General features: G+C 41.4%; 8 protein-coding genes and 1 pseudogene across 8 annotated transcripts; 6 read left to right on the forward strand and 3 right to left on the reverse strand.

Annotated features, from left to right (window-relative positions):
* Nucleotides 1–3,648: 3,648 nt before the first annotated feature.
* On the forward strand, nt 3,649–11,181 carry LOC123768845 (phenoloxidase-activating factor 1). Its single transcript, XM_045759635.2, has 10 exons — nt 3,649–3,728; nt 5,194–5,787; nt 7,087–7,154; nt 7,578–7,676; nt 7,874–8,287; nt 8,820–8,980; nt 9,246–9,409; nt 10,098–10,196; nt 10,566–10,726; nt 10,898–11,181. Exons 2-10 carry the CDS (start codon nt 5,715–5,717, stop codon nt 11,078–11,080), a joined length of 1,422 nt encoding a protein of 473 aa, XP_045615591.2. The 5' UTR covers nt 3,649–3,728; nt 5,194–5,714; the 3' UTR covers nt 11,081–11,181.
* A 396-nt stretch (nt 11,182–11,577) lies between these two features.
* Nucleotides 11,578–19,902, reverse strand: LOC123768844 (uncharacterized). The gene is made up of 9 exons (XM_045759633.2): nt 19,633–19,902; nt 17,884–18,392; nt 17,467–17,649; nt 16,904–16,982; nt 15,841–15,960; nt 15,346–15,431; nt 14,301–14,396; nt 13,567–13,726; nt 11,578–12,976 (listed from the first exon to the last, which is right to left on the reverse strand). The coding sequence occupies exons 1-9, from the start codon at nt 19,685–19,687 to the stop codon at nt 12,771–12,773; spliced, it is 1,494 nt and encodes a 497-aa protein (XP_045615589.1). The 5' UTR covers nt 19,688–19,902; the 3' UTR covers nt 11,578–12,770.
* A 1,536-nt stretch (nt 19,903–21,438) lies between these two features.
* On the reverse strand, nt 21,439–28,477 carry LOC123768793 (ionotropic receptor 21a-like; annotated as a pseudogene).
* Nucleotides 28,478–30,487: 2,010 nt separating this feature from the next.
* On the forward strand, nt 30,488–39,194 carry LOC123768792 (uncharacterized). The gene is made up of 10 exons (XM_045759577.1): nt 30,488–30,574; nt 31,321–31,417; nt 31,689–31,843; nt 32,580–33,542; nt 33,678–34,025; nt 35,238–35,379; nt 36,135–36,298; nt 37,452–37,547; nt 38,458–38,574; nt 38,769–39,194. Exons 1-10 carry the CDS (start codon nt 30,509–30,511, stop codon nt 39,192–39,194), a joined length of 2,574 nt encoding a protein of 857 aa, XP_045615533.1. The 5' UTR covers nt 30,488–30,508.
* A 21,288-nt stretch (nt 39,195–60,482) lies between these two features.
* LOC138358360 (uncharacterized) lies at nt 60,483–61,160 on the forward strand. Its single transcript, XM_069316198.1, has one exon. The coding sequence runs from the start codon at nt 60,483–60,485 to the stop codon at nt 61,158–61,160; it is 678 nt and encodes a 225-aa protein (XP_069172299.1).
* Nucleotides 61,161–104,667: 43,507 nt separating this feature from the next.
* LOC138358361 (uncharacterized) lies at nt 104,668–105,453 on the reverse strand. The gene has a single exon (XM_069316199.1). The coding sequence runs from the start codon at nt 105,451–105,453 to the stop codon at nt 104,668–104,670; it is 786 nt and encodes a 261-aa protein (XP_069172300.1).
* A 4,903-nt stretch (nt 105,454–110,356) lies between these two features.
* LOC138358362 (uncharacterized) lies at nt 110,357–111,034 on the forward strand. The gene has a single exon (XM_069316200.1). The coding sequence runs from the start codon at nt 110,357–110,359 to the stop codon at nt 111,032–111,034; it is 678 nt and encodes a 225-aa protein (XP_069172301.1).
* Nucleotides 111,035–119,038: 8,004 nt separating this feature from the next.
* Nucleotides 119,039–119,707, forward strand: LOC138358363 (uncharacterized). The gene has a single exon (XM_069316201.1). It carries the CDS (start codon nt 119,039–119,041, stop codon nt 119,705–119,707), a length of 669 nt encoding a protein of 222 aa, XP_069172302.1.
* A 6,370-nt stretch (nt 119,708–126,077) lies between these two features.
* Nucleotides 126,078–126,746, forward strand: LOC138358364 (uncharacterized). The gene has a single exon (XM_069316202.1). It carries the CDS (start codon nt 126,078–126,080, stop codon nt 126,744–126,746), a length of 669 nt encoding a protein of 222 aa, XP_069172303.1.
* Nucleotides 126,747–144,179: the final 17,433 nt, after the last annotated feature.

Raw genomic sequence — 144,179 nt, forward strand, 5'->3', positions numbered from 1 at the left:
AGATGATTTCGGGGCTTTAGTGTCCCCGCGGCCCGGTCCTCGACCAAGCCTCCACCCCCAGGCAGCAGCCCGTGACAGCTGACTAACTCCCAGGTACCTATTTACTGCTAAGAAACAGGGGCATCAGTGTGAAAGAAACTCTGCCCATTGTTTCTCGCCGGTGCCGGGGTTCGAACCCGGGACCACAGGATCATGCGTCCAGTGTTCTGTCCGCTCAGCCACCGGCTCCCCTTTACTATATGCTCTTATACTATGATGAACGATGTTCTCCAGCTCTGTTTTTATTATGTGCATTTATCCCTATAATGTTTAAAATGACAGACATCAGAGAATTTGAAGACCGAAGGAAGACTTGCTGCCAGTGTGTGAGCCGAGGGTCGTCACGGGAAGTCTCGTTATGAAGACATAAGAGGGCAGTCATCACAGCGGTGTACTCAATCAGCTTCCTCACATAATCATTACTGACTGGGGAGAAGAATGCCTTCTCAGCGGGAGGTGGGCTTGACGTAAACCATGTTGGTCTGGACATCACCGTCACACGAATGTGTCGTGAAAACCTAATTGCCAGAAACGTGACACCCTACCAGCCGTTTATCAGAAGATACAGAGCCCAACATACTACAAGTGTACGAAAACTTGCTCAAGAACTCTTCCGATACTAAATACATCGCCTAGAAAGACGAATTATACCTTTGCCGTTTAAGTGTCTATTATGACAGAGTCAGTCCAAACACTCTGAAAACATCTTTTCCAAGGCGACTGATAATGCTAAACAACATGGCTCCATTAAAAATCACAATTTCAAAGGATTTCTACACACAACCAGACCATTACCACAGACCTCAACAACTAAATAATCAACAAATACAGAATTGTATATTAAGTACTGTCGTACAGTTATCAACAGGCAGCTTATACCTACATGCGACCTTTCGTCACCACGACCAAGCGAGAACTGCCAGTTGACAACCGACTCCCTGCCCAAAACGACCAATGAGAATAAGGAAAAGATTAATGTGTCCTCTCGATAGGGTAACCACCACTCTCCTCATTACAGCTGCATGGACATTATATTGCTGTAACAGTACTTGTGTATGCACTTTCCCACTCACTCTAAGGATGCCAAGTTGAGTTTAGAGAAAAGTATTAGGCCCGTTATAAATGTAAAATAAATCTAGAGTTAATTACAGGAATGAAGGGAAAGTGGTGAAGAGTTGAGGAGGTGGTGAAGGGTAGGGAAGGTGGGGATGAGTAGGGAAGGTGGTGAATGCTGAGTAAGGTAGTGAATAACAGGGAAGGTGACGAAGAGCTGCGAAGATAGTGAAGGGTAAGTAAAGTGATTAGTGGTTGGGAGGGTAGTAAGGAAGATGGTGAAAAGAGGGAAAGTAGTGATGGAAAAGGAAAATGGTGATGATGATGGTACTTAGCGGTACTTGTATAGTGACAATTAATGACTAAATTGATAAGGACAGTATGTAGGGGAGAAGATAACAGTGATGAAAATAGTGTGTGAGGAAGAAAGTCAAGCCTTCTTCCTGACACAAAAACACTGATCCAAGTATGCGGAAAAACCATTTGTGAAAAAGGGAGAATGCATTATAACTTGGATAATGCATTCTAGGATATAACTAGGCATTATAACTAGGATAGCATTATAATGTTGTAATGCTAGTTATAATACTAGTTATAACTAGCATTATAATGCTAGTTATAATGCTAGCAAAAATAACATTCTCTATTTTTCACATGTGGTTTTTCCCCAAACACATATTATATATGTGGGACGGTGGGGAATATATATATATATATATATATATATATATATATATATATATATATGTCGTACCTAGTAGCCAGAACGCACTTCTCAGCCTACTATGCAAGGCCCGATTTGCCTAATAAGCCAAGTTTTCATGAATTAATGTTTTTTCGTCTGCCTAACCTACCTAACCTAACCTAACCTAGCTTTTTTTGGCTACCTAACCTAACCTTACCTATATATATAGGTTAGGTTAGGTTAGGTAGGGTTGGTTAGGTTCGGTCATATATCTACGTTAATTTTAACTCCAATAAAAAAAAATTGACCTCATACATAGTGAAAAGGGTAGCTTTATCATTTCATAAGAAACAAATTATAGTAAATATATTAATTCAGGAAAACTTGGCTTATTAGGCAAATCGGGCCTTGAATAGTAGGCTGAGAAGTGCGTTCTGGCTATTAGGTACGACATATATATATATATATATATATATATATATATATATATATATATATATATATATATATATAATCACAGGCGAACAAAAACAAGAATTTTCTCAAGCTTTCGTTTATATTTTAAGACTTTCTCAAGGGTAATGGCTTGACCATTACCCTTGAGAATGTGTTGAGATACACACGAGAGCTTGTGAAAGTTTTGTTTCTGTTACAGAGATTACTTAGTGCAGCAGAGTAACCAGAGACCTCACTGATCGTGGTGAGGTACATAACGAATGTCACACTAAAACTTAAATTGTCACTGGAGCATTTCGTTTCATCGTCATCTTCCCTATAGGTCGCTGGCCTGACGAGTGTTTCCCAACGTTTCCGTAGACCATGGCGGCAATATTTGTTATGCACTATCGTAACCAGAACGAGAAGGTACAGCTCAGTACTTATTTTATGCCGGAAATCTTGAGGAGCAAGAAAGCCTTACCCAGACTGAGTGCCACTCTGCTACACGGCTCAGCCGCTTTTCCTGCACTGAGCTTGACTGACGCTCTCTGAGGCAGAAAGTCTAGCAAGATTCTCTGTAGGGAAGTTGTGTGTGTAGAAGGGTGTGACTTAACCATTGATGAGTGCGAGGTGGGGATGGGGTTGCGGCGCTCCTCAGTTACCCGTGTGGCAGGGCAGAGGTAGGTCGCACACTCCCCCACTTGCCCTCCCTGGCTTAGTGTCGTGTTGTTTTGCAGTGCATTTTTGCTGAATTTGTTAAGCGCGTATATAATATCTTTCAATAATTGTTACCATATACTTGTGCATGTATATGATTAACATTAAATAATTAGAAGTAATTTTTTTCTGTAAAACCTCCGGAGATTTAAGGTAGTAGTTAACTCTTTAAGTCAGTTCATCGGGTAAGGTACACGCAACATCCCCTTGTTAGAGTAATGTATACACGCCTGGGAGATAGGACTCCCAGCACACACCTAGGAGACGGGAGTCCCAGCACACACCCAGGAGACGACAGTCCCAGCACACACCCAGGAGATGACAGTCCCAGCACACACCCAAGAGATGGGAGTCCCAGTACACACTCAGGAGACGGGAGTCCCAGCACACACCCAGGAGACGGGAGTCCCAGCACACACCCAGGAGACGGGAGTCCCAGCACACACCCAGGAGATAGGACTCCCAGCACACACCTAGGAGACGGGAGTCCCAGCACACACCCAGGAGATGACAGTCCCAGCACACACCCAGGAGATGGGAGTCCCAGTACACACCCAGGAGACGGGAGTCCCAGTACACACCCAGGAGACGGGAGTCCCAACACACGCAGGTGACAGGAGTCCCAGTACACACCCAGGAGACGGGAGTCCCAACACACGCAGGTGACAGGAGTCCCAGAGTGGCACTAACATTCCTCTGGCACGCGAGGCACCAGCACTGCTCACGCTGGTGTTACCACAGATGAACGCCGCGTGTGGCATCTGTGACGTTCTGCTTACGTTTTAAACTTCCAGAAGTAACTAACTTTAATACTGGAAGTTTACATCTTTTATACATAAAGTTTCAGTGCCTGTTTGAATCGTATAGGGAATTATTAATTGTGTCTTAAATGAAATAAATACAATAATATTCGTCTTTGGGCTAATGAATTACTCTATGTATTAGATTTGGACTAAATTTTGTGTCACGTGAGCGTAACAACGGAACGGCTACATTCTTGGTATGCTGTGTGCGGTACTCGGTGCTATATATTCTGTGTGCGGTACTCGGTGCTATATATTCTGTGTGCTGGTACTCGGTGCTATATATTCTGTGTGCGGGTACTCGGTGCTATGTATGCGGGTATTCACTATAATATACTCAACTAACTATACTTACAGGGTCGGGCATCGGATCCTCAGCGCAGCTTTCCTTGCATTTCTCTGATGAAAAGACTTAGTTCCTACGTGCTTATCATATTTACAACTACTCTTGCGTATTTACCTCGATTTCACCACTTCTGTATTTAAACCATTCCACTTTCTTGCCACTCTACGTTGAAAAAGTTCCTTTTAATATTTCTGTAACTCGTTTGTGTCTAGTTCATCTGTGTCCCCTCGTTCTGCTGTTCCTAGTTCTTAACGTTGCTTCTGTCTACTTGATCAATTTCCCTTAGAAATCTTCAATATCGTGTCAATGTCCCCTGTTTTCCTCAACTCTTCCAGTGTGGCGAGGTCTAATATCCTGTCTTTCCTCATTGCTCTGGCCCCTCAGCTCAGGAAGAAGCCTGGTATAATATTTCTGAACCTTTTCTAGCTTAATTATATGTTCTTTTCAGGTGGAAATGCCATACCGGGGAATTGAACATGAGACCCACACTTGATCTGGTCTCATAAATTGTTTATGTACCCCGGAAGGCTGCTTTGCTCAGATTCATGTAGGCTACAAGGACGTTGGTCAGTGTGGCACACCCCTTTGGCGTTATTCTGCTAATGTGAACCTCTGATATTATGGGTGATACCGTAATCTGTCTTCCCTTCATTCTGTTCGGAGGTACGGGGATTATAACTCCTGTTCCTATCCTATAACTTCGCACTAGACTCTTGAGAGTATGCCGAGATCTCTTTGCAGAGAATCATAGAGTTTCTTCCCTGTTATGTCTCGTCTCTTTAGTTTTACATCATCTGAAAACATTGATATCAAAGTGTTTGTGTGTTGCAGGGGATTGAGAGGTTATTAATACTTGACTGTTGTTGTTGTTTTAGATTTAGCTACTCGGAACTAAAATTTCCATGTAGCACGGGCTATGGTGAGCCTGTAATACTTGACTGCTGGCAAGTATGTTAAATAGTGTAGGAATGATGCAAGGGCAACTTTACACAGTGAGATGTAGCAGGTGGTATAATCACGTCATCTCATGCTGACAGTTGTGATGTGCTGCAATCGTCCTAAATTAAACAAATACCTTATACAATAATTTGAGTACTATTTTATCCTTTCAGAGAGGCTGGTCCTAAACCTGCTTTAACTGAAGCACTCAGCCAAAACCTGTTTTATACTGGAAGAACTGAACCAAAACTTGTTTTAAACTGGACAAATTAAACCAAAACTTGATTTTTTTACTGGAAGAACACTGCAAAAACCTATATATGCTTGGAAGAGCGTTACCAATTTTTTTTATTTGAAAGAATCCTAAAAACATGTTTTAAACTGAAAGAACATTGCCAAAATCTTTATTAATTCACAAAAGACCCTGCCTGAGGCATCTGCGACAGCTTCCTTAACAGTCCCGCAAGCTCTTCCTTCTGCCAGACACAGGCACCTACGGCCACACGGGCCAGTTCCGACCGTACCTAAGCCGTTCCGACCGCTCCGAAGCGGAAGAAACACCACAAAACATATAGGACTAGTCACACTCTACTATCTAATCATTTCAAGTTGAGAGCAAAATCTGAACACGCAATACAAACAAGAGACGTAAGGAGGAAGAGCCAACTAGACTTACGTCCCATATGAGCAGAAGATGGTGGTGGAGGTGGTGATGGTTGTGTTGCTCAACCTACAGGGGCTGGTGAACGCTTACTACCATAATACAGGTACGTCTTGGCGAACGCTTACTGCCATAATACAGGTACGTCTTGGCGAGCGCTTGTCATCATAATACAAGTACTTCCTGGTGAACGCTTACTGACATAATACAGGGACGTCCTGGTCAACGCTTACTGTCATAATACAGCATTTAATCTCATTTTTATTAACCATGTTATGTTGTCTACAATATTATATAACATTTATTCAAGAACCTTTAGCATCTAGTTCACTTATTACTATCTCCAAATATAACTACATCAGTACAATTGATCACCGGCAATACCTTATCCTCGAACTACTGTTAAATAGTTATTACCAGAATTTATGAATCAGCACCTGCCAATAGGTCTACCAAGATGTCTGCAGGTTAAGGTACATTGCGATTTACTGTAATTTTGTTAACTTAAATATCACTGTAAATTCTCAATGTTTACCACAATCATTATGTTAGCTTCAAGACCTTTCCAAAATGCTTTGTGCATTATAGACTTTGCGATAAATATACCTAATTAACTTATTGCTTTCTCCCTTTTAATTAACTGTAGCTAACCACTGTGCTAATGTGAATGCATTGTATGTACACACCAAAATTGTTACAGAACCCTGTACTGTATATAATTTTTGTAAAAAAAAAAAATCAAATATCATAATATCGGATAAAATTCTATTGCAACACATTGGTTACTGTCATAACTCAAAATTTATTGAATGTGTTGTCATAACAGACCTTGACACACATTGTGTATTGACAGCACTCCCATTGACACAGTGCATTCAGCCGTAGTTCGACAGGTCGTACATCATTAACCAATGTCGACACATAACTCTATAGTCTATACAGCTCTTAATAACTGTTCATACATACTGTGGACTGTTCATAACTCTTCGTGACACAATATGAACTGTTAATAGCAATACGTGACATGGTGTATTGTTAACAACTTCGTTTAGGCTGTGTACCGTTCATAACTGCTCGTGAAACAAGGTGTACTGTTCATTACTGATCACGAAACACTTTGGTCTCTAAATCATATCGTGACAGAATTGTCATAACTCATCGTGATAGGCTGATTTATGTTATTCATTTTGTAACATTGATCATGCCGGCGTGGTATTGACGCGCCACAAGCAGTATCACGTTCCAAAACTGTCACAGAAAACCGCAACGTGTATTTACGTTTATTTCCTGTGAGTAGTTAGGTCTACTATTATGTAAATAAGTTGTATACTATGTAATATGTTATAGAAGAGCTAGGGTTATCTTTTGTATTGTAATATATGTTTTGTATTGTGTTGTGTGGCAGGGATGGTGCAGCCAGTGCCCGCCACCACCACCACCGTCGCCACCCACGCCACCTCCCTCCCTCCTATGGTGAGTCTTCATAACACTTCTCATCTGCACACCGTTCCTTCACATTCAGCACCAACAGCTCTGTTGTTCGCCACCACTATCTCTCTTGTTCGCCACCACTATCTCTCTTGTTCGCCACCACTCTTATCTCTCGTTCATCGTCACTGGCTAGTCTCAATCACACTCACTGTAATCTTCACTTTGATAATCTATGGATATTTTATTCTGCTCACCATTACTGTGGCCTTCCACTTTCACAATTAATATAATCTCAGGCGCTCACCACCCCTGGGAAGTTTCTTAGGTTCACAATATCCCCAGGGGTCCCTTCCAAAGCATCCCTTTCATAGGGCGGTCTAATCTACAAGCAGAATGAAGCCTAGTTCATAAAGAAACGTATCCACTGTGAAGGTGCTATGTTGCTCACCTTTCACTCTCCTACAGATGGTACTGACGACGTCGGCGTCGGAGCCCCTGGCGTCGAGGCACCGCCGCCGCATCCGCTCAATCCTACGGCCCTCACCTATGGTCAAGACAAGGAAGGTGAGGACAACCTTGCCGCCCTCTCACGGATCTCGTTGTCTAGGGGTGATAAATGTGTTGAAGACAGTCTGGATGTTCTCATTCGAACATTCTGTTAGCACTTTTAATTATTATGAATTTCTGGGTTTAATATATCGTGTCGCAGGTGTTTAACCGAGAACTTCACTTGTTTCCCCTACCGGCGTGTGGTGGTACAGACCATCGACGACATGGTGCGAATGATGTCGATGGAAGGATCTCAGGCTGCCCACGACTCTCTCATGCACGACCTGCTCCAACTTGCCGAGGAGATCACCGAATCTATGATGCCCACCTCACGGACAACCGAAGCTACCCTCACGTCAGCTACCATCATGCCCACTGCCATCGCTGACATTACTGCCTCATCCACTACCACCATACCAACGAGGACCACCGTGGTTGACCCCACCACGGTGACGAGGACCACCAAGGTGAACGTAGCCACTATACCAGGTGCTGTCATGGTTGACACTTTTACCAGGCCCTCAAGGCCGACGGCCACACCAACGGCCCAGGTGTTCCTCGACCGCGTCAAGGATGTCTTGGCGGCATCCGGCATCGAACTTGTTCTGCCGCTCGATTGTGGACGGGTGAGTACTGAGAGAGGTTCCTGATACTCAGGAAGGCCATGACCAGGTAGGTCATGCCTTTAGGGCCAAACTATGAGTAAAAATAATAATTATTATAATTGGTTAAATGGTAATAAAGGAGGTTGTGTGAATAACATTTTCAGTTATACAGCACAACTCTTGTACCACTTGGCACCTCGGGGACTCAACACCATTGCACCACAGCGTGTGTACCCACACCTTGCACGTAGGTACGCGCACCAACTTACACCAATCCACCTAACCTAACGACGCCAATTCTCAAAAATACATAACCAAAAGCTTACAATTCCAGTGCCTTTATGTTTCATAAAAACAGTACATTTTGATATTTGCATCTCTGGCGTACTAAAACGAGACCATTAGCAGGTGGATGGACTACAGCGAGTGTACCCCATTAAAATAATAATAATAATAATAATAATAATAATAATAATAATAATAATAATAATCATCATCATTAAAAAAATGCTTGTGGGGCTATTGTAATCTGAGCGCTTATCCCTGGTCGCAGAACCCGCTGAACACAACAGCGGCGCTGGAGGGCGGGCAGCTGCCGTGGCTGGTGGCGCTGGGCTCCCGGGAGAACGGCAGGTTCCACTACCGCTGTACCGGCGTCATCATCACCAACTTCCACGTCCTCACTGACGCTGACTGTGTTGCCTCCCCACACATGTGAGTGTATGACTATAACAATTCAGGCAACGGCTGGTTCCTAACATACAAGTAAAAATTATTTATTTATATACATGGGCCAGTGGTTAAATGTAACAGTAGTTTCTTCATGCAATAATTGTTTTATATCTTAAATATATAAAGTAAATGCTTGAGTTTTCCCCTGATGCAAAATTGAGATAATTGCACAAGTGTGACACAAACACACCAGAAGCACGGGCGCCCAGTGAAGTGCGTGAAGTATAACATGGGTGTCTGCCTGCAGCAACGTGGTGCAGGCCAGCAGGTCGGGCGTGGTACCGGACCAAGGTGCCGTGGAGAATTATGTAGCGGGGCGCAGAATCCATCCGGATATTGAGAGCAAAGATGATCTCTTCTCCGGCCTCAACATTGGCATCCTCGAGTTGGCCCAGCCTTTTGTATTTAACGGTGAGTACTGTATCCAGCTATCTTACTGTGATGTTAGAAATTACAGTAGTGGCCAGCTATAGGTTCATTAGTATTTAGCCGGGTTTGTCTGGTAGCCTGGTACTATCTGGCGTCAACGCACCTGAGGTAAGTTTACTGTCACGATGTCTAGAGTTCGAATTCTATCAGTGACCAATGAGGACAGTAGGTAGGGTCTTATCAGTTGAGTCAATCCAATAGTTATAATGAAACTGCATGTTGAAATTTTCGTTTGACCTCACCAACCGCTGGGTGAGGTTGTAAGTATAGAGAAGGGTTAGTTTCCAATATCTGTGCCTCTTAATATTTAGTTAATTTAAAAGACAGCGAAGTTCATTAGTAAAATTCAGATCAGAACAGTTTCAGGCCACCACCGTAGCCTTGGTTGCTTAAATCGAATATGATGCACTGGCCTTTTGAGTCTGGGGGGGCCCTGTCGACAGAACTGGGCTCGATCTTTGTGAATATTCTTGGGAACAACTTTTACATTGCCTATAACAGAAGTAACATTTTAACATATGTCATTTATTTGTATTTGAAATATAATTCCTGGTAGTAACCCCAAATCAGTTATTGAGACCCCAAGCCCCTGATTATTTCAGTTTATTCTTAATTGACTTTTGTGGTGTGTGGAGGTGTGTGTACCATAACCCAGGTGGGATGTCTCCAGATCACATCCAGCCAGTGTGTCTGCCGGGGGTGTTCGAGGAACAAGACCTAGAGGCCGCCTACCTGGTCACCGTCGCCGGCTTCAACAACATCGTGGACCGTAAGTCTCTATTTAACATTGATGTGCCGAAACAAAATCATGCGACCATCGTGTGTACTGTGACTTGGTAGCTGTTAATACTTGCTTCACCTTCACGTGTAAATTGGCGTATATATCTCATAAGTACGAGACCTTTGGAAACAAATGAATCATAGTGAGGCAAACCAAAAACTTTTGTAATTATTTCACTGTGGTTCATTTGCGTGTATATATATATATATATATATATATATATATATATATATATATATATATATATATATATATATATATATATATATATATACACACATATAAATATATATATATATATATATATATATATATATATATATATATATATATATATATATATTATTTAATTTTTAGTTCCAGAGGGACGAATAGCAAGGAGATACATGGAATCGATGGTGGGGGCGGAGGGGGCAGCTCCCTGCTACTACAGGACCCGCGTCGACCCCGACTTCTCCTCAATGATACATACACTGCTCACTGAGAAGCACCTTTGCGTCTACATCAGCTTTGAAACGGTAACTGATTTGCATGACGCATTCACTGACAATAGTGCGATCTTAGATTGATGACTGCACGAAGATCCACAAAGTCAGGAAAACCTTTGAAATTGCACTCTTTGGCAAATGCATTAAAGAGAACTAGAAAGTGATAAATGAGGTGAATGATTCACAGAGTTCGTGTTTCAGGTGGGGAAGTCTGTGTTGTTGATGGAGGACGACCGGACGGGGCGGGTTCGCGTAGTGGGTGTGGGCGGGTTTGCAAACGCCCGCTCCACCGTCCCTGTCGCCTACACCCTCGTCCAACCCTACCGCTTCTGGGTCGAACTGGTACTGAAGAAATTTCTCAATAACATGGCTGCCCGAAGCTGATGCTATTGGTATTTGTCAAAATACTGTAATGGTCACACTCAAAAAAATGTTAAAACATATGGGGAAATGTTATACTTTTATTAAATGTTCTTCTGAAGAAATTAATTTTGCTAAAGTGGAGTTTCCTAAATAGAGTCACATGAATGGTTTGCTTTCATCACCAAAGACCCACGGCTCCTGGATTTACAATCTCTGCATCCTGAATGCTCTCAATGCACAGAAAGAAAAAAAACTTGTTTTGCTGTATGAAGACTAAACCACACACCAGAAGATGAGGGAACGACGACGTTTCGGTCCGTCCTGAACCATTATCAAGTCTATTGTGATAATGGTCCTGGATGGACCGAAACGTCTTCGTCCCCTCATCATCTGGTGTGTAGTTTGGTCTTCATATCTTCAGCCACGTTATTGTGACTCATCGTCTGAACATGTTTTGCTGTAATACTGAACAGTTTCCTTCACTAAGAAGCTGCATAGATGATGCTGTACTATGTTAAAGAGGCAATCATAACTTTCAGCTTGTACTTATATTTTATTTATCAACAATTACATAAGTTAGAGTGTGCAAGTGTTCAAGACTAGAGTGATAACCACAGGTCAAGCTGTCGGCTGTTGTAAGGTCACCTTCAAGTTTATCAATTGGATTTATTGTTGGGCGTATGGCCTACAGACCTCGGGGAGAGTCGCTACGGCTACCATAGTGCCTTGCTGATCAAGCAGCTGGTATAATTTAGTCATGCACATAATTCAGAACTAAGTAAACTCTCAGTGTATACTCACCGATAAATGCAGTACAGTGTATCTAAAAAGTACCTTAGAAAAAGGCTGACTACAAATCATCCGAGGTTTCAGCAATGGAAAAATATATCTAATTCGTAAGATTTAAGTCACTACTTCTGCAGAACCAAGCCTTTTAAATCGAGGCAAACTTTAATATAATCATACGTGCATTATTGAAAAAAATCACATATAAGTGCGTAAACTATGGAAAATTCTATTAAATCCTAAATTTTGGCAGTTTTAATCACTCTGATGCTACTCAACTCCTGAAATGGTCCGAAGCAAACATAACAAGTCAAAAACTATCAAAGAGAATAATCAATGTTGTGTTTATACTCACGTTCCCACAACCAACACACGTTGGCGACAATTTAAGACTCCAGGGGCCGATAGGCTAGTGTAGGTGTTAGTTAATTGTATAAAAACCTGCTATCCATGAATAAGCGACGGCTTTCATCGATATAATTTCATACCTATATCTAAAAAATAAATTAAACTAGAGTGGGTACCCGGCGTTGCTCGGGTACCCACTCGGGAAGGACACTACGTCTTCACTACAATCATCACTGTAACCGTCTGCACTACACACGATTGTCTATATTATAACCATCTTAACCACACACCTTCCCTCTCTTTTGCCACTTTCACTATCCATACCATTTTCCTTCTCCTTTGCCCCATTCCTCTTCTTCACCACCTTTGCCATCATTCACCACCTTCTCTATAGTTTAGCAACTTTCCACCCATTCACCACCTACCCCTTCACCATTTTCCCTTCATCCTCACAGACTTATACGTGAGGATGGAACCGTTTATTTAGCGAGATTGATAACTAGTATGGTTTGTTGAGGGGGGAGGGGGTTTAGGTCTAGGGAGTCACACAGGTGAAACACCACACGCTCTGTCTGCCTCAGGGAGGGAGTGGGATGAACTGGGTGAGGTTGGCTCTCTCGTAGTAGGCCCGAGAGAAGGAGTACTCGTTCATCTTGGGCTGAAGATCCGGGTATACGACGGCGCCACCGGCGAGGTAAGCTGCCCAGAACCCGTAGCTGCCGAGGGTGATGACGGAGTGGTTACAGGCCACCAGCACCGCCAGGTCCAGCTCCGGAGGAGTACCTAACAAAGCCGATATCATAATTCACGCTGCCAACACCACGACTCACACACACAACAAACCTTCCCCACTCTTAGCATCACAACCTCTTTGAGGAACTTTTTTATTGTTACAAGCATTACAATCGTTCCCCCAAGAGAGTGTTGTAGTGAAAGGCCTGAGTGTCGCACAGTGGCTATAGTCACACACTCACACTATCACATATTACACAAGTCACAATATTTTCTCGAAGCTAGTTAATTTTGTCTTCTAACTAGGTTCATATGTTGTAAAGGGCTAAGTTGTATGGAAGTCGGTAGGGGGTGAAGGATGGTGGAGGTGGACAATAGTGGAGATGGTGAAGGATAGTGAGGTAGACGGAAACTATTTGAGTAAGCAGTGGATAGAGGCAAACCACAGTCTTCTACTCCCCCAAGCCTGGCCTCCAGCCGGACTTGGGGATTAGAAGAACTCCCAGAACCCTATCAAGCAGGTAAGTTCACTACGGCCAAGTAGTCCGTGCTACTTGGAACTCTTTGTTCCGAGTAGCTAAATCTAAAACAATTACAACAAGAGACAAATCATCAGCAAGGGAAGGAGAGGAGAGGTATACCTGGAGCAAAGACTACATCCTTCTCCCGGATGAGGACCTCCATCACGTAATCCATGTCGTCCGAAGCTACCACGAAGGTCACCCGCGGGAGGCGTCGACGGTAGAAGTCCAGAGCTCGTCTAAGGTAGTCCTCGCCGGGGCCGGAGATCCTGAACAGTTGCTGTAGGAGATAAGACATGATAGAGACACTGTCTTCAGGATAAGTAGGGGACAGGCGTTTTCCGGGGGGGTGGGGAAAGATGGAAGAGAGGACTGGGGGTGGGGAAGAAGAGGGGACTGGGGAGGGAGGGGCGGGGGATGGGTGGAATGGAAGAGGGGGACTCTTGGACAAGAACAATAGGCTTACATCAACCTATTTTTAATATTAACATTTAAGGATCACTCATTTCGTTCTTTTCTGTGTAAATTTAAAAAACTGTGATTACGAACCTTACTGTTTATATGCAATACAAAACAATCACAGCTGAAGAACAAGCGTAGAGGGATAACTACTAAAGATTTCCTATGATTATGTGTAATAATAATTTTGTTTACACTGATACACATAAATAAAATTTCGTCTGGGAATCAAACAACATGCAACAAACATGATTAATGTATAATAATGAATGACAGAGCTTGTGGATTCTTGCCTCAACTCACTAGGCTAAAGTTCCTCTGTATTTCTCCCACCTCATGATTGTTTTTATTTATATTTACAACTTTTGCTATTTCCCAGTCTCTGGTAACCTCACCTGTAAGGCGGCAGCAAAGTCCGTCCGTCGGACGTGGACCCCGACGAAGGTGGTTGGGGCTGTAGAGGCGGCGACTGTGTGCAGGAAGTCCTGGGCCTGTAGGCACTAACTGTTGTCACACACTCATGACAGCCTATACTGACTTCAGGCAGGACTGTCATCACTCATGACAGCCTATACTGACTTCAGGCAGGACTGTCATCACTCATGACAGCCTATACTGACTTCAGGCAGGACTGTCATCACTCATGACAGCCTATACTGACTTCAGGCAGGACTGTCATCACTCATGACAGCCTATACTGACTTCAGGCAGGACTGTCATTACTCATGACAGCCTATACTGACTTCAGGCAGGACTGTCATTACTCATGACAGCCTATACTGACTTCAGGCAGGACTGTCATCACTCATGACAGCCTATACTGACTTCAGGCAGGACTGTCATCACTCATGACAGCCTATACTGACTTCAGGCAGGACTGTCATCACTCATGACAGCCTATACTGACTTCAGGCAGGACTGTCATCACTCATGACAGCCTATACTGACTTCAGGCAGGACTGTCATCACTCATGACAGCCTATACTGACTTCAGGCAGGACTGTCATCACTCATGACAGCCTATACTGACTTCAGGCAGGACTGTCATCACTCATGACAGCCTATACTGACTTCAGGCAGGACTGTCATCACTCATGACAGCCTATACTGACTTCAGGCAGGACTGTCATCACTCATGACAGCCTATACTGACTTCAGGCAGGACTGTCATCACTCAAGACAGCCTATACTGACTTCAGGCAGGAATAATCCACTGTCAAGCTATAACAATGCATGTAAAATTATATATTTCGTCAATGTATTTCATATGCAGGTATGTAAATTTTTTATAGAAAAGTAGACACTATCGAAAGTCTCTGAGCACTGGACAGTGTAGAACACTTGAGGGCAAGTGGTATAGGCCGTTTTGGTCGTGTTGTAATGTATGGCACTTTAATGTAAGTTCATAACCTATTTGTGTCAAACTGTGGAGGCACTCACCTCTTGCTGAAGCTTACGGCTGAAGGTAAACTCTTGCACCAGATCATCCCTGAAAGCGTTGAAGATCTGCATCTCAAACGGGTAACCTAAAGGAATCATCACTATTACCTGTGGCAGCTACGCTATTATTTCAAAATTATGCATTATGCATTTAGTTTTAGTTGAGCAATACAAATATAATTGTGCAAATTTGTAAAAAAAAAGTCCTATAATCACCATCATCGCTCGTCAGTGTTGCAATTACCACCAGCTTCCACCACCACATCACCAGTTACCACCACCTCATCACCAGTTACCACCACCTCATCACCAACTTCCACCACCTCATCACCAGCTTCCACCACCTCATCACCAGCTTCCACCACCTCATCACCAACTTCCACCACCTCATCACCAGTTACCACCACCTCATCACCAGCTTCCACCACCTCATCACCACCTCACCACCACCTCACCACCACCTCACCACCACCTGTGCTCCAACAGGCAACTCACCATCCGCCACTATGGCTCTGGGTCCCTTCAGTCCGGCTGCTGCTTCCTGAAGTGAAGTATAGTCGGTGAGAGTGGGTGACCCGGCACCCACACAGAGCCACGACGCCCCCATCATCGGCACTGTGGAGCATCGTGAGGGGCAGATAAAGAGGTGTTAAGAGGGAGGAAATAAATCATATTTATTGTAATAAATTTGAAATGGCACAAAGTAAGTAATTATCAAAAGTAAGCACCAAACCTGTAAATGGCACAACATGGTAAACCATTTTGACTAGAGAAACTGACAGCGTAAATATATCAGCACAATTCAGGATTCAAGTGCACTTTATGCTAGAAATTCAAACCATCCTGTTGCCTGGCTTCAATAATAAAAAATTACTCTATTTAGGTCTAATCTAGTAGAAATTAATTTAATTTTCTTTAGTAAAATTATCGCTTAGCTCAATTCAAATATTAGCCAGAGACTTTGATAATCTGATTATTCAATAGTTGGAAAGTATAAATTAAGGCTATGTAATGTGAAACACATTTGAACAATTGCTGCATGTACTGTTCAGTCTTGATAGATAGTTATACGCTGTGCCTACGCGAGACTTTATATTCCTCCTGCCCGTCACACTCTACCTACAAGAGAGACTTGCCACAAAATAGGACACGGTGAGGGAAGAAGAACTCTCCACACAAAAAGGCAGAGGATATAAGGAGAAGGAAGGAAGGAATTATCAGAATTACCAAAGCACCAAGCCATTACGACTATATAGCGCTGGGAAGGGGTCAGGATAAAGATTTGGGATGGGACAGGGGAAAGGAAGGGTGCCCAACCATTTGAACGGTCGGGGATTGATCGCCGACCTGCATGAAGCGAGACCGTTGCTCTACCGTCCAGGGGAGATTCACCAGACAGAGCATCATAAGTGGAGTAATGTGGACTCAGGGGACGTGGCGAGGGACCAGAGAGGACTCACTGATGCACTCAGTAATCAGTGGTGATACAGTGAGGAAGATAGTGAGGGAGGGAGTCCCCAAGTAGAGGGAGCACAATGAGGGAGTAATGAGGACTCACCAGGCAGAGGGGACATTGTGAGGTGAGGGAATAACGGACGCAACCTCTTCACGACTCCTTCCTCCATGAACACTTTCACCTGTAATGTTGAAGTTTAAATACAGTTTTCAAATGTTGAAATATAAGGCAGAGATATATATTTCAAGGCAGAGATATAAGTGGGAACGCAAGTTTGACAGTAAATTTAGTGAGAATGTTAGTGTAGGATCTGCAGCTACAGTATTCAAACTTTCCTGAAAGAAACATAAATATAGACAGAAATCCCAATAATTACAGATTGAGAAGTGTTTATGGATACATTCTCAACATTCAAAGAATATCGGACCCAACAACTTGTAATTGGCAACCAGATGATAAATGAGCTCACATTTGATTTGTTAAGGGATAGAACATTGACAGTAGATATGTAAAAAATGTAAATATAGACTCAAAGATACTGACACAAAGGCAGCTAGGGGGAAAAAAGACTATTTTCCCCATCTGAAAAATATGTCAAAATGCATAAATACTTTAGAAAGCATATTCAAGTCCCAATGACTAACGTTATATTCATCAGGACTCACGTCGTAGATCCTGCCTAGGGCCCAGAGGCTGGCGTAGACGCCCATGGTGTTGCCCAGGCGGCCCAGGATCTTGAAGGTGAGGACAGGGGCTGGAAAGCCGTGCCAGGTAACGTTGTGGTGCACCTTGGCGCCGGCCTCCACCACCAGCACCGGCCGCCCCAGACGACCTACCCCAGGCAGCTCCTGTTACCAATTTGCAGTGAGAAGTAAACAGGGAGACAGTAAGTCTCTGTCCGGAAGTGTGATGTAATTAAAAAAAAAAAAAGAGTAATTACAACATAAACATTAATTCGCGGTATAAATAGAATTTTTAATGGTTCTTGCAGTCCTTTTCATTGATATATGTATATATAGATATATGTATATATATATATTTTTTTGTAATTATTGTTGATGAGACAACAGAGTCACTCTTACCTGGGATTCGAGCCAAGGTTGTGATCTGTTCCCCAGGTGTGTAGTAACGACAGGGACGCCCCGCGACGCTACAGTTGGACCCATCCTGGTGTTCCTGTTTTCTGTGGTGAGATTACTGCTCTCTGATACATGTGGTTTAATTTTCGGCGCACTTTTCACATTTTCTACGCTGGAATTTATATTATTCTCCTGAATCGAATGTATAAAGCCTTTAATAAAGTCTCTTGCGCTCTCAAATGTCTTATTTTCAAGAATATTCATGACTTTCCTTACAGGTTCGTAATATTTCTCTTCGACAGGAGTATCAATGGGCTTCTCGTAACTATGTACAGAATTTTCCACTGCTTTCCATATAGGCGAGTCACCCCCGTAAGAGCTTCGCAAATCTACTTTCTCCAAGTTTTGACCAATATTTTGCCTGGTGATGAGTTTTGATTCACTGTCTTCTGATGTTTCTTGTACTTTGATTCTATCTCTTGACGTTAGTAAGCTTTCGCTGTTAATTATCACTGAAAAACAAAGAGTATATTTTACTTTGGTGAATTTTAAATTCGCCAACCAAAAATTCTAATGTTTCATAATAAAATTGATCTGAAAGCATGTTTTTGGTTTGGTGTAAGGCTTAAGGCCTACCAATCTCTGATGTGATCTACGGGCTCACCATAGCCCGTGCTACTTTGAGCTTTTTGTTCCAGGTAGGGTATCTTAAACAACAACAAACTGAAGTGATATTAAGTCCACCACGAGAGATTACTCACCAACTAGTAAGCTTACTCTTGTCCTCAAAGAGTGTACATTATCCCTGACGTGCATTGTGTTCACATAGTACTTTTATGCCTATATTAATGCTTTATTTAATATGTAACCTCTAGGCCTACACATAAAACCACTGTAATAGGTTATGTATATTTTATGAATGTGTGTAATATGAACCAGGAGTTTTGTGTAGTATGAGCCCATTGATCTTCTAGATGTATATGTGGGATTTTAATTACGCAAGCGTGCACGTATAAATGCGCACGCGCCTTAGGGTGTATTCGTTGCTCTGTACGGTTACCGCACGGAGCCGCAACCATGCGTGCTTCCGGTACGTGACACCGCATCTCAGCCTAGCGGCGAGAACACAAACATTGTCATGATTCCTAATAATACCGTAAGCGTGAGGAGCTGTGCTCTGATCTGCACTATCCACTCGCGCAGGAGGCGCTATGGTACATGGGAACAGGTTCATGAGGCGCTATAGTACATGGGAACAGGTTCATGAGGCGCTATAGTACATGGGAACAGGTTCATGAGGCGCTATAGTACATGGGAACAGGTTCATGAGGCGCTATAGTACATGGGAACAGGTTCATGAGGCGCTATAGTACATGGGAACAGGTTCATGAGGCGCTATAGTACATGGGAACAGGTTCATGAGGCGCTATAGTACATGGGAACAGGTTCATGAGGCGCTATAGTACATGGGAACAGGTTCATGAGGCGCTATACTATATGGGTACAGAATACGTAACGTTATAACAAGCACTGTATTTTCGGACCACTATGTTACCGCACTTTTGGTACATTTGCCTATAATTCATTTTATAAGTGCACACGCTTGTATGTATAGGGTGCATATATGTGTGTATACACATGCATATCTGTATCTATACACATGTATAGGTTGTGTATCCTTTTATGTGTGCGTGCTAGCAATGTATGTGTGTATGCTAACGATATAATGAACGTAGCTGTAAGACTACTCACAAAACACTACCGTGGCAGACAGTACAAAGACGAGCGTCTGCTTCTTCACGCCCATTGTAAACACTGTACAGGGTGTCGAACCTGCGCCTCAGTGGCCCGCGGTATTCCACACACCACAACGAAACACTATTGAGGCTTTAAGACTAATCCAGTCAAACACCGGCCAACACAAAAGCCATAACTTGTTTGTTTTCCAAGCACTCGTTAAATAAATTATTACAGAGGATAGAATGTGAGGCAGCCGAGAGGTCTGGAAGCCTTATGGCTCTGATGAAGACTGGTTAGAAATAACAGGACTACTTAACTACCCCCAGCTCCACCTCCAGGGGTGCCAACACTCACAGGTGAGTGGAACTCTCACGTTCACGCAATGTCTCAACCTTTAAGTTGTTAACACATTTTTCATCAATGAGTTTATAATAAACGTTCTTGTGTCATAATATATATTCAGTATATTGTTTTCTATAGAGGAGTAGAATTAAATAGGAGTAGAGAGATATACCAGTTACGGAACAGCAGAAGGGCTGACTCAGTTAAATCGCAAGAAGTCGTTGACCGCGAACATTTGATAGTTTTCCTGAATTGATCTGAGGGCCGCAATTTCTCTAGTCGTCTCGTGGCGTTTAGTGGTTATTTTATAATTACACTACTATTAAAGTTACATTGTAACAGTAATGGCCTGTAATACTAATAATAGGAATGCAATAGTAATAATAACAATAATAATAATATTACTAATATTAATAATACTGCGGGCTCACCATAGCCCGTGCTACTTGGAAATTTTGTTCCAGTAGCTGAATCTAAAACAACAACAAACATGCAGAAACTTACTACAACGCCGTAGTGCATGAATCAACGTGAAGGAGAGACCGAATATATTGGTAAGAACAATACATAATATCCACCTTTTCGGATGTAACCTACATGCTTTCTCAAGCTGCTGTATACACATTGTTCTGCACTGTATACAGTACCTTGAGGAAGGATGTAGGCTACATCCGAAAATGTTGTTAATACGCTTACACATATACTGGGTCTTTCTTTTATCTTAAATAATAGTCTCAGTCTCAGGCATCCATCAGTCTCAGGAGACTATGGTGTTGCGCCCTGGTTGCTGGTCTGGAGCAGCCTCTCCAGGACGCAAAGCCAGGGTAGGTTGATATGGAGGAGAAGCTGTTACCCATGCAGCAGGTCCTCCCTCTCCACAGCGCCGAAAGTCTCCAATGGAGACTTTCGAATGGATTATCCTTTCCAATGGATTATTATCTGGAATCCTTTCCAATGGATTATTATCTGGAGATTATTAACAATGGAGACTATTATTATCTTAAATAATAATAATAATAATAATAATAATAATAATAAATAATAATAAAATATGCTTCTCTGTAAGTCCTCGCCCACGAACGCACTACTAAACAAGAGGTGCGATATATGTCAAGCAGACAGATGTTGTTTACTTGTCGTAGGCTACCATGTCGTAGCTCAGTCCATTAAGGCAGCGTCTGGGATGATCTCGGACGTAGGTTCGAATCCTCGTCACGGCCCTTGTGGATTTGTTCATTGATGCATCACCTTATTGTGATTTCTGTGTGTAATGAGACAAATGTTCCCTTTGCACGAAGAGGACAATTTCGACTTTGTTACAACCCGGAATACGCAAAATTATGGAACACAATTTTTCAACTTTTTGGGAACAATACATAGTGACCTAACAAATGAATGGCTAAGAACACACAATCGAATTTAATATTTTTTAAAATTCATATAATGCCACAGATAATTGTACAGAAAAAGCTCACTTTTAGCTTGCATACTTCAAATTAACGTATTGCTATGTAAAGAATAATAATATATAATAATATTCTAATAATAATAATTATTATTATTATTATTATTATTATTTGTAATATTAAAGTAAATTAAAAATCAGACTTTTAATATTCAATATATATGACTGACAAATGCATTTGTGTTGTACATGTGCCATCTTATATAAGACGGGTATTATGATGCCACGTGTACACAGCCCTGCTCCTGTGCCAGGTAAGTCCACTATGGGCTCATCATAGCCCGTGCTACTTGAAACTTTTTGTTCCCTGTAGCTGAATCTTAAACAACAACAACATCTGATTGGCTCATTAGAGTGCCCTAGACGTCTAACCTGAGCGAGAAGCTCATCCACGCTCTCCAAGAAAACTCTTAAACTGCCACATTTAAATTTAGCCATTTAGAGGCGAGTCTAAACTCGCGCTGCATAAAATGGCAAACCACTTTATTACAAATAATAAATTATCTGAAATCCTTACACTGTATCCATATTTCGCTTCTAGTAGATAAATGGCATATACGAGACTAACGAACAAGCTTTGTAATGTGTAGACTAACAATAATAATAATAATAATATAGACTAATAATATAAACAGCAGCTCTTCTATGATCCAGTAATATCCTATTTTTAAATTATTTAAGTACTAACAAAAGACCTATCTCTAATGTATCAAAATATATTGCAAATACATAAATGATGACACGCAAAAACGTTTTTGACTAGCTGTCAATTATAATTGTAAGGTATGCAGATGTTATTGTAAAAAAATCCAGTGAGGTCTGATTAAGACCTTTTGGTCCGCTTTAATTTTTTTGTGCTACCGCTCACAAGATGAACATGGGGTGCACAATAAACCAGCCGCCTCCGGTGGCAATGATCAAATCGATTCCTCTTGAATGGTACGTCCACCCGGGCATAAAGGCGAGGAATTAACGAAGGTTTTGAAGTAATTCAAAGGAGCCCCGTGGTGTTCCTGAAGCTGATTTGTTCACTCCGGCTGGAGAACGAACACTGGAGTATGCAAAAAGCAGCAGCTCCAGGATGAACACCATAACACTGGTTGCCCAGCTGAAGAGAAGGATGAAAAAGACTCCCTGCAGGTGATCAAGGCTGAGCTGAAGTCTAATATTGCGCTGATCCTTCACCGCCAGATGCCCTCGCCTCTCGTAGTCCCGCCCTAGGAACTCTTCCGTCTTCTCCTGCGGGAGGAAGCGTGGCATTTATCAAGAGAAAGGGCTAAGTCATTATGACTATATTGCACTTAGGAGGGATCAGGACATGGATTTGGAATGAGAGGGGGGGGGGGTAAGGAATGGTCCCCAACCACTTGGATGGTCGGGGATTGAACACCGACCTGCATGAAGCGAGACCATCGCTCTTCCTATTTGAAGTGGACGCGTCCTCTTGCCAGCCACATTTCTCCGTGCACATTTGTGCCAGGTAAATACGACGGGCTCACCATAGCCCGTGCTACTTGGAACTTTTTGTTCAGAGTAGCTGAATATAAAACAATAACATAGAGGAAAGGAATTTACAGCCATAATTAATTCACCGTACTAGGTGGACGCGTGACAAAGTGCCTTACCGTTTAATTTTTTAAAGCTTGACTTAATTTATAGTATGTTTTAGAGCTCGTGTCAAAAAGTTATTTTGTCACACCTTGTCCACAAATTCTTGTGGTGTAATTTTAAAATGTAAAATAAATTCATATAAGACATTATGTAATATGGTCACTCCGTACTAAAGCCAGAACAGTTTTTTCTTACTCAGATGTTCAAACTAAGTCTGTGAAATTAATGTAGAAAAATTCCATGTAATGGAGATATGGGAGAGAGACCAAACAGGCCGCATAATGAAAGAAAAAATTGAATATTAATTAATAATAAATTATAAATTATAACTAGCAAATCATATTTATATTGTCTCTAAAGAATCCTATGCGATGTTGGTAATATCAGAATACATTTTATGGACATTTGTGCCAAACCAAAATTTACAACCTAAGTCAGACATAAATTGGAAAATGCAGCTAAAGAAATATACAAATACAAAATGCAAATTTTCAATAAATGAAACAAATAGATTAGATAACTAATAACATGCAGAGAAGAGAGAGAGAGAGAGAGAGAGAGAGAGAGAGAGAGAGAGAGAGAGAGAGAGAGAGAGAGAGAGAGAGAGAGAGAGAGAGAGAGAGAGAGAGAGAGAGAGAGAGAGACCGAAGGAGCTGGGGACACCCACAAAGAAACCCAGTGTAAAAAGATACAAATGTAATTATCACATATAGGTAATCATAAGTAGGTGTTCCCAGATCAGAAGTAAAACCATTCACTTAGATTGGTCAGTGCACTGACGGCCTCGCTTCGTGGTTCCTCTAGGGTCGGCTTTCGTCCCTAATTGCCCAAGTGGTTGGGCACCGTTCCTTCCCTCTTCCCTCATATCCCAGCTCTTAGCCAGTTCTTAAATACATTTTAAATGTTTGTATACCATACTGGCTTAGCGCTTTTCCCTGATAATTGTCTTAATTACCACAAGGTGCGCCACTACCTTGTGTCAGTGAGCCACAAGGCCGGCTTCCACGAGGCGCTGGACACAATGATCAAACTTGTACTTCCAAGCAGTGTTCTTCTGGTAGATCCAGCTGAAGTAGGTCGGATACAGCTGCTCCTGCAGCGTGTACCAGCCCTTCACCTAAAACAGTGGAAACAAATCTCTTACGGTAACAGCCGGTGAAAGAGCATAATGTTTACGTAAGACGGAATTGTTCTTTCAGTATACGCACAATCCTTGCTTACTCGTGATATCAGAAACACAGGTTGAAGGCAATGGCTTCAGATATGACAATATTTGAGGATTTATGGATGAACTAACACAATTTATTGGCTGTAAATCTGACGTGTTGAGCTAGTGCTTTGACACTCGTTCCGTCATCCCAGCCCCTCGCTCTTTCCTCACTTCCCTCCACCCCATGGTCTGTCACCCCCGCCCCTCACGCTATTGCACACCCCGCTTCCTCACCACTCCACCCTTCATGCTCATCCACGACCTCGTTCTTTCACCACTCCAACTCCTCACTCACCATGACCCCACCCCTCACTCACCATGACCCCACCCCTCACTCACCATCACCCTGTCTCTCACTCACCACCACCCTGCCCCTAACACACTACTACTCCGCTCTGCCCCTCACTAACCATACACAGTAACTAAATATCAGTACAAAACACCTTCTGGAGCCTACCTGGTACCGGGACTTGACGAGGATCTGGCTGAAGAAGTAGAGGTCGAGGAAGGCGTGTGTGCGCCGGTTCAGGAGGACTATCACGTCGTCATACACAGGCAGCAGGTCAAGCTTCTCCCCCAGCCTGCGGAGCACAGTTCCCTGCGCCGACTTCAGAGCTCCTGGCACGAACTCTCCGTAGTCCTTCATCGCCACCCTGAAAGTTATACGAGTGTTGATTTTGATTTCGCGCGGGACGCCATCACGGGAGCTTACCGTCCAGCAACAAGTGTACTTTATCTCTCAATAAAGCACAGTGTATACACATCCAGAAGCGAGGCTACACCTTTCTGTGAATATTTCCCTATATGAATATAACTATTTGAGATTTTAATTTAATAAAATTATCAATGTACTAATACAATATTTACACAAATATATGGATTTATTTTTAAATCACAGCTACAATAAAAGGGGCGATAAAAATATTGTATTTAATTATTAGGTCTGCAAAGGTTCAGTGCCATGCTATCAATTAGGTAAAGTCAGTCTGAGAATCACATTATTTTAACGTATACCACTTACATTTAAGGAGCATTTTACAGCTCCAAGTCTGACGTTATTCTAGGCAGTAAGTGATAAAAGTGATATAAAGTTATTTAACATTGTAACAAAGGAAAAAATAAATTAATGAGATTTTACTAATGTGGAAACGATCCATTTACCTCGCTACACGTCACCATAAATTAGTTTTTTGTGCCCACTTGTTATCGAAACCTCTATGTTTTGGCACTCAAGCTTGGCTATTACAGCACTAAACTATGCAGCCCGTCCTCCAAACAAAGATCCAAAAGTGATTCCATGCACCCGCCAAACCCCCTGTTTATGAATGAAAAGCGGTTTACACACGACTCACAACTGCTGACATTCGAACATATCCGGAACAAGTGCTTCACTGACGAATTTTGTTCGAACCACAACGCTGTAAATGCTTCACCCACGTACTACAAATACAAATAATCACCAACAGAACCTAAACACCTAACCTAACCTATGCCTATTTATACACAATATGCTAATATATTATAATATTAATTTATACTTGAGAAAATTCCCGTTTTGAATGATCAGCGTGTTAAAATATATGAATGCGTCTGTGGGGTTGACCGCTGAATGTAATGGACTTGAGTCGAGGACGGGTTGAACTATGAGCAAGACGGTGTGAGCTTCATGGCTTCCTGTTTGCGTTAGAGTTCCAGTGAGGTGGTTACACTAATTATACCAAGACATACAGCAACAGACCATTGTGTCTTAATGAGACTTTACGCCTAATGGATGGCTGATAGGTATACAAAATTGTATTAAGGAAAAAATGTATTCTCTGGTGGACTGAAATCGTCTGCATATAATTTTAAACAATTCACGTGGGTTGTGTTTGATCAGGCAATATATCTCAAATACGTTAAAAACCATCGCATTGTAGATTAAATTAATTCAACTCCTTTAAACCTGATTTATTCTGCTTCGTGAATGTTCCGAATACCCTCCAATTTTCAAATATAATTTCTCAAGTATTACAATCAAGGCTATACATGATATATACCCATAACATACCACCAACACTGCTGGAATATCCATAACATCCCACTAACACTGCTGGAATACCCATAACATCCCACCACCAGCCATATGAATGCAAACGCATTAAAATCTGAATCTAAAGATAATATTTAAAAGTAGAGTTAAAAACCAGCTGAATGACCGCAGCTATCTATATTTGCTGCAAGTCAGCTGATAATTGGTTGAGAACACACCATTGTAAGTCGGACAGTACCTGGCTAGGGAAGATACCACTACCTGTAATCACTGTATGCCAGCTGGTGGAGGGTTTGAAGGCGTTCGGGAAACACAGGGATGGTGAGGAAGGCGATGAGGTTGGCGGTGAAGGCGGTGGCGAGGACGAAGCAATAGACCAGCCAAGCGGCCACGAACACTCGCTGCCATTGGGCCCTCGGCAGCACCGGCAGCTGTCCGTTGACCACCGTTCGTAGCATGTACGTCCACGTCCGACCCAGTCCGCCAAGGAATGGCTCCGGCTGTATCCAATCCTTGAGACACCATGGGATTGGATACAGCATAAATGTAACTTTCACATAAAGATTGGGATTATTGATGATTATGTCTGTGTTTCTGGCAGTTCGGTTTTTATAGGGATCCAGAGAAGTAAAGTATAAAATGTGTGGACAAAAACAAGGACACACACTAGAGCATTACATCTTAGACCGAAAAAAATTAGCCATTTAGAGATAAATATAAACTTGTACAGATTCATTCAGTTTGGATTGAAATTGGCATTAAAATCATGTTTTGAGATGCTAGAAAATTTCCCGTGCTATCTTTAGACCATAGATGTTTGGAAAATTAGTCTAGAGTCTTCCTGGAGTACTTTAAACAATTCTTGAGAAGGTTTAGAACATTTTAAAGCTTTTATAAATAGAACATTATTAAGCTATGTGAAGGTATGGAGCTTTATCTAGGCTATTATGTCCACCACGTCAACATCCATAGCAAAGGAATATGCCTGTGACGATTATATAATTTTTTGTGCATTTGCTTAGAACATACCTGTAAGGTCATGATGAGGACGGTGAGCGTGAAGGTGAGGGCCGCGGCCAGCCAGACGGAGAGACGGAAGGGATAGTATTCCCCGCGCCACTTGGCCAGGGGTAAAGGGTCCCTCAGCATCAACCCGAACCCCTCCATCCAGTACCATGCCCCGGCGTCAAAGGCTCTGAAACGGTCTTCCGTGACAGACATAGTGTTCACGGTGAAGTTCTTCTCTCCGCGATGAACCATCCCGAGCATGCCCGTCCAGGAGTCGTTGATGAAGGAGCCCCACAGGCAGTCTGGTGGTTCCAGCGTCAGTGTGTAGCGGTAGTCGAGCGACTCGGCGATGGTGTCCAACATTTGAGCTGCGACGCCATCACCTATTCCTTCTGATGCATTTTTCTTTTGGTATAAGAATGGAAAATCGTCGAACCATGTTCCAATTTGAAATTCATAATTTTCGAATGAAGGAAACCGATCTATAAAAATATTTTTAAGTTTGGAATAGGCTGTGTAATTCCAAAATCCTATAAATTTTAGCTTCTTTGCCCTTGAGAATGGAAAATATGTATAAATCTTTGCGGTTTCACGAGATCGCGGAGAAGTTTTGCTAATGAAAACTAACTTTTCAATTCTTCGAAATACGTGATCCATAAGACTATTTTGAGCATTTACATCATCCAAACAGAAGACCATAAGATATGTTGGGTTCCAGTGTTTGGCTATGGCGTTAAAGAATTGCCGGGGATCTTTCCTGAAGACGACAACATGCATGTATGATGGTCCTCGAAGTACTGCTGTGTGCTGGTCTCTGGACCAAATAGTCCCATTAGAGCCAAGGTTCACTAGGACACGAGGAGTATCCTGGAGAGCTGGGAGAGCCAGCAGCTGGTCCTGGATTTGCGTATCAAGTCCAGGATCCAGATACAAAACGACGCTCCAGCCTTCCAGAGGACCTCTCAGAACTTCCTCCAATACCCCGGAGCACAAGGAGACGACAGGACTCGCCTTCAGGAGCCCAGAGATCGTGCATGACAGGAACAATACACTTACCAACATACAAAACATTGTCGCTGACTGAGTTCTAGTCAACACTTGTACCTGGGGCTATAATACTTCCTACAGCAGCAGCTGAAGCAAGACTGGAGCTATAGTTAGAAACTTGTGTTATATACACACGCATATGTTCGTCGCACATTACTCTTCTTCGTAAAATGTCACTAGAAATCGCTCATAATAAAGAAATGGTTATTAAGCATCAATGTATTGACCTTTGACCTCAGTCTCGCTTGATCAAATTGACATTTTCTAACAAATTACGACTCGTAATTGCTATTTAGAACAAAGCTGCATATCATAAGTGAACAACAGAACATGTAGACGGAAAAGATAAATGAGTTAAGTAATTGGTTATTAAATCATCTGAAGTCAAAACATTGGGGTCTGTTTAGGAAAAAAAATGTTTTATTGAAGTCAAGAGTTGATTAAATTGAATTATTTAAACTGCAAATTTTGTTTTGTTTTCTGAAGATGCACAAAGCCGGACAAATAATACTGCTATTACTATTTTTTTTAAACCTAGAAGGGGTACCACCTCTGGTGCAAGTGTAGCTATTACTATGTATTATTCTTTCTAAATTTCTTGGCTCTGCATAGCCATAATCCCCCCTGAGACACTGACGCCATGAGCTAAATTATAGTCAAAAGGTTATGGAAGACGGATCTCTCAGTCATATTATTTATATCATGGCTGCTTGGAAAGTCATAGTTAAGACTTTCATATATTTCATCTTAAGTATAGTCCGGTATTCGCGAGTCGAGAGAAGCACTGAAGGACAGACATTTATTATATGGCTAATATATTAAAAACAAAACTCTTTTTTAATATTTATGTGAAATCTATATCCCACTTCCACGCTTTTGAGTTACGATTCTCTGGGTGAACAAGTTTTGACGATAATCAATGCCTTGCGGCTACGACCTCCGGCGGACTGCCTCACCCACAGTCAGTTGCCGAGGGAAGGAACAACGAACATCAACAAGCAGGACCTCAGCGTGTAGGGACCTTAAGACATCCTAGAGGAAGCTATACTTTCAATATTCCCCTCAAAGCAGTACTATACAAGCAACCAGTCGTCACCCGCGAGGTAATCACATCAAAATCTAATTAGTGGTGTTTTCTACCACTCATATTCCATTGAACAAATTAGGCAGTGACTATAAAAGCTTTTTGCATTTTAATTTTAATTATATGGTTCAAGTAACATTCATTTGATTTTTCGTAAAAAAAAAAAGAATCAAGACAAGTAAACGTATATGTTTTTGTTTCAATACTCAGTTGTAAATACTAATTTATATTTTCACGAGTTATTCTTTGTAGCTGTGAGTGAGAGATGAAGATGACGGCCGGAGGAGTGGTGTTGGTGTGTGTGTGGGTGGTAGCCGGGCTGGTCCCTCGACCAGGCAAGTCTTGTCCAGTTTCTTTTGGTCCTCCCTTGATTGTAATCTTTACTCTTAGAAATAGCAATTTTAAACTATAGAAATTGGAAGCTGAAGCTTATCACAGTTTCTATAAAGTTTGACTCCATTCCCGAGGTCCCTCGTGGGATGGACCAGTTGTGATTTAATCAACTATATTCTCCGAGTCAACTTATGTAGAGTGGGTTGTTGAATGGGGCAACGTAACGAACTGGTAAGCACTATGTCGTGGGGTTCGAACCCAGATAGTTCTCTATTTCTTTATCTGATTTTGTTTATGTGATAAAGTTTTTACTCAAATTATTAAGAACTAATTATTTCTCCAGTATGGTAGTATTTCTCCATGGTGTTAATGTCTCCTTGGTGTTAATGTCTTCCTGGTGTTAATGTCTTCCTGGTGTTAATGTCTCCTTGGCGTTAATGTCTTCCTGGTGTTAATGTCTCCTTGGCGTTAATGTCTTCCTGGTGTTAATGTCTCCTTGGTGTTAATGTCTCCTTGGTGTTAATGTCTCCTTGGTGTTAATGTCTCCTTGGAGTTTCTGACTGTCTCATCAGTATTTCTAAGTGTAACTTGACGTTACAGGCTGGTAGCTTACCTACAGTAACATCCGACTGTCTTCCTTATAGTACCGAATAATATAGAATATAAAAGTTGTCGTTCTGACTGTGTACTGAGGACAGGCGGTGTCTGTCAGGTTCCGGAGGATGGCCCGAGGTGAAGGTGCTGAGACTACAAGAGATGGAGACGGCCTCCAACACCACCTACCTGGACAGTGGCGACCACTCTCTCCCGGACCTCCACCAGGTGATGCTACATCTCTTCCTCTGCATGCCAGTATGGGGGAGTGTCTTTAGTCCAGCTCTTTTAATATGTTGTTCATGTCTCATGATAGTGAATGAGGTTATTAGTGAAATACATCTCTTTGTGACGCTGTTCTAGAAGCTCAACTCGGTGAAATTAACGTCATCGTGTGTACGTCAGCATTAATGCTCACAGTGACACACGCGAATTTGTGCATTACTCCCACATACCAATCTATCTTGGCCATTGATAGACTATTACAAATGTATATACTTAGATAATAATATAAATTGCCTTTTATTAGTCAGTTACATTCATGTTAAAACATTTTCGTTGGTAATTAACGTAATTCCTGTATGTGTGGCTACGTGGTACAATTGGTATGATCTTGAACTGTATGGTCTCGGTCTTGAAGGACCCTGAAGCACTTTTTGACCAAGGTACTATGTGACCAAAACACTGTGGCTCTGTGTGTCTTCTTTTGGATTAACTTGATCTTGTTTGATTCTAAACCTGCTTGACTTTAACCATATATTACCGCAGCAATGTTTGACCCCCCGAGCCTGTATGACCCCCAGCACTAACCCCCGGAGACCACAGCACTGTGTGACTCAGGGTACATTGAGCAGGACATGGTGTACCCTGCCATCACCTTGGCACCGTGTGAACCCTAGTACCATCCTAGCACTGTGTCAGCCCTGACACCGTGTGAACCCTGGCACTGTGTGAGCCCTGACACTCCTCCACAGTGGACGGTGTGTATGAGGGTACGACTGCTACACCTGGCGCGCCTCAACACCCTGCTCAGCTACACCGCGGGAAGCCACTACCAGGAGATCATGCTGGGTGAGTCCCAGGCCTGGTGCGTTCTCTCTCAGCTAGTAAAACAATCATTTTTTTTTGGTAGAACAGTCAATGGGAATGTCATTCTTGCCATTTTACTTTAGTTACTTTTACTCAGTTGTGCTTGCAGGGGTTGAGCTCTGGCTCTTTGGTCGTATGTGTATGTGTGTGTTTACATATCTGTACTAGAGGAGACTGAACTCAGCTCCTACAGTGTGGTGCTCAGTGTTATCAGACCTGGCCACGCCGTGAGACGAGTGTGTGTGTGTTGCAGGTATAGACTGGCCACAGTCAGAGCTCCGGCTGGAGTGCTGCAGTTACACCGGCTTCATGAAGGTGAAGGTGCCCCTCCGGCTTTACTTCTGGCATCACCTGTGTGTCTCAGCTGACATGACCACCGACCCCCAATACATGATCTTCGATACTGTGGTGGGTGGCCTAGTGCTCTGGCATACTTATGTATGTATCTGTACATACATGTACATATATGTATATTTACACTATCTGTGTAAAGTGAATTTCTGTGTGGTCCAAGGTTGAAGGACAGAGGAGGGCTAGCCTCACCCGACTTTCCAGGATGACACATGGGAGGGAAGGGAGTATGAAAGTGTCATAGGACAATCGAGGTCGGCCCCCAGTGCCACCCTTTAAGAAACAGTGGCATCTATAGAGACGAAGACTTACACGAAGTCTGCGATTTGCTCGAAGTCTGAAATCGGGGATTCATTTTTTGTAGATTTTTTCAGCAGTTTTTCGGCTGTTGGTAATATTCAATTTTCTGAGAGAGAGAGAGAGAGAGAGAGAGAGAGAGAGAGAGAGAGAGAGAGAGAGAGAGAGAGAGAGAGAGAGAGAGAGAGAGAGAGAGAGAGAGAGAAGGGAGGGGGGGAAGGTAAATGGATGGGGGAGGTGAGAGAGGGTGGAAATTTGGAAAAATGTGGAGAGGTAAGCAGAAGGAGGAAACGGTATTGGTACAGAGAGGGAAGGGGATGAAAGAGGCGAGAGATGGGGAGAGGATAGGTGGTGATGGGGCAGAGACCCGGTCACAGCCGGGTAACCCATCAAGTACACACACACACACACACACATGTTTAAGGACCGAAGAATGCAATAAGTCAATTATATAGCTCAATGCAACACTCATATCCGGCCGTTTATTATTGAGCAGGTACACAAGGCCTCGCTGCGCCGTCCGGGGATCACTCAAGAGAGGACGCAGAAGGTGAGGGGAGGCGGGCGGTTCCTGCTGGGACAGAACTATAACCCAGAAGGTATTTACACTTTCAGTGAGGCTCTTCACGGCGATCTGGCAGACTTCAGGTTCTATAATGTTGCTCTGCCTCTTGAGCACTTGCAAGAATTTGTCGCTTGCAACTCCAGCATCGAACTGCATTCACCACTTTATGCATTCGATACAAATATGACAAATTTAGACTTAATAGGTGATATTAAGATTCATAATATTAGCCTGGGTGACATCTGTTCTTCGTCTCCGGATACATCCATGATCGTTCCCGAGAGAGTAGACTTTGACCGAGCAGTGACTATGTGTAGCTTCTTCTCTGGGGGTATCGTCGTCCCCCGTAACAAACAAGAGAACGAGGCTATCTATGACAAATTTGAAGACTTCAACAACCATTGCGCAGATAGTTGGGGAACGGCGTTTTGGTTCGGCTTGAGGGCAAACCTGACCAGCACATGGTGGACAAAGTTATCGGATGGAGAACCATTAGGATGGCACCAATTTGCTGCAGCTTGGGCCAACCCTACGGACGAGTACCAGTGTGTGGCTGTGGCTAGTATCTTCTTTAAGTATGTGTGGTCTGCATCGCCCTGTGACATCCGCCAGTGTCCAATATGTAACGTCACGGAAACTCACACACTCCATTTGCGAGGACTGTGTAAACTGTCAAAGTTTGACCGATTTTACATACCACACGACTACTACAACATGAAGCCAATATTTGAAGGCATCTTCTTGAGCAGAATCATTTGGGAGAATGATACATGGGTGATAAAGAGCCGCCTGGAGAAGGCGGTGAAAGCGCAGATGGTTATGAAGAAGCCCGAGGATTACCCCTTCGGCCTCAACACCTGGCACGTGCGAGGCGACACCTGTGCTCAAGAGGAGGTATGTTAACGTTCTCTAATATATCACAGTTTTATTGATATCGAAGCTAAATGTACTGAAGAGTGCATCTCAAAATATAACTCTCGGGTATGACGTACCTTGTAAACATTTACATACCCTTTGTTATGTATGTAGGTCGAACTTCTGTTGACATCGTGTGACAAGAGTGACTTCACCTGCAGTGACGGCTCGTGCGTCAACAAGAGCAAGCGCTGCGACTATAAAGTTGACTGTCCTGACCATACTGACGAGCTCAACTGCGAGGTCATCTCCTTCCCTGAAGGGTACTCTTCACAACTAGCTCCTCCTGCCCTAGAGTCACCGCTATTGTCACTCAACATCACCCTTGATATCACATCGGTCAGGAAGTTTGACTTGTCTGGATTTAGCTTCGCTGTTGACATAATACAAAGTATCAAATGGCAGGATACGAGGCTCATCTTACGAAATCTCCGCACAGGAGATTTCGTAAACAAAGCGAAGGTAAGCAAGTTTTTCCTGCCTTAATAGCATTTGTAAATAAGTTTAATATGAGCAATATAGCACATGTCGTATTTCTCTTTACTATATGTTTCCCCTACACCTTTCATCTTCATATTTTCAAGAACCGTCTATTGAGCTTTATTTTCTACTCTGTCTAATTCTGCTTCTTTTTCCTAAGGTTAGTGAATTTGCATCGACAGATTTCGCCTTTCGATGAACGATTATTAAAAAATGAACCGTGGTGCTGTTTTTCTATTCTTTATATTATAGTTCCTATCCACATGATCTTATTCCTGCCGTCTTTGTTCTTCCCAAGTTGAAGGTCTCAGGCACACAGCAAGGCTCGAATGCCTTCTTCAAAAACCGTACACAATGCTCTCCTCACTATTCACCATACTTCATCATTTCTTTGTTCTTTTCTAAGTTTGTTCCACTGACATGATGAATTATGACACTAAATAGAAACTTTGTAATTTATATATATTTCTGTTACGATAAGTGACTCTGTCAGAGGGAGTGGGAACACTAAATAAATTAAAGTGCTTAAGTTCTTCAGTTCTCCCTTCCACTTGTAGACTATCCTTCACGTTACTTGCCCGAAACACTATGCGTATTAGTGGCTTTAGGTATTGTATGTACTAGCTCTATCTATAAATCCAACAGTATGTTTGTAACTCTGCATCTATGTATGTAGATGTATGTACACCAATGTAAATTATGTATGTACTTTTCCTGAATAAATATTATTATTATTATTATTATTATTATTATTATTATTATTGTAATTATTATTATTATTATTATTGTTATTATTATTATTATTATTATTATTATAGCAATCAGGGTGGCGCTAGATCTTCCAAACCACATTTGTTCATAACAACTGAACCCCTCGTTGGATTTTTCCTTCTAAATTCAAGTACAGGCTATTCTCACCTATAACATAAGAACATGAGAGTAGATGAAACTACAACAAGACCAATGCGAGGCAGCCACTGTTTATACCCAGCCAAATTCACTCATATGTCTAACCTACGTTCGAAACAGTTCAGTGGTTCCATGTCTATTATGTTACCCAGTAACATAATAGATATTAAAACATGTTGATTTGTTCCGCAAATCAATAACTTATTTTAATATCAAATTATATATCCATGTTCTCTGCAGTTCTGAGGACAAACACACGACTGATCGTATTGTGGTGTTTTGAAGGTGAACGAGACGATGTGGAAGCCTGATATTTTAGTGAGCGACGGCTCGAACAGCCCGACAGACGTGCAGCTGCGCCTGGTGAAGATGCTGGTGAAACGTGATTCTCGTCCACTTCCCGATGACGACACCAACTACTCTGAAGGTCAGGCACTACCCTGCTCACCTCTTATTCACATTATTTTACTATAGACTAATAATTCTGTACTAAAATATTTTACTGTAAGGTAATAATAATTTAATACTATTTACTAAAAACCATGGTCGTAAGACGACCCTTAAGGGCCTGACTTATCACATCCCTCCAGCTTGTCATCTCCTCTCTGACTGTGAACATTTGTTTTCCGTTTGTAGGGTACTCCCTTATCAAGTTCAATATTTACCTAAATACCCCAGTTAATCTCTAAATACCCCAGTTAGTCTCCCACCAACCTTTCATGAAAAACAGTATCAATCACAATTTGACATTCTAGGAAGAAACAGTCTGGCCATTCTCCTTTTTCTTGTAGTATTTTGGAAAACTTTGTCATTGAACTCGATCAAGTTTGTCAGGCATGACTTTCTCCCTTTAAATTCATGTTGTCTTTCCCTTACAATGTATATCCTCTCCAGGTTCTCAATTGTTCTCTTCCTGATTATTTTCAATAGAACTTTTCGCGGAATATATGTTAGTAGCACTTTTTCTCTGTCCACTATTTTTAATATATAGGAACTAAGTTTGCCATTTTTCCAGGCATTTGGGAAACCTGTTTCAAGAATTTATTTAATATCTTTGTTGGCAGGTGGCAAAGTACCTCTGTAACCTCCTTGAGAAGCCATGGTGATATTAAGTCATGATTGTATCCTGATGATTGTATCAGAAGTAGTGGTGATCCTCCATGTAGAGTGTTGGTGTTGCAGACGAGCTGTACAGCGGGTCGGGGAGCGCGGTGCAGCTGGTGCAGCAGTACACAGTGTCAGCCACCTGTCAGTTCCTGCTGCACGCCTACCCGTTCGACTCCCAGATGTGCTTCCTGGTCTTCTCCATTTCTGACCAGTCCGAAGGCAACATTCTTCTACTGCAGGTCAGAAATAAACCAGTGCATAATACCTGTGCTAACAAGAGTAGTTTCCTTTTGGTTATTTCTACTAAGTAACTATTATTAAAAAAATAGATATACACAATCATCCACGTTTTAAGCCATATCCCCCATTAAGGATGTTTCATTTGAGAAATTTATAAATTCACAAGACACTTATTAAGCAATTTTGTTTAATTTAGTTGAAATTTTGTTATATACAATGTGTCACGAGGCCATTGCCAAACAAATAAATATCCAGTCATAAATACATATGCATTAAATTTCACATTATAAGCTAATAAACTTATGAAAGAAAATTGATTAATAAGAAACTGAACTTATATTTGAAAACCTTTAAAGACTCTTCGTAGTTCACAGGACTAGTTTTGGTTTAGTGTTCTGCTTAAAGCCTAACAACCTCTGAAGGGTTACTGACCTCTGAAGAGTTACTGACCTCTGAAGAGTTACTGACTTTACTAAACTAGTAAACTTTAGTCTGGAAACTAGCAGTGTATGTACAAAGAGTAATTGAAAGCATCTTTCGTTGCACAGTATATATCCCTTAACATAACTAATAACTCTAGTTTACAAATATTTATAAAAGAATGAAGCCTGAGCATTAATTTTCCATTTTTAAGGTTCCTGCAATTAACAATAAATATATTTATTAATAATAACTAGATTAATTTTATGCAATCTAAGGCTAATGTCTACGCAATTATCATTGCTTTCTAATATATTAGATTCATTTTATATACCAATCCCATACCGATATTGCTCTCAGGAGTAATCAGAAGGGAAGATAAACAATTATTAACACCCCAGTTGTCTTCTTGGTTAGCTCTGGCTTCGTGTCACCATGGAGGCCAGTCTACTGTCGTAGACAAGAGGGAAATTTTAATGTAAAGAGAGGTTGCAAGACGATATTAAACAGGAGAGAAGTGAAGCTGTGTTTTACAGAACATATAAAGGCTATTATCCATGTACATGAGGGAGGTGTAAGACTGTGTTGTCCATGTACATGACGGGGGTGTTAGACTGTATTGTTGATGTACACGGAGGGGTCTTAGACTGTGTTGTTGACGTGCATGACGGGGTCTTAGACTGTGTTTTCCACGTACAAGACGGGGTGTTAGACTGTATTGTCCATGTATAGGAGGAGGTGGTTTTCAGCGGAGAGAGGCGGCTCCTGGAGTACCGGCTGGTGAACGAGACGTTTGTGAGCCGGGACAACGCGACAGCGTCCGTGCAGGTGAATGTCCAGCCAGGTCTTGTGCCAAGTTCTGAAGCGCTCGTATCATTATCTTTGGGGCGTATGTGATGAGGGATGTCTCCCTGGTGATGGGATGTTTCATGTCATCGAGAACGTGCGTGGGATGCGTGTGAGTGCTCAATAAGCATGCAGGTGCACTCTGATGCTACTAAGCCCCATCAAAAGGAGTAAGGTCGAACACACCAATCAAAGTTTAGGACTAAGTGGTTAATTTAACAGAGTTAAATCACGTAATTTTCAACTAATCCTCATGCTCTGCTCGTGGATACTGGCGCCGACTTCAAATGCGAATTAATAATATTACAAACTTGTATAATAATAAGCGGTATTTTCTCAAATATAAATTAATAATAAATATTAATATTTTGTGAATTGCTTGCCCTAGGGTAGGTTGGGTTTGGAGTTTTGGATCTGCTAGCAATATTTATCTGTATTAACAGTACGAGGGTAACCTCTTTAGAGGTGCGATCCGTACATAGGCTGTGAGCAAGGGTTTTAGAAAAGTTTGTACATAATCAGTTGTGAGTGATGTGTATGTTATTCATAAACAAGGGAGCAACCTATGTATTACCGAGCACTGACCAATGTTTTTGAGAATAGGCTGCTGACGGCGTGACTGTCCAAGCCCTTCGAAAACATAATTCACGAGGCTGAATTGAATCTCAGTTCCTCTGCGTGTGGCTTCAAGAGCGATACTTTTTTGTCACATTATCTGGTCTTACTGGTATTTGAGGAAACACTCACACGCTTGTAAATTAATGAGATTATATATGAAATATTATGCAATTAAGATTTTACCTGCTATGTTAATGATTGTTTCCTTTGTGGTATGATTTCTCCCTGGTGATGGGATGTCCCTCTGGCGATGGGATGGCTTCCCGGGATACAGGTACGCCTCAGGTTCCAGAACCAGTACGGCTACTACATAGGCAACGCTATCATACCCAGCCTCCTCATGGTCGCCATCTGTTACCTCACCTTTTTCTTCGACATGGAGGACTTTACGGTATTAAATTTCAGCTTTTTTTTCTTTCTTCTCACACATTACGTCTCAATTATTTACTTCTTATATCTTTGTTCTGGTGCTTGAGACAAAACTACTGGTTAGTGGCACTAGCAATTAGTTTGTACATACTATAAGTAAATCGAGTACGAGAAGAAATCCAACCAAATTGGAGGGTAAATTAATATATCTTGCAGGATCGCATCATGGTGTCGTTGACGTCGCTGTTGGTTTTGGCTGCCCTCTTCACCCAGACCAGCCAGTCCATCCCCAAGACTGCGTATCTTAAGCTCATAGACATTTGGTACGTGTCTCTTATCATCACGGACTTCCTCATTGTCGTCACTCTAGTGGTCATCGAGAACCAGCGCTTGAAAGATAACTTCCGGGGAGACTTTTCCATTGGTGACTTTAAGAAGACCATGAAGGTTTCACCGGCCGGGGTTGGTCGTGTCCCTGCAGGACGCCACCTGGGGAATGGTGTGTTTATTCCCCACAAGAAAGTGTTCAGTACAGCTGAAAAGTTCAATACGGCGTCACAGGTGTTGTTTCCCGTGCTGACATGTGCCGGATGTTTTGGGTGGATTTTCCTGCACCTGCATCGGGCCTCCAGCGATCACTGAAGAGGACACCAGAGGGCAGTGACGAAGGTCGCGAAGGATTGTATTTCACTGATATTGTTGCAGCTTCAACTCGTTGTATATATCTCTGCACAGCGCTGTGGCTACCAAAGTCTACACAAGGTAGCCTGATTACTTATTAACAATTGCCGTTATTGTACAATTTTGGGAGAACCCCGGTACTATTAAAATTCCACTGTACCAATATTACTCCTGCATCACTTACTAAAGTTATTATGTGTACAAAGTAGATACTTTGGGTTTTGTAATAATTTTGATGCGAACATTCACTAATTTCATGTCAGTACAGCGGTGAGAGTTGAATTAATAAATCCCACACCTAATCAGACGAAATGTTTCACAAACTCTCAATGTATAACGGAACCCAAGTTTACTTCCTGGGCATGGTGAGAGGTTTTTATTAATTGTTACCGCCAGCGACGGCTAGTTTATTGTGCACACTATACTCATCCTGTTAGCGATAGTTTATTGTGCCTCTCATATTCATCTCCTGAGCGGTAGTTTATTACGCAACCCCTTGCTCATTCCCTGACCAGTAGCACAAAAGGATTACATAGGATCAACAAGTTTCAAACACCATTGTATGTTGTTTAACATTAGTCTTAACAATTGCAACTGCTTTGTTTACCCATATAATAATATTATACATTGAAGTAAAGTCATATTAATATATTTTAAATTTTCAATATTGGATATTACAGGGTAATGGAAGTGTTGCTGTTTATGATTTAGGCTACACACCTTTAACTTACATTACATATATCATGTTTATCTGCGAGAATCGTAGTGTGGATACAGTACACGAATTTCGGATTCTTAATAATTAGCAATGAAATGATTTGTCATTTCATGCAACATAAGTTCAATAAATGACTTAGATTTTACATATGATAAAATAAAATATAAGGCAACAATAACACAATTCAGAGGAAAATATAGGCCAATAACTGAGCGTCCACGTTATAGGTTGCTATTATGTTAGCACTCAAAATTATTGGAAACACTGCAGTAGAGCGCTTAATTATCTCCGAATTCAGATCCTCATTACTTGGTCTAAATAGCTTGCACGCAAATTGCAATTTGCTTATCTCTGAAACCAGACATAGAAATAATTACATAAATATATACTGCACTTAAACTCTTAATTAAATATATATATATATATATATATATATATATATATATATATATATATATATATATATATATATATATATATATATATATATATATATATATTTGCTTGGGATGAGGTAGTACAGGACGTGATTGAGATGAACAAGTGGAGGATGAAACATAATGGTTATTAATAGGCTATTATGTGCATGATTATAGGCAGCTTATGTTCTTGCTTCTACTGTCTCTGTGTTGGTTCGGGGTCTTGAATTGAGTAGAATGTAATTATGTGTTAACTGGTTGTTGATTGCTGGTCTTGACGTTTTGATGTGTAGGGCTTTGCTGATGTCCAGTCTTTTGTTGATGTTATACCTGTTGATTATTTCAGTGTTGCTTGTTTCTGGTGATGGTCTGGTTGTGTGAGGAAACTATATGCTCATTGATGGAGCCTGTTCCTTGTGCATTGTTAATCGCCTAGAGAGATTGTTGTCTTGCCTATATACTGAGATTTTGGGGGGGCTGACAGTCCCCAAGTGTTGATGTGAAGGCATAGACAACGTTTGTCTGTTTCAAGGCGTTTTTCTTGGTGTCGGGAGAATTCTTCAATAGCATGTTGGTGGTTTTCTTACTCTTATAATATATAGGCTGTCTGTCCTTGCCATTGCCACCGGCCATACCACGTTGAGAATACTGCTTCTCGTCCAATTGGCAAATGGGGAACGATATCATGGACCGCATATTTATTATTATAAAAGTCTCTCCTCACTTGGTAGATTTTCTTCTCGGCTTCATTCAAAGAAACACTTCTAGTTCGGCTATAACTAGTATATTTAGCGCACGCTGTCTTCCTACAAGAATTTATGCCCTCGTACATTGTATAAGGTAATGCAATTGAGCTACATGCAAAAGTAAATAAGTATGAGTTTTGGCATTAACTGAGGGTAATACAGAAATTGGCCACATATGGGAAATTATTGGTAATCATCTAATTACTACTCATCTTTATATAGAAACCCTTGAACTATATGTTTAACACATCTCTAACCCTGTCCATGAAGGACAGAAGAAAATGTATATATGCTGGTGAGCATTGTAAATGTGTGGCCACGTCTGTGGTAGAATAATAATAATAATAATAATAATAATAATAATAATAATAATAATAATAATAATAATAATAATAAACTACTACTACTACTCTACTCTATTAAACCCAAACATGCCGCCTCGCTCTCTCATACTTTAAGCAGCACACTCACACTTCCCGTGACACACTCACACTTCCAGCGACACACTCACACTTCCAGCGACACACTAACACTTCCAGCGACACACTCACACTTCCAGTGACACACTCACACTTCCAACGACACACTCACACTTCCAGCGATACAATCACACTTCCAGCGACACACTTCCCACTTCCCGTGACACACTCACACTTCCAGCGACACACTCACACTTCCAGCAACACACTCACACTTCCAGCGACACACTTACACTTCCAGCAACACACGACACACTCACACTTGCAGCGACACGCTCACACTTCCAGCAACACACTTCACACTTCCAGCGACACACTCACACTTGCAGCGACACGCTCACACTTCCAGCGACACACTTCACACTTTCAGCGACACACTTCACACTTCCAGCGACACACACTTACAGCGACACACTTCACACTTCCAGCGACACACTCACACTTCCAGCAACACACTTCACACTCTCAGCCAGGTTTTAGTCTGTCTCTTCTTCCTTGTTTAAAAATATCGTCCATCCTCAAGTACACAGATTTTGTATTATACTTTTTTCTTTGCGTATTTTTCTTGTCAAGTTTGTTCTTCCTCTAACTTAATAACTCACAAGACTTATTTTAACCTTCTTATTGCAGCAAAACTTGTTCGTATTGTCTGGCGGTCAACTGGAAGAACGTCTGAACAATTTCCAGGGATTCCGAGGGCTGGAAAAAGAATTTCCACATTACTGCAGATGCGTTAGTGTTTTGTGTGTGTGTGTGTGTGTGTGTGTGTGTGTGTGTGTGTGTGTGTGTGTGTGTGTGTGTGTGTGTTTGTACTCACCTAGTTGTGCTTGCGGGGGTTGAGCTCTGGCTCTTTGTGTGTGTGTGTGTGTGTGTGTGTGTGTGTGTGTGTGTGTGTGTGTGTGTGTGTGTGTGTGTGTGTGTGTGTGTGTGTGTGTGTGTGTGTGTGTGCGTGCGCGCGTGTGCCTGCGAGCGTACCTAGTCTTGGATTTTGTTCCAGCTTCCATCCACACTGCCGCGGGAGGAGCAATATTCACACTATTCTAATACTAGCGAGAATAAACACCGAAATTGTAATTATATAACTAACCAAGTCAAAGGCCCCTTTTCTGATAGAATCCACTCAGTAAATCATCTAAACTATTGGGACCGTCTAAAATGCCTAAATCTGTATACTCTTGAGCGCAGGCGGGAGAGATACACAATAATTTACACATGGAAAATACTAAAGGGGCTGGTCCCAAACCCGAATATAGAAATTACACCACATGAGACCAGGAGGCATGGCAGGATGTGCAGAATACCACCGTTGAAAAGCAGAGGTGCAATAGGTAATCTGAAAGAGAACTCTATCAACATCAGAGGCCCGAGACTGTTCAACACGCTTCCACTACACACAAGGGGCACAACTGGCCGACCCCTTCACAGTGTTCAAGAGAGAATTTGATAAACACCTCCAAAGGATACTTGATTAACCAGGCTGTGATTCACACGTCAGGCTGCGAGCAGCTGCGTCCAACAGCCTCGTTGGCCAGTCTAGCAACGAGGACGCCTGGTCGGGGACCGGGCCGCGGGAACGCGAAGCCCCGGAATCATTGCAAGGTAACCGCAAGGTAAGGCTGAAATAACAGTGTAATCCTAATTGCGTAGTATTTAGGATTTCAAACGATGTAAGCAGACTTATACTTCAGATTAAACTTCATATACTCCAAATTCCAAATTGAAGGGAATTATACTTCAACATGAAATGGAAGTTATTTTATCAGGAAAACAATGACGTTTCAAAGGATCAAACGACGGTTCCCGTTACCTCATAAGCATCCTAAATAAAATAGATGCAGGTATCCCTAGCATTAAAGACCTTACGGAATAATTAGCGCGTGTTGCATGGCAGGTAGAGACCCACGTCACAAGAAAACTCTAAAAACTCGTCTAATATTGATGCTCTCTCCCCCCCCCCTCCGCCTGTCATCCTTACTCGTCACACGAGTCGTGCTTACTTTGAACGGCAGTTCTTAACAGTATGTTGTTATTGTTATAGATTCAGCTACTCGGAACAAGTTCCAAGTAGCACGGGCTATGGTGAGCCCGTAACTTACCTGGCACAGGAGCAGAGCAAGTAGCACGGGCTAAGGTGAGCCCGTAGTGGACTTACCTGGCAAAGGAGCGGTTCCCCCCTCTTAACAGTATTACCTAACAGAACTTAAAGGGTGGGGAAGGAGATTGGGGGGGGGAGAGAGGGGGAGGTGGGGGAGAGAAGGTGGGCAGTGGATGGACTTTCTACGAAAGAACACCTGCAGCAAATATTTGTTCTTATAATAGTAGTGAAAATTGCCCTACAGTTTGACTTAACATATCAATGACAGCATTAATTTGCTTGAAGTACCAGAGAGAACCGTTGCCGCACACCGCTAATAACCTTGAAGTACTTGCCACCCAGTGGCGGTACTTGCCACCCCGTGGCACGGCTATAAACCGTTGAAAGCACTAATTACGCTCTGGGAGACTCTTTCCTCTTGCAAGCGTCAGTCAGCCGTCTCCGCCACCTGCTGCCTCAACGAACTCAAATAATGATCTGTCTATTTATCTTAAACATTCTCCCGGGCCTAGGGTACAGTAGAGCGGCCCGGAGAATAAGGACTTTTTTTTTTTTTTTTATTTTTATTTTTACATGCAAGCATGCGTATAATGTACAAGAAAAACATAAATATAACATAGAACAAAAGTACAAAGCACACATATGTACAAGGACAAAGGAACAAATCAATAGAAGACCAGCCAGAAGGGCTGACCACAAAAAAATGCATATACAAACAATACACAAGTAGTAACACAGTGTAATACAAACATAAGGGAAAACCCCAGGACAAAATGCACACAAAACAAGCCTGCTAACACCTCAAACACATACAGAGAGGCGAGAAACATACAAGAATAAGGACAATAATAAAGAAAACAGATCCGCCATAACAAACGGAAGGCAAAACATAACAAAGAGCACACGCCAACAGCCTGAAGGGCACACAATATGACAAACAAGCGCACACGACATCCATAACCGAACACACAAACGCATAGGAACCGCACCCCCCCCCCCCCCCCCACGAGCCATACAAAAAAACCCACAAAACAAACCGGAGCACGCAGGAACCGGGAAACAATACCCACCCCACCCACCCACATACACACACCCCACAACCAGGCAACACAAAATACATAGAAATCACTTGCGAGGAACATCGGAAGAAACGTACTTCTCCGGGAACAGCTCACAAGGATATTTCGACTTGTAAGCTTCCCAGACGAGATCTTCAAGGTCGGTAGGGTTTTTGATCCCCCGCGCTCGAGCGGGTATCATAAACTCAGGAACATCTATATCTGGCGGCATCGGCCAATGCCTAAGGTCACTGACGCAAGTCGCATAACGAGGCTGGGGAGCGCCAACCACGCCCTGCGAGGAAGCAGATGACACCGGAGAAGCGGACGAGGGACGCCGAGCCTGCCACGCCTTCGCCATCGGAGCAGGTGTCGGACGCTGAGACGATAGCACTTCCACGGATACCGCAGGAGACACGGAAGGGACTGCAGGAAACGGAAGAGGCGGCAAGACCGCTGCCGAGGAAACGGGTAACGAGGAAGGGGCCACAGAACATCCAGAGCGAGCATCCTTTCTCAACATCACCACCAGGCCACCCCGCCCACCACCAACTACAGCAGGGGGAACCACCGCCCACGAAGAACCGGAGCCATCCGACGCAGGCAACGCACCTGAAGCAGGACCCTCGGACACCGGACCAGAAGTGGAGGCCGAAACGCCGGCACCGGCATCCTCAGGCAAGTGTACCTCCGCCACCACCGTAGTGTGCACCACATCCGGAGCCACGCCACCGTCAACGGAAGGACGACACTCGTCGAATTCGCCAACATCAGCCCACACAGAAGAACGCCGGGAACGCTTAGGCTCGGGCCGCACATCATCAGACCCGGAGGCAGACTCAGCGACCCGCGCAGCACCAACCGAGCGAACCGACGCACGCCGCAGCACGGCAGCCTCCTCAACCACACGGGGCACCAGGCCAGGCACAGGAGGGAATTCCGGATCCACCTCATCTCCCAGCGCAGCCGGAACAGACGGCGAGGGTGCAGGGACCGGGACAGACACAGCAGAGGAAGAACTGGAAGACGAGGGGTCTGAGCAAACGGCAGGCGGAAGAGGCGCAGGGACATCAGCCGGAGCACTAGGCGAGGACCCAACCTCTGGAAGAGATACGGCAACAACAGGGGGCGCAACAGGCGGAGCAACAGCTGCTACAGAGGGCACCTCCTCAGCCGAAGAGACGTCCATACCCACCGAATCATCCCCCACAGGAAGGGGCGGAAAATCCTCCTCACTGAAGAGGTTCACTGGTGCAACAGGAGGCGCAGAACAGGCAGCAGCCTGATGGCCCAAAAGACCACAACGATAACACGTCCGCGGCTGACGGGCGTAAAACACCCGAACGTTGTACCCCATAAGGCGCACAGAGGACGGAATATCCGCCCGGAGTCTCATGCCCAGGGTGCGAATGTTAGACCTCACACCCTTAAGAGGACTAGAAGACACCACGTTCACTCTCACACTAACAACTGCGCCAAACCGCCCGAAATACCGCCGTAGCAGAGCCTCTGGAAACTCCAAGGGAGCCCCATGCACACTGATGTAAGTAAGTGCACCACTTCTATCCGAGAGGGTGACAGTGCCCGCACCATCCGGCAGGGGCAGTGTCCGCCCCTCGTATCGCCGGAGAAAATCGCGATACGCCGCCTCCTCTGCAAACTTCACAATGGCCCTACGGGCCGTTACCAACTCGACCCCATAAATCGCAAACACAGGGACAGAGAGCATTTCACAAGCCAGGGCAATCTCCGGGTAACCAGCCCGCACAGAGAACTCTAGTCCCACAGACTGAGCCCGGACGACTGGGGGTAGAGGGACCCCCATCGTTACGCCACGTCAGCACAGGCGAGCAGACACACACCCGCCCCCAACCGGCCGAAACGGGCAAACAACACCAAACTGCTGGAGCGCCGATTCAACACGTCCGCCCCGCACCGAAGCTAGGGCCAGACTCAGAATAAGGACTTCATACCCCCTTGACGGCCAGACGGCGCTGAAGGATCGAAAACCTGTACCGGTAAGATCTTTATGACCTCATAGAGACGTCACACACCTTGTGTACCATATATAAACAAGAATATCGTATTTTCGTTAGGTCACGTTAGGTTAGGTCACGCTGGATTCGGTCACTTTAGGTTCGATTCCCAGGTCTCTCCCTCACACCCACTCACCCTGTCTCTCTCATCACTGTCAACATCTTCCGATCCTGTAGGTCTCCCCCCTCACATATGCCCCATTTTTTTCCCAAAAATAACCCCCCACCCCGGCCTTTCCATCTCTCTCTAGCCTAATACCCTTCCTACGTACTGTCCTCATCTCCACCATTACGCACACCCTTCTCACACCCCATAAGTCCCCCATCACCTTCACACCCTACACACACATACACACTCATCCCCCCACACTGCTTGATTATTACATAAACCAACTGTACTATATGTAACAGAACATGTCACGCTCCCTATCTACGTAGGTCAGACGGGAATATATCGTTTGTATACTGATTGTATACTGAAAGAGGACTTCAATCACCTTCTGTGGTTGAGTGCTCTATAAGCACCTAAGTTGAGACAGCCATTATAGAGCCGCTGAGGGTTGCAGGTGGAGCGCTCTATGAGGGTCCAGGTAGAGCCGATGGATTCCCCCTTCATTAATTTAACTGGCCGGAAATTGAAAGTGAATTGGAAAAATGTTTTACCATCTGCGATCCTTAATTAGGAGTTCGTTAAATCCAATGAATTTTCTTTACTAAAATATTACAGTAGTGGCCATAGGTGGAGTGATGACATTAAAAGAAAATACTCTTGATAATATTGCAATAAAAACAATATTATCACAATAATATTAATATGACTATAATACAACAAAAACTATTAAACTTACAGTAAACTCTTAGTGCTGTAGGGAACACTGCAATACTGGGGTCAGATTCACGAAAGCACTTACGAACCTGTACATCTTTTATCAATCTTTACCGGCTTTGTTTCCAATTATTTAACAGTTAATGAGCTCCGACGCACCAGAAGGCTGTTTATAACAATAACAACAGTTGAATGGGAATTTTTCATGTTTGTAAACTGTTTAATAAATGTAACCAAAGCCGTTAAAGATTGAGGAAAGATGTACACGTTCGTAAGTGCTTGCGTAAGTGCTTTCGTGAATCTGGCCCCTGGTTTACAACCACTGCAACTACCTTAGTCGATGTCAAAAAAATATTTATATCGTATTACCAATTTATGAATAATAATAATAAAACTAATCAATATTGTGAAACTTATTACTATTATGTTATTTTTTATTATGTTATTTTTTTATTATTCTATTAACTGTATATTACTTTGTTTTATTATTTTAATATTATTATTATTGTAAATATCTTTTTTAGAATATTTAATTCTTATTATAACAAATTTGGTGACAGCTTTTATAATAATTCATGCAGGCGATGAGTCACAATAACGTGGCTGAAGTATGTTGACCAGTCGACTTGAGAATGGTCCAGGACGGACCGAAACGTCGTCGTCCCTTTACTTTCTAGTGTGTGGTCTGGTCAACATAATAATTCATCTCTTGCCTGACACCAGTAACCGATATTTTACTGCAACAAAACTTTATAAACTTTACTGAACTGCGTGCATTGTCCGTACAGGTAGCTCATGTGAGCACACATTTCAGAATTTATTGGTGCATATATATATATGTACATATCGTGTGTACGTGGTGTATGTACATCTTTGTTTAAGACTAAATAATTCACCGGAAATATGAGAAAAGGAGAATAGTTGGCAGAGAACGAGTGTTTGGTCAGGAAGTAATTAACGAAGACTCGCAAGAACAACAGCTTGCTTGGCTAATTTGCCCGATTTTTAATGAGGCTTCGGGTGTGTAAACTAATTAGGTCGGGAGCTGTTAAAGGTTCATTTTATGGGGTGACTGAACTGGATTACATAGTGAGGCTGCGGAGGGTTGGTCTTTCTGCTGGAGATTACCTGGTATCACCAAATGATATCGAGCTATATGTACTTGCAACAATAGATATGTACTATTAACTTGTATTTATCCCTCAATATAAATACAACCACCTGATAGTCGGAGTCTATCAGGTGTAATATCAGACTTATCCAAATAACGACAGAAGGTCACCTGCTTCATCTCCCAAGGATTCATAGCATGAAATATGATAAAAGCAACATCACAGTCATCACACCTACCGTGCCATCGCCAATTTCACCGTTTCACCAACATCATGAACATCACACCATTATTAATATTATTAAATATTAGAATTTGGTGTATAGTTAGGCTCACATTAGGTTAAGTTAAATGTAAAGGTTTTGTACTATAAATGCAATTATTTGCATTTAAAGTACGTGGGTGAAGCATTTACAGGGGTGCGATTCGAACAGAGGGTGTCAGAGAAACACTGAGAAGATTACGAACGTCATTAGATGTTAGTTGTGTGTAAAGAGTTTTTAAATTTTTACATAGGGGGTTTGGTACTGGAATAATGCACATTTGCTTTTGTTGGTGAAAACGGGATGATTCAAGAGATTGGTGACTGAGACGGGCTCGAACATTGAGTTGAATACCCTCTTGAAGACTCGAACTGCAACACTTGACATTGTTGTTCCCAACCCGTCCTCGTTAACAAAGGCTAAATTCCCGCCAATACAGCCACCAACCCCCCCTTGTTTATGAATTAAAAACACTTTACACACAACTCACAACTGATGACGATCGAGCATTTTCGAATAGTGCTTCACTGACGAGCTCTGTTCGAATCGTAGCTCTGTAAATGCTTCATCCACGTACTTCAAATACAAATAAACGCCAAGAGAACCTAAACACCTAACCATTCTTTAGTTAGGCCTAACTATTTAACACTTTCTAGTATGTAATAATAATATTGCATTGTAACTGAGAAAATACAAATTTTTGAATACGCAGTAGGTTAAAATTGACGAATACATCTTTGGATTCGGCCACGGCCTGGACGAGCCTAACCTGAGGACAGATGACGTTCCAACAGTCATAGGCGCCACAAGGAAGAACACTATACCCAGAGCGGATGGGTCAGGGAACTCTAATAGCGACTGAGGCTTGATTTCACAGCGGCGACATCCAGCAGCCTAATACAGTCATCACCATCAAACAGCTGTAGACGTGTCTCTGTTCTTCTCTCTCTCTGCGTATCTTCATTGTTCTTGTCTTTAGCGTTGATTTATCTCAGTTGTCTCTTTCTCGACCTCTGTTCCTACCAATTTTGCCTCTTCCTTCCCACTCTCCTCATCTTTAACCCTTCCTGGCTGGCTCCAGCCAACAGGAGGCAAGGCTGGGGAAGCAGATTAACCCCGAGCACCTAGAGAGTCCCAGCTGCTTATGTCGCACCAATACCCTGAAGCCCGGGCGCAAGTGAGCAAAAATTAGATAGAGGATTTTCTCCCGCGAAATGAAGTAAGATGGTACACAGGAGGACGAGCAATCTCGGACGGTCTCAGGCTGGGAGCACCAGCAAGGGGGAGAGAGACGGGTGTTGGAGACGAAGGGAGGGAGAGGAGATGGAGACTGAGTGAGGGAGGAAGAGGAGAGACTGAGACTGAGGGAGGGAGGGGGAAGTTGAGAGATGGCTTACTTAATGGGAACGAGGGGTGAGTTGAGACAAATTTGGAAAAGTGGGAATGAGGGAGAGGGAGAGGTTGAGGTGTGCCGCGGGGTAATGCCGCTCTGGGGACCTCCGTGACACCACCGCTGAAATATGAGACCTTACTCACCCACAATGATTGATTAATGTTATAAGGTTGCATGTATACGTACAAACATCACTACATAAACATAAACATCACTACTTAAACACAAACATACATAATGCATACATACATACATACATACATTCATACATACATACATACATTCAAGTAGAAGTAAAATCTTCGGCCTTAGAAGAATAAATGAAGCTGTTTTAGAACACAGATTAAAATGTTTGTATGTTTAGAAATATGAGGGATGATAATAATGACATTTATCAACTAAGAGATCGATCTGTAGGGCTTAGAACACAATGAAAAAAACACACACGATAATAGGCCTACTAGCCCATGCGAGACAGGTCAGAAGCACTACAGTATGCCTACTGACCCATGCTATGGAGGCCCAATTCCATCCGTCTGCCTCCCGTATCTATCTCATACATCTATCTCTATTACAGTGATGTCTCTTATCTTCTCCCGGCCCCAAGAAAGTGACGATGAAAGAAATAGTGAACAATTTACTCGATAAATTAATTGTAGGAATAAATTCGGTTATTTACAAAATATATGGAAACATGGGAGAAAATTCTTACCCTCTCATTGCACCAACAACTCAAGAGACCGATGATTTATATCAACAAATATATATATATTTTTTCCACAACGATGATATATTTAGCCCATCACGAAGGCAATTTCCCAACTCCATTTACCATTGAAATCCCAATTTTTCAGCCCAGTGTCTTTTCTGGTCCCAAACTCCTGCAAATAAAAGTCTATTTTTTTATTAGAAAACTGTTTTCCAATTGTTATCATTTATCTTTCCAGCACGTGTTCAAGTAGTGATAATAATAACTGATTAACTTTTAACTTAAAAAAACTGATTAACTTTTGTTCTGTCAACAAAAACTTGCTGGAGCGGCTGGTAGTATCCCAGTGACCGCAATATCCAAGAGTGGCGTTGGTTCGACGTTGAATCACCGCTACCAGCGTAAACTCCTACGACTCTAAAAAAATAACCATTGCTCTACTGCTATCATATAATTCCCAACACCGCCCTCTCTCGTTTTATCGATAAAATTTACCCTCGATAAAACTTCCTACTGGTAATCCATACATATTTTATCTTTCGTGGTTGAGATAAATACGAGTTTCAGTTCTTTTGACAAAATTCTCAGCATATACGGTGACGTGATACTTTTAGAGAGTTCCTTTCATCTAATTATTGTATAACATCAGGAAGCTCGGACTATGCACTGTGCGGTTCGTGTTTTCGCGACATCACACAGATATTCTGATGCTTTGTCATGACCAGTTCATCAATTTCAGATAATTCCAACTGCTGCATAACCTTAATTGAACTGGGAATCCAGACTGGCAGCTGAAGGTCGGAGTCTGGACTCCATCCGAATGAATTAATTATTTTCGATATATTTTCTTGTGTTTAATATTAAAACTCCGTTGCGGTTGAAAAGTGTGTGTGTGTGTGTGTGTGTGTGTGTGTGTGTGTGTGTGTGTGTGTGTGTGTGTGTGTGTGTGTGTGTGTGTGTGTGTGTGTGTGTTACAGAACTGAGCTGTGAATATCAAGTAACCTTTGACCTGTGGGTCGCGTGGCATGTACCCATCTCACATGTCTCAAGTATACAAACTGTTTTGACATACGGCAAAAGATACCGGGCCACAAACAGGTGCAATTATACAATTATTTACTTTAAAAGATGGTAAAAGATGGAGAATGAGCTACACAGTAACTGCTCTTGTTGCTCATGCAACTCACAAAAGGAGTTCAGCAAAAGCAAGGAAGAACGAGTTAATTGCAAATTAACTTTTTTTCCGGCGGCAGTACATACCACACAACACAAAGGGTAATTACCCTGTCAAGCTTTTATATAAAAATCTTTTGACAACGCAGGGGGTTAGATTGTGCTCTGGGGTGGGGGGGGGGGGTGGATGTTCTGATATGAAACTTAAGACAAATTATTTAATATTTAGCTCATAACACCATCGTCTATATTTTAATTTATCATTTAATATAAAAGTATTCAAACAGGGTCTGAGCTAAGATTGTTCTCATATACTCTGTACCTTTGGTTCATTCAGGTGTCCCAAGGATCCAGATACAGGTGTTCCAAGGGTCCAAATGCAAGTGTCTCAGGGAATATACATAGCTGTCTCTAGGGTCTTTATAAAGGCGTCTCCAATGATCCATATACAAGTGCGTCCAGGAGAATATATACAGGTGTGTCCCAGGAACCATACACAGTGTCTTCAAGGGACCATACACAGATGGTCTTCAAGGAACCATATTTAGGATTCTCCGAGGGTCTATACGCAGATGTCTCCAAGATCACACACAAGTGTAAAGAAAGCTCCATCATAAGGACACAAGCATACACACAGATGTTCATGAAAATGAAAATTGGGCAAATAATGGTAAATGTCAACGAGTCACACCCTCACCCATTACGGCCCCTGGGTGCCCATTATCAGTTCAAGTTCAAGTAAGTTTATTGAGAAAAAGGAAATACATCTCAAAAGGATAGAGTAGCTTAGGCTATTTCTACCCTTGTCTATATAAGGTCTTTTTAGGGGCTCACAAACCAGTACACAATTATTGTTGACCAGACCACACTGTAGAAAGTGAAGGGACGACGACGACGTTTCGGTCCATCCTGGACCATTCTCAAGTCGATTGTACAATCGACTTGAGAATGGTCCAGGACGGACCGAAACGTCGTCGTCCCTTTACTTTCTAGTGTGTGGTTTGGTCAACATATTTCAGCCACGTTATTGTGACTCCTCGTCTACACAATTATTAATTACCCATTATCAGTCGTATGTAGAAACAATGAGACGAGGACTGAGCCTGAACATTGACTCAAATTAGAAAGATTTATGATTTTCTAGAGATAAGTTAACAAAACTTTTGCCTTAATATTGTAAACATTTATACATATTATAAGGAGGGTACCCAGCGTTGCCCGGGTCTTTCAGTCCAGACAACTGACCCCCCCCCTGACCCACCACCTGACCTACCACCTGACCCACCACCTGACCCACTACCTAACCCACCACTTGACCCACCAGAACACTCACCAAGTGACTGGCAAGTGCAATTTATCTTGTGACGTAGTGGCAAGAGAATGTGATTTACTCTGTTATATATTCTACTAATTGGGTAATTTATTATCGCTGATTGTTGTATATTATGTAAAGTAATTACATTTATCGTGTATTGGTAGGAGCAGCAGTCACAAACAAGCCGTGTAGTATGAATTATGTTGATTATTGCAACTGCCAGCAGGTTGCAAATGATAAAATGCATTGCTCATTCCGAAATGTCTGTAGCGCGTAAAATGCTATTGTATAATATTGTAGAAAGACCATTGTAGTGCTACTCATTTATTTTTTGCGGGTAAAAGAAATCTTTATAATATCGAAGACGTTTATAGATAAACTATTTACAGATTTTAAACAAAATCTTAGATAAATATGCTTACAGGTGTTAACAAAAATCCCAAATATTCTATAAATTAATAATTAAAAACACTAGAATGTTGTGGAATTTTCAAAGACGCGAACAGTGCTATTTTTAATATGGAGTCTCGAGTTACAGAAGCAACTGGAGAGCATCAGTAGTTAGTCAACTGGCGGCCAGTCAATAGCCTCTTTCCCGATAGACATTTGGTGTCTACTGTCACTTTCGTAGATTTGAGTGTGATAGTGTGATTTTATAATGATTTGGCTGTTATAGGTCAGTACTCAAAATGTCAATAACTATCAGGCACCAAAATATGATATCTAAACTTTTTCATTGATTACAACACATCGTCCTTCAGTGAATGGTGATATAAATGATGAGTATTTCGTAGGTACTCAAGATGCATTTCAGCTCCTAGCAAGTCTTATGTCCTGTTTGACTTCCATAAATGTATCGGTGATCAAACAGACAGTCCTAACTCAGTCTATGAGATCCTGGGTGTAACCTCGACTGTCTCATGCCATGATGAAGAAGACAATTCTTGACTTCTTCACGAGTCGAGTGGTATATTCAAGCTGGCGTGACGCAAAAAGATGTAGCGTTTTGCGATCTTAAAATTCAAGGGTGTGCAGAATTTAATCTTCATTGAAGATCCGAATTGCTTTTTCTCTTGAATTTTCTCCTTGTAACTCTTTCTTCTCCCAACGACGCTATTTACTTGTCAACTTGGAATCTAGCATATCTTGGGAACAAGAATCCCTATCAATAATAGACCGTCGCTTTCTCCACGCATCGACGCAAGACAAATGAAGTCACAGTTTCCCCGACTCAAAAGTAATTTCCTTCATAAACACACTAACGGCGTTGACGGCATTGAAACCCTGCTGTTCTGTTCTTCACGATCTGGCTGGTGTTCAACTATGGAGATATTTCGGAAGTTTTCCTCCACAGGAGACATCTCCCGTCACGCAGGATGCAGTCGCACCTCCACAGATCTCCAGTATCAGCTAATGATACTGGTAATGGCTCAAAAGGGCCACCACTTACGGGCTATTCATGCCCGTGCCACCTTTTGGGTGGCTTAATCTTCATCAATCATCCGAAGTTTTCCAGCGAACGGCTGTTGAGAGTCACAATTCCATCCCAAGAACAGACGTCAAGCCAATACGCAGTTCAGGCTCTTACAATACATCAGCCTCCGTGTTAATTGGCTAATATTTCCTCTCACGACCATTTGTTGCTCTTCATAATTTCACATTGGGTTATCTACATCACATGATGCAATGAGAGATGTGATATCGGAGTACCATTGAATGCCATCTTTTTGTCTATATTTGTTATTAGATAAATGAACTTTAACACAGGAAATTGTTAACATTGTCTTTAAACTATTCTCGTCTCAGATCAACAATAATGTGTCCTAATAGTTACTCATGGTGGAAATGATTCATGAATGACTCTCTCAAGTACAACATTAAGTCACTCCCTCATAGTTCGCTTTGCTACATGTGAAAACCCTTTGGATAAACACGATCGACAGAATTCCTCCTATCTCTTCCAGCTGATAAAAGGTCACCCTCATTCCCCTTCAAGTCAATGATGTAATTATAGGCCACGTCTGCCTTACTGATGCTGGCTAGGTCAGCAAGGAAAGGAATATGAGACCACTTTTCGATTTTAAGATCGTTAAAGCTGAAATAAACTTTAAAAAGAATCCTGCAGATTTTCTGACTGTAGAAAAATTGAACAAACTTTATTTACTTTCGACTCCAGTCTGAATAAGCACTTTCCCCAACTTTGAAAGATCACCTGCAGCCCAGGCTGGGTAGGACATCAGCAGCCCAGGCTGGGTAGGACATCAGCAGCCCAGGCTGGGGAGGACATCAGCAGCCCAGGCTGGGTAGGACATCAGCAGCCCAGGCTGGGTAGGACATCAGTAGCCCAGGCTGGGGAGGACATCAGTAGCCCAGGCTGGGGAGGACATCAGTAGTCCAGGCTGGGGAGGACATCAGTAGCCCAGGCTGGGTAGGACATCAGTAGCCCAGGCTGGGGAGGACATCAGTAGCCCAGGCCAGGAGGACATCAGTAGCCCAGGCTGGGGAGGACATCAGTAGCCCAGGCTGGGGAGGACATCAGTAGCCCAGGCTGGGGAGGACATCAGTAGTCCAGGCTGGGGAGGACATCAGTAGCCAAGGCTGGGTGGGACATCAGTAGCCCAGGCTGGGGAGGACATCAGTAGCCCAGGCTGGGGAGGACATCAGTAGCCAAGGCTGGGTGGGACATCAGTAGCCCAGGCTGGGGAGGACATCAGCAGCCCAGGCTGGGGAGGACATCAGTAGCCAAGGCTGGGTGGGACATCAGTAGCCCAGGCTGGGGAGGACATCAGTAGCCCAGGCTGGGGAGGACATCAGTAGCCCAGGCTGGGGAGGACATCAGTAGTCCAGGCTGGGGAGGACATCAGCAGCTCAGGCTGGGGAGGACATCAGTAGCCCAGGCTGAGGAGGACATCAGTAGCCCAGGCTGGGGAGGACATCAGTAGTCCAGGCTGAGGAGGACATCAGTAGTCCAGGCTGAGGAGGACATCAGTAGCCCAGGCTGAGGAGGATACATCTTGATACAGGCGGCACTATGGTCAGTGCAGGGGTGAGCTGATTGCCAATTTGTCATGTGATTGCCGCTCTCCATCACTAGTAATGGAAGCCCAGAGCCAACACAGAAGCTCTGGCATTTCATTCATTAATGCTTCTAATGCTTCGTTTAGACAAACTGGCGTTTTAAATTGCTGTCAACTGTTGCTAACGAGCTAGAGTAGGAACAGTTTTCATCATTTTAGCGAAGAAATTCCCTAAATCTTTGTATGTGTGCTGGTTCCTGTTATTTAAACCTATCGGGAAGGTTATTTTTCACACTCAAACGAAAATATTGCGAATCTCAATGACTCAAAATCAATAAATAAGTAATACGCTGATATACTGAAACATGAGGACCAAACCACACATCAGAAAATGAAGAAACGACGATGTTTCGGTCCGTCCTGGACCATTATCAAGTCGATTGTGATAATGGTCACACAATCTTTTTCATAATGGTCCTGGACGGACCGAAACGTCGTCGTTTCTTAGTTTTCTGGTGTGTGGTTTGGTCATCATATCTTCAGTCACGTTATTGTCTGTATATTGAAACAATTTTAATTATGGTGCTAAAATTGCAAATACCCTTAATATTTAGCACAAATAAAGCAAAATACTGTGCAAGGAAACATTTATCAACACTATATTAAACTCAACGATCTCTCATCTCCAGAGAGCTTAGACATTCGTCTCGCAAGGAAGCTTGACCTCCTTCTGTGGTGTTGGCGGAGGTCCAGGTCCAGTTCTTGATGTAGTGTTGATACAAACACGATATAGTGTCATTTTATGTACTATGCAATCTAGTTCCTAAAAGAATTTCATCTATATTACAATTTTTTTTTAATAAATATTCAATTAATAATTTATGTAAAGTACCATCGTTATTAAAAAGGAATAAATTTTTTTGGATTAAAGATAATATCCATTATCACACATGCGAACAATTTGATGTGGTACACTACTTATTTCCTTATTTATATAGTTATCAATAACTTGACACTAATACATAATGATGTCTAAGGTGTGGGCGTGCGGCATACTACATAATTCACACATCAATACCATATGTCAACTGGCAGCACTACGCATGAAATACATAAGTGCTCCGAAATTAATCTCTTATCGATAATGCTGCACCTGTCATTTCTTATTTTGGTAAAGGTAGACTAAAAAAGTTGGAGAAGGCACAAAAGATACTATGCTAATAATTTAAGCATGCCCGAGAAATGCTGTGAATGAGGTTCAAGTAAGTTTATTGAGAATAGGAAGTACATCTCAAAAGGATAGAGTAGCTTAGGCTATTTCTATCCTCGTCTATATTGGGTCCCTCAAGGGGCTCACAAACCCACACATTACACAATTATTAATCATATTCTATACTTCACATTCCAATAGTAATCACATGGCATACTGTGAGATCTCCTATTGATTATGCTGCCTATATTATTTCATGTAATTGAGGTAATAAGGATGGAATTCAATTTACAGAATAATGGGGATAAAGTTTCTGAGATAAATGAAGCTTCGTCGATTAGACTAATGAGAGGTGGGGGAGCTAATGAATTAATTCATTCAGTTCAAAATGTGTGAAGAAATGATCATTGTATTTTAAGAAATAACAAGAGATGATAAATGAGAACTTGATTTTGTAATATAAAATTTTGTGTCTTGCAAGATTATATTTCGTTGCCTAAGAAACAATTAACACCACCATGGGAGGAATGTAACCCAGAGAGCGTGACTGTTCCCTTGCCATGACAAAATTATTGAAAGGCAGTTAACACATCGCACAAGCGTGATAATATTTTAGCAACAGCTGCTAAAGTGCTGCTGCTGAAGAGATAGTTAGGAGATATAGAGAGATATCGACTTGAGAATGGTCCAGGACGGACCGAAACGTCGTCGTCCCTTCACCTTCTAGTGTGTGGTCTGGTCAGACTACTTCAGCCATGTTATTGTGACTCATCGCCTGCATATAAAGAGATATAATGAGAAAACTAATCTCTCCCAAGTTTCTGACTGTGAGAGATAGTCGCTATTAGTAGCTCTGCATGGGAAATTTATCATTCTAAGAAAAACGTTTTTACTAGGTGTGAATATGATTATTTGTCGAGTTAGTGCTCTGCTGTATCTCCACATTCAATCTGATAAAATCTGCATAGCATTTTCTTATTTGATGTAGAGTCTGCTATGCATGGTAATGTGCGTCGCGTCCGGGTACCCGAGCTTGATATGTATCTTTGAGTATCTTTTGCAAGTATGGAGGCTTATATAGTCAAAGGCTTCATTATACCTTAGTGCAGTTCATAACATTTGTTAGAGCTCTATAGTTGGCCTTTTTTGTGGCTTTAAGATTCACAATATATTTTGAGTCTACATGTCCACTTCAGGTTTTCTGCTCTCCCTTCCGCTAGTTTATCTGAGCTTTTGTTTATCTGCGATTTTGTTTATCTGCGTTTATCTGCGTATACTGCCATAGAATGAGTTGGTGTCCAGTGTAGATCTTGCCTTTGTATATATAGTACAGATGTTATGTCAAGTGTTTACTATGTTAGAGTTCCGGGCTTGTGTTGTTGTTTTGGAGTCTGTATTTAATACAAGTTGCTTGTGCTGTTAATCTTGTGCATGTTAAATAACCTTCTTCAATGACTAAATTATGTTTGTTAGATAGTAATTCATATTTTTAACAATTGTCATCTACCCGTGAATAAAATAAGTTGACTTATCTCAAATATAATAAATTTTTACTGAACATAAATCATTGAAAAGTTCTTTAGTTTAGTATTGGAAGCTGCTGCAGCGCAATACACAATGCCATTAACAGTAATTACCAAACATGAAAGTAAGGGCCAGCAGTCTCCCTCGTGATTCATAAAGCTGCACTCATAATGCTTCAAGTTTCTAACTGGGAGAGATAGTCGCTATTAGCAGCTCTGTATAGGAAAAGTTATCTTTCTAATGACGCGTGTAAAAGTTAGGAGCCTTTGGACCGAGATGGTGTCCTTGGAGAAGGTGCTAAGTTATCGCAGATTAAAATTTTATTCAATAAATAATTTAGAGAGACGAGTTAAAATGTGTACAGAGAAATGAAGTTTATTATAACTTCTAATCACCATGAACTATGTGTGTACTTTCATCGCACCAAAGCGTACTAACCTTGACCAACCCAGCTAGTCTTCCCTCACCGATTATAAGCGTATATTTCCGACGGTACTCTCAAAGAATCCTGTTGATGAAAATATTGAGACTAATGATGAATCCTATTCAGAAGGGGCGAGCGTGGGACTCCTTCACCACTCACGATGGATATTACACGAGTTTCAGGGTGCCTTTGATGCCAGCAGGGCGAGGGGCTCTGTGCCTGCCTCCACCACAACTACCTCAGGGGCAGGAAATTGAGTTTCAGAGGCAGCAGGAGCAGCAGCAGCAGGACTTGAGAGGTCAACACCACACTGGGGGCGAGTCTGCTGACGCTGTGATAACATTACACGCAAGGAAAGTGGTTGGGTTTGAGAATTAAACAACTGAGAACATGTTTAATTTTTAATTCGGCTAGCAAACTATTTTGACTTGGAAGTTATATTTTTACTTGATTGTTTCCTTAATTTATTTCAATTTAACAAAAACTTATATCGATCTTATTTAACAGCATGATTACATGACAGGGTATCCATGTCAAGTTGAAGTTTATTGAGATAATAAAATTCATCTCAAAAGGATAGAATAGTTCAAGCTATTTCTACCCTCCTCTATTACACCCATAATTTTTAGTTTATACCAATTTTTCAGGAAAGGGGCTGAGATAGTGAGCCAACTCGACTATTTAAGGAGGTCACGGAACCAAAATCATCACATACAGATCATCAGCCTTCACCATGCTACACGCTGTGGTCCTGTCCTGCCTGCTGGCGCTCTCTCAGGCCGGCGACCACGGCGACCACGGCGCCCCACAGCCCGCCTGCCAACCCAAGAACCAGACCATCCTCGTCACCAGGACAGAAGTGAACACCCTTCACCAGCAGGTGACGCAGTATGACCTCCAATATGGTCACTACGGCCACAACGTCACCAGCGTCATCCTGGTGCCGTCGACAGTCATCCAGACGCAGACGTTCACGACGTACCCAGCGCCAGATATCATCACTCAAACCGACTACGTCACCGGCACGGTTTACCTGACGAAGTACAGTACGGCCCAGGCCACGGTCGTGGCCACTCAGACCACCCAGCTCTTGGCCACGGACATAAAGATCAACGAATTAACCATCACCCAAACAGCTATTGTGCCCCAAACAATCACCGAGACACTAACAATCATCAACCACGAAACGGCCTTCAGTACAGTCACCATCACCGACACCGTTGGCGCCTTCGTCACCAAGACTCAGACTCTACCCTTCATCATCAGCGAGACGAGCTACGTGACCTACACGGAGACGGTGACTGACACGGTCACCAGCTTCAGTGACTGGACGGTGGAGGTGACCACCACCCTCACCCAGCACCAGGTGGTCACCAGTTGTCAAGAGCCCAAGATCACCTACGATCACTGAAGAATTTCTAATAATTAGATTCACATGCTGGTCAGTGAATTATGAAAGAATATTAATTACTTTTTCTTCAAACTTCAATAATTTAATGTACCCTTTTTATTGCTAATTGCCATAAATTAGCAAGAAAAACTGTATCTTGCTCATTGTAATAAACAATATTTAACTGTATATGTTTTCCTAAAAGATTATATCCGGCCTCTTCCTAAAATAGCAAGAATAACATAATATCTCCTGCGTTGTAAAATAAACAGTTAATCAGAATCTCGTGGCTGAAAATTAGACACCCGAACGCAGACATCTTAACATATAGGAAGTAATGACGTTTCGGTCCGTCCCGGACCGCAATCACGACTTGACAATGGTCCAGGATAGACCGAAACGTCATCAACTCCTTTATTCTCAGAAGTATTCGTTGGCTGTATCGTTTTCCTGTACCTTTCCAATCAATATTTCACGAGGCAAACTATCAAAGTCTTTTGCCATCAAAACCAAAAACGGCAAATTTGTCGAACACTGAGGGTTCTTAATAAAGCCACGTTGTGAATTCTTTATTAATCTATGCTTTTCAAAATATTTACGCGCCCTATCGCCCGCAACTGGGCGATAGTTCGAAGCCAGTGATCCATCTCCCTTAAAGATCGTCACCATATTCGTCACGACTCCACGACTCCGGCACTCTGCTTGACTCTAATGATATGATAAATATGAAAGCCAAGAGCTCTCTAAGCCCATCTCTGCAGTCTTTAGGTACCCTGGAAAAGACTTCGCCTGGTCCTCAGAACTTTATTTCATCTGGTCCTAGCGGAGCACTTCATCAAAAAGTTGTAATTATAATTATGCTGTGATGATTATGAAGCTGTAATTATTATAAAGCTGTAACGATCATCAAGCTACAATGACCATCAAACTGTAATGATCATAAAGTTGTAATGACCATTAAGCTGTAATAATCAGCATGTAAAAATATTAGTGATAATAACAATAATAACAACGAGAAAATCCACAGGAGCCATGATAAGGATTCGAACTTAGGCGCTGGGTGTTCCCAGACACGCGCTCTTGACGACTATGCCACAACATGGTCGAAATAATTCCAACCTGGACTTCTGCTGAACCCTCGAGGATTCCTGAGGATTCCACTGAAGCAAAAAAATTATTTCGCACAATCCCCCCCCCCCATGTAACTCTGGCTCTGTGTGAATTGTGTAAAATCCTGGTTTGGCTTCAGTTGAAGCCTCAGGAATCTTTGTGGGTTCAGCAGAACCTCAGGTTGCAATTGTTTTGACCATGTCGTGACGTAGTCGTCAAGAGAGCAGCGTGTCTTGGACTACCCAGCGCCTAGGTTCGAATCCTTATCCTGTGGATTTTCTCACTGATCTATCACGTTAATGGGATTACTCTGTGTAATAATAATAATAATAATAATAATAATAATAATAATAATATAACATCCTGCAATAACTGAACTGCTACTGCAACTATTATTATTTTTGTACCTGGAGCTAGTAATATAAATAATAAAGTATTTTAATATTACGGTAAAAATTGTATATGGATTCTTTGAAGCTTATGATAAGTTCAGATTTACCATGGAACTGTTGACAAAAAAATAATTGTCAAAGGTTAACAAAATTAGTGCAATAATGACATATATGAAACTCCTTTCTAAAGTTTGCTTTTAATTAAATACTCGGTATAAAGTTTGGATTGACCTGAGAACATTTTCCGGCGAGTTTTAAGCGAATCCTACTAAATTCAGGGAATTTAAACCGGCTCTGGGATATGGATAAGGATGTGCTGGTGCTGTTTATTTGGGCGGAGAGGGCTTTGAATAGTAGGTAATCTTAGCGGCTGGAGGGGAAGATTGGGGGCTGGAGAGAAGATTGGGGGCTGGAGGGGAAGATTGGGGGGGCATTAGTGGAATATTGGGGGCTAGAGGGAAAGATTGGGAGGCTGGAGGGGAAGATTGGGGGCTGGAGGGGAAGGATTGGATGCTGGAGAGGATGATTGGGGGCTGAAGGGGAAGATTGGGGGCTGGAGGGGGAAGAGAGATATACGTAAGCGTCATCACTTATGAATATTACCCTGAGGGAGTATATTCTGAGTTATAAACATTACTGAGGTAATAACTTATGAGCAATAAACATTACTGATTTAATATCTTATGGGCTGTAAACATTAATCTGAGGGAATATCACCTGATCTCGTCCTTGGACAGATCATAATTCAAGTTTCATGACAAAATGTCACATGTGATGTACATAAGCTTCTTCAGGTGTTGGGAGTGAGTATAAGGTGAAGTGGATGTGGAGTAGGAAGCTTACGGGCTACTCATGCCCGTGCCACCTCTTGGGTGGCTTAATCTTCACCAGTCAATCGAGTAGGAAGCTATTGATCATTTGAAGAAGATGGCGTTCGCAAAAAAAAGAGAAAAACACGCAGTCGGGTAGCCTTAAGGTCCAGGGTTCGATTCGTCTGGTGAACAGAAGCGTTCGTACACTGTATCCTTTCGCCTGATACTTCTGTTAACTTTCCAGTAAATAGGTCACTGGGAATCAGGCAACGGCTGTGAGTTGCATCATGGGAAAGGTAAATAGTTGATCCATGGGAGACTTCGATAAACTTAACAGACATCCTGTCACCGTCTATAAAAAACCCACATTACACCGCTAGACATTCCTTCCTCCTGGCTCGTCTCCCTCTGGTAAAAGGAGGAGGAACAATCATGAAACAAAGGATTCTCAATTACCAGGAGTCAATATTTTACATGTATATCTGTGCCAGAACTAGCCAGGGAAGGGCGCGCGAGACTCGTGTTGGAATACACTATCTATGGCGCAAAGGACAGGAAAATTGGACACAGTAATCATATTGCATCTTTATGAGCTGAATTAGAGGCCATTCTTTTATTCTGAACGACTCTGGTAACCACTAAACTAGTCAACTTGGTCTCATCACCTACGCAAATTTCTTCAGCTGCAGCTATAATATTAAGTCCTCTTGTAAATGTAGAGAAAACACTTGTTTGAATTACCAACACATATATCTCTGTCATTATCAATTGTTTGGCCTGAATAATTTTTCATTGGTCCAGACATCTCCCATATCTCTGTTGAACACATCTGAAAAATTCGTTTAGGATTTATCTTTGCCTGTCCTGTTCTATGAATTTTATATTTTCTTTTAGCTTTCCATGATATCTTTAACATTTCTTATTAGTTCGACAAATTATAGTTCTTGAATTAAGATAGACTTCACGATTGTTTAATTCGTTCGTTCTTATGTTCTTAAATGAAGATCCTTGAATTTCGGAGAAATTACCTAAAATCCTCGCGTTAGTAAATGAAACCATCAATACAAAATACAGTTGTATTCCTGGACGCTGGTGAGGTACTGTAGCGTGGAACTGTAAAGTAATTAACTTTCTGGTCCAGTAGGAATGCCATGGAGACCTTCCATCAGAGTGCTGGTGGCGGTAATGCTGAATGTCACTAGGAAACACAGCCACGATGACAAGCAATGCGTCACCATTAGCCATTCAGTTGGGCCGATAACGGTGAATTGTGGTGACAGTTTAGGATATTAGTGCAGGTCCTGTGACCATCCACTCCATTAATTCCCTCACATTATATGACATTAATATGCCAAACGCTGCTTGCCATTGCAGTCCTCTTAAGTACAATATCTTTCACATTTATACAAAGACAATGTATAAATTAAACTTGGGTTTTGAATAAATATTATATTTATTCCATGAAATATCACATTTAAGGCCCATATGCTTCTATTACCTCCATACTCTCACAGTGAAGTGTGTTCTGCCATGTATCGAGACCGGGTCATGCTGAAAGCACATAAACAATTGTACGTTAAAACCATTTAAAGTTGTATTAGTAGAGAACTCTTCATCATATCTGTTACTCACTATGTTTATAACACCACAGGCTTCCCAAAATCAAGACGCCTGGGGTTGGATCTTATAGCCTGCTGCTATTTGTAACCCTTTCAAGCAAATTTGAATCCATTCCCCAGCCAGACTTGCATTACATTTGAACCCGTCCCTGGATTCACTCGGATTACATTTAATGTAGCTGACAGTGCAAATTTCATTGCAGAACAAGTAATTCCTGCCGTTACGAACGCAAATAAATGTGATCTCTTTGGCAGGGAATAATCTAAAAATCCATCAGCCTTGCAGGGGATTTATTATAGGAGTAACTGGTCTGTCAAAATGGTTGACTCTCAACCATTTTATATTGCATTCTCCCACAATGATTGACACTCTCCAGGAAAAAAAGTGACACGTAACAAGCGCTTGCAGCGTAGTAACTATGCCAATCTGGAAACAATGCATTTCATTTCATGAGGTATCGCTGATGAAGCCGTATTATACTTTACTTATATTTATCAAATATATTACAGACACTCTCACCCGGCGTGAAGCTAGACTAGCACCATGGAGGGAAGGGACACGACAGGATACGCCATGCAAGAGTCTAAGGGAGATGTTCTGAGCAAGGAGCAGCACAAGGAAGGGATATTGGTGAGTCACAGAGATGTCAGGAAAAACTTTTTCAGCGTGTAACTTCTCCTGATGCAACTTCTTCAGCGTGTAACTTCTCCTGATGCAACTTCTTCAGCGTGTAATTCTTCAGCATGTAATTCTTCAGCATGTAATTCTTTATCATGTAATTCTTCAGCATGTAATTCTTCAGCATGTAATTCTTTATCATGTAATTCTTCAGCATGTAATTCTTTAACGTGTAACTGAATTGCGACTAAATAACATATATTGGAAGAAGTATTTGCAGATGTCAATCCAAGACATATAATTATGTCTTGTATTAGCATCAATTTGATATAATTAGACTGATGATCGAAAGGCGAGGCTCAAGAACTAACACTTGACCCTGGAAGTACATTTAGGTACGTACTTGTAAGCATTACTCCACACACACTCAAACATTCAGACTTATGCTCGCAGTCTTTACAATTCATAACTATAATAATTTAGATTCGGCTAACACAATTTCCGCAGTCTCGCTAATACGAACATCAATAGCCGGTTTTAGGTATAAATGTTATATGAAAAAAATTATATAATCCCTGTGACCACAGTCAGTTGCATGTCATTGTTTCAATGTTCTGTAAAAAGATATATATATATATATATATATATATATATATATATATATATATATATATATATATATATATATATATATATATATATATATATATATATATATATATATATATATCTTCACATACGGGCGGACGGAAATGTTATCACATTATTTTCAGATATATGGGTTACGTGTCGTAAAGCCAATATACGATATTCAGCTAATATTATAAATCCATGTTATGTAGATTAATTAATGTTTCGGTTGTTGCAATTATATCTGAAATTTCTTTGCTAACAAGTCACGCTCGTGTGATTTGGGTCACTCGAGGGACTTGTATAACACCCTTGTAGAATTATCAATACTCTCGCTTGATTAGGTTGATCACCACTCTTGCAGAAATGAGCATTATCTTTGTGAGATTTCGGTCACTCATGGGAGTACCATTTCAAATTAAAGTTCAGTACCTTTAAGGGTAAATAACATACATTTCAATTATACATCAGCCGTCAGATGATCAGGTTTCTAAGTGATGGATGAAGCTTTAATGAACCATCTCTGTATACGTTACCTTGGTCAACTACTGTAGAACTTTGTTAAAAAGTAATTTAAATGGAATTATCCATACACGTTTGACCTTCTATCGAACCGGCATGGATCTGAAATGAGGCGGTCAGAGATAACAGGAGGCCACTAGGAAATTTCATACACATCGGACAAAAAACGGATGCTGATCATTCGGGTGAAAATTTCACTCAACAGACGATGGGTGTTTTGAAAACATTTTGTCTCTATCGTATCGATGAAACTGACAATGTTGAATGCGTGACAGAGCCTCTTGATCTTTTCGTAGGGATACTGTCTCTCCTGTCCCCATGTTTATTTTTCTTTTAAATTTAGTACAAAGTGAATTTAATTTCCAGGAAGGAAAATTAACAGATTTCATAAGTTTAATTAGTGTACATCATTCCAGTCCTTCAACCGTATTCTGATTCAAATTAGACATTTCCATCTATTATGAGTTTCTGATCTGAGCTACTCACGCTACACTCCATGTTGTTGTTGTTGTTTTAGATTCAGCAACTCGGAACAAAACGTTCCAAGTAGCACGAGCTATGGTGAGCCCGAAGTGGACTTGATACTGTATGGAATTGTGAGATTGATTGATTGAAGAAGATTAAGCCACCCAAAAGGTGGCACGGGCATGAATAACCCGTAAGTGGTGGCCCTTTTGAGCCATTACCAGTATCAAGAACTGATACTGGAGATCTGTGGAGGTGCAACTGCACCCTGCGTGACGGGAGATGTCTCCCGTGGTAATTGTGAGGCCCTTGAGGGACCCGAAATAGTGGAGTGCAGCCTAAGCTACTCCATCCTTTTGGGATAAATTTTATAGTCTCAATAAATGGAACTTTAAGTCAAGTTGAAGTTCAAGTTTGAGATAATAAAATACATCCCAAAAGGGCAGAGTACCTTAGTCTATTTCTATTCTCAACTATTTAAAGTCCCTCAAAGGGCTCACAAATCCATACTGAACATATTAATTATATTTTCTAATTCATATTCGAATTCTTTACATTTCATATTCCAATAGTATATTGTGGTGTACTGTGAGATCTATTATTGATTATGCTGCACCTGTCATTTCTTGTTTTGGTAAAGGTAGGCTAAACAAGTTGGAGAAGGGACAAAATAAAGCCATGAGAATAATCTTCGCATGCCCAGGAAACGCTATGATTGAGATAATGAGGATGAAACTGAACTTACAGAGTATTGGGGATATAATTTCAGAGATAAATGCAGCTTCGGCGATTAGATTAATGAGAGACGAGGGAGTTAATAAATTAATCCTCTCACATTAAAAGGTGGGAAGAAATAAAAAAGGCATGCTAAAGTATAATAAGAGAAGGTAAAGTATAATATGTGATTCTTATATTTTAATGTTACAAAGTACGATGACTTTCAAGAATGTATTGTATTGCCAAAGAAACAATTAACACCACCTTAGGAGGAATGTAACGTAGATATAGTAATTAATTCCTCTATTTTCTTCTTTGACGAGTTTTCAGACTTAACTTTACCGTTGTCTGTGTATTCACTGAGAAGCAATAGCCGCTTGGACACAAACTCAAAATATTTTGACCTTCTTGCTTGTGCAAGTGCTTGTGCTTGTGCTAGCAGGTGGGTTGGACTTGTATATGAGTGGGATTGGGTGGTTATAAATAGGAGCTGCCTCGTATGGGCCAATAGGCCTTCTGCAGTTGCCTTTGTTCTTATGTTCTTATGTTCTTAGGTGCTCAACACTTGTGCTCCCGCTACAATCAAAGGCAATGCTATTCTTAACTATATCTTCAACTTCTAATTTTCTAAACCAATATTTCCTTAGCATTCATTTCAACATTTTCCACCACACTGAGTTGAACACTGCCATCACTAGCGGATTGTTAATTCTCCTGAGACTCTTCCATCAGTGATACTCCGTCCTCAAGCTTTACCTTGATATCGTAAGTTACTCCATCCTCCCAAGATGGAGGATGGAGTAACACAGTTTTTGAGTATACAGGAAGTAGTCAAATGCGATAAAAATGTCTGTTTCTTTATAGACAGTAGAGGAGCGTTAGAGTCTTTAAATAGCAGACGACCAGTATATCAGAATATTGTGATCGAGTGTAGAGAGAATGTTAAGACATTAGACAAAATTGGGTATTAAGTAAGATTCATGTGGATCCCTTCACATGTGGAAATACTGTTGAATGAGGTAGTTGATGAGATAGCGAAGAGAGCCTCGGAAACAAACTCTTGTCGATGTTGTATGTGAGAAAACTTTGAAACAAATAAAGACAATAATCAAGATGATCTAAGAGGATGAAGAAAAAGTTAAGAGAATGACAATGGTGGACAGCAATAACACACTTAAGCATTATGCAATAATAAATACAAATTCGTCCTTCACATATGGTAGAGAAAAGTCTACTTGGAAGGATTCAATTTAAATGAGATTAAGAGTAGGATACAAATATTTCTGGCAATACAGTGTTGATGTCAGTGAAAAAGATAAGGAGTGTAAATTGTGTAGTATGCCGCACGCCCACACCTTAGATCATTATGTATTAGAGTGTCAACTTATTGATAACTATAGAAATATAGAAATAAGTAGTGTACCACACCAAATTGTTTGGATGTGTGATAATGGTATGATAGACAGTATACTTAGGAGCTACACGCATTTTGCCCCAAGAGCGTAACACTTATATACTGTGCTTACTATATTAACCTGCAATGTTAAATGTGATTCTTGTATTGTGATTTGTGGATTTGTACTCACTGGATTTGTATGCCCCTTGAGGGACTTGAAATAGAGGAGGGTAGAAATAGCGTAAGCTACTCAATCCCTTTGAGATGTATATTATTGTCTCAATAAACGTACTTGAACTTGAACTTGGGGCGTTAAGATTTCCAATTTTCCAAGAAAGGGGCGGAGTTAGTGACCTCACCTAGACTTTATAAGGAGGTCACGCGAACACTTGTCACTTACGGGCTATTGATTACCGTGCCACCTCTTAGGTGGCTTAATCTTCACCGATCAGTTAATAACTGTCAACACAGTTCATCAGTTTTCGCCATGCTACACACTGTGGTCTTCTTCCTGCTGGCGGTCTCTCTGGCCGGCGACAACGGCTCCCTACAGTCCGCCTACGAACCCAAGAACCAAACCATCCTCGTCACCAGGACAGAAGTGAACACCCTTCACCAGCAAGTGACGCAGTATGACTTCCAGAATGGTCACTACAGCCACAACGCCACCAGCGTCAACCTGGTGCCGTCGACAATGACCCTGAAGCAGTCGTTCACGGTAGACAACCCACTAGAAATCTCCAAGAAAGACTTCAAGAATTACATGAGACGTGTGAAACTGCAGACAAAGTGGGATAAGAAGATCTTGTCAGTATATAACATGTTATGTTTTGCTGCTCTGGGACGCTTACACGTCTATAACCACATTGCATCCTTTGCTATCTTTGAAGTTTCAGAGGAAGACAATATTTGGTTGCAAAATTTTTTAAACTTTACATTATTTTGGAAACAAATTAGTATATACAAACAGTTTTACTCTGCATTTAACTATCTAGTGTTTATGTGAATGTATTAAGTAAAATAATGATAACATTATTATTGTATGTATCGAATGTATTAAATAAAATAATAACATAATTGTCATACATGACATCTATTTAGCTAAAATCCTTTTCTGTTATATAAACTAAAATATTGTACCAGTCTTATTTCCAGCGCCCATTATGCGCCCACAGGTTGAGTATGAACTGTATAATAAATGAGCTAAATAGTAAATATTGTCTTGTTATTACATGGCCTAGTATACATGGGAAGCTTAGATGGGTGAGACCCGAGCATGAGAGGTGGGCAGACCTGGGACAAAGTGTAACTCTAGAGAATGATGACACAATAATATGATATAGATGCAGATTATAACTCATATATAATCATTCAATTTAATTCCAGTAATATTAGAATGGAGGAAACTTTTTGTGTGTGGTCACTGGTGCACTGATTATGTGCAGTAAAGTAGTGGTAGACCGTAATTTTTTTGTCCTTTAATATAACTCTTAAAGGAAAATAGGTCTAAATAATGCTTACTTTTATTTGAGAGCTATTTAAAGGAACAAAATTACGTTCTTCATCATGGTAATTTTTTTTTTACATCAATGAGCTTTGAGCGAGAATTATGCACCGTTCGGTAAAGTTTAATTACATCGAAGGCTTTACTAAATTACCTTTTTAAGAGTGCCAAAACTTTAGAATATTTAAATTATACTCTTAACAAAATACAAGGAAGTTAATTAGTGACCAGAAAGGATTTCTGGTACACCAAGTCTTTCACACTCAGGAGAGTGTGAAAAACTTGGTGTAAATTCCTTACATAAATTTCACAAATACACAAGTGTGGGCTTTTATCCCATATTATTATTATTATTATAGTGATGATGATGGACGTGTGTAGTTTATATGGTTATAATATGGACAATTGTTTGTAGTAAAGATGGTGAGGTGTGGAAAGTGTAGTGTAAAAAGCTGTTTGTTGTGAAGATGGTTAGAGTGATAATGACTGTGTGCAAAGTGGTTACAGTGGTGGAAACAGTGTGTAGTTAAGATAGTTAAAGTGATGGAGATAGTGTGTAGGGAAGAGAGATATAGAGAGCGAGAGCGAGAGCGAGAGAGAGAGAGAGAGAGAGAGAGAGAGAGAGAGAGAGAGAGAGGGGGGGGGGGAAGAGACCCAGGTGCATTCGGGTATCCGTTCTATATATAAATGGAAATGCCTATTTGCTCGAGGGATAGGGAGATGGGGTAAGGAACGTGTGGGAAAAGGGGGAAAATTGAGGGAGATGAGAGGGAGCGGAAGGGAAGATAGGGAAAGAGAGGAAGGGGGATCGGGAAAGCGGGTGGAAGAGGGGAGGGGGAAGCAAGGAGAGGGATGGGATGGGAGAGGAGAGATGAACTATCCCGGGCACCGCCGGGTACATCTCCTACTGTGTTATGAAGACCTCAAAACTGGCATTTCCTCAGGAATAAAGATGGTTTTCCCTCTGGTATAAACTGGCTGATAGTGGAAACTCCAGTGAATTAAAATTCTCCCCTGCGGCCGCATTCATGGTGGCCAGATTAAAGAGCTATTAACTTCATAAAGCGGGTTAGTAACTTTCGCCCAGATGGCTTTGCTGCGGCCTCAACTCTAAGTGAGTTACGAGACATTTCTTTAAGGAAAAATTGTTGCCCTCCAAACTTCAATACCAAGAAAAATTTATCGTCAGCATTTAGTAATTAACCTTATGTACGGGAGTCTTTTTCATGCTTTCCAGGAGCCTCAAGAGAGAGACTCCTCGAGAGCCTTTGCACATCGACTCTGACTTGTCTTTACAGCAGTTAACTCACTTCATGCAGGTTAACGTTAGGTAGCTGATGGTCCCGGTGGCTGGGTACCATTCCTTCACTCCGGTCTCGTCTCCCACCTGCTTTACGAACTTTTTTTCACAGGAGGGTACAGACCAGACGGCTTCTTGCTCCTATTAGCAGCTCGAGATATCACCCTTCAAGTGGCTTAACCTGTTAGTTTTCACTTGAACACGCCCCGCCAATCGGTTTACAACCAGGTACCCAATTACTGCAGGGGGAACAGACCTGAACAGTTGACTGATGCCTTGTCAATCTTACCTGGCCAGGACTCGAACCCAGGCGAAATCGCTTGATAGCCGCGGGAAGAGTATGTTACCATTGTGCCAGCACCTTAATACAGGTATTCTCCTCTGTTTAGTTCTGGTGCATCTTAGTTATCAGTTCGAGCTCCAGCGCTTCTTATACTTGTATCAGCGATTTCATCCTCTCGATTTCTGCCATCACGACTCTAAATTCAATGGTTCGTTTGCAGTAAGTCTCCGACTTTCATTAGTAACTGTCACTCCCTTGAGTCTTACCATAATCGAATCACCACCTCAGTTCTAAGCTGTGTTGTAAAAGGGAAATCCAAATTAAATTAATTGCTAAACTTCGCATGGTCAAAACCTAGTTTATTTAGCAGTATATTCGTGTACCGTTCACTATATATTATTCCAATTATGAGGCATATTTTTTCCTTCCATCGTCATAATCATAGATCTAACCGCTGCTCATAATATTTTATTTAAGACTCACATTAAAGTTTTTTTGTGAATGTTTGAACGTTTGGTCCAATATTTGGAGTCAGGAGTTGTTAAAATGATGTGAGATATTCAATCTTCATATTTTTATTACTGAGCAGGTATTACCAATGGAGTAGTTGTCCGCTCAGTAATGCAGGCCCAGATAACAGGAAAAATACAGTTCGGTGATTGATTGTCCCACTAAATGACATTTTAACTGAAAATTTATTACCGCATGATGCTTCGTCTGCCTTATGATTGTAATGCTTGCTGGTAACAAACTTTGCATGGCAACACCTACGAGTTTACAATATATTATTCCCCTGCGTTAGGGGCCAGAGAGGGGGTGAAGGTCAGGTGCCACACCGCTCTTCACGGCCAAGTGGGAACCTTAAACGACAGTTCGTCGCCCACCTGAGCACACTCATCAATCACAGTCCGCCAGCCAGCCATCTGTGCCATATCTTACCACGATAACATTAAACATTTAAAGAGCAATTAAAATTGTCGAATGGAATTAAATGAAGTTAATTCTATAAATAAACATACACAGCCCTTATAACCTTACGGGCTCACTATAGCCCGTGTTATATTGACGTTTCGTTCAGAGTAGCTAAGTCTAAAACAGCAACAACCTTTTAACTTAGAAAAGTAACTTCGCTCCAGGATGATGTAGCGACACGAGGCTACTGCCCTCAGCAATGTATGTGAAATAAGTTCTTATAAATAATCTCACATCGCTCTGCTCTGCTTGTATAATTAGGCTCTATTAAAGGAATTAACTGACTGAAGACTCCCTCACAGAGAGCATAACAAATAAAACAGACGGGAGACATCTCCCGTCACGCAGGGTGCAGTCGCACCTCCACAGTAATGGCTCAAAAGGGCCACCACTTACGGGCTATTCATGCCCGTGCCACCTTTTGGATGGCTTAATCTTCATCAATCAATCCAATAAAACAGGGACACTAATTATCAACCTGCTTCACAGGTTAGTTTGTCAGACATATAATTTTACACAGAACATTGAGAGTTACAGTGCAGCGATAATTACAGTTACATTTAGGGAAAAGTTTGGTGTTTCTCCAGCCACTTGGGCTAGACGGTAGAGCGACGGTCTCGCTTCACGCAGGTCGGCGTTCAATCCCCGACCGTCTAAGTGGTTGGGCACCATTCCTTCCCCCCCCCCCGTCCCATCCCAAATCCTTATCCTGATCCCTTATAAGTGCGATATGATCATAATGGCTTGGCGCTTTCCTCTGATGGTTCCCTCCCTCCCACCATACCTACATCTACTGATTTTAAAATGCAGGTCCAGAGTTGAGAAGAAAACAAAATCAAGTGTTTTGTTGTAAGGGAAGAGTTTATATATGCTGTCTGACACTGCTATCTGTAGCGAGGAGTCTAGTCACAATATATTACACAACCGGGCTGTGGGAGTCCGGACCCTCGCAACCATCCGTCCTCTCAACTCACGCCTCGCTTCGTACGTTATAGTAACAAACATACCAAATGCAACGTGCTATAAAGAGAAGAATCTCATAAAAAAATCGTTTTTTATGCATTGCTTGGTTCAGGTGTGTGGGCTGGGGTGAGTTGCTTGGATTTGTGCGTTTCTGGGTAGGTGAGGACGTTGGGTTTTGTAAGTTGTGGCTAATCAAGGGAACGGGCTACCCTGTTGCCATTGTGTAAGAAATGAGTTATTATTGTTATTGTATTCAAAGGTCTATTAACTGATCTCAGCCTCTGGGGTCATATATACGAAGGTCATATTTGAAAACAGATTTCGTGATAAGTCCGTTCATATATTAAGCTCAGGCCATAACGAACGTGATCCCTGACCATCGAGGCGAAAGAATGATTAAGGAGGATTAAATTTCGTACCTCACAATCTCTTTAAACTGTTTTAAATTTGTAGGATTAAGTTCCCAGAGGCATTACTTGGACGTTAACGGTTTTTGGCCGAGAAAAGTGAATGCTGAAGACCACATGATCAAAGCTTTTATAATACCGGGCGCCAGCCTTGAAGCCATGATCTGAATGGGATCCTTCATGTGATATTTTCCTGCTCAGCTGAGAGCAGTAAATATAAGAATTAAGGAAACTACAGGTCTGTAAGGCCATACGAGGCAGCTTCTCTTTATATCCTCGCGAACTCATTATATATATATATATATATATATATATATATATATATATATATATATATATATATATATATATATATATATATATATATATATATATATATATATGTGTCGTACCTAATAGCCAGAACGCACTTGTCAGCCTACTATGCAAGGCCCGATTTGCCTAATAAGCCAAGTTTTCCTGAATTACTAAATTTTCTCTAATTTTTTTCGTAGAAATGATAAAGCTACCGATTTCATTATGTATGAGGTCAATTTTTTTTATTGGAGTTAAAATTAACGTAGATATATGACTAAACCTAACCATCCCTACCTAACCTAACCTATCTTTATAGGTTAGGTTCGGTTAGTTAGCCGAAAAAGCTAGGTTAGGTTAGGTAGTCGAAAAAACATTAATTCATAAAAACTTGGCTTATTAGGCAAATCGGGCCTTGCATAGTAGGCTGAGAAGTGCGTTCTGGCTACTAGGTACGACATATATATATATATATATATATATATATATATATATATATATATATATATATATATATATATATATATATATATATATATAAATCACGAAAGTTAACACGTGATGAAAAATGTGATTCCTTCTGAAGATGTATTAATATACGAAAGTACTTAAGGAAATTCCTGTTTCAGTTCTTCCTCCGTGGTCTGACACTGTCATATATATTATATTATATTATATTATATATATATATATATATATATATATATATATATATATATATATATATATATATATATATATATATATATATGTGTGTGTGTATAATGCCTAACTTTATATATCTTGGCGAAAATCATTGGAGCAGGACGAGAATGACTATTATATTATAATATAATTGTCATCCATACTTTAGTACTGCTAAACCCCATAATAAAATGTTGCTAAACTTTGTAATATAGGGTCACACCAAATTATAATGTTTAGCAACATTATATAAGATTGGTGACCCATGACGAGGATCGAACCAGCGTAGGGTCACCCCATATTACAATGTTACTAAACATATCAACATAAAATAAAACACGAAACAATGAATACAATTTTTTAAAGTTTGGCATTAAAAAGACCTGGGGTAAATACTGGTCTGAAAATAGGATTGTTGATTTATGGAATTGATTTATAACAGACGTAGGATCCCTGGATAATTGTAGGTTTCACATGCAAATCAACGAGTTTAGTTGAGAATAAATAGAAGCTGTTTCGCGAAGGTCAGTATATCTCCTACAGTTTCATCTGTTCACATCTACTGTGTATATATAAATTTGGCTGCTTATAAAGGTTTCTCATATATATATATATGTCGTACCTAGTAGCCAGAACGCACTTCTCAGCCTACTATGCAAGGCCCGATTTGCCTAATAAGCCAAGTTTTCATGAATTAATATATTTTCTCTATTTTTTTTCTTATGAAATGATAAAGCTACCCATTTCATTATGTATGAGGTCAATTTTTTTTATTGGAGTTAAAATTAACGTAGATATATGACCGAACGTAACCAACCCTACCTAACCTAACCTAACCTATATTTATAGGTAAGGTTAGGTTAGGTAGCCAAAAAAAGATAGGTTAGGTTAGGTTAGGTAGGTTAGGTAGACGAAAAAACATTAATTCATGAAAACTTGGCTTATTAGGCAAATCGGGCATTGAATAGTAGGCTGAGAAGTGCGTTCTGGCTATTAGGTACGACATATATATATGTATATATATATATATATATATATATATATATATATATATATATATATATATATATATATATATATATATATATAATTTATCTCTGTTCAATTAGTGCCATTAGTTAGTTTTCTTAATTTGTATATACTGCAATCTTTTATGTTATTTATAACAAAGACGAAACTTAAAAAAAAACAAATGAAAATTGACATAAATTATCAACATTTCAGTACAGTAATGCAAATTACACCATTTCTCAACTAGGAAAAACATCCACTACACACAGTAGAACACATTAATGATTAACATCAACAAAACATGCAGATACGAAATTGGCATTGTTTCAAATTTGATAATTCAGGAGAGTGAATTAATTCAAATTTGCTTGCACTTCGCAAGCAGCCTCACGATCCCGACTCCATCGTCGCCACCCTTCCCACCCTGCCACTCCAGCACGGAGAGTGGCCATCAGTCCTCGCAAGCTAGAGCGATTATACCCAAGGCTGTCGTGATGTCTCCTGGGTGACGGGAGGGCGCCTGTCCTCCTCTCACCAGCATACTGTGTTTGCTGCCAGAATTGGACACTTGCACACGCCTACCGGGTCATTCTCCCAGCCTTCAACCTCTCACCAACAACACCTACAAGCGCGCCAGAACGCCTCCAACCATTCGCTTCACATCTCGTCCAACAACAACACAGGTGAGCACTGACGGTCCACGGAACACCGGGAGCACCAGGACCTCCTCATCAACAAAGGCTCCATTCAAGTTGAAGGATACCGGTGAGTGCAGACGGGGCGGGGCGGCCCGGGGGAAAGTGCCTCAACTTTGCGGAACAACAAGTGCTATAGGACCCTGCGGGGTTTCAGGCGGAGCTCGTCCTAGCACCGCTGATGCTTCCTCTAAGTTGGGAAACAATTGGCGGTGGAAACTTGCATCTGGTTTTCTGGGAAACGAAAAAGTTTTAAATTGTCTATTTTCGCTGGAAGACATTCGTGGCCCGCACCTCGGTACCACAATAAGAAACCATTTCAGTGATGTACTCTTGAAAATGCCAATCATATAATTTTAGGAAAATAGCTTACAGTTGATGTAAATGTAAATGTGATGTAGTTTGATGTAAATGGCCATAACATTTCCATATTTTCTGTATTATTTTTCTAACATCATCCAGGAGTCTACTGGAAAACGAGAGTTTAGCAAGCAGAAGTTGACTATGACTTTAATACAAAATACCTAAAGATTTATTTTACTGTTCCTAAGCCAAATATAAACGTGATTTTGTTTCTGGTTACATCTTGTTACTACTGGAACACTTCAGCAGACACGTTGACGTCTTAGTGTGTAGCAAAATGGTGTATTGTCGCACAGTAAAAGAAAACAACTTTCACTTTTAAAAACATCGTGGAAGGCACTTGTGATAAATTATATCTTCTTCAATTGCTTTATTATAAAAACGTTTATAATTGTAATGCAGCTGGTGGCTTGTCTTTTATTTATTCGTTATCAATAACGCCAGATATAAATGTACATCTAATATCGACTAGTTCAAATAGTTTCACGCAGTGATCTATATGATATATTCATTTGAAAATGAAAACAATTGTTTGAATCATATTAACTGGAACCCTACATGTCCTCTGACGTATCTTATGTCTAATATGGAAGCCTTGCCAGTTAATTGCATTTAGCGAGGGATTTTGGATGTTCTTCGAAATTAGCGAGTAAAGTACTTTTCTATATAAACAATAACCGCTCAAGGCAGGCTTCAGACGCTGGAACCCCTTAAGGTATCCCTAAAACCTATCACCGATATTCCTTATGGTCCATTAGATCTCCCCTCTGCTTACATTAGGCGCTCGCCCCTCACACCCTTCTTGATGGACCCCTTGCATACATATATGACTTCTTTCAAATATCTTCTTCCTTGGCCTCTCCTCCTCTTCATATTCTACAGTCGTGAACAAACCCTCACCAGTTAGTTTAGCAATTTATTATGCAACCCATACCCATCCCGTGGGCGGTGGTGGAAAGGGTTATAGAGGCACATAATGGGTTCAGAAACTGAACCTCATCGTTCATTTAGCTAAGCAAGTAACAATGTTGTGAATCTAGTTAGACATCTTTTGAATATATACATATACGTACGTACTCAAATAGACACACACACACACACACACACACACACACACACACACACACACACACACACACACACACACGGAATTGATAGGGTAGATAAAGACAGGCTATTTAACACAAGGGGCACACGCACTAGGGGACGCAGGTGGAAACTGAGTGCCCAAATGAGCCACAGAGATATTAGAAAGAACTTTTTTAGTGTCAGAGTGGTTGACAAATGGAATGCATTAGGAAATGATGTAGTGAAGGCTGACTCCATACACAGTTTCAAGTGTAGATATGATAGAGCCCAATAGGCTCAGGAACCTGTACACCTGTTGATTGACGGTTGAGAGGCGGGACCAAAGAGCCAGAGCTCAACCCCAGCAAACACAATTAGGTGAGTACACGGTTTGTAGCTGAGTGGACTGCGCTTGGGATTGACCGGGTTCTATTCCCGGCCGAGGCGGAAACAAATGGAAAGAGTTTCTTTCACTCTGATACTCCTGTTCATCTAGCAGTAAATAGGTACCTGGGAATTAGACAGCTGCTACAGGCTGCTTCCTGGTGATATGTATGTGCGTGTGTTAGAAATTATATGTTGTAGACATAATAGAGGAAAATAAATTGGTTAGAAAGGCGGGGTCCAAGCGCCAATAACTCGATTCTGTAGGCACAAATAGTAAATACACACACACACACACACACACACACACACACACACACACACACACACACACACACACACCATAGCAAGTGTAAAGTGATGGAACAGGTGACATGAGACCAAATGAACAGTACGGAGTGATGGGATACTAACTCCCTGTAATGATTACAGAAACATCCCTGGGGTAGCCATAGCATCAAGACTCCGGAGGCACATACAAATAGGACAACATCAGCAGCATATTGTACATTAACAAAAGTCAGAACATCATTGAGGAACTTAAATAAGAAGGCATTTACATCTCTTAGACCTCGCCTAGAAAGGCGAGGTCCAAGAGTTAAAGCACGATCATGCAGACACAAATAGATGAGTATAAATAGGTGAGTACATACACACACATTGGAATAAAATACGGTGTACAGCATCCTCGGTCGAGGAAAATCCATATCATGCAAATGAACCAAACATCGCACTCCACTGAGCTCTCTGTTGCTGGGACCAGGCACGCAAAAAGTTGTGGAATTTTGTGAATTCCAAACCTGAAATCTTTTGTGTGAATTCGCGGTATATGTTGAATTTTAATGACGCTCATTTATTCTGTTTGCATTATCAAGAGATCATGCAGCGAAGACTTTTATCACAGTTATTATTAGTTTAATTAAACTTTACCTCAAATATAAGAAAAATATTAACAGCAGCTAACCATACTATATATATATATATATATATATATATATATATATATTTTGGTAGCAGTCTTTCTTGTAAACATATATTAAATATGACCGAAAAAGTAAGATTAATAATTCTAACACGAATTTTCTCAATATTTCTTATGTTTCTTTTCACTGTCGATGGTAATTGAAAAATCAATTCTCCAAAATTCATTTTTATTTCTAGTCTGACGCGACACTTGAACGCGTTTCGTAATAACTTATTACATTTTCAAAGACTTTAGTTTACACACACACAACTATAACCTGCAAACACTAAACAGAGTTCTACTATGCTATAATATTAAACAGCTTTTCATATTATACACCTGCATTTGGGTGAGGTGATATGCTACAACAGTTTTGGATGAGGAGAAAACAAACTTTCAACATAAGACAGAACACGAAATATTGGGTAATGTTGGGTAAATTAAAGGGAAGAATGGAAGTAAATGAAAAGGGCCAATTGGCCCATATTTCTTGATGCTTCTATATTGGTGCGGAGTCTTGAAGTGGGTAGAATATAGTTGTGCATTAATTGTCTGTTGATTGCTGGTGTTGACTTCTTGATGTGTAGTGCCTCGCAGATGTCAAGCCGCCTGCTATCGCTGTATCTATCGATGATTTCCGTGTTTTTTGTTAAGACTTCTCTGGTGATGGTCTGGTTGTGACCAGACCATCACCAGAGAAATCTTAACAAACAACGCAATGCATTCAATGCAGGTGTGATGATAAGTGATGTTGTTGACCTGCCGAGGTAACGGGGTAAACTTGTCTTGCATTTAATTGGTTGTGTAGTTCAGTTGTAGTGTAAACTGATAGCTTTAATCTTGGTGTTACAGGTGGGAGGACGGACCGAGGTGTGAACTGACGATAATTGGTTTGAGGGGGAATGCATCGGCAAGGTCTAGTCTTCTATTGTCGCTGTATGTGCTGTCGGGATCGCTGGTGATGGTGTAGTTGGGTGTAGAGAGGATGTGATCTTAACCAGAGCTTTACACTATGTGGTCACGGGCTCACCATAGCCCGTGCTACATGGACACATCGTTCTGAGTAGCTAAATCTAAAACAACTATGTGGGCACCTGGTAGTAAATATGTACCCTGGGAGTTGGTTGACTGTTTGGGGGCTGTTAGTCCAGGCCAAGCCTGACTAACAGCCTTCATGTAATCCATAATGGGAAGCCACACAGTGGGTAGATATACAAGGCCGTATAATGCAGTACGTGTAAAGGGTTCATTAGGGGAGGCTACCAGGGAGCACTCCCCTTCAGGAAGGGTTATCATGGAACACCTGTTACATCCGGATGAAGGAAAGGAACAAGTCATTTAATTTGATGTACATAATAAATCACGATGGAAAAGCAATGTGAATCAAAATGCAGGAGAATCAAAAGCGCAAAATGCGCTTTTGTCACAAAATGCAGTGACAAAAGCGCACATAACGCAAGGTGGGTATGCACGAAACATTGAGGCGCATCAATGCGCACTACGATGCCCTTAGGTACACCTAGATGCTGCTGGGCATAGGAAAAGTGTAGTTATGGTACCACCACCGGCCTATCAACCAATTCTCTTTATTTCCCACGACGAACAAAATCCACCATCCTAACCTAACCTAATCAACCGAGGCATAGAAAACGTGGATACTACGGAATAAGACGTGCTAGCTGAAAGGGATTCACCGGCCCTAGCCAGCCCTCTCTCTCTCTCTCTCTCTCTCCAAGGGGATCCCCTCTGATGCTGCCTCGTAGCATATCCCGTGACTGATGTTTTCGTGGCGGTAATTAGTTTACTTCCCCTGTCCATAATGTCTCGTTTTCATGCATGAAATTCAAAGTTTCTTAAGAACTGGGTTCTTTTCCCATTGATTAAAAACTTAATGGAGTTTTCTCGTGGAGGAAATTTATATTTTCAACCATGTTCTCCTAGGGAATATTTTTCTCTAAGACTCGCGCGTACAATGTTTTCCTTGAATACAATAATTTTTTTTACGCATTTTCGAAAATGAAAGAGCGAAGGCCATATATATATACATGGAGGCCAGATATATACAATGAGGTCAGATATACACAAGGAGGCCAGATATATACAAGAAGGCCATATATATATATATATATATATATATATATATATATATATATATATATATATATATATATATATATATATATATATATATATATATATATATATATGTCGTACCTAGTAGCCAGAACTCACTTCTCAGCCTACTATTAAGGCCCGATTTGCCTAATAAGCCAAGTTTTCCTGAATTAATATATTTACTATAATTTTTTTCTCATGAAATGATAAAGCTACCCATTTCATTATGTATGAGGTCAATTTTTTTTATTGGAGTTAAAATTAACGTAGATATATGACCGAACCTAACCAACCCTACCTAACCTAACCTAACCTATATTTATAGGTAAGGTTAGGTTAGGTAGCCAAAAAAGCTAGGTTAGGTTAGGTTAGGTAGGTTAGGTAGACGAAAAAACATTAATTCCTGAAAACTTGGCTTATTAGGCAAATCGGGCCTTGAATAGTAGGCTGAGAAGTGCGTTCTGGCTATTAGGTACGACATATATATATATATATATATATATATATATATATATATATATATATATATATATATATATATATATATATATATATATATATATATATATATGTCGTACCTAGTAGCCAGAACGCACTTTATGGCCTACTATGCAAGGCCCGATTTGCCTAATAAGCCAAGTTTTCCTGAATTAATATATTTTCTCTAATTTTTTTCTTATGAAATGATAAAGCTACCCATTTCATTATGTATGAGGTCAATTTTTTTTTATTGGAGTTAAAATTAACGTAGATATATGACCGAACCTAACCAACCCTACCTAACCTAACCTTACCTATCTTTATAGGTTAGGTTAGGTTAGGTAGCCGAAAAAGTTAGGTTAGGTTAGGTTAGGTAGGTTAGGTAGTCGAAAAACAATTAATTCATGAAAACTTGACTTATTAGGCAAAATGGGCCCTGCATAGTAGGCTGAGAAGTGCGTTCTGGCTACTAGGTACGCCATATATATATATATATATATATATATATATATATATATATATATATATATATATATATATATAACATAGGTGCATCTGCGGAACTGCGATGGCAGACCAATATGGTCGTCATGGTCTGGTATGTCGTAAATCACAGGGTAAAATTGCAAGACATGAAGAAGTCAACGACATCATCAAGAGGAGCCTCGCCACAGCCCGCTGCCCGGCACAAAGAGAACCACACTTATCCAGACCTAACGACCCTCAGAAGCGCCCTGATGGGGTCACCTTGCTACCTTGGAAGGATGGTAAGCAAGTGGTATGGGACTACACGTGCGCTGCCACACTGGCCAGTACCTACCTCCACTACAGCACACGTGAAAGCGGTGGTGCTGCTTCTTTCAGGGAATCGCAGAAAATTATTAAATACAGAGGTCTAGCACACTGCTACAGCTTTGTTCCGATCGGCTCGGAGACCCTCGGTTCGTGGGGAAAATGTGCATTGAAGTTCCTGAAGGAATTGGGGGACAAATTGATCAGCGCTACAAAAGACCAGAGAGCAAAAAGTTTCTTGTTCCAGCGCCTCAGTGCTGCGATTCAGAGGGGAAATGCCTGTTGCGTCTTGGGCACTAGTCCAACTTCAGAGGAATTCGAAGAAGTGTTTGACTTGCAACAATGATCGAACCCGTCTGTGACATTCATCAATGTTTCCCATTGTTGTGTTCTTCAAGAGATCCATAACCTTTAAGCACCTTTTTGCATTATTATTTTTGTATCAACCCATGTATATCTTGTAACCATCAAATGCATAATAAAGCACAAAAAATATTCAAGGAAGGGGGTGGTAGGAGAAAAGCACACAGAAACTGTATTGGAGGGGATCCAAACATTCCCTCTAATGCGTTATGCGTGGTTTCCTCCGAGGCTATGGGTCCCCCTTCTTCCAGCTAGAGGTGGTACTCCCTTCCCTGTAAATATATATATATATATATATATATATATATATATATATATATATATATATATATATATATATGAGAGCGATTGCAATTGACGATCACAAAACGCACTGATCATTTTTATGCGGAAAATCCACAGAGAAATGTGAAAGGAATATGAACGTTTCGGCCTTATTAAAGCCATTGTCAACACCAGACTGTTGACAGTCAAATGACTGTCAAGCAGTCACTTGAGTGCATACATATATGTTAACAGTCACTTGCGTGTATACATGGGGTTAATAATCACTCCAATGTCTGCGTGAAAACTGAAAGCTGCTTGAGGGTCTGTTTGGAGGGTGGCACTTGAGGGTCTGTGTGGATGCAAGACATAGAGGTCAACAAACTTTATGATTTGACTTTGATCCTTTCTTTTGTAACAAATGCATTTTGTATAACAAATCACACAACAAATAGAGGTAGAGACTATAATGTGGAAGTGCTCGTATATGGTTACATAGGCTCCTTTACTTGCCATGTATTCTTTCTACGAGGCTACAGTATTGGTGGAATGAAGGGTGACTACTTTATGAAAAAATCAGAGACATTCCTGCAGGAAGTGGTGGACCAGCCGGGTTGTGATGGATATGTGGGCCTGCGGGCAGCTGCAGGCAACAGCCTGTTGGATCAAATTATCTCGTCATGCCTGACCCCTGAGAGAGAGAGAGAGAGAGAGAGAGAGAGAGAGAGAGAGAGAGAGAGAGAGAGAGAGAGAGAGAGAGAGAGAGAGAGAGAGAGAGAGAGAGAGAGAGAGAGAGAGAGAAAGAGAGAGAGAGAGAGAGAGAGAGACAGACAGACAGACCTAAATATTTAAAATAATATAAGTTTATTAACAAGAGAAGGTAACAATCCTTTAAAAATATATAAAATTGTGTGTAAAGAGAAGAGATGAAAATGAATCGTGAGCACAGAAGAAATAATAAATTTTAAAATAAAAATAAAACAGTCCTAAGAGGAACTGGAAGACAATGACACTGTAGTTAGTTAATGTATCTTCATGTTCACACATACTAGATTCATCCAACTTCAGACACAAGAAACATCTGCAAGGAACACTTCAGTGTATCTGGTGACAATAACCAGAGTACAGAGAAAACCTTTATCACACTAAGACGTGGGTCAGAGCTTGTGTTGCTGCTCTTCTTACACACGTTATTGCTTCTCATCCCCGTGATAATGTCACTAAATTTATATAATGGACTCAATCTTTTCTAGTCTTAATGGGGATAGGAAGCCGGAAGCTTGTCAAAGGTCCCCTCATTGGTTCTAAGGAAATTCCCCGCCTATTTAAAATTGATGTATTGTCATAGCAGTTACGGCTTCGCTGAGTAGCCGATTCCATGGGTTTATTACCCCAAAGGTTGAAGAGACATCTCTTGTTTTCAGTCATACATTTTGGCTCGTTGATCTTTAAGCCGTTGCCCCTTTTAACATGTTTCTCAAACGATTAGCTGAGGCTGAGGTGAACTCTCACCTCACTGTACACGAATGACAATCATTTTCTCAATAAAAAGAGACATAAACTGAAACTCAAAGTTACGGGCTCACCATAGCCCGTGCTACATGGACACTTCGTTCTGAGTAGCTAAATCTAAAACAGCAACAACATGAAACTCAACTTACACAAAGAGATACTCTAAATGAAACTGAGAGGAGAGGACAGAAACTATTCACAAAATATTTAAAAGTATTAAAACAAAGGTAATTGTTTTTAGAATCTGTCTATCCGAAGAAAGTACATGGTTGATTTTTTCCTGCGGGTAAAGGTTCAGATAGAGACAAAAACATTGGGAGGAAATTGGAAAATGAGAATAGGGAGAAAGAGGAGTTAAAATATTCAAGTAAAGATACATATATTTCCATAGTTGGCACCATTGCAAAGACAATTCATTCTTGTGAGCGAGAATTCATGATTTTATGGTCAGAAGTGCAATGGAATAATGCATAAAAATGAAGCAGATGTTTGCCACAACTTGTTTTTTACGCAAGAAGGGAGAGAGAGAGAGAGAGAGAGAGAGAGAGAGAGAGAGAGAGAGAGAGAGAGAGAGAGAGAGAGAGAGAGAGAGAGAGAGAGAGAGAGAGAACTCTAGAACCAGGCAAAAACAAATAATGTAAAAGCAAAACGTTCACAATAACAAACTAGGATCACTGGAGGATCACAAGTGGGTCATAAGTAGATAAGGTCATAACGACCTGAAAAGGTTCCAAGACGGACCGAGACGTCATCGCATTCACTACAGTGTGAGAGAGTTTGGCTATGTGTTTCAGTCACATTATTGTGTTTGACACGCTTCAGCCCTTCGTAGCGGTTACCAGGACGTGTGTTAGTGTGGAGAGGCTGACTGACAACAGTCTGGTGTGTTGGCTGAGTTCTCATTATGCAGTTATTTTGCAAGAACTGACTAACTGGGCATAATATTTGGTAGGTTTATTTTATAGAGGAGAGACTCACTCGATTTTTTTTTTAAGGTTTAATTTCGTAAAAGCAACATCAGCAACAGCTCTCAATATATCTTCCAGTACGATACAACTCGCTTTTCTGCCTAATTCTCAATATTTTTGTGAGCTTTTTTTAACACTCTAAAACATGTAAAAAGAGCGAAAAAACAAGGTGGAAAAATAAACGGTGATGTGTATGACTTTTGACTGTTCAAAATGGGAGAAACTCAATGCTTCCTTAGGTCTGTCTAGCACACAAGATGGGAACAAAAGCAAAGGAATCAAGTTTAGTTGTCAATTATTTAAGTTATCGAGACAAAAGGTGAGCTGAAACAACGTCAAGACAACACGTCTGTTTCGTATGAACAAGACGTAATTATACCCTGGAGACGCTGCCATCCCTGCTGGGACACCCGCGGTCAGTAATGGCAGGCAATGCAAACATCCTCTATGCTAACTGCGCCCTTCTTGTCTTGTCAATGTATTATATATTTTCTGGTACATATATTAATACATTCGCATGCTAAAGCACGCGCAACCCACACACACACACACACACACACACACACACACACACACACACACACACACACACACACACACACACACACACAGGGGGGGCCGGTGGCTGAGTGGATAGCACGCTGGGCGCGTGATCCTGTGGTCCCGGGTTTAATTCCGGGAGCCGGCGAGAAATAATGAGTTTCTTTTACTCTGATGTCCCTGTTACCTAACAGTAAATAGGTACCTGGGAGTTAGTCAGCTGTTACGGGCTGCTTCCTGGGGTGTGTGTGGTGTGGGGAAAAAATAGTAGTAGTTAGTAACAATTGATTGACAGTTGAAAGGCGGGCCGAGCAGACTTCAACCCCCGCAAGCAGAACTAGATGAATACACACACACACACACACACACACACACACACACACACACACACACACACACACACACACACACACACACACACACACACACACACACTATATTCATGGAGAAACGGAAGACAGTTGGCGTGGGACTGCCGTTGTGTATCCACCTTGGCAGCCACATGCATTGTCCTCTCTGTTGGCCAAGCAGGAGTTGCTGCCACACGCAGCGATAGAGGGAAAGGAAACACGTATAGGGATATAGATCACCGCTTCAACATTGTTACTATGAACAAATCCACAAGGGCCTTGAAGAGGGTTCGAACTTACGCACGGGATGTTCCAAGACGCGCCTTCGTCAACTGTACCACCTCATGGTAAAAGAATTGCAATCTGGAGTGCTACTGTCCTCACTAGGCTCCTGAAGCTTCTCCGAAGCACAACCGGGGTTTCATGCCACTCCCCCATGCATTCGGGCTCTGTTAACCAAATGTTCTACCTCAATTTAATCCCGTGCGTAAGTTCGAACCCTCATCATGCCCCTTGTGGATTTGTTCATTTGATATATCACGCTATTGTGATTTGTGCGTGTATTGTTACTATGGTTTCTCAAGGATCTTGGCTCCAGGCTGAACAAAGCACCAAGGGACCCTAGAGCGGGGAGCTTCCTTTACAAGCCCATCTGCTTGCGATCTAGAGGGGGGGGGGATGCCCACTGCATCCTTGGTTCCTGTCCAGGGTTGGAGGAGCCTGAAGCCGCTATGGAACAAACTCCCTTTGCTTTCCTCTTAATGTTCACATTTTGTAACCATTTAGTTCTGTAACTGTAACCTTGCATAATAATGATAACGCTTCATTCACGTGGACCATCAGAGACTCGAACCGCAGACCACAAATACAGCAGCCTGCAACTCTACCATACTGAGCCAACAGAAACCTTTAATAAGGAAAGATTCCAGAGACACCTGTCTGCTGTCCAACTGCAACTTTAGGCCTTCCACGGGGGGCCATTTTGGTATGAAGGATTTAGGTCTCCCACCTCCTATAGTTATACGAATTACTGACCACCATATCGAGGTTATGGTGGTGCTTCAGTGGGAGAACAGTGGGAGGAAGGGAACTATCAGGAGAAAGCGCCAAGCCACTACGACTCCTCCCACTGAGCTCCTCCCACTGAGCTCTTCCCACTGAGCTCCTCCCACTGAGCTGCAGCTCGTTTGGAGGTACTGAGCTCATTCTTCGTAATGACTGAACTCGTCTCCACTTCAGGTGTATGTTGCCGTGATCAATAAAGCTGTGTGGAGAAGCAGCGGCGGTGTCTCCTGCGGAATATTGGAACTCCATTGTGTGTCTTGATTGTCAATACGCGCGGCGGGGCCTCCGGCTCGCCCTCTATCACTCCTCCTATATGCTCCAGTATATTATTTAACTGCCCACACGCTCTTCACTTCGGGGAACATCATACACGGTTGTAACTAAACAAATAACAGTAGAAAGAACAGACTTGAAAAATTTTGAATCTGCATAAAATAGTAATGTTAAAATATATTGATTTGCTAGAGGAAATTTTCTGAAGAGCTGAAAACAAGGCAATCCAGCTGTTAATTTTGCATATACACATATACCTACATGTTTACATATACCTAAAGGGACTATAAGACATCTCGGTATATATATATATATATATATATATATATATATATATATATATATATATATACACTGAGAGTTGACTATGTTCAGGTCTAAAATACACTTGCTGGGTGGTCACTGAGCTTTTGTGATGGCCTCAGTCACTCTCCCAAGGTCTCAATTTCAATAACAAAACAATATAGTCTACGCCTAGGCTCACCAATGACCTACCACTGCACCAATGATCGTCTATAAGGATTGGTCAGTCCTGGTACTGAAGCCACTCAGCACACTAGAACACTATACCACTGCACACTCAGCACATTACAACACTGAACCACTGCACACTCAGCACATTACAACACTGTACCACTGTACACTCAGCACATTACAACACAGTACCACTGTACACTCAGCACATTACAACACTGTACCACTGTACACTCAGCACATTACAACACTGTACCACTGTACACTCAGCACATTACAACACTGTACCACTGTACACTCAGCACATTACAACACTGTACCACTGTACACTCAGCACATTACAACACAGTACCACTGTACACTCAGCACATTACAACACTGTACCACTGTACACTCAGCACATTACAACACTGTACCACTGCACACTCAGCACATTACAACACTACCACTGTACACTCAGCACATTACAACATTGAGCCACTCTACACTCAGCACATTACAACACTGTACCACTGTACACTCAGCACATTACAACACTGTACCACTGTACACTCAGCACATTACAACACTGTACCACTGTACACTCAGCACATTACAACACTGTACCACTGTACACTCAGCACATTACAACACTGTACCACTGTACACTCAGCACATTACAACACTGTACCACTGTACACTCAACACATTACAACACTGTACACTCAGCACATTACAACACTGTACCACTGTACACTCAGCACATTACAACACTGTACCACTGCACACTCAGCACATTACAACACTGTACCACTGCACACTCAGCACATTACAACACTGTACCACTGTACACTCAGCACATTACAACACTGTACCACTGTACACTCAGCACATTACAACACTGTACCACTGTACACTCAGCACATTACAACACTGTACCACTGTACACTCAGCACATTACAACACTGTACCACTGCACACTCAGCACATTACAACACTGTACCACTGTACACTCAGCACATTACAACACTGTACCACTGCACACTCAGCACATTACAACACTGAGCCACATTATAGCAGCAGGGAAATACACTGCGCCACTCAACGCTACCAAACCACATATTCTATGCCCAGTACCAATTGTACAACTTCCCTTACAAAGATACATTCTGTGTATCACTGTGTACAAGTGTCTCAGCATCAGGCGTACACTCACTAGTTGCAAACAGCAGGGTAGAAAATGCCGAGCATTATCTCAGATTTAAATTCTAATCTCTCCCTCCCACTCGTCACTTCAATGACTTCAAAATTATTCGTCAATTTTAGAGGCTGTCACAGACCGCTCGAACAATCTCCAGATTATATAATATTAATACCATCAATGCTTAAAGGCGATTGTAAATAATTATATATAAATGCAGTATAAACTGTTTTGTTTATTGGGTATTAATTGTTATGTTTATGCGGTATTTAAAGTTATGTGGCTTAAGCGAGGATAGAGTTTTGTTGGGTGGTAGTTGTGATTATACGTCCCAGTGTGGGTAGCGGTGGTGGTGATTATACGTCCCAGTGTGGGTAGCGGTGGTGGTGATTATACGTCCCAGTGTGGGTAGCGGTTGGTGTATTGGGTGGTTCAAGTATATTGGAATAATAAAATATATCCCAAATGGATAGATTAGTTTAGGTTATTTCTACCCTTCATACTGGACGGTTTCCTCACATCCCCTGCTGTGGGAGGGGGCCCTATGGTCGTGGGGGTGATTTTCCCTTCTCTCACACACAGGTGATGGGGACCATGTCGGATGGCTCGCCCTTAATTAACCTGTGGTATTGGGAGTGGTCATTTCGGTGTCTGTCACATCCTTGCTGAGTGACAGGAAGCGATAGTCACGGTAGACAGCTCCGTTTCCATGTTGGTGTTAGGGTTGAAGGTCCTGACTGGTGGCTTCCCTCTCTGCTCCTCCTACTGGGGTGAGCAGGAGAGGTCAGCAGGAGGTCAGCAGGAGGGCAGAGGGAGGGAGGAGAAAGAGGTCTGGGGGTTGCTTACCCACCCGGACGGTAGCGGAGGGTCAGGCCAGGTCATTAATCTCACCCAATCATTTTCTGTGAAAATTATTGGTAGGCTACTGTGGTTCAAGTTCAAATAAGCTTATTTAAATAATAAAACACATCCACGAGAAGACCGTGAAGCTCAGGCTATTTATACCCTTGTGTATTTCAGGTCCCTCAAGGGGCTCATACATCCATAGACACATAATAATAGTGTACATTCTACCAAACTCAACTGAAGGAATACGAGGATTTCTAGCCTCTGGACCTGAGCACACCCCTGAGCCGCGCACCTTACCTCTGGACCACGACACGGTGCTCCTGAGGTCATGTGCTGGAGGAAAGGTTAGGCGGTTAGTACTGAGTCATTATGATAACTGGCGGAATTGAACTTGTATCTGGGGTAGTCTCAGGACTCCCCCAGAAATACGGTATTTTAATGTCATTGTGTGAGTGTGGGGGGGGGGGGGGGGTTAGTATAGATTTGGGATATCAACGAGGAACACAAATTTATGTTACTTTAAAACAATAATTATTATTAATTGTAATTCAGTAATATACTTCAAATTATTTTCCTTGACATTCTTAAAAACTGATACCTATAGTTTTTTACAATTTAGTTGTGAAGAAGTGAAATTTGTAATGAACTTAACATATTATAACTCTAAGTACAAAGAACTGTCTTGGCTTTGTAATACCTGTAAATATATTTATATATTTTTTTTATTTTCATTGTTTATCCATGTGTGGTTTTATAAAGATGCTGGGTGTTGATAGTTAGCATCTTTAATATTTTCTGAATGAAATATTGATTAAACGCTCGATTTCAGCAGGACGGAACAGTGTGTTGCTATTTCGAGTTTGTATAGTTTGTTTAATGATTTATTTTGGGCTCCACACCAATCTTGCGAGCGGTGGCAGAAGAGTTCGAATGGGTAAGGAACTAAACGAGCACAATGGATACAAATTGTGTAAGTATAGAATTAGAAAAGTTATGGGTAAATACAAGTTTAGAAATAGGGTTGTGAAATAGGGTTGTTGATTTTCGGAACAAGTTTACCAGGGACAAATTTCCAAGTAACATAATGGCCGTGGGATCGTTGCATAGTTTCAAGTGTAACTAGTTGAACATATTTATGAACGAGTTGAGTTGAATACAAAGAAGAGCGACCTCGTATGGGCCAAAAGACCTTCCGCAGTTTCCTTCATTCTTATCTTTTGACATTGTTAGCTCTTAAGATAGTCGTGAGCCGACTTGCCAGCTGCCAAGTGGAGAGGTGAGGTCAGGCCGAGTACGACCAGTTGATGCTAATCATATCATTAGGGGCTGGAGGCTGCCGTTGAGGACCTCCACTCAGGGAGATACTTGAAAACAAAACATTTCAAATATAAATAATAGAATTGCCTAGTTACAAAGCCCTTGAATCCACTCTAATACTCAATTGCAAATGAAAAACTAACAAGAAGCAGGGAGAACATAGTCATTGAAATGTACACTAACACTAGGCGAGGCAGATAGAGGTTTAGGAGATAAAGATATATTCAACAAATACATTTAGGTGAGTACAGTTTTGAGAGCATACACATTAACTTTCTATGGATCTTAAAAAAAAAAATAAGCCTCATTCTCGAGCGTGATAACAATTGTTCCACTTTTATATTTTGTTCAATAGTTCCACGTGAACTGTTTCCACGTAATTAGCACGTGCTGAACTCACCCCAGTAAACCCAAATAGATTATTCCGGAAAAACTTGAGGAAGCAAAGTACCTGAGTAGCAGACTGGTAAAGAACTGAGAACACTAAATCCTCTTACCAGCCGGAGCTCGCGTGTTCTGATCCTCTTAGTTCCCTGTAATGACCTTATTGTGCTCTTTTTTTTAACTTTTCTCCAACTGGTATATATTAACTCCTTTATATTTTTATATCATCCTTTTAATGTACTGCTTTTTTGTACGAGTCTAAGTGCATAAAAAGGGGAAAAAATATATAATCTACTATCTGCTTTTTTTTTTTTAATCAGGTGGCTTCAGGATTAGTCGCCTTCTGACTTGTGTTAGCAGGGCGAGGGCATTAACATCACAGCCTTTCCCTGCCAGTGTTTTCCCTGGAACACGACCAACCAATCGGTTTTACTCCCAGGTCCCCAAATACTGCTGGGTGAACAGGTACGAACCTTTATTGACTGATTTTCAGTCAATCTTTTTACGGGCTATTCATGCCCGTGCCACCTCTTGGGTGGCTTAATCTTTATCAATCAGTCAATCCTCCCCGGATTTTATTACAGGGCGCGTGAGAGTGTGTTGTGTGTGTGTTTGTGTGTGTGTGTGTGTGTACAGGATGAGAGCTACGCTCGTGGTATCCCGTCTTCTCAGCACTCTTTGTCATATAACGCTTTGAAGTATAAAGTGTGTGTGTGTGTGTGTGTGTGTGTGTGTGTGTGTGTGTGTGTGTGTGTGTGTGTGTGTGTAATCACGTGCCTACAGGATCGAGCATTCGCTCATGCACTCAATCTTTCTAGCCGCTGGTTGTTTAATTTAAAACAGTGATTTTGGTGTTATTTCTCTATCATATCTACTTTTAAAATTATGAATGGAGTTTGCTTCCATATCGTTTGCCTCCTTTAGCTCATACCATTTTCCCGCTACTCTTAAGCTAAATGAAAACTTTCCAACATCTCGATGACTCATCTGATTTCAAGCTTCTACTCATGCCCCCTTGTTCTATTGGTATTTTATACGTCTCTATCATGTCCCTTCTCTTTCTCCTGTGCAAGTTAATGTATATCTAACTTCAAGGCCGACTACTGACTAACCCCAGGATGCAGCTCCGAAGAGCTGCCTAACTCCCAAGTACCAATTTACTGCTAGGTGAACAGAGGCATAAAGTGAAATGAAACACTGCCAATTTGTTCTGCTCCGACCGGGATTCGAACCGAGACTTACGGCTAAGAATTATAAACGGAATTAGTTTACACAAAATTTCAGTACAATATTTACATAAGCTAAAACCATAACAACAGCATAACACGTAATTATCATAATTATATTCTATATGATCGAGATGAAAATTAGATTTAGCAATTTATTTGTCAATGATTTTATTCAGATCAGTTCAACTGTGGCGGGAGTGAACAGAGGATCCGTCTAATTTCAAGTTCAAGTATGTGTATTGAGACAAGAAAAAAAAATACATCTCGAAAGGGAGCCGGTCGGCCGAGCGGACAGCACACTGGACTTGTGATTCTGTGGTCCCGGGTTCGATCCCGGGCGCCGGAGAGAAACAATGGGCACAGTTTCTTTCACCCTATGCCCCTGTTACCTAGCAGTAAAATAGGTACCTGGGTGTTAGTCAGCTGTCACGGGCTGCTTCCTGGGGGTGGAGGCCTGGTCGAGGACCGGGCCGCGGGGACACTAAAGCCCCGAAGTCATCTCAAGATAACCATCCGTCTAATTACTCAAAGCTATCCAAATTTACTCAAAGCTACCCATAGCTTCCTAGTATTACGTAATTAAAGAGGAAATGTGATATATTTACTCACTATAATGTTGGTGCTCAATGGAGAACTTGACAAAATACTTGACAATGAAATAATATAATTTTTTAACGAAATTCCATCCAGCCCAAAACCACAACCGTGTCGGTTGGAGCGTCGACTTTCTGTGGCGTTACTTGCCTCTTAGTTTCGTCTAATTCGTTATAAAATGATATTATTTCAGAGTAAAAATATAGTTTTTTTTCATGTTCTATATTCAGCACCAACATTATAGTGAGTAAATATATCACATTTCTTCATTACTTACGTAATACTACGAAGCTTTGGGTTGCTTTGAATATATTTGAGTAGCTTTGGGTAATTAGACGGACCGGTGAACAGGTGTACAGCCATAGAAAAATCTTATATCGTTCTAAACATTGAGTACAAAAGCTATTTACATCAGTACAAGTTCCACCTAGCCAGCACCTGTTGAATACATGCCTCTCTTTCTCTCTCATTCGCTTTCAATCAAAATATTTTCCCTGCGTTAATCTACTCCTTTTTATATTTACTTTAAAAAATCCATCTTGTTCTTTGTTTTAATCCGTATATTCATCAGTTTTAATTGTTGCAAATAATTGTGTTTTGCGAAGGTATAAAAAACCTCTCCCCATTTTTGGACAATTAATTGCCAGTCTGGAGTGTTTTCTCCTGAATCAAAGTTTCCATGAATCTCACAAGGCATTAATACAAGCGACAGTAAATTACAAGGGGAAATCCTGTAATCCTTCAGGATTGTTCAAATAATTCCTCACTTGGAGTGGTCGACGGAAGCAAGACACATAGCTGGTAGGTTGTAAGAGAGAGAGAGAGAGAGAGAGAGAGAGAGAGAGAGAGAGAGAGAGAGAGAGAGAGAGAGAGAGAGAGAGAGAGAGAGAGAGAGAGAGAGAGAGAGACTTGGATATTCCTTTTCTCGCCTCTAATTATGAAATACAATGAACATCAGCTTCTATGAACATAATATGTAGTTCTCATCAATGAACACGAAGATTTAATTTCTACTGTTTAATGAATCAAGTGTTCCCGGCTGCCAACTAATACCAACACATTTTTCCCGTCTTGAGCTACTTCATCCAAATCCCCCAGAAAGGCTTGCAGTCCAGCTTGTGTAGATGAAATATAGTTACTGAGCCAGAGCTGAATTTTCCTATTCATTTTCCCTATATCTAGCGTATTCCTTTATCAGAACCGCACACCCGATGCCCTGCCATCTTCTGCCACCGTTCCGTCACAATATACATGCAAATTGTTGACTCTTTGTAACTAAAAGATCATACATCCGTACAAACACCGTATACATAGCTATCATGGATCATGAAGCATTCTTTATTTTTGAGAGGCAAAATCGCTTCATGTATTTTCTCTACCTTTCAGAATGGATTTCTACTGCACTGTGGACAAGATTTACAACCTTCAAATCTATTATATTTCATAAGGTGATTAGCTTGTCCTCGTGTGCAGCACCGTTTCCACATCTCTCCTGTTTCACCGGTTCAACCCTCGGGCCACAGAATCTCGCCTCGCCTCTTCTCTGCAAATTATCCGGGAGCTATTTGGCCAACACAGAGTCAATTTTTTCTTCCCGCGAAGATTTAGTGGACTCTGAGGGGCGATTTACAAGATGAACGGGTCGGCATCACTCGAGTTTTACAAACGTGAGAGACAGCTGAACACGGAGAGCTCGCTAGACGCATTGAAACTTTGTCTACTTTATTATATATGTGTTGTGTGAAAGGATGCTTGGGGGAAATTTAAAATATTAGAATGAATTAAAGAAGTTAATTGACATAAAATTAATTGGTTTAAATTTTTAATGAGGTAAGAACTATACTCATTTACGACGGATTTTTTTTTATTTTAACTTCCCAGTTATAATAAGAGCTACACATAATAGTATTAATTTAATAAAAACACAAGGCAAAGGCTTAAGAAGTATCTAGAGGCAGAAAGTCTGATGATATACTAAATGAGTCTAACCATGAACAAAAACCCATGTTTACATCTGTTCAGCAGCCATGAACAGTTCTTATTATTTATCCAATAAAATACGATGTTTAAAAAAATTCATTCCCACATTTTACTGTCTAATACTACAATTATTTTTGTCGTATATGCTTAAAGGTTTGTAAACTTCTTTTGTTTCAGCATTTGTAAACAATTCTTGAATCTTAGTGAATATCTGAGGTAAACTGACCTCCCCTACTGAGGTAAAGACGGTATAGGACATCAATGTAGACAGTGTTCAAGGGAACCAACAAGTAGACAGGTTGTGTTCAGGTTAAAGAACATTAACGTTGTTCAGGTTACAACGGGGGTTATATTTGGTATAATTACAGTCGCAACTGACCCGTAAAGATCTCAAGAAGAGTTGCAATCAAATTGAACGGGATAAAAGAAGAGATTGAGAAGAACTAATCCATAAGCAGCTTTCAAGTTGTGTACCTCGAACCTCACCCCGCCACCCAACAGGTAGTAACTCCTCCTTCCATGCACCTCACTTGGTCACTCAGAATGTTCAGTAATATGCTTATTGTTCTTATACAATGTGTTCATATATATGAACACATTGTACTGAACGGGGTGAGAATAGCTTGAGCTACCCCATCCCTTTGTGGGTACTTATACCTCAATAAACTTATTAAATGCACCTCACTACCTCTCCTTCCATGCACCTCATGGAAGGAGAGGTAGCTTCTCTCTTTAGCATACACCTCTTCCCCAGTCTCCACCCACTCTAACCTTGCCCCCAGGTACACCACCCAGGAGGCCTGGTCGACGACCGGGCCGCGGGGACACTAAGCCCCGGAAGCACCTCAAGGTAACCTCAAGGTAAGGTAACCCACTCATCCATATAGGTGGTACCACCTCTCGTTGTTTGTAGGGACCCTCAAGCCTCAAAGATGATATGCAGCACCCGGGAGAGCCTTGTCGAGCTCTCACGTGTGTATATATATATATATATATATATATATATATATATATATATATATATATATATATATATATATATATATATATATATATATATATATATATATATATACATATATATATACATATATATATACATATATATATATATATATATATATATATATATATATATATATATATATATATATATATATATATATATATGTATATATATATCCTCACACATACAGACAAATCATTCTGTTAGATATTTTCAAGTTTAAAAAAAAAACTTATACAATACAAGCAAAATATTCACTCGATATTCACTAGATACTCGTGGTGTTTTCCGCGAGTAAAAGGCTGGAAGGGAATGGCTAAAACTCAATTTTGTGTACACGGAGACAACCTTCTCTCTGGGCTGAATATGCCCGCAGCGGAGATATGATTTGATTGATGAAAAAATTAAATTTGCTCTACCAACATCTCAGAGAAATTATTGTTGTTTTGCAGGAAAAGAAAATGAAGAAAATGTGCAGGCGATGAATCACAATAACGTGGCTGAAGTATGTTGACCAATCCACACACTAGAAAATGAAGGGACGACGACGTTTCGGTCCATCCTGGACCATTCTCAATTCGATTGTGAGATTTGTTATTCTCACAATCGACTTGAGAATGGTCCAGGACGGACCGAAACGTCGTCGTTCCTTCATTTTCTAGTGTGTGGATTGAAGAAAATGTTGCACATACATTCAAGAAAATATGGAGCACGAGGTTACCCCATAACCCAGAGTGTGATAATGACCAGAGCGTTACAGTGTAGGAGCTTGAATGGTCCCCAAACTATACTGGAGGGCCAAGTCCCAAGTTTGCACAGTAAAATAGCAAGATACTAGAGTGAACGATATGGCAGGAAATGCAGAATAGGGCATAGGAAGAGTAGCGGTGCCATAGGCACTCTCAGAGAACACTGAATGAACATCATAGGTCAACGGCTGTTTAATATCCTCTCAGGAAGTATAATAAATATTGCCGGAACAAGAGTAGACTTCTCCAAGAAAAAAATGATAGTTTTCTATGAGAAGTGACGGACCAACCGGGTTGTAGTGGATGCAAGGGCCTGCGGGCCACTCCAAGCAAGTCTGTTGGAACAAGCTTTACGTCAAACCTCAGCCCAGAGGGAGTAAAAAAAAAAAAAAAAAATTCCAGAACCTCTCTCGATCCAGGAATTGTTACAAATAAACATTAACAACCAGGACCCAATAGTCGTACCTCACCTCCAATAAGTACAATTAAGAGAACCCTGTTACTGCAGTTATCATAAATAACACCATTTATGTTCCCGCTAGTGTTAGACATTATAAATATTATTGCAACATTTTAATCCCCTCCCTCCAGCATGTGTTCTGTTGCTAAACCCAGCATCGGCATCGCCCAAGCCGAACCTATTTGCAAAGAGCAGGAGTGTGCAATTCGAAAGCAAGAGGTTTAACGCAAGAGCCAGCCAGCGCCCCGAGGGGATTTAGTGATGGGGCGTATGTATGCGTGCCCTGACTTGGCCTCCGACCCGACCCCTCGATTATTGCTACAAAACGAAAAGACTCTTTACGTGGGATTTTCTCTTTTCTCATCTGAATTCTTTTAAAATGAGAAAAGAAATAGAGACTGTCTCTGTCTCACAAAGAGACAGACATGCAGTTGTAGGAACAGACAGGTGAATGTATAGATTTATGGATAGATTGACGGATAGATGGATAGTGATGGACAGATGGATGGATAGATTGAAGGATAGATGGATAGGTAAATGAATGGATAGACGAATAGATAGATGGATAGATAAATATATAAGTGGAAAGAAAGATGAGTAGGCGGATGGGTATATATATATGGATAGATGGATAGAAATCTGAATGAATGGAAAGCTAGATGGATACTCAGATTAATGGATAGAAGGTCAGATGAATAAATAGATTGAAGTATAGATGGATAGATGACTGCACAGATGGCTGTATAGAAAGGTGCATGAATAGATGGATAGGTAGATGCATAGACGAATAGTTGGATGGACAGATGGATAGATTATTAGATAGATGGATTAGTGAAAAGACATATTATATATATATATATATATATATATATATATATATATATATATATATATATATATATATATATATGTCGTACCTAGTAGCCAGAACGCACTTCTCAGCCTACTATGCAAGGCCCGATTTGCCTAATAAGCCAAGTTTTCATGAATTAATTGTTTTTCGACTACCTAACCTACCTAACCTAACCTAACCTAACTTTTTCGGCTACCTAACCTAACCTAACCTATAAAGATAGGTTAGGTTAGGTTAGGTAGGGTTGGTTAGGTTCAGTCATATATCTACGTTAATTTTAACTCCAATAAAAAATAATTGACCTCATACATAATGAAATGGGTTGATTTATCATTTCATAAGAAAAAAATTAGAGAAAATATATTAATTCATGAAAACTTGGCTTATTAGGCAAATCGGGCCTTGAATAGTAGGCCAAAAAGTGAGTTCTGGCTACTAGGTACGACATATATATATATATATATATATATATATATATATATATATATATATGTCGTACCTAGTAGCCAGAACTCACTTCTCAGCCTACTATGCAAGGCCCGATTTGCCTAATAAGCCAAGTTTTCATGAATTAATGTTTTTTCGTCTACCTAACCTACCTAACCTAACCTAACCTAGCTTTTTTGGCTACCTAACCTAACCTTACCTATATATATAGGTTAGGTTAGGTTAGGTAGGGTTGGTTAGGTTCGGTCATATATCTACGTTAATTTTAACTCCAATAAAAAAAAATTGACCTCATACATAGTGAAAAGAGTAGCTTTATCATTTCATAAGAAAAAAATTATAGTAAATATATTAATTCAGAAAAACTTGGCTTATTAGGCAAATCGGGCCTTGAATAGTAGGCTGAGAAGTGAGTTCTGGCTACTAGGTACGACATATATATATATATATATATATATATATATATATATATATATATATATATATATATATATATATATATATATATATATATATATATATATATAGGTTGATGGATTGATAAATGAACAGATAGATGGATAGAAAGATGGATATATAAATGGAGGAATGGGTTGATAGATGAATGCATAAAAGGACAGATAGATAGATAGAGGGTAGACAGACAGGTAGACCAAGGCAACGCTGGGAGCACCATCTAGTATATATAAATGCACACACACAACTAAATAAATACATACAGGGTCTAATGAATACATACAACAGTGGCCTGATAGCTGAGTGGACAGCACTCTGGACTCGTAATCCTAGGGTGCGGGTTGTATCCCGGTGATGGCAGAAACAAAAGGGCCGAGTTTCCTTCACCCTGATGCTCCTGTTACCTAGCAGTAAATAGGTACCTGGGAGTTAAACAGATGCTACGGGCTGCTTCCTGGGGTGTGCGTGTGTGTGAAAAAATAAAATAAAAAATTAAGAACAAAAATTAGTTAGTGGTTAGTAACAGTTGATTGATTGACAGTTGAGAGGCGGGCCCAAAGAGCAGAGCTCAACCCCCGCAAGCACAACTATAGATGAATACATAAACACGGGGCCTCGCGGCTGAGTGGACAGCGCTCTGGGGTCGTAATCCTAAGGGCTCGGATTCGATCCTCAGCGGAGGCAGAAACAAATTGGCAGATTATATTTCACTCTGATGCCCCTGTTCACCTAGCAGTAAATATGTACCTGTGAATTAGGCAGCTGCTAGGGGCTGCTTGCTGTGGATGAGTGTGTACTCACCTATTAGTGGTGGTTGTTGTTGTAATCACCTAGTTGTGCTTGCGGGGGTTGAACTCTGGCTCTTTGGTCCCGCCTCTCAACCGTGTGTGTGTGCGTGTGTGTTATAGAGAAATATATGTAATAAACCTAAAAGACGACAAATAAATTGGTTAGAAAGGCAGGGATCCAAGAGCTAATAACTCAATTCTGCAGACACAATATAGTAAAAATACACTCTCACACACATGTATAAATTTATATCCAAGTGCTTTTAAACAGATTAACTCTCTGCTCTATTATTTGTAACCATTTGGTCTGACCGGAGACTCACAGTCGGTGCACTTAGGGAAGCAACGAAGACAATCATGCCCCAGGGAGGCTGGCCAGAGGGGCTCCTTACCTATATTATGAGAAAGAGAGAAAGAGAGAGAGAGTGAGAGAGAGAGAGAGAGAGAGAGAGAGAGAGAGAGAGAGAGAGAGAGAGAGAGAGAGAGAGAGAGAGAGAGAGAGAGAGAGAGAGAGAGAGGCATAGCTTCTACATTCATTTTTTTTAACGGGCCGAATAATCACCTGTTGTTTTGACAAAATGTGTGTGTGTGTGTGTGTGTGTGTGTGTGTGTGTGTGTGTGTGTGTGTGTGTGTGTGTGTGTGTGTGTGTGTGTGTGTGTGTGCGTGAGGGATGCTGACGCGACGCCCGTCACTTAAAGCTGCCAGCTACAGGCAAGGAGCAATACGCAGTTCAGAACTGCCCGTGTTTTACGCCCTATATTGAAAGCTGCTTATGTAAGGCCACGTGTGTGGTGCTGCAGGCGTAGAGCCAGGTGTATGGTGGTGCTGCAGGCGTAGGGCCAGGTGTATGGTGGTGCTGCAGGCGTAGGGCCAGGTGTATGGTGGTGCTGCAGGCGTAGGGCCAGGTATGTGGTGCTGCAGGCGTAGGGCCAGGTGTGTGGTGCTGCAGGCGTAGAGCCAGGTGTATGGTGGTGCTGCAGGCGTAGGGCCAGGTGTGTGGTGCAGCAGGCGTAGGGCCAGGTGTATGGTGGTGCTGCAGGCGTAGGGCCAGGTGTGTGGTGCTGCAGGCGTAGGGCCAGGTGTATGGTGGTGCTGCAGGCGTAGGGCCAGGTGTGTGATGCTGCAGGCGTAGGGCCAGGTGTGTGGTGCTGCTCGAGTAAGGTCAGGTGTGTGGTGCTGCACGAGTAAGGCCAGGTGTGTGTTGCTCCAGGCGTAGAGCCAGGTGTGTGATGCTGCAGGCGTAGGGTCATGTGTGTGGCGCTGCACGAGAAAGACCTGGTCCAGGATTCATTAAGCATTTACGTAACCACTTACGAAACTTATCAATCATTCACCAATCAGTGCAGCTTTGTTTACATTTATTAAAAAGCTTTCGTGTTTCGAAACCTCACAATCAAAGGTAAATTATTATTATAAACAACCTCGTAGAGATTCGGAGCTCATAAATTGTTCAATAATCCAGGTATATGGAAGCCCCTTGTAACACCAGATGTGTAGGGCTCCCGCCGTGTAACAACAGGTGTATATAACGTCAAACAATAGACGCTGAGGGGTCCGAACGCCATGTGTTTGGCATTATTCATGAAGCAGCAGGTGTATGAATCAACCAGTGGTATAGTCCCACTTGCCACCTCTGACTACAGAGGTGTATATTTGATTGTTTAACACAAGTACAGGTATTCTGAGGACACCCCTTCCACGGGCATAGGACGCCTCTAGGCTCGCTAGTAACCATGTACCGGTCCCCCAGGGTCCCTGGAGAATATGTTGGTGTATATAGGTACCTTGAGACCCCCGGGAGCCCCTCGAGGGTATGCTATTGTATACAGCAGGTACCTGAGTCCTCCAGAGGTCCCGGGCGGGTATGCTGGTGTATACCGGAAATATATTAATTACATAGAAAAAATGAAAAAGAAATGTCAAATAAGATGCTGAGTTAGTCCTTAGTATTATGACTTTCTTTCGAAGACAGGCTAGGAGAATTTATCATACATTCTCTAGAGAGGTGTAGGACAAGGAGGGATATGATCAACGCTTACATATGTGCGTAAGGCGATATAAGCACTACGGGCTCACCATAGTCCGTGCTACTTGGAACGTTTTGTTCCAGTTAGCAAATCTACAACAACAACAGCGATATAAACAGTGACATGAATTTATGAGCTAAGATCAGAACTTTTAAAACTGGCCAAAAAGTTATAGATATAAGTTAAGAAAGGATATAACACACGTTTGATATACACATATATTGGTTAGGCAATAGTGTTGTAGACGAACCATATATATTACCAGCTAACAACATCGAGGTTAAAACATTTTAAGTTTTTATAATGCGATGAATACAAGAGTTAACATAATGTTCCTTACTTCTTATATTATTGTGCCCAGCTGAGTATGGATCTTAGGTTTCATACTTGAGCGGTGACAAGACGAAGCTCTACTACTAATCTTCTTCATTAAGCTGTGCATACAATCAGAGATATTAGTCGATTAACGATAAAATTTCTTCCTGTCATTGTCAGAGGCATATGCTAAATGCCATGAAAAGATAATGTGTTCTTTTTGATAATGCAACAGTTCCCGCGCATCACAGAACAACAAAAGCATACTTTTGTAATCAATTCGGATCATAGTTTGCTTATTTTTTATTAGTATTTTAGAAACAAAAATGTTGCCCAGTGTTGCCAACAGCAACATTCACTTCAGTGTTACCCAGTTAATGAAAAGAAAACTTAATACATTCAAACATACTTTATTTTGTAAATAACATAACATAATTTGTAATAAATATTGCGTACGGGATTTCAAGTCTATACACATCAGAGTATAACTGATTTATTTTAGAGCAATATTTCTATATGAACGTCAAGGTGGACAGACTGTGTTGATGATGATCTTGGTGAGGCTGTGAGTGCTGGTCACCTCACGCACCTCCACATGGGTGACGGTGGTGGCGACGGTGGTTACAGGGACGGTCTTAACTACCACCTTCGTCTGCAGCCGAGCCTTGGTCACCGTCACGGTGGAGAACACTGTCAACGGCACGGTCTTCGTCAGCTGCACGAAGCGGGTCTCCACGTCAACAACTGTCTGGTGCAAGGTCTCGATCACCGCCAGAGACTCGATGTCGGTCTTGTAGTTAATGGCGGTGCTGGTGGCGATGTCCAGCTGCGTCTCCACCAGTATGCTGGTGACAGTGTCGACCTTGACCACCGTCAGCGGCTCAGTCACCTCCACCAGCTGCACGTCGGTCATTTCCACTTGTAGAACTGGAGCTGTTGCCGTCTCGAAGACGACGCTGGTGACGGGAACAACTCTGGTCTGGAAAATAGTGTTGAGGTTGATCTGGTTGATGGGGAACGGCACATGCAACACGTCGACCTCTGTGTTGTTGAGCACTTTTTCTTGGTACTTTACTGTCTGTGAGACGGAGCAGAGAAGCGGCCGAGGCTTGTAGTAGAGGGCAGCGGCCAGCTGCACAAGCACTGCCAGAAAGACCACAAGCTTGATCATGATGGACTGCAGTTGACAACTCGGAATCTGAGAATAAAGTGAGGGTCGGCCAGCGGTGAGTGAGCTTTTATGGAGGTCATCAGCGGCCGGATGAGTGACCAGGTTCCCAATTTCTCTGAGAATATTTGCCGAGGTCATTGTCGCGGAGTTGACCCTTATCCTTATAATCCTAATGCTATTTGTTGTGTCTCTGTACTTACTTATATCACCCATGTAAAATGTAATAGCGATTAAAGTACATGAACGTAAGAAACACATAAAATTTGCGGAAAAATCTCATATTCAATAACTAAATTTGTAAAGTAAAGCCCCCATATACAACAAGAGACATGCTCGCTTCTCAGTGAATATACACTAAGGAACTTAAAATATATTTATACATTTTATGCATTTAAATAAAAAATATCGTAATTAGACGTGAAAATATCTCATAATTTTTTACATTTTTGACACGAAATTATAATATTTCTTTAGAATATCATAAATCATTTCAGTGTGATTCATCAGTGAACGTATTGGGTCTATAGCAAATAATCAATAGACACTCAAGTAAATGATGAGTTAGAGTTCTAGTGGGATTATCGCGAAGTTAAAGTACAGTGCCATTTTTTTAGCCTCATAGGAATTGTTTCTATTATACTTTTTCAACCATTCATATAATTTGATATTGCACATTGCAAGTTTTCTTATTTATATATATTTATCTATTAATTTACGTTTCAGAACATATTAATCTAATATGTGAGCACTAAACATCGTATAGAACATTATGTTCTAGTGTGTGTGAGCATGAAGTACACACTACACACTATGGAACATGGTGTTCTATTGTAAGAACACGTGGCATTCAACACATTCTAGAAAATGTTCCATTGTGTGAGCCCGTGCCAGATTACGCATTTCAGAACACAGTGTTCTAGTGTGTGAGTGCACAGTTTTCTCCAGATTTTGCATTCTTGATCTCTTTCACAGACATCAGCTCTGTTGTTTCAGCAATATGTATATCCTAACTCTACTCTCTCTTGTGCACCGAGTCCTTCCATAGAGACTTTTCCTTGCCATATGTGAAGGGATATTCGTGTCGATCTGTAAATAATATTTTAATGTATTAAGGATGTCTTATATATTCATTGATCTTATTTGAATATCACCCCGAATTAATTAATTTTTTGTCTTAATTTCTTATTGGATAAGTCATTTAAACTTCCGTTTTTTCTATCGCCCTCTTTGCTATTACATTACATGTGAGGGAATCCACAAAATTCTTACTATATATCCATTTTCATTTGCTTTCCTAATGATCTCTTTACACTCGTCCACAAAATGCTGACATATTAGTCTTCTATGGTTTAACGAATCCAAAATAGTTCACCCTGTGTTCAAGAGACGTTGACAGTTAAACGGTACTCAGTAGCAGCTTCAACACTAGTAATATCAGTGTACTTCCGATTCACGACTACATATCCTGCCTTTCCGTTCTAAACAATTCAACAGCATTTACGGTAAAAATGAGGACCTTAAACATAATACAGAGTACAAAACACAATCAAGTCTGTCCCTAGTTGGAAAGCAGTATGTAAAGATTTGGGAATAATGATGTCTTACGACATAACGTATAGGGAGCATAACCAAGCAAATATTGCGTCAGCCAGAAAAATGGATGGATTACAAGAACTTTCAAATCCAGGGATTCCATCACAATGATTGTACTATACAAATCACTTGTGCTGTCCCGTCTTGAGTACTATTCAGTACTTACTTTCCCCTTCAAGCAGTAGAGATTGCTGAAATACAGGGAGTACAGAGAACATATACGGGGTACGTAGACGCTATAAAGTACCTAAATTATAGGGATCGTCTCAAAGCTCTCCAAATGTACTCGCTAGAAAGGAGACGAGAGAGATTTCAAATAATATACGTGAAAAATACTGGACGGCCAGGTCCCAAATCTACTCAGTAAAAATAACAACATACTGGAGTGAACGATATGGAAGAAAATGCAAAATAGAACCAGTGAAGAGCAGAGGTGTCATAGGCACAATCAGAGAACACTGTATAAACATCAGAGGTCCTCGGTTGGTCAACATACTCCCAGCGAGTATACGAAATATTGCCGGAACAACCGTAGACATCTTCAAGAGGAAACTAGATTGTTTTCTTTAAGAAGTGCCGGACCAACCGGGCTGAGGTGGATATGTGGGCGTGCGGGCCGCTCCAAGCAACAGCCTGGTGGACCAAGCTCTCACAAGTCAAGCCTGGCCTCGGGCCGGGCTTGGGGAGTAGAAGAACTCCCAGAACCCCATCAAGCAGGTAGTATTTATGTATAATAAGCGTGGCTGAGGTACCACCACCATCCGTCCATAACATACAAAGGGATTCATACAATAATTTCTTCCGCCGGCTTTAACCCATCAGATAATTAAACTCGGCAGCCAAACTGTCATGGGTAAACAAAAAAAAAATTATATATATATATATATATATATATATATATATATATATATATATATATATATATATATATATATATATATATATATGTGTGTGTGTGTGTGTGTGTGTGAGCCGAAATATTAATATACATTTACTCCTATAGTTTTCTAGTTTGATCCTTCCGGAGTAAGTTCCCTTTTCAACAATGAAACTTAGTTGTGCCTTCATTAACTATACATTAGTTTCATAAAAATATCTAAAACATGTTTACAGTGAAGCGAAATATCACAAACTTATCTGATTCGTGTTACCCTTCAAGAATATCTGGGACTCGAGACTTGCCTTGGGGTAGACGCCTGGTCCCTGGAGGGAGACGCAGGTGTCAGGTGGACGCATTTTTCAACGAGGTGGGGCACGTCAGTTCCTACAAGAACCCCACACTATTTTTGCTTATTTTCGCAGAATTGTTTTATGCGCAAGATCTTCGACTCTGATTGACCGATGATAGCTCTTCGCTTGGTTAGTTTCATTACTTAAGTGCAAACTTCAGACGCATTTTGTCCCTTAGAACTTAGAGGGGGTTTATTTAGTTCTAATTGGTTTAGTGTTATCTGATATTGTTAATTATATACAGCGACACATTAAGTCGTCCCTGCTGCATTTTTTTCAATTATATAGACCACGGTGCCTATAAAGCCGTCTAATACCTCATATTGTTAAACTAATTGTTTAATTCTCATCTCTCATAACAAGGCTGGTCACGTATTAGCAGAGATGATACGTTGAGTTAAAGTAAAAAGCTTCCATCGCCAGTTTAGGCTCACGGGAAATTTTGTCACATTAAAAATAACACCCCCTGTTACATTGTTTTAATGTTAACCACACTATGTTATTAATGTTAACCATTGGTGTGTGGGGAGAGAGAGAGAGAGAGCGAATTTAGGAGGGAGAGAGGGAGTGAATTGGGAGGGAATAAATTGGGAGGGAGAGAGGGAATAAATTGGGAGGGAGAGAGGGAGAGACTTAAGGGAAATTGAGTTATGGAGACAGGGAGGGAGAGAGAAATTGAGTTGAGGAGGGTGGCTACACTATGAGGGATGGGGGAGGGGGATGGATGTTGTGAGTAAGAGTCTTGAGTTGGAGGGAGAGAGGGAGAGAGGAGAGAGGAGAGAGGGAGAGACGTTGAAAGGAACGGTGAGATTGAGGTGGAAGTATTATCCCCAGGGATTCCACCCCTGACAGGTTGAGGTCACAGGAATCCGCGAACCGAAGGGTCATTTTCTTCAGAAGCGACGGGAACACCTGTGGGAGACCGGAGGGGCGCAGGTCACTGAGGCAGAATGTGCGTGGTGCATCGAACGTTTGTAAATAAAATTCAAATAAGTTTAATGAGGTATATACACGAAGGTATGAGGCAGCTCAAGTTATTCTCACCTCGTTTTGTAATTCAAGTTCAAGGAAGTTTATGGAGACTCAATACACCTACAACACCCACCAGCAAACCCATAATTTGTCTGCATATAACACTTGAATGTGCAGTTAACGTCATTAATTGTTTATGTACACTTATCCACATAGGCATCAAATGCTGTGACATTGTAGACAAACCAGCCGGATATAACTCATATCCAAAACAACTTAAGGAAATAATGATCTCGTTACATAGATACGTGGATATAAATAGGAATATAAATAGGAGCTGCCACATATAGGCCAATAGGTTTTCTGAAGTTTCCTAAATTTTTGTTTTGAACTTACAAAATATGAGTGTCCAGGGATACAGTAAATGTAAAACTTGTTTTGCTTATTGACCTTTTAATCATAATCCCTTTAAATCTTGTCATACTGTTAGAACTTGGCCTAGATATCTATCAACTGATACAACACAAGATTCGGGGCTTAGCGGCTAGGGTCTTCATGTACTAAGTCAGGGATGTAGTGATGTAAAGAGTGGACAACGGTTGAGCATTATTGGTAAATGCTGCTTATAATGCTGTGTTTTTCTTGAAGACTTTTAATGTTTAGCAAACATTCATTACTTGTATATTGGTCACTGATCAGTCCGGGTCAGCACCAAGAGTGTTGTCAGCCTTCCTCTACAGCCTCTTATGTATACCCATCACAGGAATATCTTATGTTGCAATTTATACCTAATTTGACAGATAATGTTGAATCCTATTCAACTTCAAGTACGTTCATTGAGACAATTAAATACATCTCAAAGGGAGAGAGTAGCTTACGCTATTTCTACCCTCCTCTACTTCAAGTCCCTCAAGGGTCGAACAAATTCAGTGAGTACAGATCCACAAATTACAGTACAAGAATCTTGAATCCAATTTTCAAATTCCTATCCCAAGCCATTTTATCAAAGTCGCTCTAGAAATGACAAGATTTTATTCAACTTCAAGTTACTGGCAATATATCTTTAATTTGTTTACGCAAATATTTTCTTTAAAAAATGGTCACTATTATACTTTTAAAACAACTTACACACAGTACTAATGTGACCTGACCCAGAGGTCGCCGGAGAGGGGGGTGGAGCCAGTGACCTGAAGGGCTTTATATAGCCCACTCGGGGCGGGTGAGCACCAGTTCATCAGTCTCCACCATGCTACACACTGTGGTCCTGTCCTGCCTGCTGGCGCTCTCTCTGGCCAGCGACCACGGCGGCCACGGCGCCCCACAGCCCGCCTGCCAACCCCAGCAAGAGACCATCCTCGTCACCAGGACAGAAGTGAACACCCTTCACCAGCAGGTGACGCAGTATGACCTCCAGTATGGTCATTACGCCCACAACGTCACCAGCGTCATCTTGGTGCCGTCAACAGTCATCCAGACGCAGACGTTCACGACGTACCCAGCGCCAGATATCATCACTCAAACCGACTACGTCACCGGCACGGTTTACCTGACGAAGTACAGTACGGCCCAGGCCACGGTCGTGGCCACTCAGACCACCCAGCTCTTAGCCACGGACATAAAGATCAACGAATCGACCATCACCCAAACAGCTATTGTGCCCCAAACAATCACCGAGACACAAACCATCATCAACCGCGAAACTGCCTTCGGTACAATCACCGACACCCACACCATCAGCGCCTTCGTCACCAAGACGAAGATTCAGCCCTTCTTCATCAGCGAGACGAGCTACGTGACCTACGCAGAGTCTGTCATTGCCACGGTCACCAGCTTCAGTGACCGGACGGTGGAGGCGACCACCACCTTCACCCAGCACCAGGTCGTCACCAAGTGTGAAGAGCCCAAGATTACTTATGATCACTGAACAACAGCTTTATATAATACTGTTTTATGTAATATATTTTAAAAATAACATTTAAAAACCGTATACATGAATTTTATATTTTAGCAATTTTGATGTGAACGTATTTAATAAAAGTAATGTTTGTTAATTGTGTTTTCTCGTCCTGAACATTTATCCTCTTTACAAACCTGTCGAAATGTAATTACAAAAGTGAAGTATTAGTCCCAATTTTTATATATTTTTTCTTTTGAATTTGCTTTGCTCCATAAACAAATTTAGATAAATAATATGAAAACAAATTTTATTTGTGACATTATATACGAGAATCGGTCAAATGTACATTAATCACAAACAACTAAGTTCCATCAGAACAAAAACAATATGTGATTAACAATATATATGCAAAGCTGATATGTAAGCCACTTGGAATAGTAATGAGTTTACATGAACATTGACAAAGACAAATGAGAGGGGGAATAGCTGTAGATGTCTCTTTTACACGAGCCTGAACAGATTCATAAGGATGAATATCCGCTCATGAACAAGACTTAGGGAGCATAACAACAAGCTTGTTGGCCCTAGGCGTGTCCCGTTTAAATTCACCCCCCCCTCTCTTACCCATATACTCATCTAATCTATTCTTTTAACTTATTTAACTTTGTTTCAGTAAAGCCAGCTGGTAGCCTATTCCACTCATCCACAACCCTATTTCTAACACACAACTTCCCTATTTCTCTCCTAAGACTAAATTTCTCCATCACTCTCACGTTGAGACAAAACGCCATATTGGTCGTCAAGTGAAGACTACACTGAAGCCACAAGCTGTAAACTTGATGAGTGACTTCAACGACGACCTCATATAGTGATCCACGCCACGCGTCCACACTTGTTTTTTTTCCTCGTTTGTAATTTTGAGATTAGTGTTTGTTTGTCTCGTTACTGTGACTGTTACTGGACAGTTCCAGCCTGGTTACTGTGAAAACTCCAGCTTCGTTAATGTGACTGCTTGAGCCTCGTTACCGTGACTGCTCTAGCCTCGTTACTGTGACTGCTCTAGCCTCGTTACTGTGACTGCTCTAGCCTCGTTACTGTGACTGCTCTAGCCTCGTTACTGTGACAACTCCAGTTTTTTTAACGTTGACACTTTCAACTGCGTTATTGTAACTGTTCTAATTTCGTTACTGTGTCAGTTTCAACTTCGTTACTGTGATTAATCCAAATTCGTTACTGTGACAGTTCCTGCCATATTCAGGTGAAAGTTACACACTCCCTACTGTGGCATACTATACACCGATGGGTTAACTGCTGACAAAAATTACGATTAGTTTAGGAAGAGCTAAGAGAGACTTCAAGGAACAAATATCAGTAAACCACCAATCCAAGACCTCAGTTTAGTTTAATTAGTTTATTATAAACGCATACCCATAATATGGATGATAGCCCAAAAAATTATTCCCTAATTAGGTTAAAAAACTGTTCTTTTAGCTAAACAATTTATATATTGAGCTAATTTTATGTACTTTTATAAGTCAATATGCACCCACTGACACAAGGCTGCCTTTAAACAGTACAATATCTCCAGAGCTATTAACACCGATCGTCTCCTGCATTGCCACACTGCAATGCAGGAGACGGCTGATTGGTTTGATTCCGGCTGCTGCCGGAATCAAACCAATGTCAGACAACGTCCAGCCAACACACACACACAATACGGCTCTAATTATGTACTCAACAGACACAAGTTGGATGACTGGGCAGGCGAGATGGATCGCAATTACTCTGAAGCACATCCTGCACTACCTGAGGGAAGGGAACTATGAGGAGAAAGCACCTGATTGATTGATGAAGATTAAGCCACCGAAAAGGTGGCACGGGCATGAATAGCCCGTAAGTGGTGGCCCTTTTGAGCCATTGCCAGTATCAAGAGCCGATACTAGAGATCTGTGGAGGTGCGACTGCACCCTGCGTGACGGGAGATGTCTCCCCCGTGAGAAAGCACCAAAGCCATTACGACTAAATAGCACTTGGAAGGGGTCAGGATAAAGATTCGAGATGGGTCGGGGGAAAGGAATGGTGCCCAACCACTTGGACGGTCGTGGATTGAACGCCGACTTGCACGAAGCAAGACCGTCCCTCTACCGTCCAGTCCAAGTGGTTGTTACTACCTGAGGGGTGTAACACGTTGGTTATACCAGCTACAACTTCCTACTACCTTTCACACCATAGGACTGGTAATTAGAGAATATATCAAGCAGCTAGAGAGTGGAACCGGCAGTAAGAGAATGGGACTGGAAATAAGAGAACAGGCCTATTAGTAATATAATGGGACTTAAAGTAAGATAACAGAATTAGTAAAATGACAGTGGGTCTGTAAGATAGAAAATGGGTTTAGTAATAAGAGAATGGGGGTTGTAATTAGAGAGCGGGACTGGAAAGAAGAGAATAGGGCCTGTAATAAGAGAATGAGACTAGCAGAAATAAAATGGGACTAGTCGTAGGAGTTAATATGAAAATGGTACTAGTCTGGAGAGCCCGCTCCACACCGACAATCAGAGCGCAACTCCATAGTCTCCCGAGACCGATGGACGCCTACAACTACTAGTAATAACAGAGTAGTCTAGTAATAAGAGAATGGGACAAGTAGTGATATATTGGGACTGAAAATTATACCTTTCAATAATTTGTACAACTGTATACTGCATAGGTGTAAACAAAACTAGATTATCAGAATACGAAAAAATAAACCTGCTTATGATTAGACCATTTTAAATATATATTTTTTATATAAAGTTATTGTACATATGTCGAATCGTATATTCTTTTAAAATATTAAGCCTCATTATTCTTTCATAATTATAAACTATAGGTGAACATTTAAAGTGTGTTACACTTTCACATTCATCAACTGGGGAGTTTTGAAGCGTCTTTTATTATAAAATTTGAAAAATTTCCAAGATGAGATGACTTATATTCATGCCTTTAGTGGTAATATTGATCTTGTTGCCAGGGATATATATACAGAAGCGTAATATTTGTAATGTTGATTCTGAGTATTAACCAATCAATACAAAAAAATACTTGTATATGGCAAGTCAAAAATTAATTCTCAAAAGGTATGAAAAGAAAATCTTTATTCAAATTAAGAAAGATATATTTAACATCGTTCTTTAATGGACCATGAACACAGTACAAATTAACTAGTATGAGAGGGGGAAGGGAAGTGAACACTGGATCCAGCAACAATTAGTGGTGTTTAATTTTCAACGTGTTGATACTATCATGTGTGTTCTTTATATGTCGACGGGTAGTGGACAGATGGTCTGGATGATACGCTTGGTGAGGCTGTGTGTGTTGGTGACCTGTTGCTCCCGCACCACGGTGGCCGTGGCGGCGACAGTGGTCACTCGAACACTCTTGACGACCACTCGAGTGACCAGCTGAGTCTTGGTCACCGTCACTGTGGAGAACACGGTCGTCGGCACCGTCGTCGTCAGCTGCACGAAGCGGGTCTTCACGTCAGTGACTGTCAGGTGGGAGGTCTCCAGTACGGGTACTGACTGAATGTTGGTAAGGTAGTTGATGGCAGTGCTGGTGAATATATTCAACTGCGTCTCAACAAGCCTGCTGGTGACTGTGTGAACCCTGGTGATCGTCAGGGGCTCGGTTACATGCACAAGCTTCACATCAGTCACCGTCAGGTGAATAGCAGAGGATGGCACTCCATGGGAGCTGACGCTGGTGACGGGAATCCTTTTGGTCTGGATCACAGTGTTAAAGTGAATCTGGCTGACTGTCAACGGCACATGCAGCACCTCGAGCTTCATGACCTTCAGCCATTCGTCCTGGAACTGCACGAGCTGGGAGACGGGACAGACCAGCGGCCTTGGCTTGTAGTAGAGGGCAGCGGCCAGCTGCACGAACACCCCTAGACAGATGATAACCTTGAACATAGTGGAGAGCTATTGTCGCCTCGCAGTCTCAGAGCCAAGTGAAGCTCATCCGCCAAGGGACAGCCTTATATAGTCAGTCAGGCTCGCGATCTAGCCTTCCACGTGCCCAAACGGCTGATATTAAATCGTTTCTTCTTAGTGAAAACCTGAACCATACAATGAATCACTAAATTTACTAATTTGTATTCTTAAAATTCGTTTTATTTTTGAGTGTGCTGTTAAACTAAAATATATCATAATTATTTATAATAAAGGGACTCACACCAAAAGTTCTAACACACACCCCAGGAATTTTCTATTTCCTAAATTTAATCACCCAAGACAGTTTCGTAACAAGTATTTAATATATATATATATATATATATATATATATATATATATATATATATATATATATATATATATATATATATATATATATATATATATATATATATATATATATTATTTATTGCACAATTGGAAATTAACTGAACATACCAGCTAGGTGTTTGTAACAATAGTCAGGATGTGTCCTCCAGCATTATAGCTTTCACAAAAATGTTTTTTTCTTATCATTGAGTAATAAACAATTATATTTTCTTTTTTATTATAAAAAAGAAAGTGGCTGTTTTTTAAATGTTTCTGCTGGCGATGAATCAAGCCTCACATTCTGATTGGCGCTATATATATTGCTGGTGCCTTGATATCATTAGTGTTTGACATATTATATATATATATATATATATATATATATATATATATATATATATATATATATATATATATATATATATATATATATATATATATATATATGAATCCACAAATTGCTGTGAAACACACATTCCATAGGTCTGTTCATCCCAGTGATCCCTGTCAGTGAACATGCAAATAATTAGAGCTTGGATGTCCAGGAAGGTTCCGCTCAGTAACGGTAAGTTATCACAACTTCTAGCCTGTTTCACATAAATCCTTCGCGCGCTCGTGGCATGGAACACATTAATAATAATAACACAAAGATCAATAACAAGCAAAGATAATAATCAGGAGCAAATACAAACAAAGAGCAATAACAAACTCAGTGATCAATGACAAATACGCAAAATAATAACGAAAAACAGGGAATAAGAACAAACACAAGAACCAAAAACAACTGCACAGAACAATCACAAACTCAGACAAACAACACGCGACGAGCAGAACTTTATTTGCAGACAATGTTCCTCCAGTAAGGTCTTTGTGTAAACAGGACAAGTATTTATATAAGGGATAAAGAGAAAAGACTGAAGCCATCAGTCACTAGAAACACCATCTGAGAGAAAGGGAAGAGTGGAGAAGGGAAAGAAAAGAAAGGGGAATGATGGGGAGAAGTAGTGAAGGTGGAGGAAGAAAACAGGGAGGAAAATCAAGGAAGAGGAAGCGATTTAGGAATTTGTGAAGGGGAAATGATAAGGCGATGAGGAAGGGAAAGGGGAGGAAGAGCAGCGCGACTTAAGCCGTCAAGAAGAGTTGAGATGATAGGGGAGATAGTGATTAAAGGTAATGATAACACAGCGAGTGTGTAAAGGAGGAGTGATGTGTGGGAGTGGTGGAAGAGGGATATGTGGGAGTGGTGGAAGAGGGATGTGTGGGAGTGTGTGCGACACCCAGGTCATGTCTGCTCAGCAAATATGACACGATATTAACGGATTAAGCATATATTTCATTGGTTCCTTCGGCAGAGTGAGGTACGACCCCGGGAGGGAACGTGGTCCCTAGAGAAAGTAAATCTTGTACCTGTATTTCCTGCTTGTGATGAAGGACTACCAGGAGGTAGTCCATCTACAGTTTCTGTCCAGGTCCCCGGGAGTTCAGGTGGAAAAGAAAAACAAGAGCTTAGGAGATTAAAAGGACTAAGATTCATCGATCAGCGGGTGACTGTGGACCTAATTAGTAACGGAGATGGATAATGTCAGTCTTAAACTTAAATGAGTTGTCTGAGAAGTTAGCGATATTTCCATAGATGAAGGAGCTTTTGCTATTATAAAGTTCCTCTGTTACTCGTCTCTCGACGGGCTATTATCTCCCTCTTCTAGTACATATCCATCAACCACCTATTTCAATACTTTTCTGATACACATCCACCAAGAACGTATTACGTTCCACTGTTATTACACGTCTCTCAAGGGGATATTACTACTCTCCTGCCTCTGGTCTAGGGGCTAGATGCGACACTAGATCTGCAGCCCGATTTCTTTATATAATCTTTACATCATTAAAATTCAATATGACGGCAAATCATAATGTTGATTACTACAGTTGTGTTCATTTTCCGTTCCTTCACAGTGCCGTCAAAGTGGTGAAGTTCGTTCATCCTTCCAAGACTTGTGCTTCCCTACCAAGACTCGTGCTTCCCTACCAAGACTCGTGCTTCCCTACCAAGACTCGTGCTTCCCTACCAAGACTCGTGCTTCCCTACCAAGACTCGTGCTTCCCTACCAAGACTCGTGCTTCCCTACCAAGACTCGTGCTTCCCTACCAAGACTCGTGCTTCCTCGCCAAGACTCGTGCTTCCCTACCAAGACTCGTGCTTCCTCGCCAAGACTCGTGCTTCCTCGCCAAGACTCGTGCTTCCTCACCAAGACTCGTGCTTCCTCGCCAAGACTCGTGCTTCCTCGCCAAGACTCGTGCTTCCTCGCCAAGACTCGTGCTTCCTCGCCAAGACTCGTGCTTCCTCGCCAAGACTCGTGCTTCCTCACCAAGACTCGTGCTTCCTCACCAAGACTCGTGCTTCCTCATCAAGACTCGTGCTTCCCTACCAAGACTCGTGCTTCTTCATCAAGACTCGTGCTTCCTCACCAAGACTCGTGCTTCCTCACCAAGACTCGTGCTTCCTCGCCAAGACTCGTGCTTCCTCGCCAAGACTCGTGCTTCCTCACCAAGACTCGTGCTTCCTCACCACGACTCGTGCTTCCTCACCACGACTCGTGCTTCCCTACCAAGACTCGTGCTTCTTCACCAAGACTCGTGCTTCCTCATCAAGTCTCGTGCTTCCCAACCAAGACTCGTGCTTCTTCATCAAGACTCGTGCTTCTTCATCAAGACTCGTGCTTCCTCACCAAGACTCGTGCTTCCTCACCAAGACTCGTGCTTCCTCATCAAGACTCGTGCTTCATCACCAAGACTCGTGCTTCCTCATCAAGACTCGTGCTGCCTCACGAAGACTCGTGCTTCTTCACTTCATAAGCTCATATGAAGAGTTCATTAATACTCAATATTATGTTCGCAAATCTTCCCATCTGAGAAGAATATGTTCACCTGTTTGAAATTCAACTTTGATAATCTTATTCAATTGGGGTTAAACAAAGTGTGGTGTATCTCTGCACAAAATAAAACCATATCCTGCACTTAATATTATGTACCACCTTTATTTTGTATATTGTCTGTTATTTATTTAACATAAGTGTTACTTATTTAACATAATTGCTACTTATTTAACATAATGGTTACTTATTTAACATATTGTCTGTTGCTCATGTAACATAATGTCTATCATTCATTTAATGATTTATTGTCATCAGAAAATACAATATCTTTCATTTAATGTGATATTTCACCTTTATTGAATACAATGAATTAACCTTCATTTAGTATAATAATGATTATAAAAAGGATATTTATACTTTAATATGACCAATATACATCATTTAATAAAATGTTATCTTGCATTTAATATACTAATTATTCTTCATATAATTAATAAAACGTCAGGTTCTTGTTCACGACAAATTACTTTCCATAAATACATCGAGGTTTTACCGTGCTTCTTGGTCCATGTACACTAAGTAATTATCAAAAGAAGGCACCAAGCCGGGAAGGCTATGTAGCACCTATATACACCGAGATTAATTAAGCTTAATGTATATTCATTAAACTTCACTTGATAGTAGTCAGTAGACTTGTTTACCGGTCTTAATAAGAAAGCCTCCCTCGGTTGATAGGTCTTATGCCCCACACCAATCGACGGGGCGGAGCCACCAGTCCACTACGGGCTATAAAGGAGGCACAGCGCCCTGAAAGCACCATTCTTGGCCCGTCACTGACAGTCTCCACCATGCTGTGTGCTGCTCTTTTCTCCTGCCTGCTGGCGCTCTCTCTGGCCGGCGACCACGGCGCCCCACAGCCTGCATGCCAACCCAAGCACGAGACCATCCTCGTCACCAGGACTGACGTGAACACTGTCCGGCAACAAGTCACCGTTTATGATCACCAGTATGACGATCGCACTATTGATGTGACCAGCGTCGTGTTGGTGCCGTCGCCCCTCGTCCTACCAAATCGGTATACGACTTTTCACAACGTAGACATCAAGACTCTCGTTAGCCAAGTTACGACCACAGTGTTTCAAACTCGATACAAGACAGCGCTTGCTACCTCCGTGTACACCGAGACCAGCTGGATCTTGGCGACCGAAGTGGAGGTGCAGCACGAGACCATCACCCAGACAACCGTCGTGCCTCAGACAGTCACCCAGACCATCACTATCGGCAGAGTTGAGGACGTCCTCACTACACTCACGGTCACCAAGAACGTCACCGCGAGAGTCACCAAGACACAGACGAAGCCCGCCTACGTTACGGCTATGAGCTACGTGAGGGTGCCGGTGCCGGTCACGAGCACCACGACCCACGTCAGCACCCACACCGTGCAGGCCACCTCCACCGTCACCCGCAACGAGTTCGTCACAATGTGTTACCTTCCTCAGATCACCTATAGTCACTGACGTTACTCCGTGATGTGGGATGTTTCCCTGCTATGCGAAGAGATATGTTTGTGTTGTTGACCTTTATTATATATATTTTGTATACCATTGCTTCTTACCAAATACTGATACTTGTAACGTATAAAGACCTGTCCACTAGTTTAGAAAACACTCACTGATACAACTCGGTAGTCTGGATCGTAGCCTCCACCCTGATCAATGTAATTCAATGTTCACTCTTATTATATTACTTTGGAAATTTATTGCCAATGGATTGATTCCTAATAAAATAAATGAGGTTAACTTCATGCCGTAAAACATATTAGTACTCACTGTTTTCAGCAACTCAAATAAAAACACAAATACATAAAATTCTTTGTTTTTAAATATAATCTGAAGAAGCCTTGTATAACCAACTTTATTATCACTTCGGATGAAGCGATCGTGATGAAAAATATGTTAGGAAGTATTTTACTGGAATGTTGGAAAATAGACGAGAAAGTACAGAAAAGTGACTTTCTTATTATTTAATAAATAAAGAGTTGAAAGGTGTAGGTAACCCTTGGACACTATGTAATTCTTACAGCGCTCGCTACAGTTTAGGAGCATCTGTAGGTGATTGGTACAGGGCTCTACAGTCAATGAGGTACACACTACAAACCCATTAGCTGTATAAGGTGTGCTCGGCTCTGTTATGAAATTAACTAAGAAATAATTGACACTAATGATGTTGAAGAATTAACTCCTATAATGTAAGGAACGATAATAAATATTTTTCCTCTGACCAATTTTCATGGGAATTCATATATTTCGCATTCATAAAATTGTCACTATAAGGCAGGCACGCCCTTCAGAATTGACTGTGTACCTATTCGTCTAATAAGGAACATGCAGTTCGTACATAAGACGGCTCGCTAACTTATTATTGCTGTATTAAAATCTACCAACTTCATTCAACCTAACCTATTCCAACTTAGCCTAACCTCACATAGTACAACCTGTCCCAACTTAGCTTAACCAAACCATACCCAGCATACCCTTAGCTGTATTTGATACGACTGTCCCATTAAGCAGCAGAAGTATTGTTGTTGATCAGATCATCAACCAAGAGGCCTCCTGGCCAGAGCCCGGGCACGGGGTCATTGTTACGCTGAACCACCTCAGAAGACCTAATCAGAAACCGGGCTATTGGGTCATTGATACCTTGGACTATCCCTGGAGGCTTGGACAGCCACGGGGTCACTCCTGGGCCTCACCTCAAGGTAATCCCCCCCACGCTGGAAGTTACTGACTCGTCTCAATTGGAAAAGATGTCGCTCATGTTTAATATTAATAGAATTAAGCGCATTTTGCTAATGGAAAGATTTTTGTTAATTACTTAATAAGAATGATAACGAATATAGTAATTTAAAGTCACCGGAAATAATTTATGAGCAAGGGAAACGTCACAGACATTTGAATTTATCATAATTTTTTTGTACTTTGAAAATCAGGTGATATATACATATTATTTATCAAACATTATTTTCTATAATCTAATTTTATTTATTTATGTTGTAAATGCTAGAATAATTAAGATTTTTAAGTAAAACAAAATATGGAGTAAAAATGCCCAAAATAAAAAAACAACAATGATAAAAAGAGGAACGAAGAAGTTGGAACTGGACAAATTATACAGATATAAGTTGACATAACTGTAGCCTTGGGAAGTAGTATCGGGGGATCGAACGTCTTACTTGTACCAAGCGGACTATTCTCTAACTATGTGATGTTTGGCCTGCGAGACAAATATAAGGAAATCCGAAACTATGGAGAAATGTTACTATGAAACATATAGGAGCCTTTAAAGTGTGTTATAGAATCAGGTCTGGGCTCATCTTTATTACATTAACATAAATGCTGCTAATTGGCAAATAAGAACAAAAAATTATATATTTAGTTTTTATTGATACAGTGCTATATGTATACTATACACAAAAATAAGTGTTATGCTCTGTTTAATGTTTTATATTTTAAGGTTTTTAATCTGTATATAGCCAAATATTAGTACGTCATTTGTGAAATTAATTGTAAATGTTTCCTAGCGGCGGACAGATGGTGCTAGTGATCACCTTGGTGAGGCTGTGAGTTCTGGTCACCAGTCGCTCTTCCACCTCAGTGGTGAGTTCAACTGAGCTCACAGCGACATATTTGATGACCACCTTCGTCTGCAGCCGAGCCTTGGTCACCGTCACTGAGTGGATCTCGGTCTCCGGCAGCGTCTGCGTCAGCTGAGCGAAACGGGTCTCCACCTCAGTGACCGTCACGTGGTAGGTCTCCAGCGCGGGTAGAATCTGAATCTCGGTAAGGTAGTTGGTTGCTGTGGTAGTGAGGATATCAACTAACGTGCCCACAAGTATCCTGGTGACAGTGTCGACGCTGACCACCGTCAGGGGCTCAGTCACCTCCACCAGCTGCACGTGTCACAACCTGCTGCAGGGCTGGCGCCGTCACCGTCTGGACTGTGACGCTGGTCACGGGAACAACACTGGTCTGGAACACTGTGTTGAAGTTGATCTGGTTCATCGGAAACGGCACTTGCAACACCTCGATCTCGGTGACCTTCAACCACTTGTCTTGGTACTGCACGAGCTGGGAGACGGGACAGACGGGCGGCCGTGGCTTGTAGTAGAGGGCAGCGGCCAGCTGCACAAGCACCGCCAGACAGATCACAATCTTGGTCATGTTAGTATTGTTGCCGCCGCGGAGTCTGAGAGCCTAATGTGACCAACCAGTGCAGGTAGAGGGCTTTATACCTATTAAGGGAGGGAGAGGGCGGCCTCTTGAAGGTATTAAGGTAGCCGAGGGCTGTAAGGCATCCATGATTCTCCCTAGTGAGGTGTTCTCATGCGTGTTGTTTGTGTATAGTGTTACTTTATTACTTGTTTATGTCACTTAGACACAATCTTAATTCCAGTCGTGTCCATTTGCAAGTTACATCTAAGTCTCAAGTTTTCAATTATCTTTTGTCATAACATTTTGTGACATATCAGTACTTTAATTTTCATTTGTAAAGTCTAAAGGCTTTTAAGTCACTTGCGTAGATTCTGAAGTCTTAAGTGTTGATCTTACTTGAGCCAAGTTTCAAGTCACTTGGCTTGATCTCACATTGTGCCGGGTTTTAAGCTATGATCTCACACGAGCCATGAGGTCGCAAGTCACACAGTACACGTATTAACGAGCTGACTGTTATAATGTGTACTTGACGTAAGATCCGTCTCTTACAATGTTTACACTGCAAATGTTCATTATATGAACATTTGCCTCCGTCGACCAGAAGGCCTGGTCGACGACCGAGCCGCGGGGACGGTAAGCCCCGGAAGCACCTCAACGTAACCTCAAGGGATGTTGGATGTCTCGAAACGTTGGCTGCATCTCAAGTTGTCCTCTCACTTAATTCACAATAATTTTGACAGTATCGACCACAGCGTCGATATTCCAGGGCTCTAGTAGAAGTACAAACACTGAAATAATGACGTTTCCTCGGACTAATGAGCAACAATCTCGTTAGGTGGGCTTCCTAGGCTCTACGCTTCTGGCATTACTAAACCACTTACAAATTGACGCTGGATAGATCGCCAGAATAAAGTGTGTAGAGAGTACAAAATACTCTGTGGTGATGAAGGGTACACATCATGTTAATCGACCTTGAGCGTTGATATTTTAATTTTTTACTGCGATGTTAGTGTTTATGACTCGTGAGCTGGCTTCAGTAAGAGGCTGAAGTCTCTGTATGTCCAACGTGTTTAGCAAATTCGTCTGCGTTGTTAAATTTTATTTATTTTATGAATTTTATTTGGTTAATAACTCTACTGTTATATTTATTGATGAGATTCTGCCTGTATTTCTCTGATGTACTCCATATACGGGCGCACCTGATCTTAAGATCAAGAGTACTCCCAGTTTGGCGTTTCTTAACAACATCGTATATATTTACGGAGAATAACTCATACTAGCGCGGCTGAAGGCAAATACTACAACTCGTATATGAGAAATATAATTAAAAGTGGCGACGTTTGGGTCCGTCCTGGAGGGACTTGATAAGGGTTCAGAAGGGTTCATAAGGGACTTCATAAGGGTTTCATGTGTGAGTTGGGTTATTTTTGTTTTCCTTTTTTTTTGTACATTACGTATTATCAAAATACATTCAATACATATATATTACATAATTACACGAAACAAATATAACTATCCGTCTCTACGATTTTTTTATTGTTAATGTCACTTTCCTTCGGAGTAACACTCATATAATTACGCTCTGTTTGTTTTGCATAAAAATGCTGAAGATAACCTCAGTGAAAAAAAGGGCGTTATGTGCACAGTGCAATAACATTGTCAAAATATAATGTACAAAGAGTTTTCAACCTCCTACGAGCACGCACAAAAAAAAGTCGAATTTATATTAAGACACGACTGGATCTTGACAACCTTGACAGGCCAGGCGGGTTGTGTCGCGCAGACTACTGAAAAGGAAGTCCCTAGGGAAGCCAACGACATGGGTGTGAGAGCAGAAAACCCTTTGGTAAACTGCAGGTTAACGGAAGGTAAACCGGGGGGGGGGGGGGTACGTCGCAGGTAGGTTTCCCTACCCTCTACTGTACCCAGCAGGTACTAGGGAATATACCTGCTTTTCTCAGTCTGTTCGATGTGGGTTCCGTCCCATTCTCTCCATCGAACGCATGATAGAACAGAGGTTGTCAGGTCATGCACTCTCACAATAGTTTTATCCTTGGCTTTCCTATTAGCAGCTTGGTAACAATTACAAACCAAGATCGCATTCAGCGCAACCACAGCAGCCTCTCACCAGACAATTACACTCAGGACAACACCCTTCTCAGGACAACTTCACTCAGAACAGTTTCACTAAACAACCGCACACCAACCACAACCACCGGTTGATTGACGGTTGAGAGGCGGGATCAAAGAGCCAAAGCTCAACCTTCGCAAGCACAAATAGGTGAGTATAACTAGGTTAGTACACTCAGAACACCCTTCTCAGGACATCCTCACGAAACAATTACACTCAGAAGACCCTCACAAATTCAGCAAACACAGCTGAAGTTTGTACACAATAGAGTGCTAATGAGATTTGATTTCAAATCAGGAATTCAGAAACTGTATCTCTACCAACTAATTACCATGAGTTCTGCTTCCAGTCTACTTAATTGGTTTGCTTCCCTTCCTCATCAGCAAAATCTATGTTCCCCTTCGTCATCAGCAAAATCTATCTCCCAAACGTCTAGTAAACACTCGTTAATGGGGCGATAGTGTCTGTGTCATGGAGGAGAATGGGGCACCCATGATGCAGCGAGGGGCGGGTTAATGAGAACGACCAGATAGCTGAGCCACACGCTCGATGCTCTTCAGAGAAACTCGTTACCGGAACGAATTTATAAGATAAATCAGAGTGGGGGATACCTGGGTGCTGATGCTGCCTGTGGAGGTAGTCAGTCCTACTGGGCGGAGGTTCGCACTCATCTCCTCCTGCTTTCTCCACCCTCTATCCACCCTACACCTTCACCTACCTTAATTTTGTGTTCACACATACACACTACATCACCCATACACACACATATAAAACAGACACACGTACATGAATATACCCCCTACATACACACTCAGTTCTGCTTGCATTAAGACTATGATGATTAAGTTATAACTCACTGAGCATATATAAAGGAATTCCTGTCAAGTACATATACACGTTATCCGGTGTGGTAATTATGTATCATAGCTATTAACACGCAAAGTTCACTAACCTTCCTCTCTTTCCCACAAAGAGCTCTCGGAGCAGTGAAATCTCTCTCTCCCTATCATTTGTTGCTAATGCTTCAGACGATCGGATACTATAATTTTACATATTTTAAGCCCATGGCGAATAAACGTGAAAAAGTGACGATCTAGAGGCTCTACAGAGGGTTCCGAGTTTATTGTTCCAACATCGTTATTGTAACTTGACTCCTCCAATTTGTAGTAGACATGTTTATTGATATCATATGCGTGTCTTTTCTTTCTGCATTTTGAGTACTTTTATGCGCGTTCTTTTATTTAATTTGAAGCCGACAAAGATATTTAAACTGCTGTTTATGATTTGTTTGTCTATCAAAACATTTAGGATGTTAACAGTTGATAATTTACATTGGTTGGGAAGATTCAGTTTGCTACACAGAGACCAGCGAGCATCACACACTCGGCTTTGCGGAGATGAATTACAACTGACAGAAAATACTGGACGTGCCTATTCCCCGAGGATTTATGAAAGGTTCGGGAGGCGGTGCTCTGACCGTGACCTATAAAGCCTCTCCCGCAGAGGGAGGATTCATTTTACCGATCCTGTAGCACCTGCTCCACCATGCTGCACACTGTGGTCCTCTCCTGCCTGCTGGCGCTCTCCATGGCCGGCGACCACGGCGCCCCACAGGCCGCCTGCCAACCCAAGCACCAGACCATCCTCGTCACAAGGACCGACGTGAATAAGGAACACGCTCGAGTTACCCAGTCCCAGCCACAGTACAGTCATCACACGGTAGATGTGACTAGTGTCATCTGGGTTTCGTCGACGGTCGTTGAAACGATAAACATCACCCAGTTCCCCGACCCAGTGATCTCCACGGTCACCAGCTTCATCACGGTTACAGGCTATCAACCCACGTATAGCACAACCCTAGCGACACTTGTGGTCATCCAGACCAGTCGATTGGTGGCTGTTTCCGTCGAGGTGAAGAATTTAACCATTACACAGACGGACGTTGTTTCCAAGAGGATCACTCAGACTCTGACAATCACCGACGTGTTCACGGCCTTCAGGACAGTCTACGACACCAAAACTATCAGCGACTTCGTCACCAAGACACACCGTCTACCCTTTATCATTATAGAGACCAGCTACCGGAGCTTCTACAAGGCGTCCGTCTCTACGGTCACCAGTACTAGGGACAACACAGTAGAGGCCACAACCACCATCACTGACCGTCAGTACGTCACCAAGTGCTTCCAGCCGCAGGTCACATACCAGCATTAAGAGCCTCTCACTGTCAATGTAAATCTTTGTAGAAAATGCAGTTCTGTTTACTATGACCACCTCGGACATATTAGTCAAAGCATACTAAACCTTATATTGATTCAATTTATGTTTTATGATCAAGCACCACCATGACAATTGCATGTATAACTATAACAATTAGAGAGTGACTGTGTATTTTGATAAATAAATGTATCATACTTAACTTATTTATTATTATACTCATTAATTATATTGTATAATTTATTTTTATCCTCCCCACCAAGACCCGTCCCTCCCCACTAAAGCTTCTCCCTCCCCACCAAGAACTGTCCTTCACCACCAGGACTCTTCCCGCCCCGACTCGTTTTTCTCCACAGGCACAAATAGTAAATAAATATACACCTACCCTCATGGAAGCCTGAGAGAAGCATAACAAAAAGCTGCTTTTATCACACATAATTCACTTCAGTTATATAGAGCAAAGCTAAGTCTATAATAACCGCAACAAAACCAGAATAATCTCATTAATAATTTATTCACTGGGACTGAATAAAGACAATAATTCATGATCAGATTTAAGCGACGAATCCAAAGAACCCCGAGAGTGGTGACCGATCACCTCGATGATCTGTGATCACCTGATTAACTACCAAACAAGTGACCTCAAGTCGGTACCTGTAGTGGTAATCTCCAATGAATCACCTGTGGCTCATGACCCGTGGCGAATGACCTTTGAAGCCGTACCTGGACGAGGTTAACGGTCGAGAGATCAGGTCATGGCTTAATGAAGTAACACAGGTCAGCTGCTTCACCCCAAGCTATCTGTAGTTTCCTCTATTCCTATATTCGTATGTTCTTCACATTCATTTCCCCCCGTCCCATCCCAAATCCTTATCCTGACCCCTTCCAAGGGCTATATAGGCGTAATGGCTTGGCGCTTTCCCCTGATAATTCTCTTCCCTTCATATTCACATCTATGAAGAATTTACGAATACAGGAGTCGACAGTACTTTTATCAACAGTATACCATCATTCATTTGTTTATCATGGATAAACCTCCCCGGTACACTTTCCATAACAATATTAAAAAATTGTTATATATTTGATTCAAGTAAAATTTGATTTGATTAATAATTTGATTCAAGTAAAGATGCCACACAAACCAATGGGATTCAGTTTGAGTTATTTGTAATAATTATTTGAAATAATACGTGTCTAAATAATTGGTCTAAGAAATTATAAAGAAATTGTGCTATTTTTCAAACATTATTGTACAATACAAATATTGAGGAATAAAAATATATGATTGGAAAATTGTCTTAATTACTGTAAATAAAAGTACTACATTTTACAAATAAAACTAGCCATATATATAAAAAACTGTTGCATCAAATATTGAAAAAATATAAAATCGTAAAATGATCGAATAATGGAATTAGCACTAATTACATAAATTTGTTGATTACCTTTATTGTTTGTGTTCAACCATAGATGAACATAGAATAGGAATTATTTTTATATGATGATAGAAATAATTTAACTAATAAAAGAAGAACATATCAGTAATAATATTTTTCTTATACACTTTGGACTTATCATCATTGCATAATTTGTGGCCTTCCAATCATTGTATACTTTGTGGCCTTCCAATCATTGTATACTTTGTGGCCTTCCAATCATTGTATACTTTGTGGTCTTCCAATCAGTATATACTCCCACTGTGGTCTCTCCATTATAATATACTCTGTAGCTTTTCCATATATATATATATATATATATATATATATATATATATATATATATATATATATATATGTCGTACCTAATAGCCAGAACGCACTTCTCAGCCTACTATGCAAGGCCCGATTTGCCTAATAAGCAAAGTTTTCATGAATTAATATATTTTCTCTAATTTTTTTCTAATGAAATGATAAAGCTACACATTTCATTATGGATGAGGTAATTTTTTTTTATTGGAGTTAAAATTAACGTAGATATATGACCGAACCTAACCAACCCTACCTAACCTAACCTAACCTATCTTTATTGGTTAGGTTAGGTTAGGTGGCCGAAAAAGTTAGGTTAGGTTAGGTTAGGTAGGTTAGGTAGTCGAAAAACAATTAATTCATGAAAACTAGGCTTATTAGGCAAATCCGGCCTTGCATATTAGGCTGAGAAGTGCGTTCTGGCTACTAGGTACGACAAATATATATATATATATATATATATATATATATGATTTATTATATATATATATATATATATATATATATATATATCCATGATGCGTTCAATAAGTGCAGAATTTGACTATATGTTACAGTCTTCGTGGTAGAGTAAATAAAAGTGTAGAATATATTTTTGCGGCGAGCAAAGCTTGAAAAATTAACGCGACAGCCAGAGTATGGTCCAAGTTTTACTGGTATGCGGCTGCACGATATTCAGGGAGCCGGGGTTAGACCCCCAGACTGTATTCACGCCCGCCTCTTCAACTTCTTCTCCGCACCACTCTATCGCGTTGAGAGCGGGTAAAGCGAGGGAGAGGCGCTTCTTGGTAAGTTGCCACAGAGAGCGCGGGCCTGTGAATGGAAGCACTACAACGCCCCGGCCGTCTCGCAAAATATTTCTCTGCCTGAAGAGGGAGTTGCTTACGACCTGCATAAAGCGAAAGATCTATTATGCGCTTATAATGCATCACGCGAGCGCAGCTCATAAGGAGGAGCCCCAAGAGCACAACAGTTCTTATTTCCTTTGCCATAAGCAGGTTATAACATTGATGAAGTAGTCATACTGAGTTTGTAAACAAAGTCAGTTATACAATGGATTAGGCCAATGAAATTTATTATCAAATTACAAGGTTTGGTTATGTATTGTTGTAGTTAATGTTACAGTGGTCATGAGGTAAGTCTGTGCGGGTTTGCAGAGTAAAAACGTGGAATATTTGTTGATTTGTGCATATTTTGTCATCCCTGATTAACAACATAAATATTTACTGATTTTTCGTGACTGAGTTCTCTCTAAATTCGTTGATATTTTCACATTCATTAACAATACATTATAGAGCCTTTTTATATATTTTTTATTCCTTTCTGAGTGAAATACATTAGAAACATATTATACTGTATTAATTCATTTTACGTCGGCGAAAATTTGTGTACTTTGTCGAGTTGGAAAATACGATCTTCTCAGATTAATATTATATATATATATATATATATATATATATATATATATATATATATATATATATAATATATATATATATATATATATATATATATATATATATATATATATATATAATATATATATATATATATATATATATATATATATATATATATATATATATATATATATATATATATATATATATATATATATATATATATATAAAATGAGAAAAATACAGTAACACTATAAATAATACAAAAATCAATCAATATTAGTTTACATATAGTTGAAGATCGCAATATACCTGAAGATCGCAACTGACAAGATGGCCTGAACGAAGAAAAAAGAATGATAAGACATTGCGGGTACAGGGAAAAGTTACAGGGTGAGTGAACGACAGAGAAGTTCATATAACACAGGTAACATGCTATATATATCATTTGCTGATTTGCTAATGAAAATCTTCAGTTCGTACCTTCAACCATTTGACAATGGCGAACATGGAAGAACAAACAGAAAAATATATAGCACGTAACCCAGACTTCAAAAGTCAGACCGTCTGGGAATAATCTGGGATGTAGTGGATAAGGATTTAAGTCTTAAAGTAGCGACCTGTGCAGCTCTGGCTCGTAGAACGGCCGTCCTGCTCCACCACACACCGCCTCCCGACAACGCCCCGGGCAGTTCTCGCTAATGGTTACACACACAGCTGAGCCAACAAGTCTGCATAATACCGACTAGCAGTAACAAGCAAAAGGTTTCTTTCTTCCCCTGGGTGGTCTGACTCCTGTTTGGCCGATCTAGCTTCTTGAGTGTGTTTATTATTTACCTATGAACATTCCCAAAATGTTCTTCTGTTTAGTTCACATTCAGATAACCAAGCACCCACATACCCATCATGTGGGCGGTAGAGGATAAGGTCACAGAGGCACATAATGGGCTGAAGAACTGAACCCCAAAATTCCTTTAGCTAAGCGAGTTACACAGTCCTGTTAAGCTAGTTACACAGTTTGATGTGAATGTCAACAATGGGTTCGAGAATACACGGGACTGGCAAAAAAATTGCGCACTTTAGTGCCATTCTCCAGCTTCCCCTTTCTTCGTGAAGTCATTTACAGGATATATTTTCTACACATTACATTAAAGAAGACCCGTCAAAGTGTTGGGACCACCAGGGTGTAAACCTGCCGTTAAACATGCATTGTTCATGTCAATATCTGAATTCTGCCGAATAGCTGGTAAGCCGTTGTGAACTCGGCACTCCACCTTTCATAACCAACAATTTCATAGGTGTCACCATGAGATCTGATCAGCCTATTACAGTCACCTAGGTCCTACCAGCCACCCTGCAAAGTTTAATGAGGCTAGCCCCCAGCCTTTGACCGTCAAACTGACTGACGAGTAAACATACATTCAATTATACAAATTCAGGTATATGTGTAAGAAAAACCACCGTGAGTATGGAAAATAGTTTAAGCAGACAGCAAATCACATTAACGTGGTTCGAAACTAGACACTCATCCTAGACATTTAGAAATAAAAGGAAGTAACACATTTCAGCCCGTCTTGGACGGACTTGATGATGGTCCAGGACAGACCGGAACGTCTTCACTTTCTTTATTTTCAGAGGTCTGGATTGACATTTTCGCCCCTCTTAAAACCTCGTCAGAAATATTAGAACATAAGGTCAAATGGAAACGGCAGAAAGCCTATTGGCCTATACGGGGCCGCTCTTCTTTATATCAACCCAAACACATTTATATACTATCTAACGTAGTAGTAGTAGGCATCCATCAGTCTCAGGAGACTATGGTGTTGTGCTCTGGAGTGGCCTCACTAGGGCGCAAAGCCAGGGTAGGTTGATATGGAGGAGAAGCTGTTACCCAGGCAGCAGGTCCTCCCTCTCCATGGCGCCGAAAGTCCCCAATGGAAAGGCGAACGCCAATACGATTGGTTCCAGCGCCGTCGAAGGAACTGTGAGTTCCAAGGTAAAAGTGTCTAACGTACACTTTAAGCAATACAATGATTGTTAGTAGCGATCACTGTTGTATAAAATGGGTTCAATTGATATTCTTAACATAACAATAAGGGATCCAACAACTACTGATACCCGGTATGTATAGTATTATCTTTATGTTTAATTAGATTTGATTGAATTATATATTTGTCGATGACAGCTTCACGTGAAGCTAATTTCTTTGCATTCCACCAATTAACCAGATGGTCGCCATCACACAACATAAAAAAATGTATTCGTATCGTGTCTGTGCTGTTGTGTATGTTGCATTAAATGTTTTCATGTACATAAAGTACATCAAATGAACGTTTTCCCAACCATCCATTTGCATGTAAGAATATACAACTTGTTGGCACTATAATGCTTGCAACTTTCGTGTCAGTCATTATGAGCAATTTAATGGGATTGAATCTCTCTTCCAGATGGGTTCGTGAGAGCTGTTTTCTGCTTTCAGGTGTTGTCGGATTAGAGGGCCAAGCTATTGACCAAGCCTCCCCTGCCGCAGTTATCACACACGCTATGTGCTGTCTCTGGCACTCAAGTGTTGACAGCATAATTCTACATGGTGCATTTCGGCGCTTGAACTGTGCTAATAGATGCGGGGGAAATAATGAGTCTTCCTCTGAATCCACTTAATTGTTATTTCTTTGACTCACTGTCTCAATTATTAATTTCCATACTCAATTTCTTTTACCATTTCTCTGCCTCTTTTCACTATATATTTCTATATCTTGTGTCCAAGAGGTCGGTCCTTATCGTCGTGTCCCCTTCATTTGAATAACTTTTAAACTTCTTTATGTAAGATCATTTTCAAATATATGACAAAACTTACATCTTTTTGCCAACAAACCAGAAATGGCGAGGTATGAATGATAGTGAAAGTGAAAGACGTTTATACAAACGAAGCATTTTGAAGAAATGAAAAAATAAAAGCTGTTTGTTGTGGCGGGCAAGATCTATAATATAAATTACAAGAGATACATAGAAATAATATTCAAAGATCAAGATGCATCTTATTACTTCAATATTTGTTTATACAGAACTTGACTGGATGGGACGAGTGAGTGTATTTGAGAATAGATATGTTGCAATGAGCAAAGGATTCAAGCTCAACAAAGCAAAATGTAGGACGGAGAACAGGTGATGATTTTACACCCACAAGGTTATGAACCCATGGAACTACCTACCCGCCGAAGCGGTAAATATTAAAACCCTGCTACAATTTAAGATCCAAATTAATAAAATCATCAGGACAAATGGGGGGGCCTTTGACAAGCGGCTTCCTGTCCTCGTCAAGGCCACTAGGGGGATAGTAACCCTCAGGGAAATTCAGATAAATAGAGAAAAAGAAGAGTACATAAAGAGGCATAGTACATTAATTGACAGAACATAAAGTGACATACCGCATTAAGTAACATAGTACATTAAGTAGCATAGTACACGACAGTGAATAATGACAGAGCGCTCTTGCTTATAGGAAATGTCTTTGTGTTCGCTATAGATTGGTTAATGATGCAGAGGATCAGGATACAATCCTATTTAATAGAAGAGGAATGTATGTATATAAAAGACAGAGCCAGCAGTTTGTTGTATGAGTGAAAACTATTAGATCGGTATGACTGCAAATTTCAATGATCCAATCTATTTTAATGTGCAGTTTGTTGATGTAATCCTGGAAATAATGAAAAATGATAAGTAATTTGTTTGAAATGATAGCTGTAGATATGCTTTTTAAGCGTTAATGTTCGAATTTACAGCAATATATATATAGTTTCAGCTTGTAACAGTGAAGCTGGTACGAATATACGGCTTTCAAGAGTGTTCGAAATTAATGTATGCAAAGTGTACTAATTAGAGTAGTATATGAAATTGATGTAATGTAAGTAATTTTGCATTGTGAGTTCCACTGTGGCTCTTCCCGGGGTGACAGAAAACCCACAGGAGATACTCTGGGGGTGACGAGGCTCACAAAGGAGCTCTTGTAGAGACAGACACCACAGAAGAAGTGCCATAGGAAAAAGAGGACGCAAGAAGACTTGCCCTGGGAAAACGAAGATCCCAGAAGACATGCTCTGGGGAGGAAGATAAGGACCTCAGAAGACATGCTCTGGGGTAGGAAGACAAGGACCTCAGAAGACATGCTCTGGGGAGGAAGACAAGGACCTCAGAAGACATGCTCTGGGGAAGGAAGACAAGGACCTCAGAAGACATGCTCTGAGAAGGAAGACAAGAACCTCAGAAGACATGCTCTGAGGAGAAAGACAAGAACCTCAGAAGACGTCATGGAGGAGATAAGTGTCTCAGAGGATGTACCGTTCTGGCAAACGGAAGGGAGTTATCATTCACCATTTCTGTTGCCGAGGGAGGGAAGTGACAAGCGGAAGTGTCCAGATCAGCTCCTCCACACGTGACAACCTCAGAGGTCTGATAATAACGAATAATACTGAAAATATATTCACCTCTTCGGTTGTGAAAAAGATCCCCCTCCCAACCTTTCCCAAAAATAGGAAAGATGAAAGAGGAAAAACAGCTATATATATGTCAATGGTCAATTTTTACTCTCCCTGGAGGCCAAATTGCGTATGAATTCATGATAGTTTGAGGAAAAAGTTGCAATTTTTGAATCAAAGAATCTCTGGAGGAATGTTTGCGGTAAGGGAACAATCTTACCTCTCCTGCAAGAGGTTCGTTTTCTGTCGTGGTTTTCTTGTATTGCAGCATGAATATGTGGAATGGTACATTAGTCATATATAAATATTTCACATTTATTTGCATTTTTTTGCAATCACGGTATTACAACTCATGGAAATCAATCTCAGGTTCCTATTACATTTGCTGGTACAAGAAAAGCGCAATATTTGAATGGGAAAATTTGTTTTGAATATGTGCATGTTGACAAACACAAGCAATCATACGCGCAAGTAAGTACACACAAAATGACAAATACAAACGCACACAAAATGACAAATACAAACGCACACAAAACGACAAATACAAACGCACACAAAACTTACGAATGAACACGCACATAAATATAGTAGACCCAAATACATTAGCAAAGGCACACAAAGGCTACTAATGTATTTAGTAGACCAAAATACATAAAAAACACACAAAGAAATGCGCCCCAGACATCTTCCTGAGCCACAAGACTGATCCCAGCATTTAAGGAGCCGAGTTACAGAGGGCGCTGAAGCTAGCGACTATACTGGACTATAAGAGAAAACGGGAGAATATGATCCAGACATATAACACTAAGATCAATTCATTAGAGACAAAATATTAACATTGGACAGTAACGCAACGAGATGAGTCACAAGGATGAGAAGTAAAACTTCAGTATAAGTAAGTGGAGCGAACAAGAAGTACAACTATATATATATATATATATATATATATATATATATATATATATATATATATATATATATATATATATATATATATATATATATAACTGAAAACTCACACCTCAGAAGTGACTCGAACCCATACTCCCACAACTGGTATGTACAGGGACGCCTTAATCCGCTTGACCATCACGACCGGACATAAGGAAGTGATAGCCGAGGCTATATGAACCACTTCCCCGCCGGCACTCGGATGGTAATCTTGGGCATAGCATTTTATCAAATCACCTCATTCTTTGGGGCACACGTGAGGAACACAAATGCAAACAAGCCTGAATGGTCCCCAGGACTATATACAACTGAAAACTCACACCCCAGAAGTGACTCGAACCCATACTCCCACAACTGGTATGTACAGGGACGCCTTAATCCGCTTGACCATCACGACCGGACATAAGGAAGTGATAGCCGAGGCTATATGAACCACTTCCCCGCCGGCACTCGGATGGTAATCTTGGGCATAGCATTTTATCAAATCACCTCATTCTTTGGGGCACACGTGAGGAACACAAATGCAAACAAGCCTGAATGGTCCCCAGGACTATATACAACTGAAAACTCACACCCCAGAAGTGACTCGAACCCATACTCCCACAACTGGTATGTACAGGGACGCCTTAATCCGCTTGACCATCACGACCGGACATAAGGAAGTGATAGCCGAGGCTATATGAACCACTTCCCCGCCGGCACTCGGATGGTAATCTTGGGCATAGCATTTTATCAAATCACCTCATTCTTTGGGGCACACGTGAGGAACACAAATGCAAACAAGCCTGAATGGTCCCCAGGACTATATACAACTGAAAACTCACACCCCAGAAGTGACTCGAACCCATACTCCCACAACTGGTATGTACAGGGACGCCTTAATCCGCTTGACCATCACGACCGGACATAAGGAAGTGATAGCCGAGGCTATATGAACCACTTCCCCGCCGGCACTCGGATGGTAATCTTGGGCATAGCATTTTATCAAATCACCTCATTCTTTGGGGCACACGTGAGGAACACAAATGCAAACAAGCCTGAATGGTCCCCAGGACTATATACAACTGAAAACTCACACCCCAGAAGTGACTCGAACCCATACTCCCACAACTGGTATGTACAGGGACGCCTTAATCCGCTTGACCATCACGACCGGACATAAGGAAGTGATAGCCGAGGCTATATGAACCACTTCCCCGCCGGCACTCGGATGGTAATCTTGGGCATAGCATTTTATCAAATCACCTCATTCTTTGGGGCACACGTGAGGAACACAAATGCAAACAAGCCTGAATGGTCCCCAGGACTATATACAACTGAAAACTCACACCCCAGAAGTGACCTCAGTGGTTGTGTTCCTCACGTGTGCCCCAAAGAATGAGGTGATTTGATAAAATGCTATGCCCAAGATTACCATCCGAGTGCCGGCGGGGAAGTGGTTCATATAGCCTCGGCTATCACTTCCTTATGTCCGGTCGTGATGGTCAAGCGGATTAAGGCGTCCCTGTACATACCAGTTGTGGGAGTATGGGTTCGAGTCACTTCTGGGGTGTGAGTTTTCAGTTGTATATAGTCCTGGGGACCATTCAGGCTTGTTTGCATTTGTGTTCCTCACGTGTGCCCCAAAGAATGAGGTGATTTGATAAAATGCTATGCCCAAGATTACCATCCGAGTGCCGGCGGGGAAGTGGTTCATATAGCCTCGGCTATCACTTCCTTATGTCCGGTCGTGATGGTCAAGCGGATTAAGGCGTCCCTGTACATACCAGTTGTGGGAGTATGGGTTCGAGTCACTTCTGGGGTGTGAGTTTTCAGTTGTATATAGTCCTGGGGACCATTCAGGCTTGTTTGCATTTGTGTTCCTCACGTGTGCCCCAAAGAATGAGGTGATTTGATAAAATGCTATGCCCAAGATTACCATCCGAGTGCCGGCGGGGAAGTGGTTCATATAGCCTCGGCTATCACTTCCTTATGTCCGGTCGTGATGGTCAAGCGGATTAAGGCGTCCCTGTACATACCAGTTGTGGGAGTATGGGTTCGAGTCACTTCTGGGGTGTGAGTTTTCAGTTGTATATAGTCCTGGGGACCATTCAGGCTTGTTTGCATTTGTGTTCCTCACGTGTGCCCCAAAGAATGAGGTGATTTGATAAAATGCTATGCCCAAGATTACCATCCGAGTGCCGGCGGGGAAGTGGTTCATATAGCCTCGGCTATCACTTCCTTATGTCCGGTCGTGATGGTCAAGCGGATTAAGGCGTCCCTGTACATACCAGTTGTGGGAGTATGGGTTCGAGTCACTTCTGGGGTGTGAGTTTTCAGTTGTATATAGTCCTGGGGACCATTCAGGCTTGTTTGCATTTGTGTTCCTCACGTGTGCCCCAAAGAATGAGGTGATTTGATAAAATGCTATGCCCAAGATTACCATCCGAGTGCCGGCGGGGAAGTGGTTCATATAGCCTCGGCTATCACTTCCTTATGTCCGGTCGTGATGGTCAAGCGGATTAAGGCGTCCCTGTACATACCAGTTGTGGGAGTATGGGTTCGAGTCACTTCTGGGGTGTGAGTTTTCAGTTGTATATAGTCCTGGGGACCATTCAGGCTTGTTTGCATTTGTGTTCCTCACGTGTGCCCCAAAGAATGAGGTGATTTGATAAAATGCTATGCCCAAGATTACCATCCGAGTGCCGGCGGGGAAGTGGTTCATGTAGCCTCGGCTATCACTTCCTTATGTCCGGTCGTGATGGTCAAGCGGATTAAGGCGTCCCTGTACATACCAGTTGTGGGAGTATGGGTTCGAGTCACTTCTGGGGTGTGAGTTTTCAGTTGTATATAGTCCTGGGGACCATTCAGGCTTGTTTGCATTTGTGTTCCTCACGTGTGCCCCAAAGAATGAGGTGATTTGATAAAATGCTATGCCCAAGATTACCATCCGAGTGCCGGCGGGGAAGTGGTTCATATAGCCTCGGCTATCACTTCCTTATGTCCGGTCGTGATGGTCAAGCGGATTAAGGCGTCCCTGTACATACCAGTTGTGGGAGTATGGGTTCGAGTCACTTCTGGGGTGTGAGTTTTCAGTTGTATATAGTCCTGGGGACCATTCAGGCTTGTTTGCATTTGTGTTCCTCACGTGTGCCCCAAAGAATGAGGTGATTTGATAAAATGCTATGCCCAAGATTACCATCCGAGTGCCGGCGGGGAAGTGGTTCATATAGCCTCGGCTATCACTTCCTTATGTCCGGTCGTGATGGTCAAGCGGATTAAGGCGTCCCTGTACATACCAGTTGTGGGAGTATGGGTTCGAGTCACTTCTGGGGTGTGAGTTTTCAGTTGTATATAGTCCTGGGGACCATTCAGGCTTGTTTGCATTTGTGTTCCTCACGTGTGCCCCAAAGAATGAGGTGATTTGATAAAATGCTATGCCCAAGATTACCATCCGAGTGCCGGCGGGGAAGTGGTTCATATAGCCTCGGCTATCACTTCCTTATGTCCGGTCGTGATGGTCAAGCGGATTAAGGCGTCCCTGTACATACCAGTTGTGGGAGTATGGGTTCGAGTCACTTCTGGGGTGTGAGTTTTCAGTTGTATATAGTCCTGGGGACCATTCAGGCTTGTTTGCATATATATATATATATATAACAAGACAAACACAAAGCTCGACTGGGTATTGAATTTAGACAAATAAATATTCCAGAAGCTGCATGTGGATCCTACAAAATCTTGTAACAAAATACATACAGACACACACACATGAGTATACAGGGTGTAACGAAGGTTCATTCTCGCAGTGAAAAATATAGTACATTCACGTTGCCTGATGAAATAATTCACTAAGTAAACCGAAGATTATTTTTGTAGTCCGGTGGCTCTACTCGCTTTACCTCACATGATTGGAGGTTCGAGTCCCAGTCACGGCTGTTGGACTTTGCTGTATGTCTGTGTGTCTTACACTCTTTTTCCCCTTCCCTCACTCCGTCACACACACACACTCTCTCTTCCTCCTCTGTATTTCTCTTCTTCGCTTTCCGTCTGCCACAAAAATGCTAAATTCTTCCGTGAACTATTACTTTTATGCGCAGAGTACATTTTGTTCCACGTTCACTACACCGAGACAGAGAACTTCTTTTCCCCTCTTCTCCTGCTTGCTAGCCCGACTGAGCGCCTCACCGGCCTGCTTAAGCATGTTGGTGAGGCGACAACATGCCTCTCCTGCTTGCTAGCCCGACTGAGCGCGTCACCGACCATCTGGCCCTACCACATGCTTCTCCTGCTTGCTAGCCCGACAGAGCGCCTTACCAACCTGCTTAAGCATGTTGGTGAGGCGACAACATGCCTCTCCTGCTTGCTAGCCCGACAGAGCGCGTCACCGACCTGCTGGCCCTACCACATGCCTCTCCAGCTTGCTGGCTTCATCGAGCGCCTCACCGCCCTGCTTAACCATGTTGGTGAGGCGACAACATGCCTCTCCTGCTTGCTAGCCCGACTGAGCGCCTCACCGACCTGCTTAAGCATGTTGATGAGGCGACAACATGCCTCTCCTGCTTGCTAGCCCGACTAAGCGCCTCACCGACCTGCTGGCCCTACCACATGCCTCTCCAGCTTGCTGGCTTCATCGAGCGCCTCACCGTCCTATTGGCCCCTCTGAGCGTCTCCCCTCTGCAAAATGTCTCCATAAATCATGTTTCACCGAAGTCGCCTCCAGCTGGATCCCTGAGTCAGCTTGTAAGTCTATTATGAATATATTAGACATTCAGCTGCCGAGGGTATATCATCTGGCGTCATCTTGAGGCGACCTTAAGTAATATAAAATATTCTATGACCAGAGTTGTTCCCCAAGACGTCTCGCTCCTCGTTGTTGCCTTAATGTTCACGGAGATACCCACATGCGTGTCAATATTTTGTCTTCAAATACATTAACGGGTGTTGGGTATCGGGTAATAGCCTATATTAAGGTCAATTATGTCCATTCAAAATTATTATTTTAATAAATGTATAATCGTAATCACATTACATAATATATAACAAATACTTAAATTGGAGGTCAATTTGAGTAATATTCGTGAATTTTTAGTTTTAGTTTATTATAAAATAATAATACCGGTTTACGTTTCAAACCGGTATTAATAACAGCTATAATACCGGTTTACGTTTCCCAGTGAAAAAATTAATAAATTAGCTTTTGGGAATAGCTACTAGATTGGCCAGTCTGGCACAGTGTTAAATTTCACAAGAATTCAAAGGGTTCAGAGAAGGGAACTATCAGGAGAAAGCCATTACTAAATAGCACTTGGAAGGGATCAGGATAAAGATTTGGCATGAGACGTAAGGGGGGAGGGGAGGGAACGGTGCTCAACCACATGGACGGTCGGGGATTGAACGCCGACCTGCATGAAGCGAGACCGTCGCTCTACCGTCCAGCCCAAGTAATCATCAAAGGCGTAATCAAATTGAGAAGGCGTCTCTTGAAGAATTAAGACATCATCTAGTGGCTGGCTGGGACTCTGGACGAGTACTAATGTCATCAATAGGGATACCTGCCATAATGGTTTTCAAAGAAATTCCAGTTGAATTAATGAAATTCGCCCAGCTCCTCCCCCACCAGGTGTTCCCGAGGGAGGAATGACAGCTATTTCGATATTAAGCACTTTCTTCCTATCTTGCATTTCGGTTTTAATAGCATGGGACAATGCAAAATTCTTATCATATTTGTGTGTGTGTGTGTGTGTGTGTGTGTGTGTGTGTGTGTGTGTGTGTGTGTGTGTGTGTGTGTGTTTTGTAAAAGAGCTAGACCAAAGATCCTTGCACGTATCATACATATATTTCAAATAATCTTTACTTACGAAGAAAGTTTAAATTTTTGTTTTCCAATCTTCGTCTTACCCGTTTAATGAACTTGACACGTGTCGCTAAAGTGCACAACATCATTTTCGGAGGCAGAGGGAATGTGAATGCAACTTAGTAAAGATAGAATATATTCTTTGTAAGTATATATTCTATGTAATATTTATGCTAAAATAAAGCTCACAGAGCTTGTGTATACTTCCCTCAACGGCTTATGGCTGCGTCCGTATCAAAATATAATTAAAACGTAAAAATATAATTCCTTAAATGAGTCACCTTTAACAAGCTTTTCGGTTCACTTAAATGTAAAATAGAACATCAGCATTGTCAGCTAGCAGCAACTCTCTGTCATACCTTTAAGTCATGTGACGAACAATGTTTTTCGTGAATTTCAATATATATGCTCAGAAAATCACACCAAACTAATATTGGTTAAAAGTCTTGGCCCAGGAAGTGAAGCTTAATATTTGCAAACTCAGCTAAGTGAGTGCACACATGTATTCGCAAGTACCAACACACGCATGAACTAAAGGACAGTGGTGAGCACACACGCGCGTCGCAGGTGAGCACACGCGCGGCGCAGGTGAGCACACATGCATCACAGGTGAGCACACACGCATCACAGGCGAGCACACACGCATCACAGGTGAGCACACACGCATCACAAGTGAGCACACACGCATCACAGGTGAGCACACACGCATCACAGGTGAGCACACACGCATCACAGGTGAGCACACACGCATCACAGGCGAGCACACACGCATCACAGGCGAGCACACACGCATCACAGGCGAGCACAAACCCGTCACATACACTCACATATCAATGTTATTACAAAACAAGAATAAATCCGTACTGAGATGATCTTATAATGCGTTATATTTTTAATTGAAATCGAGGCATATGTTAGTTTTATTACGCTCATGTCAATAGCAGGTGTTGACGGTGGACTTCCTCCCCGAGTTATATTATCAGGAGACTGGAAATATTTGGTTTTATCTCTGTTTATTCATAGTAGCGCGGCGCACTGCTTCTCGGCCCAGTTGTGGTCAATATTTTGTTTGTATCGGCGTGAGTTATGGTCAATATGATATCCGACTTTGAGCAAGCATCGGAATGAGAATAATTAGGCTGCTTTACGAATCATTCTAGCTTGTGGTATTGGATGAATCTGTCAACACTGATTAAAAATAGTTAATTTACAAATCCTGTCAATATTTTCTCTACCAGACACTTGGAGCGGATGGTAGAAGCAACGGTCTCGCTTCTTTCAGGTCGGCGTTCAATTCCCGACTGTCCAAGTGGATTTATTGGTGTTGTAGCGACGTAATCTATTGATTCTTGTGTGCCCTACTGTCGCGGTCTCCTTTAATTGTTGTGAACCTGTTGCTGTAGTCTCTGTCGATGCTTGTGAGTCCTTTTGCTTGTGTCGTGAGGCTGACCCTGTGCGTCACCTGTGCTCTTGTTGTCCCACGGCCCCTTCACCCACCGGGCTCGTTCACCTGGGCAGAGGCGCTTGTAAATTCATTTAGTTAGGTGGAGCGTATTTTTGTTACAGTTTTGCCTCTGAATTTTTATGGTGGTGAGCGATATTGCGTATTCCTTTTTAGGTAGGTGAGAATGTTTACAAAATTTGAGGCGTGATATGTGCAGGAAACTTGCTAGGCGAAATGTTGGTAACATTTTCCATGCAAGATGTTGTAAATATTTTTGTTTAGGTGATTTGTTTACAGTTTTCTTAGATGAGATGATTAAAATATTTTCTAGATGTGATTTTTACTCCTTTTCGTGTGAGAGACATTTACAATTCATCCTACGTATGAGGTTCATAACATTTCCCTTCCACTGGAGGTTCTGTTTCTCCCTCCACTGAAGTATCCGCCTCACGTAGACGATGAGTCACAATAACATAGCTGAAGATATGATGACCAAACCCCACACTAGAAGATGAGAAGACGACGACGCTTCGGTCCGTCATGGACCACTATCGACTTAATAATGGTCCAGGACGGACCGAAACGTCGTCGTCGTCGCCTCATCTTCTGGTGTGTGGTTTGGTCAACATATCCGCCTCATCAGTGGTAGAGCTTCTGAGTCCACTAGTCTCTCACTACCCCTTTATAAACCATTCTGTGTGTCTCTCCCTTACCTGGATATCTACCCTTACATCCCCCAGACACCGTCCCACACCCCGACACCTGAATTGTTGATGCTCTACACTTCTGAGTCAACCCCTCCATCCCTTACCCCTCTTCCCCTGACCTCTATCCCCTGACCCCTATCCCCTGACCCTCTTCCCCCTGACTGCGCTCCGCTTCGACTATCTTCCACACGATTCCCACCCCCTCTGACTAACATCCCCCCCTCCCTCCGAAATCCACCTCCCTCCCTCCGACTACTACCCCCTCCCAACCTGACTTCCACCCCCTTCCCCCGATTCCTACCCCCATCCCCCCGGCCTTCCACCCCCTCTCCCGACTCCCTATTACCCTGCCTTGTCCTCATTAAGTTCCCATAACTCATCGCTCATCACATCTTCTAATCCTAGGTGAAATACAACAGAAAATGAATATCAAGTTTCGGGTGCAGTGTTCCATCAATGTATTATTAAACACCATAAATAATGTGCGTTTCGTGTTCCACGGACCAACATCAGGATGCCTAAATATAGCATTTTGTTTGGTGAAATTATATTTTTTTTGTATAAGCCTTTGTACAATATTTATGAGAATTTATGCCTTACTTTCATTAAATTAGGCTCACGTCTCCGTATATTGCCAGCGAGATCTACGGGGGTTTCTCTCGTGTGGACGCCGAGTTATAACTCCTGTCAGCAGGCATAGAGCTCTCCCTCCAAATACGTCAGCTTGAGTCTTACCCTACTAGTTTTCCCCTGGAACACGATCCACCCATCAGTGTACAACCAGGTTCGAAAGTGCTGCTACGTGAATAGGGGCGAACAGTTGAGGATTATGGTGCCCAGTCAACCCTCCTTGCTCAAGATTACACTAGATCTAC

This window comes from Procambarus clarkii, chromosome 83 (genome assembly GCF_040958095.1).
Source record: "Procambarus clarkii isolate CNS0578487 chromosome 83, FALCON_Pclarkii_2.0, whole genome shotgun sequence".
In the NCBI taxonomy this organism is placed as follows: Eukaryota; Metazoa; Arthropoda; class Malacostraca; order Decapoda; family Cambaridae; genus Procambarus; species Procambarus clarkii.

Coding starts and splice junctions, on each gene's coding strand:
- LOC138358364 (XM_069316202.1), top strand. CDS start 126,078: ATGCTGCACACTGTGGTCCTCTCCTGCCTGCTGGCGCTCTCCATGGCC.
- LOC138358362 (XM_069316200.1), top strand. CDS start 110,357: ATGCTACACACTGTGGTCCTGTCCTGCCTGCTGGCGCTCTCTCTGGCC.
- LOC123768844 (XM_045759633.2), bottom strand. CDS start 19,687: ATGGGCGTGAAGAAGCAGACGCTCGTCTTTGTACTGTCTGCCACGGTA. Junction 17,650..17,883: donor AACCTTGGCTCGAATCCCAG/GTAAGAGTGACT, acceptor AATTGGTAACAG/GAGCTGCCTGGGGTAGGTCG. Junction 16,983..17,466: donor CCCTAGGCAGGATCTACGAC/GTGAGTCCTGAT, acceptor TCAACATTACAG/GTGAAAGTGTTCATGGAGGA.
- LOC123768845 (XM_045759635.2), top strand. CDS start 5,715: ATGGTGGTGGAGGTGGTGATGGTTGTGTTGCTCAACCTACAGGGGCTG. Junction 5,788..7,086: donor CGCTTACTACCATAATACAG/GTACGTCTTGGC, acceptor GTTGTGTGGCAG/GGATGGTGCAGCCAGTGCCC. Junction 10,197..10,565: donor CTTCAACAACATCGTGGACC/GTAAGTCTCTAT, acceptor TTTAATTTTTAG/TTCCAGAGGGACGAATAGCA.
- LOC138358363 (XM_069316201.1), top strand. CDS start 119,039: ATGCTGTGTGCTGCTCTTTTCTCCTGCCTGCTGGCGCTCTCTCTGGCC.
- LOC138358360 (XM_069316198.1), top strand. CDS start 60,483: ATGCTACACGCTGTGGTCCTGTCCTGCCTGCTGGCGCTCTCTCAGGCC.
- LOC138358361 (XM_069316199.1), bottom strand. CDS start 105,453: ATGACCTCGGCAAATATTCTCAGAGAAATTGGGAACCTGGTCACTCAT.
- LOC123768792 (XM_045759577.1), top strand. CDS start 30,509: ATGGAGACGGCCTCCAACACCACCTACCTGGACAGTGGCGACCACTCT. Junction 30,575..31,320: donor CTCTCCCGGACCTCCACCAG/GTGATGCTACAT, acceptor ACTCCTCCACAG/TGGACGGTGTGTATGAGGGT. Junction 31,418..31,688: donor CTACCAGGAGATCATGCTGG/GTGAGTCCCAGG, acceptor TGTGTGTTGCAG/GTATAGACTGGCCACAGTCA.